Source organism: Amphiura filiformis, chromosome 4 (assembly GCF_039555335.1).
Source record: "Amphiura filiformis chromosome 4, Afil_fr2py, whole genome shotgun sequence".
NCBI classification, from domain to species: Eukaryota; Metazoa; Echinodermata; class Ophiuroidea; order Amphilepidida; family Amphiuridae; genus Amphiura; species Amphiura filiformis.
Genome location: NC_092631.1, coordinates 12,649,536 through 12,762,673, shown reverse-complemented (window position 1 = coordinate 12,762,673; position 113,138 = coordinate 12,649,536). Strand labels below are relative to the sequence as shown.

Below are 113,138 nucleotides of genomic sequence, written 5' to 3'. Positions count from 1 at the left end.
AATGTTCACACAATCTGACAATGTCCCAACTTATACCTAATGTGAATCGAGCCATTTAACATGTGCTTGTAGGACAACGATTTTGAATGAAACATATTAATTGTGATATTTTAATTCCCCTAGAACACCACAGTTAAGAGTCAAGTCCAAAATTGTAAGTGGGTTTTCTTTTATTTTACCCCATTATTTCGTTAAAATTACTCGAAAACCCTCCTAAGAGTTGTTACTGATATACATTTCATAATTTTCGGCAAAGAATAGCCAAATAGTTGACCGAAATCGTATATTTGCACCAATATTTGACTGAAATCGTATATTAGCATTACCGCCCCTTCGTGACTTTATTGCTGCTAAATGTGAAACGAGATTACTTGAAATATATATTTCAAGAGTTGAACAAGTTTCAACTCTACGAATATATTTCTGAAATATGTCTATCTGATTGGTTGATGGTCAAGAGGATTACGGCATCCTCAAAGTCTCTTGCTGTAATTCTCTAATCGATATCTATTATAGGACCGATCTTTTGAAATCCATATACAACCGTGTCAAATGAAATAGTCTCGGATCATAATTTGTGCACGATACAACGTTGATACTTCAGATTTCGGAATTTTATTTAAAATAGGCATAAATCACCTTGAACAGGTTGAATGCTGGCAAAAGTGGATAAAATAACTATGGGTCGAATTTACATTAATCAGTGTCCTGGGCCAGGATAACATGTAGGACTCCTTCGCACTCTAAAACAATACTTCACCAAATGTCCTTGCTTTCATTTTCTCATTTAATTTATTTTTATTTTTATTAATTTCTTTATTCACTGCCTATGTGGTCAATCCGGTATTGCCAAACATTTCTCGTCCATTACCCGTGTTAATCTATTTATTTATTAAAATGCACCATCTATTAAATTCCTGTAATACAATGTATAGTCCTAGTGTATTTTGATAACAAAGTTGTTTTTATTTTTGATTGGAATTTGGGGTTCCATAGATTTACAAGGGTCAGTTTTTACACGATTTCATATATAAAAATATGTTTGGGCATGGCGGAATTAATATATGATTAAAAATAGACATACTCTTAGGCCCCCTTTTTTTAATGTTTGTACATTATTAATATTAATGTACAAAATGCAAACGAATGTATATATTTGACTGTTTTGTAAACATTAATTTTGATGTTTACTCATAATTATGTCTGGAAAGTCAGGAAAAAAAAGGAGTATCGATATTTCCTGGGAAAGTGGATCAGATGAGCAGTGAGTAAAAACATTCGCTCTAAATGTTTATTTGATTTTTATTTTTTTTATGAATTTATTAGGCCTACTGGTAAAGTGAAGAAAAAAACTCCAAACGCACTCTAGGATTTTTCATCAGCAGCAGTAGAAATTTCTCTTGCATAGATTTTCGGGTGATCTCGCTTGGATTTAGCAAACAATGAACCGTTCACTTATAGGTTATGTTTGTAAGCCTAAATATCATATTATTTGCATAAAACCAGAGAAGATGTAATCTTCTCTGATAAAACATAACTTACCATCACTACAGCATTGGAATGCTATTGCCTGCCAGGCATTTTCCTTTTTCAGGACGTCTTTATAGTCCCTTACTTTTATGTCATATAAAATGGGTACGCTTGTAGCGCACTAATAACGTTTTCTTTCAGTTCGTTATCAGCCATTTTGGAACTATCCAGACGTATTTTGCACAACTGTGCAGGTTAATTTTCATTGGGGATTTTTGAAATCATCGTTCGTCGAACGATATTCAGGTGACCTCGAGCCTTTCATATAAATCAATAGTATCTCGCTATCAGTTGCGCGATATTTAATCCGACTCAACTCGGCGTGTCATCATATTTTATTCGTTGCCGTATATATTTTGACGTCACAACAAGTCTTCGACAACGAATATTCGCCTTCGAATATTCACTATGAACCGACCCTTACTGTCTGCGCAAAAATTACTGACACATTTCGCTCATAATGTTCATGTGAAAAGTACAATGACAGTGGTCACTGACTACAATAGAAAAATAGTGGTTTAAGGTTACACAGAGAAACGTATAAAAAACGTATAAAAGACGTATAAAGTTGTTTTCTAAAACCGCGTTTTCTCAGCAATCAAATATCGCAGTGAGTCAAATGTTGGTGCGTGGATGTATCTTTACATTATTTTTGTGTGTTTATACACATTTTTAGAATCCGTTTGAAAATCCTTCGTTTAAACCATTTTACGCACCATGTTCAAAAGATCAAAAACGCGTTCCATGCAGTTTTTTTCAAATGTTCGCTCCGTATAAAACCACGCCGAGTGATTATTTTCTCTTTTTTTGTATTGTACTACAAATCGACCATAGAAATAATGTTGCCATGGGGAAGAACCAAATACAGTACCGATTAAATTTCATTAGCCCGTTTTTGGGAACAATTTTCGAGAATCTTGTACCACAAAACACTGTTTTGTTACATTATCGATATCTGGATTGTGGAATGTTAATTTCGATTTCTAACTGCCTACATTATTTCTCAAANGTCTGTCGCTTACTTTACCATTTGAATTTCACTCCAAATTTAAGCTACTTTTGCAAAAACGAGGTTTTTCGCCATCGATACCTCCGACATTGACAGCGGTAACAAGCTTGTTTATCATAAGAGCCTGTTATGCACTATTCCATAAGTATCAGTTTGAGATCAATCATTTCATGTGCCCCAGTGGCTCAAGCGGTTAGCGCGCCGGACTTACGCTCTACTATATAATACTATACTATAGTTTTGAGCTGGAAAAATTGGTACGTGTTCGAGTCCCTATGTGGTCCATTCCATTTAGTTTTTCTCTCACCTTTTTCTTCTTTTTCTTGTTCGTGTCTTTCTTTCTGACTGCAGCGATTGATTGTTTTTTTCCATTATATAATTCAGCAATTTTTAGGCCTATACTAGTCTATAAAATAGGTGCGGCCTATGAATATATTTTTACAAATTAGATTAACAAAATATTGGTTGTTGGTTTTGTTATTATTGTTGTATTTGTAGTTCAGATTGATACACTATTGTACGCGTGAGTTCATTCTTTTCTGCATGGCTGTTTCCATTATTAACTTACGCCCTCTGGATTCAAGCCTTGAAAATCAATTGTATTTAACCTTAAGGGATTGGATATATCAAATTTTAATAATTTTTTAATAAATCAAAATTATTTGATATCAGGAGAACATTCCTCTTATTCAGATTGTAAAATACTGTGCAAACGTTTCTATCCGATTCCTTAAGTAGCAGAAAAGTGGTAAAATCGTGTTTTGCAGCAAGAATAATAATATGTCTCACGAACCACAAATCCGATTTTGGTGATTTTGTTCGCTTAAGGGTGTACGATGTATTGTTGGTCGAAGCAAAAAAAAAAAGTAGTTCACAGTATCTTGCGAATGGTAGTGAGCTTTAGCAAAATTGCATTGCTCAATTCATAGCGAGCGTGTAGAAGAATTCAAATATCACAGATATACTTTTGTAGGTCTTGTGGTTCTTGAGTTATGTCGTAAAGAGGGCTGAAACAACAACACTTTTGTAAAGCGTAAATAACTCATTAACAACAATAAATAAAGCTAGTTTTCAAAGTATATGATTTGTAGAATGAACTTTTGCAAAACACCAAAGTGTTATTTTTCAATAATATATTGATTTAGATATAAATGAAAATCGGTTTTTTTTGGCTGCTTCGACCAACAATACCTCGTATACCCTTAAAAAGGCTCATCCGGAAGATTGTAAAAATAATCAAAATTCAGATTTTGGTAACATGCAAACTAGACAGTACGCAGGGGGACTAAAACAGAAGTGCTGAACCTGCAAAACAAACAAGGATCAATGGTAATACAAAAGTGCACTAGAACATGTGATGAAAATCACAGTGCATATAAACGGACACGCTAAACCAAACATTCAGAGTGGGCACAAAAACAGGCAAAATTCGATGGCCAAAACTGCCAATTCCAGAGCCCACAAAAGTGTCAGGAAAACAGTACTTTGCCTGCCTGTTTTTGTATTACCATTGTTGTTTTGCAGGTTCAGCACTTCTGTGGGCCTTGAACTGGTAATTTTGGCTATCGAACTTTGCCTACTTCTTATGCCTACATTTGCTATTTTTTTTTTTTTTTTTTACTGTCTAGTCTGCATTTTACATGTTTCCCCACATCAAGTTGGTGTACCTTGCTCGTTTTCTTTCCTGTTGTTCATATTCAAGGTATCCTCTTATATCATTTATTGATCCTTGATGTGTCCTTTGGATTCATCATTACCCACTTTTTCCACTCTACTATATAATACTATACTATAGTTTTGAGCTGGAAAAAATTGGTACGTGTTCGAGTCCCTATGTGGTCCATTCCATTTAGTTTTTCTCTCACTTTTTTCTTCTTTTTCTTGTTCGTGTCTTTCTTTCTGACTGCAGCGATTGATTGTTTTTGCCCGTTTTTTTCCATTATATAATTCAGCAATTTTTAGGCCTATACTAGTCTATAAAATAGGTGCGGCCTATGAATATATTTTTTACAAATTAGATTAACAAAATATTGGTTGTTGGTTTTGTTATTATTGTTGTATTTGTAGTTCAGATTGATACACTATTGTACGCGTGAGTTCATTCTTTTCTGCATGGCTGTTTCCATTATTAACTTACACCCCTCTGGATTCAAGCCTTGAAAATCAATTGTATTTAACCTTAAGGGATTGGATATATCAAATTTTAATAATTTTTTAATAAATCAAAATTATTTGATATCAGGAGAACATTCCTCTTATTCAGATTGTAAGTTTTGTTTGATGTGTTCCCAGGTCCCACAAAAATACTGTGCAAACGTTTCTATCCGATTCCTTAAGTAGCAGAAAAGTGGTAAAATCGTGTTTTGCAGCAAGAATAATAATATGTCTCACGAACCACAAATCCGATTTTGGTGATTTTGTTCGCTTAAGGGTGTACGATGTATTGTTGGTCGAAGCAGCCAAAAAAAAGTAGTTCACAGTATCTTGCGAATGGTAGTGAGCTTTAGCAAAAATTGCATTGCTCAATTCATAGCGGGCGTGTAGAAGAATTCAAATATCACAGATATACTTTTGTAGGTCTTGTGGTTCTTGAGTTATGTCGTAAAGAGGGCTGAAACAACAACACTTTTGTAAAGCGTAAATAACTCATTAACAACAATAAATAAAGCTAGTTTTCAAAGTATATGATTTGTAGAATGAACTTTTGCAAAACACCAAAGTGTTATTTTTCAATAATATATTGATTTAGATATAAATGAAAATCGGTTTTTTTTGGCTGCTTCGACCAACAATACCTCGTATACCCTTAAAAAGGCTCATCCGGAAGATTGTAAAAATAATCAAAATTCAGATTTTGGTAACATGCAAACTAGACAGTACGCAGGGGGACTAAAACAGAAGTGCTGAACCTGCAAAACAAACAAGGATCAATGGTAATACAAAAGTGCACTAGAACATGTGATGAAAATCACAGTGCATATAAACGGACACGCTAAACCAAACATTCAGAGTGGGCACAAAAACAGGCAAAATTCGATGGCCAAAAACGGCCAATTCCAGAGCCCACAAAAGTGTCAGGAAAACAGTACTTTGCCTGCCTGTTTTTGTATTACCATTGTTGTTTTTGCAGGTTCAGCACTTCTGTGGGCCTTGGAACTGGTAATTTTTGGCTATCGAACTTTGCCTACTTCTTATGCCTACATTTGCTATTTTTGTCACCCCTGCGTACTGTCTAGTCTGCATTTTACATGTTTCCCCACATCAAGTTGGTGTACCTTGCTCGTTTTCTTTCCTGTTGTTCATATTCAAGGTATCCTCTTATATCATTTATTGATCCTTGATGTGTCCTTGGGATTCATCATTACCCAGTTTTTCCGCTCTACTATATAATACTATACTATAGTTTTGAGCTGGAAAAAATTGGTACGTGTTCGAGTCCCTATGTGGTCCATTCCATTTAGTTTTTCTCTCACTTTTTCTTCTTTTTCTTGTTCGTGTCTTTCTTTCTGACTGCAGCGATTGATTGTTTTTGCCCGTTTTTTTCCATTATATAATTCAGCAATTTTTAGGCCTATACTAGTCTATAAAATAGGTGCGGCCTATGAATATATTTTTACAAATTAGATTAACAAAATATTGGTTGTTGGTTTTGTTATTATTGTTGTATTTGTAGTTCAGATTGATACACTATTGTACGCGTGAGTTCATTCTTTTCTGCATGGCTGTTTCCATTATTAACTTACGCCCCTCTGGATTCAAGCCTTGAAAATCAATTGTATTTAACCTTAAGGGATTGGATATATCAAATTTTAATAATTTTTTAATAAATCAAAATTATTTGATATCAGGAGAACATTCCTCTTATTCAGATTGTAAGTTTTGTTTGATGTGTTCCCAGGTCCCACAAAAATACTGTGCAAACGTTTCTATCCGATTCCTTAAGTAGCAGAAAAGTGGTAAAATCGTGTTTTGCAGCAAGAATAATAATATGTCTCACGAACCACAAATCCGATTTTGGTGATTTTGTTCGCTTAAGGGTGTACGATGTATTGTTGGTCGAAGCAGCCAAAAAAAAGTAGTTCACAGTATCTTGCGAATGGTAGTGAGCTTTAGCAAAAATTGTATTGCTCAATTCATAGCGAGCGTGTAGAAGAATTCAAATATCACAGATATACTTTTGTAGGTCTTGTGGTTCTTGAGTTATGTCGTAAAGAGGGCTGAAACAACAACACTTTTGTAAAGCGTAAATAACTCATTAACAACAATAAATAAAGCTAGTTTTCAAAGTATATGATTTCTAGAATGAACTTTTGCAAAACACCAAAGTGTTATTTTTCAATAATATATTGATTTAGATATAAATGAAAATCGGTTTTTTTTGGCTGCTTCGACCAACAATACCTCGTATACCCTTAAAAAGGCTCATTCGGAAGATTGTAAAAATAATCAAAATTCAGATTTTGGTAACATGCAAACTAGACAGTACGCAGGGGGACTAAAACAGAAGTGCTGAACCTGCAAAACAAACAAGGATCAATGGTAATACAAAAGTGCACTAGAACATGTGATGAAAATCACAGTGCATATAAACGGACACGCTAAACCAAACATTCAGAGTGGGCACAAAAACAGGCAAAATTCGATGGCCAAAAACTGCCAATTCCAGAGCCCACAAAAGTGTCAGGAAAACAGTACTTTGCCTGCCTGTTTTTGTATTACCATTGTTGTTTTTGCAGGTTCAGCACTTCTGTGGGCCTTGGAACTGGTAATTTTTGGCTATCGAACTTTGCCTACTTCTTATGCCTACATTTGCTATTTTTGTCCCCCCTGCGTACTGTCTAGTCTGCATTTTACATGTTTCCCCACATCAAGTTGGTGTACCTTGCTCGTTTTCTTTCCTGTTGTTCATATTCAAGGTATCCTCTTATATCATTTATTGATCCTTGATGTGTCCTTTGGATTCATCATTACCCACTTTTTCCACAAGTTACACTTTCTTGAAATTGCAGATGGAATGGTTTGGAGGTAGTTTCAATAATGCGCTCAGATAGTGACGTTTTCACGTAGTTTTGTTGGACCCGAGAGCACATTAGACATATCGAATTGCATTCTGAATACCAGGAATGTCCTTCTGATATCAAATAATTTTGATTTTTTGAAATGCGCGATATAATACAAATTTTATGGCAAATGATTAAAAATTGATATTTTTGAAATTTAACAGTCCGCGAAGTAAACTGTATAAATCTAATGCCATGCTCTTAAAGTGTACATGTAGCTGGGATAAAAAGCTGTCCATCGTATGAAAACATTAAATATTTTTTGAGAAAAATGTATATCTTCAAAATTTTCAATTCATGGTCAGCTTTTCATCCCAGCTACATACACTTTAAGTACATGTCATCTCATCTCCTCTCATCTCCTCTCCTCTCCTCTCCTCTCCTCTCCTCTCCTCTCCTCTCCTCTCCTCTCCTCTCCTCTCCTCCTCCTCCCTCCTCTCCTCTCCTCTCCTCTCCTCTCCTCACCTCTCCTCTCATCTCCTCCCCTCTCCTTTCCCTTCTCGTTTCGTTTCGTATCTTAAAACAACATGCAGGAGGCGTCCTGAAATGTGATGTCATAGGTCAACTCATCTATATATAATAGGCATACACCTACAGTTTCAAAAGCACATGAAACTCCAGATTGGTTTATGATTTTTTGAACAAAAATAAAACACAATATATTAAAAAGAAAGAGATATGCCTACTGATGCTGATGCAACTTGATTTAACCAAATATATTTGTGCTTTTAATGCAGTGCGCAAACTTCTAAAAATAATGACGCAATCACAACATTAATTTTGTATTTAAACAGTTTTTTGTTTTTATGTCAGTTGTCTTTTAAATTTTATTTTGTAAAATGTTCATAGTACTGATACTGAGAAAATATACATTATCGGTATAAAAAGAATTCACATCGATAAAACCACCAAAATATCAGGAAATATATTGCACCATTTAAGAGCCCAGAATACGCTATCCGGGCATGATCATTAAATGTCGAGTGTACCATAATTCCTGCTATGTGATGTCTTAATATTGTAAAAAAACTTTTTGTATTTTGTTTTTGTCAGTTAATTAATGCACGTAGGCCTACTCTACGGGTCAATCCATTTAAATTGAATTCTTTCACTCAAACAAGGCTTTTAAAATGCCAACACTCTGCAATTATCTTCATCCATTCATTCATTCAATCATTTCATTGTCACAGCTCATTCATCCAATCATAAACCAATCACTTTTTCGCTCGCCAACTCACTCACTCACTCACTCACTCACTCACTCACTCACTCACTCACTCACTCACTCACTCACTCACTCACTCACTCACTCACTCACTCACGCAATCACTCACACAATCCCTCACTCACGCAATCACTCACTCACGCAATCACTCACTCACGCAATCACTCACTCACGCAATCACCCCACGCGCCACACCCCACCCAACCCCCATTCATTCAAACAGGTATATGCATACTTACTTCGGACTGCGAAGTTCAGTACAAGACGCACCTGGGAATGGTAAAATCGTCTTCTACATTAAACCACGCATGGAGGGTGTCTGCTTGGATCAAGCAGAGGTTTATCATCCGTCAGGCAAAGATTCAATAATGTTTTAATATTAAAATATCTATCTCACACACGCATGTTACTCATCTTTGTACACACAACATTCTTTCACACGTCATTCATAACTTCATGCATTCTATAAAGCTCACACACCTTACATACGCTCTTATTGCTTTCATTCTTTCACATATTTATTACTAATAATACTAGTTTATGTCTTACATAGCTAAAATATTTGGCTAGTGCATTTCGTTCTGTGATATATTACTTAGCTGTTCATTATATGCTATATAACTACGTGTATATCATCTTTTACAATGTCTTTCTGTCAAAAATATAAATGTTACCTATTTCTTGAATAAGATTTAAATCAAATACCGGTAGTAGGCCTATATTTGCACCACAAATATTCCATTTTTGTCCACTACATTTAAAGACCCAAAATATGCCCTGTCCGATCCAGCAATTAAAGTATTCATGATTATCAGTAAACCTGCTAATGCTACTGCATAGTCAATACCACGCTCTATTCCTAACTTTCTTGATCTCGTGTTCCTGGTCGCAAAGAATTAGATCGCATGGGTGGTCGACGCGGATTCGGAGGCCTTTCTGGAATCTGAACCTCCTCTTCGTCGTCGTCTTCGTCGTCTTCAACACCTTCGTCCTCGCCTGCTTCATCTAGTTCGGGATCTAGTTCGGCATCGGATTCCTCCTCCTCTATATCTGCAGCAGCTTCTTCGGCAGCCTTCGATTCAAATAAATGACAATAGTAAGTACTAGCGGTTACCGGCTTTCGCGGTTCGTAAATGAATGCAATTTGCAAAATCCTCCCGAGTTTTTATTAAGAACAATAATTTTACCAATTGCCAAATCTATTAACGATTGATCAGTTGTTTCATTTAATTCATTTTAATCAGTTTCTTGTTCCTTGTCTCCCGTCTCCCCGCATCTCATGATATACTATGTTCCTGCTGTAGCTCACATCCCTCTCTTAACCTCGGCCCTTTTTTACATGTCCCCCTCTGGCTCTAGTACTTCTTCCCCATCAACTGCTATAAATAAATATGTGAATGTGATTTCAAACATAAAATATAGATTTATAACGGCTATGAATTTAAATTATGTTTCGAGGATTGTTAAGAGCCAGTCTCCCTTATTATGTACATAAATAGGGTTGTGATACAAAAAAAAAATAGAATTTTCTCTAAAAAATAATTTTTGTACATATTAACACCAACAACGCACATGTACAATATGAGCCCAGACAAACAAGAACCTAGACCTATAACTTTGGTTTGCGTAGTGAAGTCAACACTGCTTAGCAACGATTTTGACAAGGACGCAACCCGGACGCAAACAAGCAGACATGTTCGCGTCTACAGAACACGTTGCATTTGACGCGGGCGATAACGGCGCAGCAATCACGCAAACGATCGCGTTTTTCGTTCCAGACATGAACGCTTATTTCTCCGCGTCCGACCACCCGACCAAAATCACCTTGGATACGTGGCTTCACCTACTGCCACGGTTAGGGATGGGCAGTTACAGGTCTAGGTGGTATGTCTATGAATATGAGCCCAGACAAACAAGAACCTAGACCTATAACTTTGGTTTGCGTAGTGAAGTCAACACTGCTTAGCAACGATTTTGACAAGGACGCAACCCGGACGCAAACAAGCAGACATGTTCGCGTCTGCAGAACATGTTGCGTTTGACGCGGGCGATAACGGCGCAGCAATCACGCAAACGATCGCGTTTTTCGTTCCAGACATGAACGCTTATTTCTCCGCGTCCGACCACCCGACCAAAATCACCTTGGATACGTGGCTTCACCTACTGCCATGGTTAGGGATGGGCAGTTACAGGTCTAGGTGGTATGTCTATGAATATGAGCGTGCACAGCGCCCTCGTACAGCTTTAAAAAGTTCAAAAAAAATTTCAGCCTCTCTGAGCCTTACTTGCAAAATAGTAAACTTTGGACAGATGATGGTGGATGCGATATCGCTATTTTTGACGTCGCCATTGGATTAACACATAATCATGAAATCTTCACAAACAATTCTAAATTTGTTATGTGGTGTCAAAACCGTCGGGGTTCTGCAAAGTACCCCACTGCAAATATGTTAATTTTCCATTTGTAATTGCTAACCGTGTATTTTGAATGGGGCTGTCAGCCCTGTATCTTCGCCAGCCTCGTACGTCACGGTCGCGCGTCCTATGCCGCCTGACTTTGGAGGTGCGTAACATCGTGCGCCATCATTATTTTTTTTGAAGCACCAAATGGTTACATTACCAAAATTGGGATCCAATGATTTGATGACAAGCGTCCTCGTGCAAACTTCAAAGCATCATAATGGGCTGCGACATCAAGATCCCAAAATTATTTTAAAGAGAAAATTCTATTTTTTTTTTTTGTATTGCAAATCTGTACAAGAGAGACTGGCTCTTAAATTATATCGCCAACCCATGGCACCCACGCATTCTTCTTATTAATTTTGATATTCCCGATTTTATTCTACACGGTTTCTTTACTCAACATGTCCAATTTTGATTGACAAATTTTCATTTTAATTTGGCACAATTAATGCGTAAATACGCGCGAAAACCAATACAACACGCGGTCGCCGCAAACAGACACTCGATAGCTTACTGTCGTTTTATCTTTTCTGTTTCGGGAGCTCTATTGATCAGAAACGAAAACGCAAGGGATTATGTGAGTTGATCTGTTCCTTGAATTCATTGTTTGAAGTACCAATCAGCTTAATTCAATAGAGGTGGATGCCTGTTGTTAATAAAGGCTGGATAAGACAAGATTATGGAACACCCACAGTGTGTGGAAGACCGGTGTTTTAGTGGCCTAGCGCCCCTTTCGCTGGTCAATGAATAACAAATAATATACATTTAAAATAGATTTGAGTCTGGCAATTTTACCTGAAGCAATTATCAGATTACCAATTCCAATGCAAGAAATCCAATTAGTTTCACTTCAACGTACTAAGGTGTATTTGGGACACAAATAATTCCTCGTTTCATCTCTACATAATTATATGACCGATTTGTGCGCGATTGCACGAACAATTATACGTGATTCTTGGCAACACTGATTACTAGTGATTAATGTATATTTCTACGCTGGGCTATTTTCACGAGCCACTCCCGCCTAGGCGGAAGTACCTATACACCCAACGCAAGTCAATTGAAGCCGTACAATTTATCGCGAATTTACGACCGTAAAATTTAGACACTTCTTTTGTCTAGATAAGCACCAACCCTCTCATCTCACATTTGCATGTCAAAAATTAACATAAATCCCGAAACCGAAAACAGAATTTATCTTCGTTCAACTTTTCTGTAGTCAACAAAAGACTAGAATAAAAGGATTGTTCATGCTAACACTTCAAAATAACAATGAGATCCGAAACCGCAAACTGAAACCGAAACCGAAACCGAAAAGATAAAACGACGGTCAGTAACCGTACAGTATATTTTGGACCCTGGATAATGTATTTCAGTCTGTTTTTGCTCATTTTGGACAATCGCTAAGATTTAAAAAAAAATGAGGTGAATATGATATGCAGCGTAACTCGGTGTATGATTTGCTTTGCAAAAATGCAATTTGCAATTGCATCACCACTATTTGAGTTTTTATCACAAAAAGTGTTCCAACTAGTAACATGCAGCACATCTACCTGGCTTGGTGTGAGAAGGGAGTGGCATGTAAACATGGTACATTGATTGGGACATGAATCTGGTGCAAACATAATGGTGATCGAGACCTTCCTACAGTGTGATTAAGAAAGAATCATTCATGGCGAGATACGCTTTCAGAACATTTGAGTAAAACTTAACCCACATAATGAACAACCCTTTTGCTGAGCAAAACATTACCCTTTTGTTGAGAGTTCATATCCGCCAGTGCAGCGGTTTATCACGTCTATAGTGCCAACTGTGCATCTTGACTAGAACGGGGGGATGTGTGTGGGTGGGGGTGTGTTTGCAGAGGAAGTGGGGTTGTATGGGTGTGCGAAAATAGAAGCATGTAGTGCTCAAGGCACCACAAATCTGGGGATGGCTCCAGACGTTTGTAAACACTGCATGGATCTGTATACTTAGAACTCCAGTCGAGCGAAGAGGATTCCGAAGCTTTCTATCTCACATGTCTACAGTTTCATAATGCATACGTCATGCGTCATCTGTGTTTACACATAATACGTACCTGTTCCTGACGCTGCTGTTCTTCTGGAGCTGCTTGCTGTACTTGAGCATCGCGCCGCTGCTGTGCGGCCACTTCCGCTGCTCTCCTAGCGTGTCTCTCCCGTGCCTCATCCGTCTGCCGCAATGCTTGCATGGCCTGTTCCAAGTTGTTTGGATTCGCGGATTGTTGTTGTGTCATTGGAGGCGGCAGACCGCGATCACGGGGCCAGCAGAAATCGGAGATATTGGGCACTCCCGCCATGACCCCAATGCTCAGAGCACTGCGATAGACATTCATGTCGGCGGCATCGTACCTTTTCGCAAATAAAACAGACGATGTATTTTTAAATATAAAAACGATTTATGATTATTAAATCTATAAGCTCGTCAACATTACACATTCTGAATGTGAGCTTAATGAATACTTTCCATCAGTTTGCCCCCATCCCGCAGAACGTAGGCATTTTGCCGAGATTCGACGATAAGTCAGGGGTGTGTTAACGAACTCAAAAATAGTGCAAAAAGCGAGCGTACATAAAAGGAAGTGAGGCGCCAGGTCCGAACGCTGTACCGGCGTCAGCTGAATTCAAGCACACACAGAAAGTATAGGCACGGAACGTTCCAATCTATGTATTAAAGCTTCTATGGGTTGCCCTCCCAAATACAAATCCTTTAGCAGGCAATTGAGACATGTATTTTGAATCATGCAGCTCCCCAAGTAGAATGCAGAATATGAAAGCAGATAGGGCCTACTGATGAGTACTGTGCTTTCGAGATGCTTTTGGAGATGCGCTGAATGAAAGGCACAATGATGTCAAAGAAAGTAAACCTGCATGATTGGAACACAAAAAATTAACTGCTAAGACTATTTAGTTTATTGCCTTTTTACCTAAGAAGTTAACCTTTTTGTGCTCCAAACAATCTGATAAATTGTGCTCTTTACTCCCGACGGAGTGAGTCTATTCAACATACCATTCTTCATTATCAGGATCATAACACTCCACGTTGTAGATGGTCGTGATACCATTGAACCCCCCTATGACAAATATCATGTCGTCCAGTACAGCCACGCCAAAGTTGCTGCGATGAATGTACATGCTTGGACACGGGGTCCAAGACAAGCTACTTGATGCCCATCGCTCCATAGTGTTGAGTCGGGTAAGACCGTTGAAGCCACCGACTGCGTAGACGGAATCACGGAATCCCACACATCCAACACCACTACGACGGCTGCACAGAAGTAAAAATGGTGAAGTAGTACAAAATTTTGTCTCACACAAAGTTAAAATATTGTTTAGGCTTAAATTCGAAAAGATAACTTGGGGTTTGTCATTTGCAAGGCACATTATGCCCCTGTCAGACTTTCCTGCCGCTTGCCGCTGCGACAAGTAACATGACGTATCAGCCAATGACAAGCCTTGATTCTGTTGGGCGTCACGCCGCTCAGCGGCATGCGGCATGATAGTATGAAACCAGCATTATGTGGATGATTTACTTTTTTGTGTCTGCTTGTCACAAATACGAATCTAGCTAAAACGATACATTGAAAGTGATGTACATCGCACCTGTTCATACGTGGCAGATCTCTCCACTCTCCCATCTCCGGATCATACATCTCGCAGGTGCTGAGACATTCGTTACCGTTGAAGCCACCGACAATAACCAGACGCCCGTTGTTATTGCAAGCCGAAGCGTCACTACGGTGATGATTCATCTGCCGAATCATTGTCCATTGGTTTTCATGAGGGTCATACCTGATGGATAGAAACAAGAATTGGGGGAGAAATGTCGATTTGAGACCAAATATTGATTTCAGCAAAATATGAATAATGTATAAAGAGCAAATTACAGAATATGTGATAGGTGTGGAAGAGAAAACTCACCAGAAGGTTGGTGATCCACGGACCCTTCACAACATAACAACAACAATAAAAGAATAACAAATATTCAATATAAAAATAAAGCTTTCTAAACGAAATGTTATTTATATAAAACAGAACAAAAGACAAGACAAAACAACGGGACAAAGCCGGACTGGACAGGCAGGGAAGGACGGCGCCGGCAAGATCATTTCAAGCAGGAAAAAAAAAGAGTTGACATGGCAATTGAAGTTCGAAATTTGAACTCGGGAATTTTACCGCGGCGTAAGAACGATGGTGGAATATAGGGGAAAAGGTCTATGCTTACCTCTCAACTGTGCGCAATCGAGTATGACCATCAAAGCCACCCATTGCGTAAATGCACCCTCCAAGTACCGCTACGCTTACGTAACATCGTCGAGAATGCATCGGCGCCACGTCATCCCATCTCTTCGTCTGCGGATCGAAACTTCTCACGCTGTTGAAGTACTGATTACTATCAAAACCTCCAATGCAATATAATCTACCATTTAGAACAGCAACTCCCATGTAGGCTCTAGGTCTGTTATTTTCCGTATCAATTATCGTCCATCTATCTGCCCGCGTGTCGTAGCACTCGAGTGCACTCGTCGGACTGCCCCCGCTCCACCCTCCCACAGCAAAGAGGAGACGATAAGGTTCTCGTGGACGCGACACGACTTGACTAGGCCCGCAAAGAGAATCGACCGCTTCAAAGTTATACGTGTAGTTCAGCGTCTGCACAATAAGTGATCTGCATTCTTCGTTGTCTTTGACATACTCGTGACTCTTGATGTTGTTCATGAAGAAGTCTGTGTTGGTCATTCCAAGACGAATGCTCAGTAGGATCCGATAGATGTACTGTTTTCGGTCTTTTTCCTTGTGCTTGATCCATCTGGTGACGGCCTCAAATACAAATTCTTCCATCTTGACGTTGAGACCATCCTCGCTGATTATCTCTATCAACTCATCAATGGTAAGAGATAAGAACTCATCCAGATCTGAAATTGGAAGACGGCGACATTATATATTCGATCAGGCCCGTAGCCGAAAATATCTTTCTGTGCAAAAAAAGTGGACCTAAAACTCCAAAAATGGCTTTATGGGACATGTTAATTTGGTCTTCTTAGACTTAGGTTGGCCTACAATGTGGGCTACATTGTAAAGTATCTAGCCATAAAAGTGGACTTTTCCCCGATTTAGGGAGTGCGCCGAACCTCCGCAACCCCTGACGTACTGGTCTGGGCCCAATAGGCCTACTTTCAACACATATTCTGGAGGACCCCGGAAATAGGCCTATCACGAGAACCGCCCGACCCCGAGAACCGCGAAATCTAGTTAATAATAATATCATCAGTAAATACAAATGAGTATAATGAATAACGTATGAGATGTCACTCCGGTTTGACTGACGAATTTGCCAAAAAACAAAGGCATTGTAAAAACAAACAAAAAATAGACTTTTGTTATAGTGATTAACTTTTGTGAACTTACATACGTCGATCACTAAAGAATTTGAATTTTTGTAAATTCTTGTATTTTTTTCACGCCCTTTTAAGGTGTAGGGATAACATAGTTTGAAGACAATAATAAATAAAAAATTGTTATCAGCATTTGGATTTATAAAATACAGAGTAAATTGAGGGATAATCATTTTAGATACAAGGTTACAACCAAAAAGATTATTGAGTGTCCAAACTCCGTCATGTTTGCGTTATGCATGCCCAAAATAACACAATGGTGATATTTTCAGTATTGCTATCTTCAGTAGATAGCTTGATATTAAAATCAAAGTTTCGTAAGAAGTATACATCAAAATAACAATTATGTTCTTCAAAACATTTATACAAACGTGCGAGGTATATAATTATCCTATAATCAAAATTTGTTCAATTTTCTATAACACCTACAGCAATAGTAATATTATAGCGTAGCCTATTATAGGTCTTATGAAATATGTAAACGTGCTGCTTATGTAGCCTATAACCGTGTGGTAAAAGGCGTTTTTGTTTTTTTTGATTATTTTTGCTGTTTTGTCTGACCACTATTTCATTAAGATTTAAGTATTTGATTCCATTTTCCAACAACCACGAATTATACTAATATTACTACCAAAGAATCGTTTCAATTTTGCACTCTCTAGCTCAAAGTGTGACCATCAGATAATAACATGTTAATTAGTAGCAAAATACTCTCGTCTTTTATAACACATTGGGACCTTGCAAAGTGAAATGAAATGCAATTAGGTCCCAAATGCCTGACCTACCATTGCCCGACGTTATACTCTCGAAGTGAATCAGAACAAATCGGAAGGCACTTTCTTGAAGACGGAAACAAAAGTAGGATCGGGCAAATCTCCAGATACCGATGGAATTATCTGATGTTAGGTGTTCCGTGAGAAACTGACAACACATGTCAACCAAACCTGTAAACCAAAACGCGTGTAAATGATATTATTCAATAAGTGAATATTTTTCTTATTTATTCTCAACAGGACAAGTTTCAAAAATGTATGACACATGTGCAGCTGGTTTCTTTTTTTTCCCTTCTTCAAAATAGCCTGAATGGAAGCTAATAAAAATTCACATGAAATTAAAATTGAAATTTAATTTATAGGCTTACCACACAAATAGAGAGGCCTGCTCTGACAAGAAAAAAGAAGAAGAAATAATGGCTAATAGTAGGCCTACGAGAAAAAGGAGAGGAGCTGACCCGACCATCTAAAGACTCGGTATCTTTCGCGTAATACGCTTGCGTTTTACAGTGCGTTTGGCCGCTATCATCTGCGTGACAGCGACGACACGCGCTTCATACTAATTCTGTACAATCCAAAATGTTGAATTTCCTAGAAAATGGAGCAATTTTTGGATGAAATTTTTGGCATTTCATGTTTTTCAAATTTATTCGAATAAGTTCGTTGTGGCGGAAGTAGGCTATGAGCTTAATTTATGAGGCTTGCTTTTCCGACAAAAAAATAACAAATTTCAGCGGAAAAGTGATATAAAAGTTGTTTTCCCCGAAAAGATGTCTTAACTTTACTTTTCCATGTTTAAAAAGTAGAACCCCCCCTCCCCATTATCTATAGCATGACAGCTGTTCAATAAATCTGAACTTTGTTCGTGAACTGATTAACTATTCCACAGAACGAAATAATTTCATTTCTGGCGATCCTGACTTTTAGACCATCCGAGCTATATAAGGTACAAATTGCAAATTTATCATATTAAACTTTCGAAACAAGGTTAAACATGTTTTCAACTATACAAACATACCTTTTATTCCATCAAACAAGCTTTATTTTGTTCCAAAATTCACGTTTTTATAGCTATTTTTGACGTAAAAGAGCTGGTTACAAAACCGGTGATGCCAGCTCCGAAGTTTTCGCGTAGCACAAGCGCTTGATGTACGCTCATTTGACGGTAATTTACGCTCGCGTATCATGCTTCAGCCTTCAGTGGGTGGCTTCCTATAACAGCTCGTTGAGCTAAACTGGAAGTGGGTTGTTTGGACCTCACAGTCGGTGCGGTGCTAAAACATAAATTTGGTGCTGTACATCAGAAGGTGCGAGTAAAAAGTATGCTGGCTGGTTTAAAGTGTCTTCAGGCTGGCCGGTGGCGACATAGCACTGATTGAACTCAGTGCTATGGGCTTGAAAGCACAGATGGAGGGCGCACACACAGCTGATTCGGGGAGATTGTTCCACACACGAATTGTCCTTGGAAAGAATGAATAGTTGTAGACATCTATAGTTGCACTGGGCTGACGATAACACAGGGGATGGTTATGCCGGATGGAGGATGTGATGCACTGGTAACATGGAGGCAGGCTGATGTTGACAAGTTGATATTGGATTTTAAAGAACATAACGGATTGGTAGTATAGACGTCTGACTTGAAGGCTGTCCCAACCAAGCTTCTGGATCATTTCTGAGACAGAGGAGGTCCTACGGAAATCTTGGAAGACAAAGCGTGCAGCCTGGCGCTGGATACTTTCGAGGCGCTGAACATCTGAGTTGTTGTATGGGTTCCAAGCTTCGCTTCCATATTCCAGTTGCGGTCTTACTAAGGAGTGCATTTTCAAGCGCGTTTGACATCGTTTTACTGCATGACGCAATTCTGCATTTATTCAAGATGGCGAATTTCTCGAAAAACGTGATGTATTTTACCCCGTAATTTCCCTCATTACTCAAAGCCTTGCCCTCTTTCACAATATTTTAGCTTCTTGGATATCATCGAAAACATAGATTAGTAATATTAGGTAGGTCACTGTATTTTTAAAGATTGTTTAGATGGTTTTTACAATGAAAAAATTGATGTTAAAGCTTCTTTTCAAAAATTGGTTTTAGCTTGTTAAAAAACGGGTAAAAAAAAATCGTTTTTAGCTTGTTGGATATTGTTGCTTAATAGTTTAAAGCTTGACTCCTTAGATGAAACTTTTAGTTTAAGCTTGTTAGAATATTAAACCTTGATGAAATAGTAATATTTGAGCCCTATATAGCGAGGGTGGTCTAAAAGTCAGGATCGCCTAATTTCTTATCTTATAAATATATATTATTTTATCCTTACCAGGCACGTTAAACTGATCGGCCAGTGGCAGTATCTTCTCGACATTTTCACTCGTTACTTTGACTTCACGTGTGTAAGCATAGTCTAGCAAAAGGCTGAAAAGTTGTGGGTCTACTTCTGGTATTTGAACAGTCGCTTCTTTTGTCTCATTCATGCCATTTGTGAACAATGCTCGGAAGTAAGGACTGCATGCTGCAAGAATGTTTCTGTGTGCTGGAAATTCTTGACCATCTGCCTTCAAAGTAACATCACAAAGTTGACGATTTTTTTGCAATTCATCAAAAACGTTGAATGCTTTTTGACTTCTCGTTGATCGTACATCCATAATGTTCAGGTCGATAAGAGTAGGTAGGTCTTGTAAAATGAAAAAGCCATTGTAAATCACGATGTCTTGCTTGCATGAATTCTTGATACTTTGAAACTGAAAATATTCTGCTTGCGATCCGGCGCATCTCTTTTGGTTTCCACGAGAGACGCTTAGCAACGCGCGGGGCATCGCGGTGTAACATGCTGACGCTGTTGTGATCCGCGCATGGAGACGCACGCCACTTTGGATACGCACACATTGTCAACAAGGTCAATGAACCTGTGCAAAAGTGTCCTATTTTTATATCTAAACTTGGTATTATGAATCCCAGCAAACACAAAACGTTTTTCGAATGAGCGTACAAAGTTTTCAGCAAACGTTTTATGTCGGACATGTAATGTCGGACTACATAAAGTTGACACACTGACATTTGTGACCGTACACCACGAACGAGCCGTAAATGTCCTCAATTGTATTCTGAGTTACAGTGTAAAATGGGCACGAAGGTCGTATTCATAGGTATCTCACTCTGGTGCTACGTGTACCTCATTTAATGAGATACACGTAGCACCAAATTGAAATACCTATGAATATGACCTTCATGCCCATTTTACACTGTAACTCAGAATACAATTGAGGACATTTACGGCTCATTCGTGGTGTACGGTCACATTTAATATAGCATAATGTTATGTTTTTACTGCAGGGGCTTTAATTCCTGTACAAAATTTGCATCTCACAATCTAGATGATATTTTGAGGCAAATGTGTTTGATATTGCAGTATGAACCATAAAGTCATTTTAAAATGTAATTTTGATCAAAACTATTGTTTGAAATAAAAAGTAAATCTTACTATAAAGCCAATGCTATAGTTAAAAATTTAAATTCCAAAATCTACCACAATTTTTGGCTGTCAAGAGAGATGCGTAATATAACATAACCAACGAGTTTATTTAAAAATACTAAATCTCCGTGCTTCTTAAAATATAGCCTAAATAGTTTAGTTAACATAGCCAGACAAGGGTGAAATTGTATTGCCTACATCCACATGCTGTGCTATCTTATCTTGAAAGAAATTGATAAAATTCTTCAAAAATAATTGTGTTCCGCATTAATTTGTGGATCTTTAAAGGTGGGTGACCCGATTGACAGCTTCGTCTCTCCACTTTACCCCATACAAATGCAGATTTTGATATCAAGTGAAAGATCCTATTTTTCTCAACATATTGAAATTATGCGTTCCAAATCGGTATATTTCTAAAAAAACTGTCAAATTAGTCGCGACTATATATGGTATACCACATTTGAGATTAATTTCACAGTTTTTTGATGATGTCTTCGGAAATATTCTTCATTTCAATTATGTTAATGAGAAAAATAGGATTTGTTATTTGATATGATTACAGAGATTATAAAAACACTGTAGACTACCAGCGTTACACTATATAAATGTATCGTAATTCCGTAATGGAATTAGTCACTTGTAATTACAAGGAAAATGAATGCTTGAAAGGGAGGACATTTTATGTAATATACATAAGTTGTAAAGAATTCAATTTTTCAAATATATCGGGTTACCTTCCTTTAACTTCAACCACGGCACTGAGCATGACGTCACAGGCCTAATGATTTTATGATGAGACACCCTTTAGTGTGAATTTTGAATTTCATTGAAATATAACCAATTTGAACGTATTAATCTGGGCTGAATCTGATTTTAACCAAATTCATACATGTATAAACAAAAATCATACAGAACATTTCATATATTTGGCTGGTCAGTATATAGAATACCGTATAGTCACACTCAACCCTTAAAGGCCTATTCAGTGATTTGCTCAACCGGAGGATCGTAAAATCATAACAATTCAGACATAGATGTGTTAGCATCCCAGCAAACACAAAAACGTTTTAAAAACATTTTAAATAAGTTATATTTTGGCTTTTGGTTTAGGTAAAAACGTTTTAATAACATCAAAATGTCGGATTATATAAAGGTCATGATAACGTTTTAAAACGTTTTGTATGAAAACACACTACAACAATATTTTTAAATGTTTTAAAAAAAATGTTATTGTAAACTATTTTTGCAAACATTTTTGCCAAATATTGTGTCAATACTTTATGTTAAAACATTATGTTAAAATATTTGAACCCAGCAAACACAGAAATGTTCTTAAAATGATTTTTTCAAAACATTTTAAGAACATTTAAATGTCGGGTTATATAAAGGTCATGAAAACGTTTTTAAAACGTTATTGAAAATATTTTGGGCAAACATTTTTCGCAAAATATTTTTTCAACCCCAAAATAACATTCTGTTCAGAATGTTTTGTATCAAGTTTTCAAGAATGTTTTTGGAATGTTATTAAAATGTTTTTATACCCTTTATATAACCCGACATTTAAACGTTTTCTGTAAAACATTTTTGTTTGCTGAGCAGTAGAAAAAAAAAAAGGTTTTTTTTAAGGTTATGAAAACGTTTTATACTCTTAATATACCCTTTCTATAACCCGACATTTAAACGTTTTCTGACAACCTTTTATAACCTTTTGCGAATGATGTCGAAAACGTTTTGTGTTTGCTGGGATAGCCTGCTAGTGATTCAGCCGAAAGCCGAGCCGTGTATAGGTTTTCCTGGCCAATTTCGCAACTTGTGCGTTCGATTTAATAAAAGTGTCATTCGTTTTCGCGCAAGATTGAATGATCGCAACGAATCCCGATTTCTTTTTCGCATTATGAGCAATCAATTTCATTTTAGTTCAATCAAATTAATGTATGATCAGAACAATTCATTATTGTGAATTCAATTTCGTTCTCGAATGTTTCAATTTCACCATTAGACGTCTAATTTAAAGAAATAGGCAAGCAATTTCGGCAAAGATGCACGGGGGACTGCGAAACGTTGTTCATCCTATTTTCAATTTCATGCATTGACAATCTAATTAGCGAAAAGGAATTCAATTTGAAATTATGCGCATTTTCAAGTATACTGACATAGGCCTATAGGCCCTACGTCTACGTTGCAGCAGAAAAAAGTGAGTAGGCCTAGCCCTATATGTAACACAGAATAAACACACAAATGTTTTAATGGGTAATGCTTGTAATGAGAAGTATACTTTAGGTACAGTGTTCATTTACAAACACATTAATGATTGCAAATTCGAATACGAATGTAACATGTTAATATTGTTTTAAACACATGAACGCATTAAAATATGTTTAAAACGTCGCTTAACACGTTCCGGTGTTACAATATTAACACTTTAACATGTCAGTTAATCCAGTAGGCGTAGCGTCATAGGGGCATGGGCGGGGTGGGGCACGTGCCCCCAATCGATCTGAAATTTTAAAAATCCCACAGGAAAATTGGCGAAAATGGCTTGTGCCCCCCCCCCCCCAATCAGACCGGTGCCCCCAATCATGGTCGGTGCCCCCGAATAAAAATTAATAAAATAACATGTCAGTTAATCCAGTGGCGTAGCGTCATAGGGGTACGATCTGAATTTTTAAAAATCCTACAGGAAAATGGCCGAAAAACGGCTTGTGCCCCCCCAATCAGACCCGGTGTCTCCCCCTTCATGGTCGGTGCCCCCCGAATAAAAATTAATAAAATATTATACAATAGGCCTATAGTTCAGATTTTCACACAATGAAATGGACACGAAATGGGTCTAATTAAACATAAACAGTGATGTGAAGGATATGTTTATAAGTCGACTGCAAAACTGCAGAAAATATTTAATTTCTGGATGTTGTTTTGACTGTGGTCATTCAGTTTTTATTCTTATATATACGATACATATTATACAATTAAAAATACGAAGATTTAAAAAAGGCCTATCGTAAGAAGAAGTAGCATTAACTTAAAGGAAGAGTTTCATTATATTTTTATAATTTATATGATTAACTAGACTGAGTTTGATTGAACTTTGGGACATATATCACTTTATGGTTTCTGAACTAAACCGGGGAAATGCTTTTAAATATTATAATTAGTTATAATTCATTTTCTTTTTTACTAGGCCTATGCATATGGCAATTGTAAACATTACTTAAAAATATGTTTTCCCTTCACATTTAATATAGCAACGTGCTTGTTTGAACAATGTTGACGATACATGTATCTAATGTTCAATATAAATACGATAAATAGCATTTTTATATTTGAACCATTGTAAAATATTTAAGAACTTCTGGATTTTGCGAATTCGATTGAACATTTTTCCATTTTGTTTCCGCATATATGAATTTGAATTTCCAAATAGGCTCTGAATTCAAGGCCACGTGAATTTGGCTGCACAATTTGCGAAATTTGCTGCACAATGTGCGAAATTGGGTGCACTATTTAGAATTTTAAATGTGTATTAAATGAAATAGATTGCACATTTGCTAAATTGAAATCGAGAATGTAAGCGTTCATTCAATTTCGCGCGAAAAGGAATGACACTTATACTAAACTGAACGACCAAAGTTTGAAATTGGACGGGAAGACAAAATATGATAATTAAAAGCAGGCCCGTAGCCAGGATTTATTATTTGGGGGGGGCAGGGGGTGCTGATTAAGAAAAATTGGATCTTTTTAAAATTTGGACCTTTTTGGACTGGAGCGGATTTGGACATTTTTGGACCAAAAAGGCGTAAAAAAACCTTTATGGGACTTTTCGTGGATATCTATTGAAACTATTGAACCATGTTATAAAAAGAGAATGCTAGCATCATGAAGAAATTAACTACGTGTTTTTGAATGGGGCTTCAACTTTGTCAATACTACTGTTCTTTTGTTTGTTTGTTTTTGGCCAAATTTTTGATTTTCTATTTTTTATTTTAAGAAGAAATTAATAAATACTGCCAAATGGAATAATTGGTCTTTTCACTCCCAACAAGCTCCAAAAATAACAGTATAAGCCCAATTTAATAATGTGATAAATGCCGTCGCGGACTACCCACCACCCAAATGATTACCGAGCCATGTATAGGCCTATAATTTTAGGCAGTGTGTCAAATACTATTAATATAGGAATCCTAATAATCGGAACTGAGGTTAGAGAACTCGAGACCTTTCTACCGCACACCGGATGGGAGACTTACAGGGTTACAGGGTGCCTGAAAAGAAGTGGTGTCCAAAATCAGAAATGAATTCCTATTTTCCAGCCATTTTTGCCACACGAAAGGGTTGGCTATATCAGTATCTTCGTTAGACTGTCCCACAGTCTCGGTTCCATCTCTGGGTAAATAATTATTATTTAAATTATTTATTATTATTATTTATTATTAATTAGAGCTAAAACCACCTTCTCCTCCACTCCAAAGATTAAAACCAACACACCACTAAGCCCTAACTAGTGGCAACAAAGTTATAGTGCTCCTGGAGCACTGTGCGTCGACGAAAACTCAATTAATCTACAAACCAACTTGTTTATTTTTTTTATAATAGCTCTCCTAATCCGAGACTGTTCCGCTTTGATAGTAAACTGACTTCCAAATAATTATCAAGCTATGTAACGTGACTGTGGCGGCAATTATGATAGCCCCGCCCCATTGTTAATTCAAATATGGTAGGCACATAATATAACATGCATGACCCAAAATTGTCATTTTGCGCGCGCGTTGGTTATGATCAACAGACTATCAATGAAAACTCATTTCTAAATATCGCCTTGCTTGCTGAGCTCTACATTGATTGGTCAGGCTGAGTAGCCGCTTACACAAGTCTTACACAAACAGCAAGACATGAGACCACGGACGTGATATATATAGAAAACTCGTCTGACCCAGGATGTAAAAGTGAATTCCCACGAAATGCTGGGAACTGGAAGTCAATTTGCCTACAGATTGGAAGGGTCCATGTATCGGGTTTATTTAATGTTATATAATCTACATTACCAGTCGTTCTCCATGGACCCGAGGGAGGGTCTATATCTTCGTAGGCACCACTGTAGAACGGAACACGCACTCACTGTTTAATTGCTTGTTGGAAGTGGCTTTACTTCATTTTCTTCCTTCTTAAAGATGGGTGACCTGATCGACAACCTCATCCCGCACTTTTCAACCAAAAGGGCTTCGGAAAAATGTAACGTTTGTTTTCCTGACCAATTAGGTGATATTGTTACCTAAAGTTGTAGGCCTACCGAGTAACATGTTGTTTTAAACATGACTTAATTTTATACATGTATAAGTATATAACATACATAATATTATTAGAAAATAAATTACACTGCAAGTAATATATTATTTCGATCACCCTTTATGTAGAATTGCATATTGCCGTCTTCAGTCAAGTTAAGGCAGGTCGGAGGGATCATGACCTAGCAGTGTTTGTACTCAAATATTGAGACAATAAAGCTGACACACAAGAGGAATGGGTATATAAACAGATAAAGGGGATATCAAGACTTGTATAAGGGGTGTCATTTTTCTCAGTAGAGGGAAAACGTTCAAAACTTTCGTGTTGATGTAGGCCCATTATTAGCCTTAACTCAATAACCACAAATACAATGTGATTATTGGCTTCTTTGACGCATTTCCAGTGATAAGCCTACACTACAGTGTGAGTGTTTTATTTAAATGGCGAAGATTAGAAAATATGGCTCCTGCCATCTTACTCGCCTTAAGCTAGCCAAGTCAAGAGTTATCGGTGAATGCAAACGAATCTTTCAACAAGAAGTTGTGAATTGAATAATATTCTAGATAACAACACAAAGAAGTTAATATACATTAATTTCGACTGAATTTGTATCACCGGCTGTTTTTTAAAGAGTATTTCCGACTCAAGATATAAATTGGTAAGTAGACTTATGTTTTTATTTGACTTATATTAAACTTCATGTTAATCATAAAGTGATATCATATCGTTGCCTGAATTACTCTGATATCTGACCAGGAAACAAGTACAGATAAATATAGGTCTATAATTTTTTTTAATAATTACCTGTGGTCAAATTATAGCGTTCATGTAAAATCTAGTGCATGTATTCGATCAGGGAAATGCCCTGATCCGATATAACCGAGGGGCAGGTCTTAAGTCAAAACTTAAAGCCTTATAGCTCCTTATATTTTGTAAATCTTTCAAAATCATGTCATGGAACCCGTCATATTTGTTACATTTTGTGTCGTTAAGGGGTACTACACCCATTGATTTTTTTTTTGCATTTTTTGCATTTTGTGAAGAAATTACAAAAAAAATTGGACAAAGTGGTATGCAAAATGAAGGGGCAAATCTTCTCGTTTTATTGGTGGCATCGGTATCAATGTAGCTTACATGTTTTTGAAGATAGAAGCCAAAGGGAGGTACATCACTGATGATTTAATTTCACTTCATTTTGGAAAGCTTACTATCAACGGATTTCGTTAAAATTTTGGATATGTGTTGCTAACACATTAGGGAAATAATGTTGATATGTAAAATGGGAATAAGTGGTCCCTGATTTCTTTTATGACTTCATGAACTTGGTGCTCCACAACTATCAAAAAACGAACCGGTTAAAATGCTTCTATTTTCAATGCCGAGCTATATTTTGTATTTTGAACTTGCAACACTATGTCACTGAAACTTAATTAAGCCATAGGTAACAGGTTACCACAACCACACTACAGCAATGTTGAAAAAGATTGTATTTTTTGTCAGCTATACCACCATATTAGGTAGTTTTCCGTAAGCTTCATTTTTGTGATTTTGGTAACTATTTTATATTTATTTGCCCAATCCAACTCAACTAGGCAATCTAAATTGTACTCACCATTTACATCCTAAGGTATTTTAGTATATCCACCTCACACATTTCCATTATATATCCAGTAACAGACAAAAGATCAAAATTGATGCCTCATTATGACATGTATGATATCACAGACTATCACATGTATTCAAAATTGATGCCTGAATTTGACCTGAACCAATTGACCTATAACCTGACCTTTGATGACCTTATAGCCTTTTTTAATCTCTTTTCCTAACAACATATTATAGAAGATACATACATGGTGTAGTATTAAATTGTCTATGTGGAAGAGATTATTTAGGCCTATTTAATTTATTCAGTGTTATAATCAGTGAGTATATTTCTATAGATAGTATAACAAAGGATTTAATGTATTCTATTCATGTATTCTACTTGGACATGTTCAATAGAATAAATTACGGTTTGTTATGAAACACACATCTCAGTTACCAGGATACAGTAAACAAAAAAATATATAGGGCTAAAATGATTTTCTAAAATGGTTTAAATCTGTATGTAGAGATATTTTATAAGTTCAGGACATGAGATGATGAACATATTTATATACTTTATAAATTTGCAACAAAAAAAACAAGATGGGTACTGATGAAAATCAGGGTATTAAATCGCCTTAACATATTTTCGCTATAATTATAAACATGTATATAAATTTATAATAAACATCTTTGTTTTTTTTAATAGCATATCCGGGACTTATTAACTTTAAATTAAAAATATGCATGTTTTTAGGTTCGATCATCATGACACATACTGCAGTTTTTTTGGCGTTGGTCGTACTTAATTTCGTACCAGCTCTGTATAATTGTCAGCAAACTCCTTCAGGTAAGCGGCGATATGACATTCATAACCCTATCCTATCCATCTCAAATATCACTGCATAGACGTGCACGGTTAAATTTGAATTTGGACTGATATATTTACAATAAAAACACATTTAAAATGTTGGTCGATTTCACATTTTATGTCATCTACAGAAGGTGTGATTTATCCTTCATGCATACATCACTTTTGTTCTGAAATCGACCAAGTAATAATGACACACACGCAATTCTAAAACTACATCTTTTGCACAGAATTGAATGGGATTTGAAAAGTAAAGTGGCAGTTGAAACTCTCGTGATAACACTTTTACAGTGCATGATGGGGCTTCCTTAAATCATCCTCTGACAAGGAAGCTATAGTTGATGAGTTGATCTTATATCAACTCATTATGTTACACGTGGACATGGTCAGATTTTTTCATAATTGTGTTTTGTATACCTCACATTGAATGACAGAAGCCTGTACCAAAATAATCTGATATCAGATTCGAGGTAAATTAATGTACTAGCGGTTTGATATAGAAGTATTGATGTCTTTTCACAACGGTCCATAGAATGGTATGTGATATACCACAATTGAACATGAGGCTATCACTTTTTTGTTCATAACATCTAAACGGCTTTTTGGATTGGCTGCGTGTTTCTAAGAATGTATGAATGACGTTCGGTTAACGTTAAAGCCATAATGTGTAATTTGCTTCACAGCGCGCGACGCCCTCAATTTTACTCGGATTTCTACTTTTTGCATAATTATAATGCCCAGTGGTGTACTAAAATACCACGTAAAAGACTAAGCCTGAAGTGCTTTAATAACAGTAAAATTTAACTTTTTATATTAAAACCGGGTCGACCCGGTTTTATTCAGAGTTCATCGATCGACTACTTGCTAACATCTCCCGTGGATGTCAGCGTATGTGTACGCATGTCGAGCGCGATGCTCCGTGCAGTATTACATGTTACGATCAGCGAGCGACCAGCGTAGTACACGCATTGCAGGCGCTGGAATGAAATCGCAATTTTCTTCGTTATACCTCATTTGGGTTGCTCGAAATTAAAAGGGGATAATGTGATCAGTGAAAACAAACATTTAAATAAGAATCTATTCTTTATGCAAATCACACATTATTGCTTTAACGAAAATATAATTGTAATCCGAGCCATTTTAATATCATGTTAAATAACTAAAACATCGCGTACATATCCTCTGGGACAACCTGTAGCAAGTGGAATAACACTTTGTTTAAACAGAGTTCTTTTTATACAATTCCAAGAAAAATGGAGATGTTAAAATCCTATTTGTAGTGACGTTTCACCACTACACTAGTGGTTTCATCAGACTGGCATGGCAACTCATCGCACTTGACTGTTTCCTTTATATGCGACAGGAACCGCCGTAGATGGCGTTATGATTTAGTCAAAGATATTATTTAGTGAAACACCATTGAAATTGTACAAAAAGAACTATGTTAACAGTTGAATCTGACATTCCAAATGAACTTATTTAAAGAACACTTATATACTTTTGTTATACATTTTGTACATGCTATACAGAAAACATTTGTGAGGGAGCCATGAGTTGTGGGGACTGTATCTTGCGTGACCCATCTTGTACATGGTGTGATGAGGTGTATGAGGCTAGTATCACAAATTATATATAATATATCGTCACCCTACTACGATAATAAAAGTTATTTTTTTTAATTTCGAAAACAAAGTACAAAATGTGGTTCAAGCATGCATCAGTTACGTAATCACCCAAATTATTTGCGATTATTCCCTTTAATTTGTATCATTATTATTTGTTCTTGTGCAAAGATTGGTGACCAAATGTGACCATCCATCTCAAGCCGCTCGTAAAGTCGGCAAATTGTATTTCGAGTTACAGTGCAAAATGTGCATAAAGGTTGTATTCATATATACCTAATGTTTGTCCTACATGTTTCTCATTTTAGTGTCAGTCAAATGCCAATCTTTAATCCTATTGTTGAAGAGGATAATAAGCTTATACTTGCCTATAGAGTTAGTAAATAGCTCTAGTCTCTGTTTGCTTTGGCCAAATCCTGTTCAAGTGGTGGGTTAGCTAACAATCAAAAATGAGAGGACATTCCTGAACCTCGTTGACTTGGGGATGATTTGAAGTGCCGCCAATTATGACAATTTGATATGTAATACTAGCGATGTGGAAAAAGAGAAATAGTGTAGCACCAAAATAATGTACCCTTTTACCGAAGGAGCAAAGTTTAACAAGCCATAACTCCGCTTCTGGATATTGTTTGAAGTCAAATGATATATCATTGTAAAGCTTATGATATATATTTTCTAAACACAGAAGAAAACAAAATTGACCAGGGGGGCCGACTTTACGAGCGTTTCGACGTGGACGGTCACAATTATGTTTAAATACATGCCTGATCTATAATTTGTATTTTGTTCTCAAAATTAGTATGACTTTGTATAATTGAGCGTAGTAGGCTGACGAATATATATAATGCTTGTTGTATATGCTATCATTTGCCGTGGTAGCCTTGAAATGACTCGTTTAAACTAATATCGTTCCTGATGGCATTCCTGATGGAGAATTGGTGGCTCTGAAAAGTGCTGTTCAAAATTGTCGATGCAATTGTCCAGTTACACCTGCTAAGTAATGTTGATAACACAATTTGCTGTTCTATATCCTACTAGACTTTTTCAGGAATTAGGTGCGATTCTCTTATAAATCTGTTGAGAAGAGGTTGTGATAAACGTGTATCTCGTAGCGGGTATGTCAGAATCATAAAGGTATGGTTATGGTGAATTTTGAAATACTACATTGTGCACAACATACTCGTTTCATCATGTTAATATAACATTTAAATCTCGTAGTTTCTCGTATGCGCTTTGAAGAATTCGGAGCAACTTGACAACAAAATATCAAAGCTACAGATAGCGCGGAATACAGGATTAAAACAAATATCAGAACGATATGTAGACTGAAATACCGTCCTTCAAATTTGAGAGTGACATTCACGAGCCATATCATTACTTGAAAATATGTGTATAGAATAATAAAGTCTGCAAAAAAAGTAACGTGGCTGTTATAAATACGCCTATGGCTTCAGAACTAGTAATTGTTTGACAATATTTTAACATAGAAAGAAGGACAATTTATTTACGCGCATTTCATTCATTAACAACACAGCAGTGTTTTTAAAGACAAATACCCGATTTCAAAAGTTGCAGCTATTTGTATTGATTGGAAGTCAGCGCGGAAGGTAATGGTGGGTTTTACGTGCCACAATGCTTGCGTAATAACAATTGATCACTGTAAATAATTGTAATTGTATTAATTTTTTCTTTAAAAGCACTACCCGGTGATTAGTTGTTTGGCTATCAAAAACTTCCTTCACCCAATGGAATTTGTGGAGCTGCATAGATAATTGGTGGATGTTACAATCTAAGTGCGGATAGGTTTGCCCCAAGTTCGGCTGCAACCAGCCTAGTTGATGCGATCTGATTGTGATGATCCACCATAGCAGCGAAATTACAGCGCTTTGATCCCTCTTAGATCCGGAAAAGGCGCTATATAAAACACCGACATTTATTTATTTTTATTTATTTACTGTGTTGTTAATATTGAACAACATAGGACGAATGGGGCACAGTGACATCGCCCCGATATCTTCATGGTATAAATCGCCATGGTAGGTTGAATCCACAGCCAACCATGGCCATTTTATTCGGACCTTATGAGATGTATAATTAGCGAAGTGACCTGACTAAGGCTACTGATAATAGGCCCTAAACGGTGTAATTGATTTCTCGCTGTGTGAGTAAGCTTGTATACGACATCATTGCGGTCAATGGTTACTACTCTCCACTTGAGTGAGTGCCGCTATAGCCTGCTGCGCGCTGTAGTCCATATGCATGATACAGGACCAACGCAATATAAAATTAGAGTTTTGGTCAAATTTTGAGTTCAAAGCGCACGGCCAATTTTCAAAGCGCACGCTAACGACTATCATATCTGTTCAACACGTATTTTCAAGTGTATGAGACCACATCTGTTTTCTTGAGAAAAATTCATTTACGGGAGATATTCATCATTTTATAACCCAGTATCCGAAGATTTTCGTCTGATATCAAAATCGTGCATAGCAATTCACGTGTATCGATCCCGTGTATTCATTTTAATGTCACTGCTGCACCAAATAATTATTAGCCAGGCGATGTCGGTGTGTGGGGTATCAAAATGCGCGTATATAAAGCATCCTTCTTTCTATGTTGAAATATTGTGAAAACAATTACATACATACAAACGACGCTTAATATAGCGCATTTCCAAAATTGAGCAATGCGCTTTACATGCAACAAAAATAAATAAACAGAAGCTATACTGACCACAGCAATGCAGAAAAAGGAAAACATATGAAATGAAAACAACTTAATACAGATATGTTTTTAAACTGGCTTTAAAGGCACTAACAGTGGGAGATGAGCGGATGGTTATAGGAAGGTCATTCCACCATTTGGGACCACAGACACTGAAAGCGCCATCGCTGAACCTCCTGTTGTATTTCGGAGTCGCGAGACGGTTAACATCCAGAGCTGAGCGGAGACCTTGTCTTAATGGTTTGTGAATTGTGATGCTATTTGTGAGATAGTCAGGAGCCAGGTTGTGAACAGTCTTGAAAACATACAGGAGAACTTTGAAAATGATGCGTTTGTTAACGGGCAACCAGTGAAGTGTGTCTAATAAGATTGAAGCTGAGTGGCGACGAGGGAGTTGGAAGATTATGCGAGCTGCTTTGTTTTGCAGACGTTGAAGGCGTTTGATGTCACCAGCCTTGCATCCAGCGAGCAGTGCATTGGCGTAGTCCAATTTGGACAATTACTGGTTTAGAACCCATAGGCATATTTATGACAGCTGCGTTACTTTTTGGGCAGACTTTAGATTAAGGGTTAGAAACAAACCATTACCAGAAATAACGAGCGTGTTGTTCAGGACTGTGGAGGTGTTAGTTGGTTTGAGGTTCAAAAAGTTTCTTCCAAAGAGCCCATGGCCCGCACCAAAACAATTGGAACACTACCGTGTCATCATTTAATGATGTAATCACGATTGTTTGTATTTCTCTGTTTTATCAACAGGAACCAATACTAGCAGACAATGTCAATTCTCCCACTGGACAAGCAGTTCAACTTACTCCACAAGAAGCACGCGTCAGATTAATAGTTGGTAAGTGACCGTTCAATATTTACGCAGGTGTGGGAATCCTATTTTTTTAGTCTTGAGGGGAAGTCTGAATTTTGTACTTGAACTAAGAGGGGAAATGTTAAGTTTTTAATGGAATAAAAAGGGGAAACAAGAGTGAATTTTGAGCGGAAATGGGGAGGGGACGCTAATTTTATGTCGATTTTTTTGTCAAAACTGCCACTCCCCCTGGCGTAAATATTGAATGTGACCAGAGTTAGCCCATTCTCCTCTGTTTTGTGTTTGTTGGATATATGCATGTAGCTGGTTGGTTTCCACATCGTCATATATATATACGAATTTATTAAGTTATCATTGTATATCAGGGAATAAACCAAGAAAGATGACGTCCTACAAACGAAATTAGTTTCGTTAGGGAGGGGAGGTTCCCCCCTTTTGTAAAACATCGAAAATATTTTGAAACACTTCCGGTTTCGTTACAGACGATGAGGGAAGGAGTCAGCTATGAAACAAAACTAGTTACATGTAAACAGAGGAAGAGGCTTACGCATCATACACTGGAACATGGAAACATTCAAACATTACAACTAGCGGACGAGATCAAATTAGTGATGCTTAATCGTTATTCTTAATATATCAATATACAGGGGAAAGAAGAATTACGCATCGCACACTAGCACATTTAAACATGAATTTACAAATGGAAACATAACATGCACAGGCAGGTATGTCCGGAGTTTTTTCTCTGGTATATCTGCCTATGCATGTTATGTTTCCATTTGTAAATTCATGTTTAAATGTGCTAGTGTGCGATGCGTAATTCTTCTTTCCCCTGTATAGTTACATGTACGTTTATAGGATGTTATAGATCTTTTGGTTTGTTCCCTAATACAGGAAGGTTTTTGTCAGGAAAGCCTTTGAAGGTTTTTCCACCGTAAGCTTTGCAATTGTTTTCCATTTGATTTTGATACTCTTAAATGTACATTTTGTACCTAAGGGGTAGGGGTAGAGGATGTTTGGAGTTATTTTAAACAGGCAACCAGGTTAATTAAATTAAATTTGAAAACACAACATTTTTCTATTGGACGTAAATAATGTAAAAACGCTGTTCAAAATGGCCCAAACATGGCCCATACTATTACTATGAATGATATTTTAACTTTTTCAGGTCAACCACAAGTGATAACATTGAAAGTACGCCTGGCAAACGATTATCCATTGGATGTGTACTGTCTTATGGACTTGAGTTACTCTATGTTACAACATCTCACAAACGTTGCACAACTTGGTGATGATTTAAGTAAATAAACTGCTTCTTATTGTACCGTACTAGTCAGAGTATAAGCTACGGCTCATAAATGTTTTGTCTTTCGGAGCTGCGCGATCCAAAAACAGGGGTCTTTGAGGGGGAGCATATATACCCATGTGGTCATTTGTGTTAAGTACCTCCCGCTGGATTTAACTCCATTAAAATGGTTGGCTTACAAATCCAAGCAAAACGTATTTCATCCGTAATATTTCACAGGGCTGAATAAAATATGGGCCCTTCACTGACGCCAACATTTATATATTTTGATTGAGAAAAGGTATGGATTACGTGCTGATTACTGAACTGGTCATCTTCCTTTATTCGATGTTCGACAAGAACAAATTTTACTAGGACGTTACATACGTCAAAGCGCTAACACAACAATTTGCGTTTTCTCCTTTTTCTTTATCAGGAATTCTGGAGAACAGCTTGGGCGGCGATTTACATCTAGGATTTGGGTCATTTGTTGATAAGCCTGTCTTACCATTTATAACTTCCCAAGATACGTAAGAGCTATACAAATTTAATGTGTTTTATAGCTTTTGTAAAAATCCTCAATTATTATCATTTACACAGTGCTTTTCCTCTTACACTCTCCTTTCTCACCACCTCTCTCCTCTCTTTCTTATTTTCTCCCCCCCCCTCCGCTTTTTCTCTCTCTTGATATAGTTGTGAACGGGATGCGTGTTGTCCTGGTCCTCTAGGATGTGAGCTTCCATACAGCTTTAAAAACCACCTTCCCCTTACGAACGAAACCGGCAAGTTCTCGGTAAGTATTGTTTATAATACCTTGCCATCCATCAGTAAGTAACTAAACTGAGCTCAAAATGAAACTTATAATTTTTCACAACTTGTGAATCAGACGGTCATATCTTAAAATCCTGTGCATCAAAATGAACCAAAATTACACACAGGAGTACTTTAATACTCTACTCAAAACACATATCAGTAACCAATCAGTTGTCCAACCGACACAACAGCAAAATGCACTGTAACGCAACAGCTTCCTGGACCACGTTCATAGCCCAATATTTGGCACCCAGCATAATAAATCTGTGAGGATGCATACAAAATCCTTGCACAGATGACAAAGTGGTGCTGCTTTTTGCTTTTCACGCACTTTCTTCAAGAAACAGATCTTGTTCCACACTATTCCACTTACTCTTTGGGAATTATCATCTGTGCAGAGATCTTGTACTTATTCGCACATATTTTTTGTGCCGGGTGCCAATTATTGGGCTGCGAATGTTGTTCAGGAAGCTGTTTCATGTCAGCGCATTTTGCTGTTGTGTCAGTTAGAAAACTGCTTGGTTACTGACATGTGTTTAGAGTAGAGTATGATAGTAATCCTGTGTGTAATTTTGGTTCATTTTGATAGACAAGATTTTAAGATATGACCTTGTGAAAAATTATAAGTTTCTTTTTGAGCTCAGTTTATGTTAGTCTGGTTATGCATGGGAGATGAAGCCATCAATCAATGTTGACACTAAGCCAATCGCGAATTTTTACGAATTGGTAGAATCCCGAACAGTCAGGTTTTATACGTACCAAGCCAAGAAGTTCTGAAATAGAAGCGTAATTAATGAAACCAAGGTCGGCCCAGTAGAATCGGGGGCCCTGATGATTCCAGCGAAAGTCATTGGGGAGATTTACAGCAAAACTCATTGAGGCGTTTATATACACATATAAAGCAACTGATATATCGATATGCTTGAAGGAACAGCACACCAACACTGACCTTATTACTCTATAATTCTGTGCGATCGCGGCATATTACCGAATACCATCCAACTATAAACCTATTGTAGTGTATTATTTTATCAAAAGAAGGCGACGTTACTGACTTTGTTTACCGTGAATGCCGCTTTTGCCTTGGTCGCCATACTCGCGTTCGGTGAATCGCGCAAAAGGGACGGTTCATAGTAAATTGTTATTTGGCATTCTGCAAAATTCACAGCGATATATGATGTGGCGGGTTTTAAAAGTTTTTTCTTAAAATAAAACTATTGTTTTATTCAGAGTCTTGTTGCAGGAGCGAATGTATCAACAGGATTAGATGCACCCGAAGGAGGCTTAGATGCTCTGAATCAAGTTGCTGTATGTGCGGTATGTGGGTGGATAAACTAGTACTATTGCTGCTACTACTACCTTATTTTCGAATGTAATGAATCTACACCAAGATATACTATTACTGTCATCATCATCATCATCATCATCATCATCATCATCATCATCATCATCATCATCACTATCAATGTTCTATCAATAAATCAAATTAGCTCTCAGATTGGATTTCCATCTTACCTACGTAAAAGGTCTTTACCTCCAACATTTCACTTTTGAAAATGCAAAAGCGATTTGAAATCAAACTTAACTCATCAATGTCAGATTATCTGTATAAACAATTATATTCAAAATCATGATTTCATTTTTGTTCACACTGCGGCCTAGCTGCATGCGAATACGTTTTGTACACAAACCTGTTCAATTTGGCACAAAAACAGTGGCGAAAACTAACCTCAAAAATCACTTTTACTTGAAGAGTGCCCCTCCAGATTTCAGATTCAGGTTAAGATATGTTTTCTATAAATTCGCAGAAAATCGTATGACAAGGCAATATTGCGCACGAAACGAAACAGAAAATCTCAGCCCAGTAAAATCATCGATCTCAGTGGGCCACACAACGAACGACATGCATGCAAATACGTTCTGTACACAAAACTGTTCAAATTCGGGCAAATACCGTTTGTGTGGAGGATGGCCTTTAAGGGCTCGGATAGCAAGGTTTGCACAGTATTTTTTCTGGGATTTTTTCATTACATCTTCTCTGATCAGACATATCGAATTGCATTCTGAATACTAAGAATGTCCTTCTGATATCAAATAATTTAGATTTTTTGAAATTCGCGATATGATAAAAATATTGTGAGAAATTATTAAAATTTGATATATTTTTATTTTTGATATTTAACAGTCCTCGAAGTAAACTTAATTAAAATAATGATATGTACTTAAATTGTATGTAGTTGGGAGGAAAAGGCGAATGTGCACATTATTAGCTCTTTTGAAAAAAAATCTTCAATACGAAAGGTCAAAATATTTAAATTTTTAGGTCTTTTGAAAAAAAATCTTCAATACGAAAGGTCAAAATATTTAAATGATCGTTGGCATTTCCTCCCAGCTACATACAATTTAACTTCGAGGACTGTTAGATATCCATTTTTAATAATTTGCCGTAAAATTTGTATTATATCGCGAATTTCAGGAGGACATCCCTCGTATTCAGAATGCAATAATGTCTGATGTGCTCGTACTCTCATGTCCCAAAAAAAATACTGTGCAAACGTTGCTATCCGAGCCCTTAATGTATCGGTTCTGAAAATCATGAAACCCAGCTTTCAACCAATGAACTGCATTGAAATTACCTGCCAGATTGTTTCAGATATTTATGTCCTAGATAAAAACAACATGGAAAGGGAGCCACCCGGGGGAGCCACAACCAATAAATCAATAACTTTAATAACCATTGTTTTTTGCAGGAACAAATTGGCTGGAGAAATCGCTCTCGACGCATTGTTGTTTTCATAACTGACGCCATCTTTCATTTCGCCGGAGACGGAAAAGTATGTATTGCTTCTCCCTGGTTTTTCTCTCCACTGTTTCACAGTGTCAGAATAGTATGTCACAGTGCGCCTTAGACCCCAAATACTTTTTGTGTTTATAATGTAATGTAGAGGGGGTTATTATGCCTTGGAATCTGACAGCGATATAATAAGTGTGGCTCTCTGAGCTGAACATGCCACTGACAGCGAACAATGTGGAGAACAGAGTCTTATTTCATTGTATAAACCAGAGACTTATGCACACTCGGTGTGTAAATTTATTTATTTGTAAAATAACGTAAATTCTGAAATACATTAAAGAAGAACTGTATCTGCTTTTAGTAAATCAGTACCTAATGGTATTCTCTCTTCTATTTCCCTACATTAGTTAGCAGGGATTTCTAAACCAAATGATGGTGAGTGTCACTTGGATCCAGTAACGAATGAATATACCAAATCAACTGATCAGGTAGGAACAAAAAGGTTCAGAGACCTTTCATTTAGTTTTTCAGCAAGTGTTTTCGTTTTCATCCAGGAAATATTGGTTTTAGCTTCAAAAATCTGCGTTAAAATGTGAAGCTTAAGTATTAAGTTGAGAACTCCAGTAGTTTCTGTAAGTCTAGACTATGCCATCCCAGCAAACACAAAATATATTTAAAACGTTTCAGACGGGTCATATTTTGGGCTTGGGTTTTGGTAAAAACGTTTTAATAATATGAAATGTCTGGTTTTATAAAGGTCATGAAAACGTTTTAAAATATTTTGTATGAAAACACACTACAACAGCATTTTGACAATGTTGTCAAAATGTTATTGCAAACATATTTTGCCAAACTATTTCATCAACACTTACATAACATCTCCTAACCTTTTGCGAATAAGTTATAAAAAGTTTTGTGTTTGATAGTCGATTTTTGATAAATATGATGAATAAAAATATGGTATTAATCATGATGAACGCATTCATTGAACTTAAAATTATACTGATGTTAATCACAATCAAAGTGGCCATAAAAAGTTTATATTTAGAGACAGTAAGTAATGTATCAAGTAAAGTAATATGTTATTGAATGCAACATAATTATATTGGCATAATTATATTTAGGGCTCACTTATTGAACATGAACAAGTCTGATTTTGGGATACACCGTACCGTATTGATCGCGAAAGCCCGAGTACAAATACTTTGGGAAGCTAACAAACAGAGGGAGGACGGTGACTAAAATATCATATCTTGATGATCAAGGATGCCCAGATACATCAAATTCACTTTACAGATCATATCCAGATGATCAAGGATGCCCAAATACATCAAATCCCCTTTACTGATCATATCCAGATGATCAAGGATGCCCAAATACATCAAATCCACTTTACTGATCATATCCAGATGATCAAGGATGCCCAAATACATCAAATCCCCTTTACTGATCATATCCAGATGATCAAGGATGCCCAAATACATCAAATCCACTTTACTGATCATATCCAGATGATCAAGGATGCCCAAATACATCAAATCCCCTTTACTGATCATATCCAGATGATCAAGGATGCCCAAATACATCAAATCCCCTTTACTGATCATATCCAGATTGTCAGGGATGCCCAAATACATCAAATCCACTTTACTGATCATATCCAGATGTCAAAGATGCCCAGATACATCAAATCCCCTTTACTGATCATATCCAGATGTCAAAGATGCCCAGATGCATCAAATCCACTTTACTGATCAAATTCAGAAGATCTAGGATGCTCAGTCCCAGAAAATCCCCTTTATGATCATATCCAGATAATTAAGGATGCCCTGGTACATCAAATACGCTTTATTGATCATATCCAGATGATCAAGGATGCCCAAATACATCAAATCCCCTTTACTGATCATATCCAGATTGTCAAAGATGCCCAGATACATCAAATCCACTTTACTGATCATTCATATATTCATATATTCATATTTTATTATCAAAAGGTGACCCGAAAGTCAAATTACATGATAAATTTACAAAGATAAAAACAACAAACATTCAAAAATATTTTTGTAAAGAATAACATCTATAAAACACATAAAATGGTATAAATTTCATTTACAGAAACTAATATTGCACTTTTAAAATAGTATCATTAAATATTAATAAATAAAAAGAAAAGGAAAGAAACACATTGCATAATACACTTCAGAAAAGGGGGTGATTGCACGGCCACTGTTCATGCAGGATACAATGAGCACATGAATAAAAAAATACCCAGATATGATCAAGGATTCCCAGATACACCAAACTCCGTTTTCTGATCATATCCAGATGATCAAGGATGCCCAGATACATCAAATCCCCTTTACTGATCATATTCAGATGATCAAGAATGCCCAGATACATCAAATCCACTTTACTGATTATATCTTGATGTTCAAGAATGTACAGATACATCAAATCAAGAATGTACAGATACATCAATACTACTAACTTTTCAAGTGAAAATATATATTCCATCGAAAATATATCAGACTTAATTGTATACATAGAAATATATTATACCCAACCCATAAGTGCCCAATGCACCCAAATATCCCCGCAAATATCTCATACACGATTGTATTAATTCATTTTGGGCTTTAAACACTCAGAAGTCGTCCAAAATGGCAACATCATCAGCATGATCAAACCCTCTATGACTTGTTCACAAGTTGATGCTTTACAAATTACCCTCACTTGACCAAACACGCATAATACATGATCGAAACACCCAGCAGAGTTTTACAAGATTATGTGGCTTGTCTTAACGATTCAAAAGAGGCCACTTTCTTACCCACTGACACTAGCTAATTTGCATGGCAGAAATCTATAGTACGGACACTCTTCAGTCGCAAACCAACAAAATTCGTGCTATTTTGGCGTTCTTACAAAAGAAATCTCGTGAATAGAGTGCCCTCTCAACAATATCCTTAGATGTTTGCCAATAATGACACACTCTAGAAACGCCAACATAAATCACCCAACAGCTTCATTTTAAGACTTATTTCAGTATCCAAATCAATAGGAACAGAAAGAGTACAGCTCAACTTACCGTACTTTGCCTAACCAGACAGTCCATGCCAAAATTGTTACTACACCTTTACATTTCATCGAATCTCTTTTTGATGTCTGTCATTTTGAACATCATACTTGAAAGATGTATGCTATGTAGAAACTTTATTTTGCAATTTCATAATTTGCATATTATTAGCATATTTGCATAAAACATGAAAATCAATAAATACCTATATTTTGCACAATTTCAATATTTTATTAGAAATTAAGCATGTAGGCCGTTTGTTATGACTTGATGAATGAAACTGTTAGACAGATTTTGATATTTTTGCTTATTGTTTTCACCTATTGCTATGGTTCTTAATCCGATTTAATACGTGACAGAAGAGGTTGTGCATATGACGTATCATACCGTAATTCTGGCGGACTTCTCAAATGCATTCAATAAAAGCATGATTGCAATCTACCGCGAGAGTTTGTCTCACACACATAACAAATGACAACATTTGATTGAATGGACTGTACTTCGCCATGATTACGGTGAAGGACATCAGTTCAAATCTTTTGTTTGGAGCAAATCGATAAAAGCATGCTTGGCCACTACAGTCATGAATAAGTCCTGTCCAGTTCCTTCACCTCATCAAACTGAACAGTGGTATTGGTATAGTCATAAACTATAGAAGCCATTTTCCGAGGCGCGGAAAGACACCAAATTGGTGTCGTATGACCTATGACCCTGATAAACAACACGAATTACTCCATGTGGAAGTTCTTGACATTGCTTGTGAGTTTTGTTGAGGAAATTCCTATTTTGTAACAACATGTAACACACCAAAACATAAAGATCGACTATCTAGTGACTTCATAGTCTACAATGATTCTAAATTTACCATTATCTGCGGAATCCTTTCTGTTTAAACACGAATTTGTAGTTTCATATTTTTGCCGTGATCGCAGTGTTCGGCGAAGCTGCCAAATAATTCAACACTGAGGGGTCATGTTCAATCCGGGTCTCTGTGGACTCTACCACTTCTTAATAGGTATGCTAAACTTAGAAATGAATGAGGTGATGGGATCGCCCGGGGATCGCCCTACGCCGTCTGGGTGATTTGTCAATCAAGTCAATTACCTCCCCTATAGCCGAGTGGAATTAGTCCTAACTTCCCCCTCCTTTCCATATTGCATTGCGCGATAAACATGGACGACTGCTGCGAGTGAAAAATTCGGTGTGCTCACCGATTTCAGGTAAATGTGTAAGAAATAATCATCTGATTTCAATATGGAATCAACAAGAAGAAACCGTAATCACCTCATATACGACTAGAGACAATTTTCAGTACAATAGTAAGTGTGCGTAATTGCTAACGAAGATGAATTAAAAACCGGTAACCAACAATAAAGGATGCACCTCCGTGTACATTGCATAACCACTCAGTCTCTCCCTGATAGTCATATAACGACCAAATGATAAATGACGACTATCATGGAAGACTGAGTTCCGCAGTCTAGTATTGGTAACAAATACAAGAGACTCAGGCAGGGGACATCGAAATCATATAACTAGAGCCAAGGTACGAAAATATTTCATAACTTTCCTTCATAATCTACCGAACCCAGGGCATGGGGCCACAATAACTTGTGTTAGGGAATCAAATATCACCCCTCCCCCTTTTTAATAATAACAAAACAAAACCAGTCAGGCCTCTGCTCCGCAATGCCCTCTTGGCACTTCGAGAGGAAATATTCCATACTTCATGTCAAGTCTGTAATAACATACATGTACATTTTGGGCTAGCGACAGATGAAACCTCAAATGGAAAAAATAAAAACATGCTGTTTTTACACCAATTTTTTACCAATAATCATTAAACGTTACGGCACTAAATTTTAATCAATGCACGATTAAAATTAACAATAGGCGTTTATAGTAGGCCTACATGCAGTGTCTGATTCTACCTGACGGCTTATTAAAAACATCGGTCGATGTTTTGCCACAAGTTTTAAAAATAACGGTTAGTTCATGAAAAAGAAGAAGTGAAATTTAGCAAAACGCGACGAGGTTTATTTGCCCGTAAGAGAGCTCTATTGTTCCGCTATTGTATCCGCTATTGTATCCACTATTGTATTCTATTCATAAAAGCTACTGCAAGAATCGCGGCAATCCCTGTTGTTCCTTCAACCAACGCTAGTGATCTGAACCTGTGGTTTGGAGAAGGCCAGTGACTTTAAGATCAGACGGAATATGGGGAATATCGTTGTAGTGGCGCGTGATGGGAGTGTCACGGTTGTTTTTGCTCACTTTGATAAAGTACTTTTGTACGAAAGTCAGTGTATAATTTTATATTAAGGGGTACTACACCCATTGATTTTTTTTGCATTTTTTTGCATTTTGTGAAGAAATTACAAAAAAAAAATGGACAAAGTGGTATGCAAAATGAAGGGGCAAATCTTCTCGTTTTATTGGTAGCATCGGTATCAACGTAGCTTACATGCTTTTAAAAGTAGAAGCCAAAAGGTGGTACATCACTGATGATTTAAATTCACTTCATTTTGGAAAGCTTACTATCAACGGATTTCGTTAAAATTTTGGATATGTGTTGCTAACACGTTAGGGAAATAAAGTTGATATGTAAAATGGGAATAAGTGGTTCCTGATTTCTTTTATGACTTCATGAACTTGGTGCTCCACAACTATCAAAAAGGAACTGGTTAAAATGCTTCTATTTTCAATGTTGAGCTATATTTTGTATTTTTAACTTGCGACATTATTTCACTGAAACTTAATTAAGCCACAGGTAACAGGTTACCACAACCATACTACAGCAATGTTGAAAAAAATTGTATTTCTTGTCACCTATACCACCATATTGGGTAGTTTTCCGTAAGCTTAACGTTTGTGATTTTGGTAACTATTTTATATTTATTTGTGAAATCCATCTCAACTAGGCATTCTAAATTATACTCACCATTTACATCCCAAGGTATATTAGTATATCCACCTTGCACTTCTCGATATATATCCAGTTAAAGACAGAATATCAAAATTATTCCTCATTATGATATCACAAACTCTCACATGTGTATTCAAAATTGATGCTTAAATTTGACCTGAACCAATTGACCTATAACCTGACATACGGTGACCTAATAGCCTTTTCTTCTCCTAACAACACATTATAATATTATTGACTAATGACTATACATCCATTGTGTAAGTGTTTATATATTTTGCATGCACCACTAGATTTTCTATAGAGAGTATAACAAAGGATTTAATGTATTCTATTCATGTACCCTACTTGAACATGCTGAATAGAATAAATCATGGTTTGTTATGAAACACGCATCTGAGTAACTAGGATACAGTAAACAAAATATATATAGGGCTAAAATGACTTACTACAATTGTTTAAAAGCACTTTTTTCTTCTTTTTTTCATATTTTTTTTATTTCACATGATCCGTGCATATATCGCCTAGCTATAAATGAAAAAATATTTATTTAGACCAATCAAACCAATATATGGGTGTAGTACGCCCTTAAAACATCGTTGAACAACACCATTTTGTTCAATTACTTTTCACTTTTTACCATGCGATGTTACGTGGGACTCTTAAAAAAAATTTCTGCACCAAATAATGAGATTTATATATTTTCTAAGACATTAGATCTGTTTAATAATTTATTTTATTCAAAAAGAAAAACGTCAAGTGTTCAAACTTTAAAGCTCTTTTTCTCGAAACAGCGATTTTAATTTCAAGTTAGATCATTTTACCAAATCAGGGCCGAATTAGGCTGTTTAGCTTAATCATGTGAAGTGACCTCTTGAAATGATATCACACTGATCAGACTGATCTTTATGTTATTACAGTGAGGCCCACATACAAAGTTCAACAAAAGTGAACGATGTTATAGCTTGGAGGGCTAACAAACCAACACCGCCAAATTCGACTGACGTGTGTACAACGTGGGAAGCTATGAGGAAATTGAACACTCGTTGTCTGATCATGCATGTGTTTATGGTTATGGATAACGGTTACTTAGCAGCTCTCGTTCTGCTTGGGTTTATTGAATACACTCTCTATATAATCATCAATATGTCGTTTCCAGTCCCTCGCTGAACTATTGGGTTCAGCTATTAATTTTTTTAATAATTCTTACCCCATGCAGCTGATGGGGTGGTTACGGGTCGTCAAAACCACTAACCGCGAAATGAGGATATCGAACTAGTTTGCCCGCTGCGCTAAAAAGAACCACAAACCGCGAAATATGGATATCCAACTAGTTTGCCCTCGAAGCTTCAAAAACCACTCATCCCGAAATATGGATATCCAACTAGTTTGCCCTGCATGGCTACAAAGAACCCACTTACTGCGCAATATTTTTTTACCTCAAAAAAAGAATTAATATCTACCAAAAAACGTTTCAAAACGTAAAAAGGGGCCAAAGTTTAACAAATCTTTCCTGTGTGGCTTTTCACCCTTTTTTAAACTTGGTCCCATTTATGAAAGTTTCTAAAGACCCATATGAAGTCATCTTTAGGCTACTTGTTTGTTTTCTTAGTTGTCATTGTTCATTTTGTAGAGTAAATGAATTAATGTTCGTGCGTGATTTTTCCGTAAAGACGTTATAATGTATTTTGATTTAAGCAAAAGTAGCAAATACTCACTTTGTTAAATTCTTCATCGTATTGTGCGATTCTGCGCCTCATGTACAGATGTAGGGCCTATATGAAAGTTGACAGACAGTCAATTTGCTAAGTATATATAATACTCTACTACTCTCTATGAACACGCAATATAATGAAACATAAACCTTCAAATGATTTTGATAATACATAGCCTATGCTTTTGAACAGTCTTAAACCTAATAGTAGAAATTACTACTATACTGAATGGGACCAAGTTTAAAAAGGGTGAAAAAGCCACACAGGAAAGATTTTTAAACTTTGGCCCCTTTTTACGTTTTGAAACGTTTTTTGGTAGATCCCCTTTACTGATCATATCCAGATGATCAAGGATGCCCAGATGCATCAAATCCACTTTACTGATCATATCCAGATGATCAAGGATGCCCAGATACACCAAATCCCCTTTACTGATCATATCCAGATGATCAAGGATGCCCAGATACATCGAATCAACTTCACTGATCATATCCAGATTGTCAGAGATGCCCAAATACATCAAATCCCCTTTACTGATCATATCCAGATAATCAAGGATGACCAGATACATCAAGTCCCCTTTACTGATCATATCCAGATGGTCAAGGATGCCCAGATACATCAAATCAACTTCACTGATCATATACAGATCAAATTCCGGTTTCTGATAATATCTAGATGATCAAGGATGCCTAGATACATCTTCTTTCTTATAATATACTGGTGATTAAGATGCTTAGCCCCGGATACATCAAATCCACTTTTCTGATCATATCAAGATGATCAAGATACATCAAATCCACTTTTCTGATCATATCAAGATGATCAAGGATGCCCAGATACATAAAATTCGCTTTGCTGATCATGTCCAGATTATTAAGGATGCGCAGATATATCAAACCCACTTTGCTGATCATATCCAGAAGACCAAGGATGCCCAGATACAAGTCCTCTTTTCTGATTATATCCATATGATCAAGGATGCCTAGATACATCCTAATCCCCTTTAATGATATGCAGATGCTCAATGATGCCCAGATACAAATTCCCTTTTCTGATCATGTCCATATGATCAAGGATGCCCATATACATTAAATCCTCTTTTCTAGTCACATCTAGATAATCAAGGATGCCCAGATACATCAAATCCATTTTCTGATTATATCCAGATGGTCAATGATGCCCAGATATATCAAATCCACTTTACTGATCACATCCAGATGATCAAGGATACCCAGATACACAAAATTCCCTGTAAAAAGTTTAAAGTTAAATCCTTCCCAAGCCTTTCGGCCCATTGGGCGGCGCCTATCTCCGTTTCATAAACCCTAGGCCACATGTCTGCAAGCAGAAAAGATACAGCAGGGAGTTAGTCCACTGGTAGCCATGTGTTTACCCAGCAAACACAAAAACGTTTTACAAACGTTTTAAATAAGTTATATTTTGGCTTTTGGTTTAGGGAACAACGTTTTAATAACATTAAAATGTCTGGTTATATAAAGGTCATGATAACGTTTTAAAACCCGCAAATAGATTCATCAGGATTGTCCATTGAAAATTATTTGAATTGTTCTAAAACAAATCCAGTAAAATAGGTGATGTTGACATACCTCTCAATGACGTTTCGTGCTGTGTCACAGCACTTTCTCAAATTGAATGACCAGCTTTGACCTTAGACGTCTGTTGCTTCCTGTTGGTAGCTGACGTAGGTGGCGCTGTTAGTAGCTGATCATAGATGTGCGGAAGGAAGTAGTTTCCACAATCCCTGTTGAGAGTGTTAGCCTGCCCCTCCTCCGTATCCAAATTGATTCCTTTATATGCCTTCTTTTTCTGTTGGTTTCAATGTCTTTTATCTTGGCTTCGTCCCAACCGATCACGTGATTGTCTTCAGCGACATGGTCCGTGAGAGCGGATTTTCTAGGGGCGCTTTCAACCGATGTTTTCCTTTGTGCCCTGGTGTAGGGTTTTTCCGAAGCTGCGTCTGATTCAGATTTGTGCTCTTTCATTCTCGTACCAAAGAGTCTTGAAGTTTCACCGATGTAAGATTTTGGGCAACCTAAGCAAGGGATTTCATAAACACAATCAGCTGTCGTTTTGACGTCCCGCTTATCTTTAGGGTGAACAAGATGGTTTCTGAGTGTTTTGTGTGGCTTGAAATTTGCTTGGTAACCGTGCTTCTTAAAGATTCTCTTTGTCTTTTCCGAAAGACCCTGTTTGTACGGGAGGCACACAAAGCCGCGGCTTTTTGTTTGCGACTGATCTTTAACTACTGGCTTGCTCGGTTTTTGAACAGATTTAAATGCCCACTCCGGGTATCCACAGCGAGAAAGCGCTTCCTTTATTCTCGTTTCCTCCAACTCTCTATCTTTCTCCTCGGTGACAACTTTATCTTTTCTGTCCATAAGAGTCCGGATTACACTGAGTTTATGTTGTAGGGGGTGGTGCGATTGGAAATGCAGATATTGATCTGTATGTGTCGCTTTTCTGTAAACTAAGAGCTTGATTGAACCGTTGGGTTTCTTGACTATTAGTGTATCCAAGAAAGGAATTTGCTTGTTTTCTTCCGTTTCAAAGGTGAACTTAATATTGCCGGTTTTGTCTATTTGATTTAGATGCTCTGTGAGAGGTTCTGCGGATCCTTTGTTGACAATTTCCAGCACGTCATCCACGTAACGTTTCCATAGCCTAGGTTTTATGTCAAGGGGGGCTGTGACGAGCGCTTCTTGTTCAAGCCACTCCATGTACAAGTTCGCTACAATCGGGCTGACCGGCGAACCCATAGCTGTGCCAAACCGTTGTTGATATATTTGGCCCCGGATGGAAAAGTAGGTGGTGGTTAGTGCAAACTCAAGAACTTCCATGATGTCGTCTATGGAAAGCTTAGTCCTTTCATTAAGCGTGTTGTCATCTTCCAGTCGCTTCCTAATGATCTTTAAAGAATCGCTGACCGGGGTGTTAGTGAAGAGTGATACTACATCGTGAGACATAAACTCTTCTCCTTCGTCAACTAGAATCTCCGCTAGACCCTCCGCTAGGTCTTTAGAATTGACTACGTGGTGTTGGGTCTGACCTACCAAAGGACCTAAAATACGAGCCAGTTCTTTTGAGGTCTCGTACATGATGGAACCACAATAATCGACAATAGGTCGTAACGGGGTACCAGGTTTATGTATTTTAGGTGTACAATACATACGCGGCGTGTTCTCTGCAGTGGGGTACAGTTTCCAGTACTCGCTAACCGTGATCTTTTCCTCCTTTTTCCATTTCTTTAACATAACAAGAAGCTTATCCTTATATTTTGATGTTGGGTCAGATTTCAGTTTTTGATATGTTTTTTCATCGCTCAACATGTTGTTTACTTTCTCTTCATAATCAACTTTGTTTAAGACCACTGTAGATTTGCCTTTATCCGCTGGTAAAATCATGATATTGTCATCTTTCTTGAGATCTACCAAAGCCCGTTTTTCTTCTTTGGACAGATTGGATTTTGTGTTATTAGATGATTTAAGCACGCCAACCATTTCTGCACGTAACTGGGAAGCATCACTCACGTTCAAACCAGCGCAAGCTTCCTCAGTGGCGACAATATAATCATGCAGTATTTCGCTGTTGTTTTCCGGCGCGACTGCATAATTCAGCCCCTTCGCGAGCAGTGAGGTTTCAGGGGCGGTTAAATCACGCTTAGATTTATTAATGACCCATTTCTTTAGCTGCGTACCACTTAGGTCAATTTCACTACTATTGCTAGTACTCACATGTTTACTTGACAGGGTTTTCTTGGCTTGTTTTTGTCCTTTTTTTTGCAACCATTCCAATTTCCGGGTTTGCCGACATTTTGTTTTTGTGAATTCGCTCTCGCGAGAATTCGCGATATGATCGTCTATTTGGCGTCTCACATCGTCAGGGAAACGGGACTGTATTTCTAGATCACATTGACTCGAATCCTTCTCTAAACCGTCGATTTTGTTGTTAATCACCCGTAATCGCTCCCGAACCAGTTCTTTTTGAGCTTTATTAACAATCTCGCGAGCCTTGCTCGTATTTATAGGACATTTTAAGCGAAGACTGGGCGGCGTAATGTCTAAATCGCGGCAACGTAGTGTAAAAACACGGTGGTTTCGATGCCGGGCCAATTTCCTCTCATTGATTCATACTTCCTTACTTCCAATACCGCTGATTGTCCGTAATTTTGTCTCAAATCCGCAAATAGATTCATCAGGATTGTCCATTGAAAATTATTTGAATTGTTCTAAAACAAATCCAGTAAAATAGGTGATGTTGACATACCTCTCAATGACGTTTCGTGCTGTGTCACAGCACTTTCTCAAATTGAATGACCAGCTTTGACCTTAGACGTCAAAAGACCCTAAAGATAAGCGGGACGTCAAAACGACAGCTGATTGTGTTTATGAAATCCCTTGCTTAGGTTGCCCAAAATCTTACATCGGTGAAACTTCAAGACTCTTTGGTACGAGAATGAAAGAGCACAAATCTGAATCAGACGCAGCTTCGGAAAAACCCTACACCAGGGCACAAAGGAAAACATCGGTTGAAAGCGCCCCTAGAAAATCCGCTCTCACGGACCATGTCGCTGAAGACAATCACGTGATCGGTTGGGACGAAGCCAAGATAAAAGACATTGAAACCAACAGAAAAGAAGGCATATAAAGGAATCAATTTGGATACGAAAGAGGGGCAGGCTAACACTCTCAACAGGGATTGTGGAAACTACTTCCTTCCGCACATCTATGATCAGCTACTAACAGCGCCACCTACGTCAGCTACCAACAGGAAGCAACAGACGTCTAAGGTCAAAGCTGGTCATTCAATTTGAGAAAGTGCTGTGACACAGCACGAAACGTCATTGAGAGGTATGTCAACATCACCTATTTTACTGGATTTGTTTTAGAACAATTCAAATAACGTTTTAAAACGTTTTGTATGAAAACACACTACAACAATATTTTTAAATGTTTTCAAAAAATGTTATTGTAAACTATTTTTACAAACATTTTCCCCAAATATTGTGTCAATACTTAAATAACATTATGTTAAAATGTTTGAACCCAGCAAACACAGAAATATTCTTAAAATGTTTTTTTCAAAACCTTTTAATAACATTTAAATGTCGGGTTATACAAAGGTCATGAAAACGTTTTTAAAACGTTATTGAAAATATTTTGGGCAAACATTTTTCGCAAAATATTTTTTCAACCCCAAAATAACATTCTGTTTAGAATGTTTTGTATCAAGTTTTAAAGAATGTTTTTGGAATGTTATTAAAACGTTTTTATACCCTTTATATAACCCGACAATTAAACGTTTTCTGTAAGACATTTTTGTTTGCTGAGCAGTGGATTATCAAAAAATGTTTTTTAAGGTTATTAAAACGTTTTATACTCTCAATATGCCCTTTATATAACCCGACATTTAAACGTTTTCTGATAACCTTTTGCGAATGATGTCGAAAACGTTTTGTGTTTGCTGGGTAACTTTCCCTACTCCATTCTTTCAATGCCGAACGCCTGGCAAGAAGGCACTAGGTACCATTTTTAAAGCCTTTGGTATGGCCCGGCCGGGATTCGAACCCACGACCTCCCGAACGTGAGGCGGACACTCTAACCACTAGGCCACCACGCCGGTCAAATTCTCTTTACTGATCATATCCAGATGATCAATGATGCCCAGATACATCAAATCCACTTTTCTGATTATATACAGATGATCAAGGATGCCCAGATATATCAAATTCCCTTTACTGATCATAACCATATTATATCAAATTATTCATCCTTTTATGCTTTTTGTGGTAATTTTTATTATATAAATTGTATATTGTATGCAAATTGAGGGCACTATTTACATAGATTTTAAATTTAAATTCGCCAAATAATATGAGTAAGTTACTTCAATTTGGTCAAAATTGAAGTTCTTTATCAACAATTGAAGTTCTTTATCAACAGTTAGAAGATAGTTTATTGCATATTTACAGTACATTCAAGTATGATTTTTCCAATCGACTTCTTATATTTAAGTACCAGTGGGCTATAAGAACCAATACAACTTTCAAAATGTTCCCTGCTATGTCTTCATGTGGTTCTAAATGAAAATATTTGGACTAATGTAAAATTCTAAATTTAAAGGTACAAGGCGACTCATGTATTTCACACATATTTTCGTGATAATAGGTGAAATGGTTAGGTACCTTGTACCTTGTAGAAATTCTCCCCGTAGACCTCCTCGTGGAAATGTAACACAGGGCTGACGAGAGTGTGGGACGCTAATGTTTACTTCTGGTCGTCGTCGTTGAGGTCTGGTCCACTTCTGAAATAGCTTGTTTTAATAAAGGGTTCAGTTGTTTGATGTCTACAGTCGATTGGTTCCAAGACGAAATTGTAAGGGGGAAAAATGATGTAGCGAACTGGCTTGTTGTGATGAAACTAGAGTTGCTCTGGTATTGTTGATTGTGCGTCCGTCTTGGTCTGTCAACTTTCTTGGTGGTGTATTTATTCAATTCAAGCTCAAATCCACCATGAATTATTTTGTGAAAAGCACATAAACGTATACTCAAAAGTGTTCCAATTTAAGGTTTGAAGCACCTTAGGTCAGGAGAGTGTTCTTAAAATATTCAAAATGGTCGCCATTGGCGGCTATATTCCCTACCCAATTTGCATAATTTATGCACAAATTACTTTTTTGCGTATAATTTTTAAAATAATTTCATATTATGCCTGAAGATAAACCTTAAGGGGTGGGGTATGAACGTTTGAACAGTATTTATTGTGGGACATTAGAGCACATTAGACATATCGAATTGCATTCTGAATACGAAGAATGTCCTTCTGATATCAAATAATTATGATTTTTTGAAATTCGCAATGTAAAGTTGTATTCAGATTTCCTTTGACGGCTTAACCATCGCGTATACGCGCGCGACGTCAAGCGTGTGCATTGGACCTTGTGCAAATAATACCCGCTGGACGGCTTGCAGTACGCTTAATTTGTAAAAGGAAATCTGAAAACAAGTTTAATACACATTTTATAGCAAATGATTAAAAATTGATATTTTTGATGTTTAACAGTACTCGAAGTAAACGTTATAAATCTGACGATTTATACTTAGAGTGTATGTAAGTGGGATGAAAAGCCAACGATCAATTGAAAATTTTGACCTTTCGTATTGAAGATATGGATTTTTTTCACACAAAAAAAATTTTAGGTCTTTTGGGAAAAAAATCTTCAATATGAAAGGTCAAAATTTTCAATTGATCGTCGGCTTTTCCTCCCAGCTACATACACTTTAGAATATATCATTAGATTTATAAAATATCAAAAATTAATAATTTTAATAATTTGTCATAAAATTTGTATTATATCGTGAATTTCAAAAAATGAAAATTATTTGATATCAGAAACACATTCTTCGTATTCAGACCCATTATGTCCCACAAAAAATACTGTCAAAATGCTCAAAACGCTCATTCAGGGAGGTAAATAAGGATAATTTACTGGGTGGGCAATTTAATTTATTTTTGCCCTCAAATTAGGGGAAATAATTTACTGGGTGGGCAGCGGTAAGTAATTGCATCCAGGCGTTTGGATTTTCGCATATATGTAGACCTGTTTTTGCGTAGAATTCGACTTTGATGTAAAAAGTGGACTTTACCATCCCCCTAAATACATCGTATGCCGATATTAGCATATTCATGTAGCAACTTTCAAAAAAATATATTATGGGCCTACCGTAAATATTTCACTTTGGATATTATAAAATCTTATACTAATTATCACTCACCATTAGGCTACTCCTATAGAAAAAAACCCAGTAAAATTATGGGATTAACGGTAATACTTTTATTTGCTATTATCATGATTATAGTGAAATAATGCTTTTACTGTATGACTTCTTGTCACAGACACCCATCACTCACAAATATCAATTTAATTATACATGTACCTGTTTTGGATGAGTGGCATTTTTTAAAATGTGTTGAAATTATTTGATAAGAAATTATGAAAATCTGTACAAACACGAACAAAACTATATTTCCAAAATATAAAATATTGCCAAACCAGTATTTGACCAGGTATTTACTAGTAATTTCCGGTATCAGAGATGCCACTTTTCCTTCTTTTGCCTAAATTTGTTCATTTATAAAGTCAAAATTTCCGCACTTTTAAATTATCTTCAGTTGCCCATTTTGGGACTTCTGTATACATTATTTCAGGTGTTTTTCACAAAGTTTCAGGGTTTTTGAGTGGACTTAAGTTTCATCTCTGCGGTATGTTGGTTTTCCCCGGTATTTTTCACCCAAGCCGGTAAATGAATTTTCTAGAATTTGGCTATATGACCTATTTCCCAACTATAAATGTTTATTTTGCCAATTATTTATATCAAAGTAAATAACAACATAGGCCACAATGTTGCACAAAATAATAAAGACCCATGTAGAATCACAGTCGAAAGGTGTAAAAAGTGAACAAAAAATATGTATTCTTTCAACATTTAAAGTTTAGATTGATTGTAGGAAATTATTTTCATAATAATCATTAGTACCATTACCTATTCGTGCATGCTCAAAGACTTGAACAGAGCAATGTATATCTGGATTAAGTTTCAAATAATGCTTCAAATTTATTCAAATATACGCCTCATTCAAGAATCCCAATTTATGGACTCAATGAATTCGTTCAGGTTTGTGTGGAAATTGCTCAAAATAATATTAAGTTTTAGCTTCCTATACCATTGTGTACTGTGTGCTATTCATTCCTTCTCCGAAACTGTAAACAGTTGTAAATAAATAAATTGGCATATGTTTAGAAAAGATCATCACTTTCATTCAACAACACTTTCAAAATGCAAGTTGAGCAAGAGATGCACCATGGTACTAGTTTTATGATAATTATTATATGGTGCCCAATTTTTTGTGGGCAAAATAATTTACTGGGTGGGCACTTTTGGGCAATGGGCAAGTTGAATTTACTGGGTGGGCAAAATAATTTACTGGGGGGGGGGCAATTTACCTCCCTGCGCTCATTCCAGATAAGGTGTAAAATATAAGAAAAAGTTTTTTAGTGGTAAAATACCTTAATCAGTATTGGGTAAGATCTCATTGTTTTTGACGACAATGGTTTAAAGTATACAACATCTTTATCATGCACTTATTCATTCTATCCGCAGGATTATCCATCTGTTGGACATATCAGTGCTCAACTTCATAACAAAAATATTATACCATTGTTTGTTGTTGACGGTAGAATGTATGAACTGTACCAAGTAAGTAATAATGCGGACATAACGATGTAAAAATATAAAAATTAAATTTCAAGTTTATTCAGTGTGTAGATTTTGTTATTGACCATTATGGGGTATATTTGTAATCACGGTGTAATCACGATTATTTGTGTTCGACGTATGATATGAGGAACTCTAGGTTGTGGGTTGGTTTAAATCACCTTATCACCAAAGAAGATTACCACCACATTACCACCATGCTTTTGCAAAACACCCTAAAACCCTGAAGACACAGGTTGACCCGGTGAAAGCGCTCCGGTTAAATTGCTTCCTACCCTTAAAATGGTTCCCGGCGCATGCAAGTTCCCATGGGCGCTTAGGTTTTGGATGGTATTTATAAATGAGTAACTGGGGTCTCATGTACTCATTGCAAGTGATCAAAAATTAAGAGCCCTAAAAATAAGACGAAATAGGGTTTTGAAATTTCAAATGAAAAATGGCAGGCATTTTTTGACACGGAGATCAACCTAGCTTCTCTCTAGACGTTCACGTGAATGAACACAGTTTAGTCCTTTCCTCACATCTGTTTGACCTCGTAAGAAAACCTCATTTGAACTCATCTCGATCTCAATCAGTGTTGCCAATATAAGCAGTGAATGCACAAACGCGTGGCGAATCAACAATCGACCTCCCAGTTCGCGCCCAAAAACATCCAATAGGTCAATACGCCTATTCTCGGTCACACGCCTATTCTCGGTCAGTTAGCGTATTGAACAACCGCTGACGATCGTTGCTTTAATTTCAGCCGTGTCTTCCGAACGAATAATTTAGCCGTACCGGTGCTGCAGGTATTGGAGACTTTTTAATATCACGGCAGCACAGTTCACCTCAAATGATAGATTTTGAGATTGTATGGTGACCTGAAATATCGGCAAAAAAATAATGACGTCATTTAAGGTGATATTGTAATATAATCAGTGATGCGAAATTGTACATGCATTTTAAAGCTGTAATTTTAACAAGTTGATCCATCTGCATCGTAAATAACACCTTAGCAAATGATTGGTGTTGTGTTTATGTAAATTCCCATAGAAACAGGGGTGTCCGAGAATAGGCATACGAATTCCGTTGGCATTCCTATTCTCGGTCAGTGTTCCCTAGTATGAGCTATGTTGATGTTGACATTGTTGTTGCCATGTGTCCTACAAATAATCATGCATGAGAAGTGTTGCATTTTGCTCTGCAGGCTTAAATTAGGCCTATAGCCATTTGTCGAATACAAATGAGCGAGGAGAAATTATTTGTGACCGCCCGCCCCTCCCCCCCTCTACCCCTTACCCCATCCCCTACCCTGTCGTATTTTCGAGCTTTTTCGGTCGGAAAAATTGGGTCAACAATGTCACATTTCTGTCGGCAAAAATGGTTCCTGCCCTGGACTGAGAAAGGCGCTATAACTGACTTGCGCAGATAACATACACTATCTCCTCGGGCCTACACGTGCAATTAGCGCAATTTTGTCATTACTTTATATACATGTTAGCACAAATAGCACCGCTATTTTCATGGGTGTGCTATTTGTGCAATTGACAGTGTTATTTTTTGAGGACTTAGAAGAAAACCATTAGGGACATTAAAAATAGCTTTAAATGTTAATTAGCGCAGTTATCATGGTTATGCTATTTTTGAGTTCTCCTATTACTTGGAGGGGTGTTATTAGCGCTGCTGTGCTATTCTTATGGTTAGACCTTATAGTGTGCTATTAGCGCTATGGGGCTATTCTTAAAATGGTTAGGCCTTATAGCGTGCTATTAGTGCTATTGTGCTCTGGAAATTGTTTTGGCTTTAGGGGGCATATAGCGCGTTATTATCGCAATAATGTTATTTTTGAATTCTTGTACACTTGGAGGGGTGCGATTAGCGCTATTGTGCTATTCTTAAAATGACCTAGACCTTATAGCGTGCTATTAGCGCTATATTAGCGCTTCCGGTTAAAACTAGCGCCTGAGCAAAATGTATCAGCCTCTCGTGGGTACTAAATTCAAGTGAATCGTGCTTGTTTTTATGGGAACAACAGAGTAGGACCTCAACTTTAAAAATCTATTCAAAAATGTTTCAAATCGATTGTGAATTAGCGACAGGCTGTCGGAATAATATCAAGGCCGGAACTGGTAAGGAGGCGAAATTGTCGGCTGAAATTCGTGAGGGCGCTGTTTAGGTGCCCGTAGCGCAAACATTTTGACTTTCATCGCTTGGATGCTAAATTGGTCAATTTGGCGCCCCTAAGGTATGTTGCCCCATGCTCCCCCCGTAGTTACGCCACTGATCGATCTGCAGTGGTATTGATACCAAAAAAATGAATTCATTTTCATCAGTAAAACGTGAGTTTTGGTGATTTGTATGTCCCCTACCCCTTAATATTGTTATTATTTTATGTTGCTACACATGGAAATTAACCCTTTATTCACATTTTATGTCTATCTACCTGACAACTAATGGTTTAATTGCTTTTAAAATAATTACTAGAAAGTTAAAACAACCAATTAGCTACATATTGATACCAAAATTGATTCATTTTCATCAGCAAAACTTCAGTTTTTCGGGATTTGTATGTCCCCTACCCCTTAATATTGTCATATCTTACGCTGGTAGACATGGAATATTAACATTTTCGTATATTTTATGTCTATCTAGCTGACAACTAATGGTTTAATTGCTTTTAATATTTTTGATATTAACATATTTCTCATATATTATGTTTAACTACCTGACAACTAATGGTTTAAATGCTTTTAAAATAATGCTAGAAAATGAGAACATTCAAATAGCTACATATTGATACTAAAATGAATTCATTTTCATCCGCAAAACTTGAGTTTTGGTGATTTGAATGTCCCCTATCCCTTAATATTGTCATATTTTAAGCTGTTAGACATGGAATATTAACATTTTCGTATATTTTATGTCTATCTAGCTGACAACTTATGGTTTAATTGCTTTTAAAATAATGCTAGAAAGTTGGTGATTTGTATGTCCCCTTACCCCTTAATATTGTCATATTTTACACTGTTACACATTGGAAAATTAACATTTTTTCACACTTCATGTAGACCTGATGGTTTTTCTGTTAAAAATAATACTGGAAAGTTAAAACAATCAATTAGCTACATGTTGATACCAAAATGAATTCATTATTATGAGTAAAGGTTGAGTTAATAATACCATATTTGACATGGTTATACATGAAAAATTAACCTTTTCTCACATTTTATGTCTATCTACCTGACAAATAATGTTTGTTTTGCTTTAAAATAATACTAAAACATTTGAACAATCAATTAGCTACATATTAATTCCAAAATGAATTCATTATCATGAGTTGAAGTTGAGTTATGATGGTTTATATTTCCCCTACCCCGTAATATTGTTACACACGCTGCTACATGTGGAAAAGTAACTATTTTTTACATTTTCAGTCTATTTTCCTGACAAGCAGTGGTTGATCTCACCCCGCACATATAAATATTCAAAATATTACATGAATGGTAACTTACCAAACAAATTGTGTTAATGGGACTTATATAGTTCAGCTGAGTGACATATTAAGACACGTAAAACACCCCAACCCCGAACCCTATACACACCCACCCCCACCCCCACACCCACCCCCCCTACCTACCCCAAACCTACACAACACAAACCAACATACACGCAAACATGCACTTATATAAATATTTGAAGCAGAACATCAATGTTTGCCTAGATATGCTTGATATTAAAAAAAAAATTAAAAAATGGAGCTTAATTAATTTTGAAAATAGAAATTGGCACAATAGTAAAATTTGAAGCCAGTGCCATAAAAACACCCACCCTACGCATTGTTGTGAAAAATCTGATTTTCCACTAGTGTATGGACTGGCCACTTCCAATCATGATCTAATGAAACCTAGGTTTGCTTTCAAATAATACTAGAAAGTTAGAACAATCAATTAGCTACATAGTCATACTAAAATAAATTAATAAAGTAAAAGTTGAGTTATGGGAATTTATATCTCCCCTACCCCTTAATTTTGCCCTATTTTTTGTGATTTTATGTGATTATACGTCCATATATAAAATGACCTGTAAAAAAAGTGTTACCACAATTTGAGACCACTACCTACCTAGCAGTGATCTAGAGGGTCCATACTAACTACCTATGGTACGGTGTCTGATCTCCGCCAAACTCCCCCTTTTATAATTCATATCCCCAAATTTATACTTCGCCCCCCTTTTTCTAAACGCTTTCCCTCTTTTTCAAATATTTCCCCCTTTTTAACTTTCCCCGTTTTCAAATAGTTTCCCCCTTTTCGACTTTCCCCCCTTTTCAAATAGACTTACCCCCTTTTCAAATAGTTTCCCCCTTTTCGACTTTCCCCCTTTTCAAATAGTTTCCCCCTTTTCGACTTTCCCCCTTTTCATATAGTTTCCCCCCTCCGTGCGTAGGCTTTACCAGTAAGCCTGGACCCTGGAGAGTACCGTGCACTCACTAGAGCTCATTCCGCTACATCCATTATTGGAAAGGCGTTCTACATACATTTGGATACCAACGTAGGTAGATTTATAGCCTGTTGTGCAAGCGCCCGCTAAATTCAATGGGTTAGGGATCCGTCAACTTTTATGTACGTTTATAGAGGGGCTGTACAAAGAGCAAACCCGATATGATTGATAAACCAAATGATGTTCAGAATGTTAAACGGGTGAAATGGCATGCATAAATATTTATGCTGGTCAAATTCATAGCAATGATGTTTGAAAGTATGTAAAGAACTTGTCTATAAACAGGGATATGTCAGAGACAACAAACAACTGGCTGCCATTGTTACAGAAGCCTAGATAGGCCTAATAAGAATTGTTTGTGCTATATATTCAAAAGTTTTTTTTCAAAGTTAGCACCAAAGTTTAAAACAAGCGGTCTTAACAGTGAAATGACAATAAAAGCATACATTTATAAAACGGGCCTGGACAAAATGGGCATTGCATATTTATGACAAGTGTGGCTGTGTGATTTTATGCAACTTTATTTTTAAGCCAGTTCCGAGTAATTTTCGCTATTCTTTGTTTGTCAACAATCCCGTTAACAATAAAAATGTGCTTTCTAATCAAAGGCTCTATAGCATATATTCAATTGACCAGACAAATGAACCAGGGACTTCGGTCAGTGGTGCACGCCTCAAAAATCCCAAAAGAATTAGTAGGCCCTATATGTTAGATGAAGAATTAAGTAGCAATTAAGCCTAGTCTTTTTTAAAAGTCGAGACAAGTCCATAATAATAACGATTAATAAGGCAATCTAATTGATTCGAATTCCAATCTCCTGGCCTTTTCCTGGGTCTATATTTAGTTGCATGATATAATTCAGATTATGATTTTTCTTAAAATGTAGATCTATATTCTATAGAATTAGAATTCATAAATTACATAATAAGTATCATTTTATTCATTTTATTTAGCTCAAGAATTTGTATCAGACAATCACGTGCTTTCAACGTGTAGGCTGGACCTATTTCAATATCGAAGTACATGTATGCACGATCGAAGCATGAAGGCTGGCACTATAGATGGTCGGTGCCTACTGGTAAAGCCTACGCATCGTCAAACGGGGAATAAAAAAAGGAGTAAAAATTTAAGAAGGAGAAACTATTTTAATGGGGGATATCTGTTTTAAAATGGTATTATGTAAAAGGTGAAAAGAAAATTCGAAAAGGGGAAACTATATGAAAAGGGGAAATTCGAAAAGGTGGGTACTATATGAAAAGGGGAAATTCGAAAAGGGGTTCTATGAAAAGGGGGAAATTCGAAAAGGGGGAAACTATGTGAAAAGGGGGAAATTCGAAAAAGGGATACTATATGAAAAGGGGAAATTCGAAAAGGGGTTCTATGAAAAGGGGAAATTCGAAAAGGGGAAACTATATGAAAAGGGGAAATTCGAAAGGGGGAAACTATATGAAAAGGGGGAAATTCGAAAAGGGGAAACATGAAAAGGGGAAATTCGAAAAGGGGAAACTATATGAAAAGGGGGGAAATTCGAAAAGGGGGAAACTATATGAAAGGGGGAAATGCGAAAAGGGGGAACTATTTGAAAATGGGGAAAGTCGAAAAGGGGGAACTATTTGAAAAGGGGGAAATTCGAAAAGGGGGAACTATTTGAAAATGGGGAAAGTCGAAAAGGGGAACTATTTGAAAAGGAGAAAGTCGAAAAGGGGGAACTATTTGAAAAGGGGAAAGTTAAAAGGGGAAAATATTTGAAAAAGGGGGAAAGCATTTCGCAAAAAGGGGGAAAACTGAAAATTTGGGGAGATGAATTATAAAAGGGGGAGTTTGGCGGAGATCAGACACCGTACTATGGTGTCAAACCTTGTATGTAGTGGGGGTGAACGAACTCCTTATCCCTGTGTGATCTTGCTCCTGGACTAGTCGGGCGTGCCACCGTATTCCGCTGTGCGCTCCCACAAAATAGGACCACCTCGGACCCCGATCGGATGGTACGAAAAATTTTGATAATACTGCACACGTATTTTATTATGGGTTTAAGTTATCAAAACCGCATCATACCGATCAACCAGGCTTCCAAAAGAGAATGACCGAGAATAGGTATAGAAAAACTATACTGTGACCGAGAATATGTGTTTAGTGACCGAGAATAGGCGGCGTTGTCGTCGACTTTGACCTTTTGACCTTGTACTTCCAATACAAGTTCAATGGAAGATGTCATGCAGGGTATGTTAAACGGGGCACACCGACACCGCCTGGCTAATAATTATTTGGTGCAGAAGGGACACTAAAATGAATACACGGGATCGATACACGTGAATTGCTATGCACGATTTTGATATCAGACGAAAATCTTCTGATACCGGGTTAGAAAATGATGAATATCTCCCGTCATGATTTTTTCTCAATTTACCAGATTTGGTCTCATAAACTTGGAAATACGTGTTGAACAGATATGATAGTCGCTAGAATGCGCTTTGAAAATTGGCCGTGCGCTTTGAACTCAAAATTTGACCATTTTATATTGCGTTGGTCCTGTTATGGACTACAGCGTGCAGCGTGTAGTACAGTTGCACTCACTGTAGGCAGTATAAAAGTCGATGACCATTGACCTCAATGGGGTATACAAGCTTAATCACGCACAACCAAGATCGATTACCCGGCTATTGTGAGTAGCCTTAGTTATGTCCCTCGACTAATTATTAGTTTAAAAGAGCTTTAAAGGTTTGAACCAAATGGCTAATCGTGGCTGTGGATTTAACCTACCATGGCGATTCCTGCCATGAAGATATAGGGTGGAAGACACTGTGCGGGGTGTTGTGTGGAATGCACGTTCCCATATAGCTAACTTATATAATCATTTACACAAGAAATAGAGCGGGTTGTTTCTTAAGTAACCGAGAATAGGCGTATTTACCCATGTTTGTTGCGCCATCAACTCGTAAAGAAAACACACTTACAAACAAAACAGGGATCTTAAGTTAAATAGTCATATATTTTGGTGCAGTCGTGGTAAACGATTATGTTACACTCTGAAATATCACAATTTGGGCGCCTTAACCGCGGTGTTGGCAATGTTGTACCTTATTGCATAGCTTTAGTTCTCGGATCGATCAAGATCCAACAACTAGCACTACATGTTCATATGCCACGTTTTCAACAGACGAATGGTATTTTTGTTAGGCCAATGGACAGGAAGATTATTATAAAATAATAACCCAATAACCTCATAAACTGTAGCTTTATAACAAATTTCTTGTCCCATTAAGTGGAAAATGCACCGGTTTGGGGTGGATATTCTATCTCCAAACTGAATCCATGATTGTACGAGTTGCACCTCTAAAATCGTTTGATAAAACAGATAAAAGTGACTATCTCAGGAATGTTTTTTTAAGCAAAAATATGTATAAGCTGTAAAATATATCTTCTTTGCATCAATTTTCTGGCTGAAAACGGTCAAGTTCTAAATAAATAAGTGTCATATACACATGGTGTATTCTTGGGTGCAGTGAAAATCTTCTTTGCCGTATAACTGTAATTGGCAATGCGCTTCCGGCATTAGTGTTCAAAGTGCAGAGGTTGTAGGATTACGGTAGTGAATCTGTAAATTCTGATTATTAATATCAATGGCGACGAAATAATACTAATTGTTGTAAAGTGCGTTCAGACCGTTCAGGGTGTATTGCACGAAATGAAATCATGAACTTAAACAAAATGTTATTTGCTATAAGCCACGATTTAAATAGTAAACCCTATCAAATTATGTTTACATCTTTCTTTCAGAATTTAAGTCAGTTATTCAAAGGTGGTCGAGTGGGCCGTCTGTCTGTCGATTCTGCCAATGTAATAGATCTATTGACGCATATATTATACAATGTAAGTGAAATAGATTATGTGAAATGTAAATGTCTATAAATTCTGTGATGTGTTGGCTTTCCTCGCTTTTCCTCTCCATTCAATTTCTTTTCTCTCCTCGTTTCTCCTCTTCCCCCTTTTTACAAAATAAATTATGTTTAAATATAACTGTATATCATTGGATAATGTGAGTGCCACGTCTTCTTTAAAAAAAAAGAAGAAAAAAAGAAAAAGAAAGAAAGAAAGAAAGAACGAAAGAAATAAAGTAAGAAAGAAAGAAAGAAAGAAAGGAAAGGAAAGAAGAAAGAAAGAAAGAAAGAAAGAAAGAAAGAAAGAAAGAAAGAAAGAAAGAAAGAAAGAAAGAAAGAAGGAAAGAAAGAAAGAAAGAACCCTTTCCCAATTGCCTTTTCACAATACAACAGCAAATTGCGTCCAATGTCAACATTGTGGACACTGCGCCAGACAATATCGCAATCTATTACACATCCGTCTGTGCCGATCAGAACGAGGATTCAACTCCATCCAGATGTAAAGAAACAGGAGTTGCCGAGTTTGATGTAGAGATGTTGGCAACCGATTGCTCTCCAAATGGCGAAAAACAAACGTATGTATTTGTGATTTTGTACATAACGATCACCTCTATGGAAGACTCAATGAAATTGACCATACATGTATGTAGACTTCTCCGTAGTCCATTTGCCCATTGTGCATATACTCTGGCTATTACATTTGAGCATAAAACTCTGATTTGTATTTGTGCGCAATTGATAGATTTTCACATCTGATCTTTTCAATCACCGTATTCCCTCTGTTTGTTAGCTTACCAAGTAGAATTTTACTCGGGCTTTTGCGAAACTAGTATTTAGATGTGATAAACATCAATATAATTTCGAGTTCAACTGAATGCGTTCATCATGATTGATAACATATTTTTATTTATCAAAAATCGACTATGGCATAGTCTAACATGTACGGTACTCGGAAAAGTCCTTGGATTTTCAAAAAATCTCTTTAGATCCCTTATAGATAAGACCGCATTGCCAATATGAAGTGCTTAAAGCCATATTGTAACATTTCCATAAAATAGATTAGTATTTCTTTCCATAAAAATGTTAGCTTTTACTGTCAGATATGTCCCCTTTTAGTTTTGAGCCGAACAACTGAGGTGAGTCAAAGAAAATTGGAATTTACATTACATATTCTCTGGTAAGACCGTCCCGCACGTCATGTACGTATACCGGGGTACGTACTGTGTTATGAACATCGCATACGCGTTCGACTAATTATTCATAGGCTCAGATTTGACAAAACTTCAGCAGCAGTCTTGGTTTATGCAGGGTATCGTAGTTTACTGAAGTACATTAAATCGTGTAAAAAACAGAATTAAAAAAAATATTGAGGGAGTCCTCCATCAGCAAATGTTACAATATGGCTTTAAGGCGACTGTCTCTCTTTGGAGGAAATTTGTGGCGGGAAATAGCGAGCTTGTCATCTTGCCAACCGGAGAAGTCATGGCGATATCTATTAAACCTTAAAACTTGATTTGAGTGTATAAATACTGTCATTTTGGTGGTTTATTGATGTACAGGTTCACAATGAGACCTTTTGGAATTGATGAAAGTTTAACAGTAACTGCTGACGTCATATGCTCGTGTACTTGTGAGAGTAATGGGGTAAGAAATTAGAAATAATCTCAAGTAGACAAAGTGCATATGATTGAGCAAGGGGGCAGTACATTATGGTACTCTCTAAATTAGACAAGACACAGTCTACAGAAATCACTCCTAATAATTTTGTCCGGAAGAAAACACTTTTATATGACACCCTTAATTTGTATTTTGAATACCCGTTGTAAGAAAAAATTCCCGCCAAACTGACTAATTATGATAATCCTTCGTCCTCAACATCATACTTAAATATTTTCCCTTTCTCATAAATGTATTTGTTGATGAAAAATTATGTGCAATCTTTGAACATTTTCCAACCATATGTATACAGAATTCCGAATACATTTCATCCCCTTTTTTGATCGTATGTTCTTACTATTTGCTTTGTAGGTGAGAGATCCTTCTTATTGCACAAACGGTAATGGTACACTCACGTGTGGACAATGTGAGTGCGACGAGGGTCGTTATGGTTCCCAGTGTGAATGCGATGGCGACTCCAGGACTGATCCGGAAGATTTATCAAACTGTATTCGGTATGCTGACTAGCTATGTGATAATACACAGAAACTTTCTATACCAAATAATTTGTCTCACTACTCCAACAAATGATTTTAAAATAAGCATATAACGGGTCAAATTCATAGGGTGTGGTATGGAACAAATCTGGTAAATTATGAATATGACCATGAATTATTGAACTTGATTAAACCGATTTTTAGTGTGACATGTACAGGTGTCAGGCCGCTTTGAATACAATACAATTAACTGACAATGGGCTTATAAGGGTAGAATGTTGAAACTAATTTATCTCATACCGCAAGATGGGACAAGTACGGAGCCCCGGAGGAAAAATCTTTTTTTTTTAATTTCCGTAGATAAGCTAAAATAATATTCGGGGTGAAAAGATGTTCTTCATGTATATATCAATATGTTTTTGCAGACCAGCTTTGAACAATCCTGTAGTATGTCAAGGAAGAGGTTATTGCATGTGTGGTGAGTGTGTATGTGACAAACCAATGGTACGTATGAAATGACATATTGGGAATTATTGAATTTTCAAAACTTCTCATTCTCAATCTATTTAAACAACTTATGCGTTGCTTCCTATTGTCTGATCGTTTATTTTCCAGGGCTGAAGGAAGGTAAACATGTAAATGTTGAATATTTCGAAATAAAATCGAACTACATATAGTTTTTTCGGGGCAGCTTCCCTTTTGAACAACTTTCGTCCCTTTACACCCCTATTTGTTTGTAGCTTTTACCCGATCTGTGGTGTTAAGGCATAGTAGACAAAAAGTTAAAATTGGATAAAGAAATTCTATGAAGATGTATATTGATACAGCTTTTTAGCGTTTCCAATCCGTACCTTTAATCACCACTTATCGCACAATAGATCAGCAACAAAAAATTTCCAAAGACTACACAATTTGAAAAAGCTAACTGGAAATCAAGTTCAGTCATTTTCATTTGTTTTTGATTTATACCAGAGACCCGGAGATGCTCAAATATATGGAAGATATTGCGAATGTGACAATATGTGTGATGATGTGTTTCAGGGGTTGCCATGTGGAGGTAGGTCTTCTTTATTGTTTTTTGTCGTCGTCGTCATCGTCATCCTATTACTTCTTGGTTCATTGCCTTCTTTATCTTCATCTTTTGTTTTTATCAACATCAGTCATGTCAGTATGCCAGAGAAATAGACACAATACCTTGGATTTTACTCTTCATCATGCCATGTCATCTCTTGCTATTGTTTGTTTGTGTTTACTTATTTCTTGATTGTTTGTTAATTTTGTGTCTGCTTAACAGGTAAAGAAAGAGGCGAGTGCTTTTGTGACTCAAGGACACTGATAAAACAATGTCGTTGTAAGCCCGGCTATTATGGTTCTGCATGTGAATGTATATCTAGTACAAAATACTGTGAAACAAGGAATGGGGTAAATGCCAATATCACATCAGAGATCTTTTTATCTTAAAAATGAGTCTGATATAATAAATATCATCACGATTGTAATTTATTTGCAAGGAAGCTTCTTTCCAAAATTCAATTTAAGAAACATTTATTTTGATGACACCAGTGTGTAAAATTCAGCCAAAAAGCAACTAGCCGGCAGGACAAGCAGCTGCTCCTAAAAATATCATGTCCGGCTTGCAAGCAAGTAGTGTCTAGTTATCATGAAATTTTTACAAGGTGGGCAAAATCGTAATATGTTCGAACTTTCCAGCTAAAATTACTTTAACGGGATATGTGCGCGCGAAGTGCGCAAAAATTGCAATTTATTGTTGAAATGGGCCGAAATAATGATAATTGTGGCCTGAAAAGGCCAAACAAAAGACAAACATCGCAAATGTGTCAATTTTGTCCTTGCGATCGGTATGCCACTACTAGTTATACCAGGGAAGTGACACGTACCTAGTGCCACTTCCCTGGTTATACCCTGGTTATACATCATGCAGTTGTTGTTGCCTACATGTATAAAGGCTTCTACAGAACTGCGACGTTTCGTTGTCGGCGGTTTAGTGTATGGTGACGTCACTTTCACGTCTCGCATCTTACGAGATGATTTGCACAATCTCTACTGTACAGCATAATTGTAAAACAATAATCACAGATACAATGTGTAAAGGTGTCTTGTTTTTATTTTTACATAATTTATTTATGCTGTAGTTAATCTGTAATGGCTGGGGCAGTTGCACCTGTGAAGGGAAATGTCGGTGTAAAGATGACTCGCCATTTACCGGAGAGAAATGCGAAGATTGCGCGGTACGTATAATAATAATAATAATAAGCCGCACTTATTAAGCGCCTTTAACCCAACAGGGTCTCAAGGCGCTTTACAAACCATGAAAAATACAATCTTAAAACTACAAATTACTACTGGTACTTAAAATACAGTCTTAAAAACTACACAAAAATAATTTCAAAGAAACAGAAATACTGGAGGGACTGATTTCGCCAGACCGCAGCGCCAACGCAGAAAAAAGAAAGTGCATCACGGAATGGCGGGAACCCTCGCTTCAGCATCCCAATACATATTACATATTACATACAAGCAATGAGGAATAATCAAATAACTAGTGAGATGCATGCATATTAAAACATTATATTAAATTTAGACACGTACACAGAACCAGCTGTGAAACACTAAGTAAATATTGTCAAATTGCACGGAAGCGATGACACACAAAAATTGATATAAAAGATGCCATACATATATACAAAGGCAATCATTGATTAAAAAGAAAGGTTTTCAGTTTTGTTTTAAAACGTCAATTGATGAGGCAAGCCTGACATGCTGAGGTAAATTGTTCCATTCTCTATGAGCGGCTTCCATGAAGGATCGCTGTGCATAGGCGGTGCGCGGACGACGAGTAGGAGGTTTGATAAGGTTCTGTGATGATGAACGAAGTGAACGGGATGGAGCATACGGCGTGATGAGTTCTGATAAGTACGGCGGAGCAAGTCCATTAAGGGCCTTGAATGTGAGTAGGTTGATCTTGAATGCGATCCTTTGGCGAATGGAAAGCCAGTGGAGTCCGCGCATAATTTCAGAGATGCTGTCATACTTCTTTGTACGCGTTACCAATCTTGCCGCAGTATTCTGGATCCTTTGAAGTTTCATGATCTCACAGTCAGGCAGTCCGTAGAGAAGCGAGTTACAATTATCCAAGCGCGAGGTGACATATGCGTGAACCAGTTTTTCGGTGGTGACTTGATCAAGATAATGTCTGATTCTCCCAATGCTTCTGATGGCATGAGTGGCATTGCGACAAACGTTATTCACATGTTCTGTCATACAGAGTTTGTTATCTAAGATAACGCCAAGATTGCGAGCTGAAGAAGTAGGTTTAACGGTTGTATCGCCTACTTTGACACAAGATATTGCTGTTGTCTTCTTGTTCCGCGACGTAAAGTGAACGATTTCGGTTTTGCTATCGTTTAACTGGAGCTTGTTACGAATGGTCCATGATTTTATATCAACAAGACACTGTTCAAGTTTAGCTATACAAACATCTCTGTCCGAAGGTTTCATAGAGATATGCAATTGGGTATCATCTGCATATGTCATACACTGGATTCCATTGGCGGAAGCAACATCTTCAATCGGTGCACTATACAAAGTAAAAATAACGGGTCCCGCAACCGACCCCTGGGGTACGCCACAATCCAATGGGAGCGGATCAGAGACGACGGAATCAATGGCAACGGCTTGCTTGCGATTGCTAAGATACGATGCAAACCAGTCTAGTGCTCTGTCACCGATTCCGTATCGGTCCTCGAGGCGCGCAATCAACACATGATGGTCTATAGTGTCGAATGCGGCCGAGAAGTCGAGCAGAACCAGAACTGCCTCATCACCCTTATCTATAGTCTGAAGAATATCATTGCAGACACGGAGAAGTGCGGTTTCTGTGCTACAGCCTTCCCGGTAGGCAGATTGTTTGTTGCCTTGAAGTCCATTATCTTTCAAGTAAGCTTGAAGCTGTCTCACAGCGACGCGTTCGACCAGCTTTGATTCAAACCGGAGATTTGATATTGGACGAAAGTTTGTCATGTCCTCGCAATCGAGAGAAGGCTTTTGATAAGAGGTTTGACGCGAGCCACCTTATAGGTGTCCGGGAAGTAACCAGTTGAAAGAGATTTATTGACGATCTTTGTAATGGCAGGCAGAAGATCATCAACCAAGAGCATGAATAGCGACATTGGCAGCGGATCGAGGGTGCAGGATGCTTTGGACGACTGCATCACAATTTCGCGGACATAATCCTCGGAAACTTCCTGGAATTGCAAGAGAGAGCAATCACACTTGTCAGCCACATTAACAGATGAAGCAGAGACAGAAGCGTTGTCAAGTGATGTTCTTATCTTCTGAATCTTCTGATCAAAGAACTTCACAAATTCGTTTGCAAGATCTAAAGAAGATTCATTTGATGGTAGCACCGTTGGATTTTGTGCAACAGACAATTTGTCGATGACACTGAACAGTTGTTTCTGATCACAGTTTGATATGACAGACTTGTGGTATTTTGTCTTAGCACTATCAAGAAGTTTCTTATAGTCACAGCAGCTTTCTTGGAAGATTTGCTTATGAATCTCCAAACCAGATGTTTTCCACTTTCTTTCACAAGAACGCTTCTTCCTTTTGGCATTTCTAAGGCTCTCATCGTACCAAGGTGCATGAGGTCTTAAGGTAATCTCATGCGTTTTCTCGGGAGCATGTTTATCAAGAATCGTGCGCAAGACGGTGTGATATTGTTCAGAAAGTTCGTCAAGATCATCAGCAGGTGTCAATATGAGTGGTGAGTGTACAACATCATCACGAAGAGCACTAAGATGAATGTCCTTTAGTTGACGGTGACGGACAGAACATTTCGTTGCATTAGGTCGTGCAACATCAAGTTCACACTTGACTGCATAATGGTCAGATGGAAGACCACGGTGAACTGATGTTTGTGTTACTAGACTCTCCGTATCTCGAGAAATGATGAGATCTAGAATGTGTCCTTTGATGTGCGTAGCCTCGGTCACATGCTGACGAAGACTCGCTGATTCAAGAAGATCAAGCATGTGTAGAGCATCACGGTCACTCTCATCATCCATATGGAAATTAAAATCTCCAGCATATAAAACGCGACATTGAACGATGGAAATTGTCTCCAGTAATGTGGCAAACTCGCTAAAAAATGTTGAAGTTTTCAGCTTGTTACGCTTCGATGGTTGAGGTCTGTACACAGACAATAGTCTGAAAGGTTGTTGCCCATGTGAGGACACAGACAAATCCATAAGTTCAAACGAAGAGAATGAATCACTATGGTTCTCAGTGACTTCAAACCCCTTTCTAAGAATTACACTGATGCCTCCTCCGCGATCTTTCCGAGGTTTATGGTAAACAGCGTATCCATCCTTTATAATTAATTCAACCGAAATTGTCTGTATTTATTACATGTCGTTGGGTTGATATCAAAAATCTACATAAATACATCACGAAAAGTAAGTGACCTATTTTTTTAAAGACAATAACATTAGAGACAAAAAGCTCAAATCTCGCTTAAATTTCTTGTTAATGTCTTATGTAAACAAAGTGCTGTTAAAAATAAAAGCCGTCTATGGGGATGAATGGCTTACCATAACTTTTTGATGTTAACCATAAACAGATGTGTATAGGGCGATGTTCATCGTTTCAAGGCTGTGTTTTGTGCAAGGTTTTTGACAAAGGGCCTCTAACTAAGGACCAGTGTGACATGTGCATGGCTCCAATAAATTGTGTGGACAATCTTGTTCAACGTAAGTTTGAGATAAGAATTCTTTAAAAAGGACACATTCAACAACTCTTCCTATGCTTTTATACAGGAGCTATTTTGTTAATCGATTATGAATCTCCACGTTTAGAGTAGTGTATACAGCAAGCATACGCATTACGCGTTAGCGCGTAAAATATGTCATATCAGAAATTTGTTTGCGTATATATATACGTTTACATGTTAAATTCATTATTTTGAAGGAAGCGGCTAAACATTGCCGTTTTATTCTGTAGTTTTATTGTTGGTTTCAACATGTAATGTTAAATGACAATGACCAACTGACATTCCTCATGGCATAATCATGTGTATTATACAATCATTCTAAATTTGCCTGAGCGAAGTAAACCACGCAACGTGCCTGACGCGAGTTGTTAAAAGGTGATAAACAACGGTGAAACATGACTGAATCACTAAATAAATACTATTTTCTATCACCCAATTGTTGTGTCAATCACATGTGCCAATATATTCATAACTGGTTAGTATGAAGTAATACACGATATGTCTGTTCTGCTTATTTTATATAATTGTGCTTCATCTTCTGGTTTCAGACATAAAGTTACCATACATAATATTTCTTTTAAAAGCACGGTGGCCTAAAGATAAAAGAGACTTTGCGGAATGAAGTTACTTTAACTGGAACGGCAACTTCAGAAATATCGATTGGATTTCTTGCTCAAATTTACTCTAACGCGAACGTATGGTTGGTTACTGTAACAACAGCGTCTTGTCGCTTAAACTCGGGACATGTGTATCAATGTGCGTTCAAAAGAAGGGCATGTGTAAGAGCTTGTAACCGACTACATCCAAATGTCTCTCTTTTGTTTAGTCAAGTGGTTTTTAGTCCCACTTCAAGACAGAAGACTCTACCTTAAGAGCTTCGTTTGAGCATAGACCGTGAAGACATGGACGGTCATCTGCGGCATATCCTTTGAAGCTATGATCGTCTCGCACAAACACAAAGGCAAGATAGTCTTTAAACCTGCCATCGAATCGATTTACCGTACAAAAGGTCAATAACACAATTCTCGTCCACTCAATTGCATTATCAGTCGCAAACCAATGGAATTTTGTGCTCGGAGCATCCGTGTAAGTGTGACGTTGAGACGAAGGCTTATATAACGCAAATTGAAACTCATTCAATGCCAGAGTAACAGGTAGTGTTAGATAAATCGAAACGGTGAATATATGTATTTATTTAATTAACTTGAAACTGCAGCAAATAAGGGTTTTTTACAGTTTCATTTCTTGTAACTATAATTGTTTTGCGACAACAGAGTTTACATTGCAGTCGTAACTGTGTCAGAGACAACGTGTGTACTTCGATTGAATGCCGCTTCTTTCAAACACGCTAATCCAACAGGTGCGAGCGAGACGATCATGGTCTCAGCATAATGTGAAATTTCTATAGACTTACGATCCAGACGACCGTCCATCTCTTCACGGTCTCTGGTTTGAGTAAACATGAATGAACTCGCGATACCACTCAACATGGATTATGTCGGGACCCAGCGTTAATCTCCTTATCATTATTATTTTGAAACTAGCTATACGTTTCAATTAATATTCTTACGATAGTTATAGGCCTATATATATATAATATTATTTAATAAAGGCTCGTCAGCTTTGTCAATTTCATATTCCAATTTACTTCGCAAAGCCTAATGAAATACATATTCTTTATTTCTTTCCCCTCCTTCTGAATCTCTCTCCCCTTCCACTCCTGTTTCCCTTCCCTACCTTCTACTTATTTTCCCCTCCTTCTCCCCTCTATCTGTACTCGCTCTCTCAAACTTGACCCTCCTATAATTACCCGCTCGCACTCCTGTTTCCCCCTCCCCAGTGATTTTGTCAGGGTTTTTCTGTTAGGAGGGCGTGGGCCGATTCTCAAAGGGAAACGTTTTTACAAAAATGGGCTTAAAATGGCAGAAAAAGGCCTAAAAGCGTAAAATATCACGGCGGCCAGCATCCAAAAGGGGAGGGTCAAGAAGGAAGACAAGATGTCCCACGGGGGAGCCCCCTCCTTGGCTACCAGCAAAGCACCTCCCTGTCCACTTCCAATGGCCTCCCTCTCCTCCTCCCTACCCCCTCTCTTACCAGGCACAACCTATGACATGTTATATATATATAAATGTTATGCACCTGCTTTACTCTTCCAGAAGTATCGTATACTGCTGGCTCAAGTAAAACCAAACCATTTTACGGGAACTTAATCCCCTTGGCGTTGAAGTCAAGCTAAAAACTCGGTTCCGCAAACTGATTTGGTGTACGCCATGAGCACACACAAATGTATATATCAAGTGTGACGTTTGGAACAAAAAATATTTTGATCTAATTCAATCAATAATTTTCAGCAACATGTAGCATGTTTTTTACCCAACCAAATTAGATTTCCAATAATTGGTCTATTAACTGGATAATACATAAGTGGTAATTATGTAGTCTATGAGGAAATAGGCAAACTATTGTTCTAAATTATGACGTATTTCATCATAATTTACGGCACACTATAGATTCTCGCGTTAACTTTAACTTCAAGCGGCTTTAATGGCAGAGTGGTTTTGAATACATAATCCTCTAAAATCCTTTAGACGTTAAAGTTTGTGGTTTCTAACTTCATTTCGCAAGGTCTCTAATGACTTTTGACTCATGACCGCAGTAGTTGTGTGTATTATCTCGCTTGACCCACTCCACCCAGGTGTAAAATGCGAAACTGTTACATTTGCCAAATGGTTTTATATATGCTAGTGGCAGCAAAATTTATGGAAAGCGATTTGATATCTGGATCTAAGGCGCTATACTAATGCCTATATTTAGTTAAGGCGCAATATGATCAAGGGAAACAACAAGACAGCAACAAAGAAAAATATACAAATATATAGGACCGAAAAGCTTTAATTTTTACAGTCATCAAACATTCCACTTACATTTTTTAATAATGGTCTTTTCGTTAACAATTAACAATGATCAAGAAAAATATATATGCTTTCCCATTCTGTTTTACACAGTAAATGGTACAGATATAACACGATGCGAGTACAGAGACGAAGATGACTGCACTATTCTATACACCTATGTATTGCAGGAGGACGGCTCGTACACCGTACTGGTACAGAGAACAAAGGGCGAGTAGCACTTATTTCTGAATAAATTTATTGTTTTTGGTTTTTTGAACGCCAGTCAGATAACAGAAATCGACATTTTCCACCCTGCAGGAATAAGATGTGAGAATCCTTTTCAGCTTGTTTTTAGAGCCTGTGTTATCTGGAGATGTGATAGCGACTCAATCGGTGATGTGTTTAGAAGCCTAGCGTGAGTCATTCGATTGGAGATGGGGCATCGAACCTGATAAAGTTTTTTTAGTAGCTATTTTCAATGGGATTCTTCAAGATTTTTTACTTCAATTGGGGAGAGGGGTATGTGTCCCTATGACACCGGTATGTTTATCATGTTTGCAGCAGGCTCATCCAGTCGGCGGCGTTAAAATCCGATTGGTAGATAAATCGTGTTTGGTGTTCATTTCACAATCATGTTTCATAATACTGAATGAGAACACATTTTGAAAATCTTCAAAAATCTTATTATTTGTAGTCGTTCAATTAGCAAAAGTTAAATCAGTATTAACTCCTTACTTTCCAACTTTTGGGTCCAGCTGCACAGTCCATTTTTGAAACACTGATTTCCTAAGATATGTACTCTCAGCGCAATTCCTCCATGAAAATGGTAAAAGCCTTGTTGCAAAAATGGAATGTTTTAATACTTAACCTACTTGTCTTAACTGCTTACGACCTCCCTCTGCATACCAGGTTCTCCTCTTCAACCTCGGTCTGTCCTTATATCTTGCTGGTATTCGGCCTGTTGGAGATTCATGACCGTGTCCTTTTGGATCTTTTCATATCATTTCCCCCCACTTAAGTCTTCAATGTATAGGTATGGTAGTCTTTGTGATGGCAACCTGACAGTATGCCCACGCCATTACAGCTGCCTTCTGGAAACGTGTGATTATGATGTTAAGACGATGTCTAATTTCACCATTTCCCATTTTATCAAGAAGGTTAACTCGTAGGATGGACCGGATTCATCTCAGGTTTTGTCAGTCCGACTGACGTATTACCCACAATTCAGCTATAGGCCTACAGGTGACATTTGGGAGAACAAGAGACGTGTATATTCTGACCTTGAAGTGGTCATATGGTATTCCTAAGTCTACCAAATGCCCAGGCCCAGTCTTGTACGTTCTTCATATCCTCTTCGACTGATGGCTCATTTCTACCAATTAAGACATCGTCGAATTCATTCACTTTATCAATGGTCATCCTGTTAAGGGTGATATCTCGTAGATTTTTTGGTCATAATTTTCCCCTTTGAATGGGTTCATCTTCATTCCCCATTGAGTAGATGGGTTTCCCAGTTCATCTGTAGCTTTAGCCTTTTCCAGACCACTTCCATCATCAGGGGCTGATCAGGTTTATTCCATCAGCATATATTAACTATGTCTCCATCAATTTTGAATTTGGTTGTCATGTTTCCAGATGAGATTGCTTCGTATATAGCTTGAGAGACGCTGGAGTCTGGAGAAGTGTTTGATATATCGTGGTCCCTATTCCTCTAACCGCGAGGTTTAAGTTAATCCCGGCAAAGCTGTTCCATAAATGCTCTTAAAAATGGAAATACTGACGTGTGTTAACATGTCAAGGGAATGGTTGGCTACTCAATCAAAAATATTCGACACACTCCACCTTTTGTGCTCCGGCAATCATAACATTATGCCTTATATGTTAGAAGAATAATTATCAAGCACGAATCGCATGGTTTTATTTAAAACAAACTCATAATGACCATAAAAACGAATAAACACAGTCGACTCTCAACACCCGATATTCAAAATTCCCGCGCTGAAATTGTCTAAGTGCAATGACGTAATGGTTATTTGTCGTCAGTCTTCATTTGTATTACTGGGACGTCATTGCGCTCGACAATTTCGGCGCCTGGGAATTTTGAATATCGCGTGTTGAGAGACGATGTTTTTATTCGTTTTTATGGTGACTATGAGTTTGTTTTAAATAAAACCACGTGATTCGTGCTGGGTAATTAATTTTCTTACATATAAGGAATAATGTTGTGATTGCCGGAGACTTCCTTTAATAAATTATTAGAAAACTCCGAATCATCTTTTGACCACCACGGTTAGAAAGTAAAAGTATATATTTCTTCTTATCCAACTTTGTAACTATGTATTATTGCTTTGTTTAGTTTGTAAAAACAGTAGCATGCACAGAGATGGCGGACAGGTAACAAGTCAGGTTCCTTGGACGCCGGTACTAATCGGGATTATAGCTGGTATCTTGTTGCTTGGGATACTCATCATTGGCCTCGTCAAATTAGGGATGATTATACAAGAACGGAGAGAATATGAAAGGTTCGAAAAGGAAAGGAGTGAGGAACATAGTTTGGACTAAGGTAAAAGTTTTAACTACCATAACCACTAATAACTGGATTAGTTTGTGCTATCTCTGTGTGGGGTGGACGTGTCTGTGGGTGGAGTTGGTTGGTGTATATAGTGTGGGTGGGGTGGGGAGGTGGAGTTCGTGCATGGTGGCGATATGGGTGAGGGCGTGTGCTCTGGGCGTATGGGGTCGGAGAATCTGGTGTTTGTAATTAAAATGACAACAATTTTTTGTGCAAATATTTGAATAAATTTGTTTAACATAGGCCTAATATTTTTTTCTTATATTTTGTCTGTTTCAGAATACGGTCAACAGTCATGAACCCCATGAAAGTGAAGTCAGTATCAATACCGAGGGTGACTTTAAATACAGAAAATTTATGGTCAAAAATAAGAAGTAACTTTGCACTTGAGATCATCCAACATACAAAACCACAACAAGAAATCCAAACAAAACTGGCTTTATATATATACATTCTATCAACGAATTATATATAGGTGCGATATTATAGAGGTGTTTGTTTTACCAGGAATACACAGAAATTCATCAAAGTATAATGTTCTAATGATTACACGCTTTGCCTAGTACTTTTCTCATGCAGTTGACTCTCCCAAATAAACACACCACGTTTTCGAAAATATTATGCAAAAGCTTAGGAAAGGTTACCAGCAAATTTTAAATACCCGGTTATATAAAGGGTGTATAAGCGTTTTAATAACACTCCATGACAAAAAGATGTTGTAGTATTTTCCCCTCAAAGTACTAAAACGTTTACCGCTGTATAACTATTCATTTAATTTGTTTAAAAAAATTACCTTTTCATAGTCGTCTTGGTTGAGCAAAAACTAAGTTTGCAACACCATCATGGCGTCTTTATTCATCGTTGTGTTTGCAGTCACCTGACTACCCTTATCCCGATGGGTGATCAAGTGTCAGCAGATCAGGTGTCATCAAATAATGAAAATCATACAAATCTAGAAAGTGATGCGATATACATTATTCTTAACACATTGTTATTTTTGTTACAAATCAATGCGATATGTATGTCTATAATCTATTGTCATTGTCTAAATCATAAAACTGAATCTTAGGCACGGTAGTTAAATGGCATGTAAAATGTAGTAATTTTAAGAAAAGATGAACACTGAGGGCGCTATTTATCTTAAATCTTGTTCAAGTGGTAGACACTGGTATAATGGTATCAGACAGAGAGTAACAAATAACTAGGAAATTTTCAAAAACCTTTTTATCATGAAATAATTAAATGTAACTAGCGCCCTCACTTTCCACACAAAAATACAGTTTATAGAATACGAATTACCACAAAAAGTAGCAAAAAGATGAATAAGTTGATAAAGATACGAAAATATATGTTAAAAATAGCTAAAATATATATGTGTATGTTTGTGTGATAGCTGTTGGTATTGTCCAAGTCTAGAATTGGACATTATATAATGTTTTGTTAGAAAATTTAATAAATGACCACCTCAAACAACCGTGGATAACTAAGGTATCAGAAGTACCAGATTCGGCATTATATTCGTGCCCATAAGCCAAGAAATTACACCAGCATTTCAATTATTAAATACATTTGAAATATTCGCTACTTATTTACACTATTAAATATTGCTAATTACACACTCAAAATCCTGTTTTTGAAAATGGAAGTGCTGGTTGGTATTGGACATTTCAAATCATATTTCATGCTTTGGCCCTCCTGAATAGGAAAGAAGGTCTTCCAGCTTCGGTTCTGGGTTTCAAATTGAGAGCTATATTACCGTTTGAGCTACTTCTTGTGTAATGGCCATGGTTGTTTCTAGTAAGAGTAAATACATCACTTAGGCCTTCAGTAACAAGCCCGGCGAGGCATTTAAAGATATATAAGTTGTCATGTCTATGATCACTTAGGAGCTTCCAGCCTAGCCTTTCCCTAATAAATGAAGAAGGTGTGCGAACAGGAACCCTGAGGATAGCTCTCCCAGCCTGATTTTGAAGACGTTCTACCTGCTCTGGAGTGTATAATTGCAGTTAACCCATACAATCCACAATAACTGAGTATGGGAAGCACAAGAGCTTTATAAAGTGTGTTTAAATTGTCAGCTGAAAGCCACTCTCTGATTCTATACAGGCTTACTTGCTTGCTTAGGTTGACTCTTGTTATTCGACTCACATCTTGGAATTTTTAAATCTTTATACTACCATCGTCGATCTGAAGTCTCCACGGCAGTTAGTGTGGTTACTGGTTCGCTCTTTTCACACAATGTGAATTATCTACGATAAGCCTGCCCAGAATTCCAGAAAATGATAGCCACCTAGGAAGCTATTTTGGCATGAATTCTCCGATTTCTCCGGAAATACATTGAATTAGAGCGTCAAATTTCAGGATAGTACTGAGAAAAATCTATTTTGTGGTACCAAAAACTCATTAACAGTGACAAAAATCGGGGGGATGATTTTGTCGATCGGGTTACGGACCTTTAAACTCTGTTGATGTGTTATTACAGTGACAAATTTGAGCTCGGAGAGTTATATAACCCTGTTCCACTTGCTTGAGTAACGGTATTGTGGCGCCCTGTCTGTTTATAGTGACCGTATACGGAAAAATTATACTGCAATATCCATCGATTTCAAAGGATATCCTTTCCGTATAATATGTGCGGCAATAACGGCTATTGGTCTATTTATATTGGTGACCAATACCGTATAATATGTACTGATACGCTAAATACCGGATAATCTGGCTCACTATAAACACGCTCTTTGAGAAACAACATATGTGACGCGATCAAGCAAAATCAGTCGGAACTCGGCAATATTGATTCTGAGATATAGCCAAAGAAAGGATCTATTCCCCTTTGTTTCCTTTTGTTTTGCAAACTCATCAATTGCTCATATCTTTGAAACTGGTTGTTCAATTAAAATTGGGTTTTCTGCAAAATCCAGCTTTGTAAATTCTTGTTACTATCCTATAAGAAACTGAAAATTTAATATTTCCGAGTTCCGACTGAGTTTGCTTGATCGCATCACATATGTCTCTGAATATACTGAGAACTGGGCACTGAGTATTTGACAAACAAAATTAGTCTCTGATTTAGACACAGTGGGGCACTCAGATATTGGAAAACAAATTAGTATCTGATGTTACACATTGGGAAAACAACATTTTTTTTTATCTCTGATGTTACGCAGAATTGGGCATCGTTAATCGTTTTGTCTTTACCCCTTGAGCTGCAAACTGCACACATTCAAATAATCAGGATGCTGACGCATGATGGTTTCATATTCATATAGTTTTAATCTCAAAGTGACCCTACAGACTTTTTTCCAGTAATGTTAAAATTCTAACGAATATTTGATGACGAAAATCGATAATATATATGATAGATATACGTAACATATTATCGATTTTACATCATCAAACATTCGTTATAACTCAAACATTACAGGAAATAGATTGGGACTAGATTAAATAACGTAAATATGTTACATCAAATATTATACGTCAAATACTCGTGGTCTGTAGCGGCCCTGAAGACTGAACCAGAGTGTAAGCCTTGTCTTTTATTCATAAAGCGCTTGAACGCGTGACGAACAACAAATTATGATATTTTTTGTCACGTGACATTGATGTTTACCCCCATCTACGGCGAAATCTGCCCTCGCTTTCGATATTTTTTGTCACGTGACATCGATGTTTACCCCATCTACGGCGATAGGTGGGCAATTACGGAAAAGGTGAGTTTTGATTTCATCCCTAAGGGGGTCCCTGCAATAGGCATAATATATGTTATATATATATATATATATATATATATGCATAATGTATATGTTTCCAAAGAGTATGTGCCACAGAAATTATTGGGCAATGAAGCTTCCAATTCCTTATTGCGAACCGGGTTATGAATCCACACTGGCAGGTTTATGATCACGTTCAAGAGCCTTATTATCATTGATCTGATTCGGCGCGAGTTTAAAAGCACGGGCCCTCAACAAAACGGGGTGCGTGCGCATACAGCCGCCATGGAACAACGACAGCCGACTGTTTGGAAAGACGACGCGTGTATATTGTGTCCCCTCATTTATCCACGGACGAAAATCTAATCATATACACTCCCTCATTTCAAATATTTAGTTTTGGTTTCTCTTTTGTTTAGAAACCAAAAATCATGGGATTAAAAAGTAGAGCTGATCTGGTTTGCAATCATAACACTATTATGCTGGAAGGACACAGTACAGGGTATATACCCAGAAGTATACAATAGCCTATTGTGCTAACATAATTATTATCATGATTGATATCGGAAATCTATCCCGCGGACGACAGTTGATGCTCTCTGTCGAAGGTAGGTGGCATATTACACTCACGAGTTCTAGGCCTAGAAATCATATACATGCGCGTATATTGAAGAATGGGGCGGGGTGGGGGGATTTGTTTGTTTGTATGAAACATAAACGATTCATGGAGATGATTTGATTATGAATTAGTTTATTATCCCCGGGAAGCACAACCCATACCTCTTTAAGAGGAGGCTCCCCTCCCTATATAACCACCTCTTCCTTAAATTACCCCTTCCCCCTCCTCCTCCCCTGCATTCGATATCTTCATCTCGAGCTCTCCTCCCCTTCTCTTTCACTTCCAATGCTCTCTCTCTCTCATCTGTTTCTCTCTCTCCCGGCCCATATCCCCCTTGCCCTCCAACCACCCCCCACCCACACACACACACACACACCCCCACACAATCTCTTTTCCCCTCTATCTTCTACTTTTTGCAGTAAAAATTGCTTCAGTAAAAGTCATTAGGTTATTAGAGGTCATATAATGGCCTTCCATCGATTCTGGTACATGGGATTAAGGACATGAATCGATTTTGTTTATAGCACCTATACAATTCCAATAGTGACCCCTTTTGTAATGTCGAATGCAAATATTTCGATGGTCTATATTTGTTCACAGGTGAATTAGCCTAGACTTATTCGGTTTTGTAAACCACGTCTTTCAATGTAGATTACCATGCTCGATTTCTCTCCTCGTGAATATTGCACTGCGAAATTTAAACATTTCTTTTGTATACTTAGAGTAGGTAACTTCAAATCAAATAATTTTACGATCCACACCACTTATAAGAACTGAAACCAAAACCGAAACTGACTGACACAAATGTTCGGTTTTAAACAAAAGGTAGAAACAATGAGTTCGATATCTTATGATTCAAGTGGTTAGGCAGGACAATAGGAAACCACGTGACCAAAACCAAAACCAAAACTAAAACTATATATTTGAAATGAGGCATTGTCATATGAAAAGTTTTGTGCCATTAAAGCATTCTGATCGTCAGTTCTTTGTCACGCGTACAATGAATGCGCCCATGATGGTATTATCAAAGTTATACATTCATTTTAAAACGATTAGTCAAGAAGAACGGAGAATTTCGTGATTTGTGTTTTTGTGATTAAGGTCCAGTACCGACTTTAGTATCATCAACTGATGACATGAGGCTGAAAGAGTAGGGAAAACATTGGCAAAAAATGCACCTTGCTCAGAAAAGATTTAAGGTCACAAAGGGGTCAAATTTTAAAATTTCTCAGATCTTGTTATAATGCCATAGTATTACTCTGATCATAACGATTCAAAAAAGTTGACCAATCTGAATTGTATGATTCTCGAATTATAAGCAAAAAGGTCAAAGGTCGCAAATTATTCTCAACATGGGTCAAAACATAAAAAACGTTCCTTTTTTCTAAACTCTTTTTCAAGCAAGGTCATTTTGCCTGGTTTTCTGATATTTCAAGGTCTTCCGCAGAGTTATAACTTGGTTTCAAGCCTTAATCAAAAAAGCACGACATAAACATGAAACTCGTACACTTTGCAACTGGACTAGATATACCCTACACCAATAACATGTGCCGGGGAGCAGTCAGTAGTACCAATACCTTCAAATCATTGTAGTATATATGTGCCATACCCATTTTGTAACCCACGGTAAAACAAGTAAATTAGATTTTGCTAATGATAAAAGAGAGCATGTCCAGAACTCATATTTTTAACCAATGCTAATGACATAAGAACACTACACATGCTATAGAGGGTGTTTAAAAAAATGAAGAAAACTGTCAAAGTGTGGTTGTTGTTCTGATCGTGGCAATATTATATAGCGCCAAACCGATTTAAAAAGTTAACATGACGGGACTAAATCCGAGACCCTGAGAGTGGCACATAATACATATCGTAGTATTGACTTCTCCCTGCAGTGACAAAAATTGCAAACTTAATTAACCTTTTAGTTTTACCCATATCCAGTCATTATTATAGGGTGTATTTCAAAAATTTCAAGTCAAAAAAAATTTGCTGGGTCATGCCCAACTTTTCCATTTTTATACGTTGAGCCATAGGCAATTCATTGTGTTGAGTTGGAATTATAACATTTTTTGAGATACGCCCAGTTTATCAAATCCTTTTTACTATTAATAATATGCACTCTGGCCGTAACGTCACCAAAATAGAGGTTATCTGTTGAGGCGCGTCGGAGCGGAGCATGACCTTGCGGTGTTTGCACTCAATATTGAGATAAATATAGCCTACAAGAATGGTAGTTGGTTCTACATAAAGTATATCACAAGAGCGTCATATCCACATACAGGTGCATGGAAAACACTCTATAAGTTTCGTTAAAATGGTACGTATAGTCAAATTCAGCAAACCGTTGACGAGCGCGACTACCGTGATGTTGCAAATTCGGCGCTAACAACGCGTAGGGCGCACAGTTCATTCATACATTTCCACTCAGTAACAGGAGATCGCCTCAGCAGCCAATCAGAGACAAGTGCGTCCACACTTGTCCAACGCAGTAAATACGCGATGTATACTTACAATACGCGCTCGTCAAAGGTTTACTGAATTTGATTATAGCTTTAGGTAACAGCAGAAAGTCACAAAGAAGTGGTGATCCGAAAAAAAAACTATAAGGCAAGAAGACATGACCTTCAAGCGCCCAAAAGGATTAATTTATATTAATGACGTCATAAACATGTTCTTATTGTTCCTGACGTGATTAAAGACATTCTGTTCGCGAGAATCACATGACCTTACCATTGCAGTTTTAGATTTTCAGTCTCGTATAATCGTTTGCAGTCCTGCAGTCTTTCCCCTGTAGTTTTCTTCCGGCCACCACTTCTTATTTTTAGCCGACAACCTCTATTTTGAGGATATTTCAATACTCACGGTCAGTGTACATGGTGTAGAAGACTATAATAATTGATTTACTTTAAGACTTAATGATAAAACTTCAAGTGCGTTGTAGTTTCAGAGTAAGCTGTCCATGGTAGTCCAACGAGTAGCCTCGAGTAGGACCACGGACCTGTTGTTTCTTAGTTTAATACCAGATTATGTATACTCAGACGCCATTTCAGAGATTAATCGCGAAATTCCACCAACCACCCCGCCGGAAAGGCGGCGCGGTCAATAGACTATACGCGATTCGTGTTTCTTGCGCCATCGGAGATAAACTATTAGTGATCATAGTCGGAATATTAACTAGTAACTATAAGAAAATCAGGTCGGACTAGTCCGTCGTTCTATCGTGACATGTACTCATCCCCTGAAATTTAAATACAATATAATAATATGTCATAATGAAAAATTATAAAGCGCTGATATCCACATGAAAAAAGATGCTCATGGCGCTATCGGACACAAAACAATGGAGTCAAACCAAAAAATACCCAATTAATAATCATTCAAATCATTACTATATTGGATGGGTAAAACATTTAACAAAAAGGCCACATTTCACCGGGGAAACGTGCAGCTCCAATCAAAGGGGGGAAGGAAAGGGGAAAGGGGAAGGTTTGTACTTCTCATCAAACTTAGTTATACTAATTTCACTGAACTCTCAGAGCAGCAAAGAAGAGTTCCCACATATTGTCAAAGTTTGCCAACTATTTATTTCGTTGATTGTCGTAATTGGCGGGAGTAGGGTTTTAACACTACGCCGAAAAGTAGACATATGTTAAAAGGTATGGTCTATATTGTGCGTGTTAAAAAAATAGGAATGAATATAATTTGTGATGCTTCTGGCAATGTCAGAAGACAATTCTCGAAATAAAGATATTGATCCACGATGTTATAAGACCCGCCAATTATGAACTGCTCAAACTATATCTTATCCAATCAGAACAAAGGTGGTTATTGTTAAATTGAGATACAGGGAAGCATATGTATACATAGGAAAATTGGCATTGTAAAGGCTCATAAAAGTGTGCAGGATGTGAGGTTTTCAGCAATAGCACACTTGGTTACTATGCAAATTGATGCTGATAATAACTCAATTTTCGAAATTGACTGGGTCTAGTAGGATCAAATAGTGTCACATGTCAGACACAAGAAATCAAACATTCGCAGTGATGAACCTCACAAAATAATATAAAATGTGAGAAAAAACTAATTTGCAATGATGAAGAAAATCCTCACGTTTCCCCTCACAAAATAATATAAAACATAATAAATTAAAAAACAAGTGCTGATGAATTTTTTGCTCCACTTTTCTTCGCAAAATAATGTAAATCACATAAATAAAGAGTGAGGATTTCTGTCCTCATTTCTTGTTCCCCCGATCCCTGGACTTTCGGGAACTCATGCGCGTCGGAAATTTCGTGAAATTGGCTGATTTTTACTGGAAGTTACGCGATTCACGAAACACAAAAAGGGGTACTTTTTCAAAACATATTCTCAAAATTGTAAAAAGAAAGTTCTTCATCTATGAACCAAGTAAATTAAGTGTACATATTCAATATTTTTATTTTGTGAAACATGCACAAATACTTACTTTCAGGCCTCGTACAGGTTGCTGCCGGGCGTTGCTGTCAATAATAGGGCATTTTTGAATTATAGTATACAAATATTGACTGCTATGAGGGGCATGGTTAAAATTATAGGCCCGCGGTGATCTCAAAACCATGACTATGTCCCGAGGCGTAGCCGAGGGGCATAGTCATGGTTTTGAGATCACCGCGTGCCTATAATTTTAACCATACCTCGATAAAAAGCAGTCAATATTTGTTTTATATACCAAATCTTAAGATTCTTGTCATCTGTTTGGTTAAAAGCATCGCTTTTGGAAAGAGAAAGTAATAGTTTCAATGCGAACGGCACAGACGATGTCCGCGTAATTATAGCGCGCGAAAACATTAACGCGTGCGTAATATCATTTTACGCTGGGAACAAAGCACACGCAGAACTATGCCCGCTTTTACGGGCATAGTCAAAACTATGCCCGCTCTTTTAACCAATCAGATGGCGAGAATCTTTAGATGAGGTATATAATTCGCGTTATAACCAAAAATGGGCAATGCGTGCAAAAAAAATCGCGAAATCGGCTATAAAAATGGTCACGGTGTTTTTCTTTGAAAAGTTAGAGAAATGAGATGCAAAAGGGGGTACTTTTAAAGTTCGCCGATGAGCATGAGTATACCCGTGGATTGACGGACGCGCTGTAGGCCCGGCCGTAGAACCAGACGACTCAAGTGCCAATTAACCATAATCAACATATGACCATGTCGTAATTTGGACTTACCTATGTTGCAAATCACCCCTACATCTTCATAGTGCTCACATCCAGAGTCTCCGGATCCCCATCCATCATCTTGGCATTCATCTAATCTGTTTTCTGATCCTGAACAGAGTACATCACGTATCCATATGTGGTCATCTCCATGTCCAAAGTAAGCATCCGCCTTGGCAACACCACCAGATTGAAATCCAAGCTGACGGCAAACTACCATTGCGAAATTGTCGCCATTAACATCACACACCGTACCCCACTCCCCATTGTGATATACTTCCACTCGGCCTTCATTTGAATTGCTATACATGCTACCGACAAGGCGGACGGCTGAAAGAGGTACAAAATAATATCTTTTGTAGAAAATAACAAACTATACCAGAATGGTCGACTGCAGATCCGTCGGGTAACGCTTTTTCAATGGGAAATGAACCTTGCTGCTTGGATGATGACACGATGAGATTAGCATATATTCTGTATTGAAAAGCGTGTTCCGATGGATCTGCACCCGACCGGCCTCATACAGTCGAGTAGATGCCTTTGTTCTCTCTCCTTCAGTGTAAAGTTGCGTATGATTAACACTTTCTTGTTTAAAGTTGATGCCTAACATACAGGCCTTTGACCATTTTGAGCAAAATTGGGTATCCTCTTGTATCATTTATTGATCCTTGATGTGTTTTGTGTCCTCGTCCGTTGGATTCGCCATTACCTACTTTAACTTTTTTGTGTTTGACCCCCATGGAACTCCAAATCCGACCTTTAACCTTTTTGCCAATAACTCCTGACTGATTTAATAGTCGTAGGTAGGTCAAACTATATATTTTCTGAATCCTTGTGACCTGCGGAATATTTCGGAATAGGTTTTTACCAAATAGGAACAATTTTGAATTTTGACCACTGTGGAAACTTTGAGCACGGATTTCTCGGAATGCTCAAGGATGCCCATTGGGCTCCGTTATTTTCCTATTCTATACACCTCAGATATCAATATTAAAGCAAAAAAGAAATGTTAGTCATACCCGACAAGCAATTTCTATCCGACTAATAGTAAAAGTCTGCATAAACAATCTAGAATTCTAGTATAATGCTTTGTCACTTACATAATTATATTGGCGTGTTCCTCCATTTTGCTAGAGGAACAGTCATATGTTTTCAGTATCAATGTGAATTATTTTACATCTATCTTAGCGTGAGTCGTTGGGGGGGGGGGAGGGGGCATGACAGCAGTATTTACACTCACATATTGAGGAAAAAAAAGCGGACCCACAAGAGGAGATCACAAGGCTTAATATAAGGGGTGTCGGTTCAGCAACATGAAATGGTAAATGTGTTCTACATTTTAATGTATACGTCAATACGCCATGGGCGCCACTGCTTTTAACAATCAAATGTGCATTTTCTGATCATGCGGAGAAGTAAACAAAATAAAAACAAAAAGAGGAATCAAACATGTGGTGGTTTGAGATTAACGCGGGGTTAAACATTGAACATTCTAGACAAATTTTGGCTTTGAATTGTTAAAGAATTCTGTTTAACTTTCATTATTTAGTATATGAAATGTTCGTAATAATCACTACAGCATACGATATTAGCTAGTTATTTATTATATTATTGTATTTGTTTAGCGGAGTTCATGTTTCCAAAGTGTAACAAAATTTCCTGTAGTATTCAGTGCCGATACTTGCAATACTCACCACTCTCAGTCAGGACCTGGTCACACAAGGCTCCATAGTAGCCAGCATCACATATGCATGTCCGCAATTCCGATGCACTATTCTGACAAGTTTCTAAAAGTGAAAATAACGTTACGTTAATGTACAGGCAAAGGAAGCCTGACTATACCTTTTAGAATTAGCCGATTAGGAGGGATTTCAATCAAACATTTTTGTGTAGAAACTGTATCATCCAAGTGTGTAAAGGAATATATCAACCCTAACCCAACCAGAGCTCACTAAAGCTCACTGCTCGTGCATTCATTCCAAGTGATGCGATGACGCAATCAGCCTCAGTCAAATTATACCCAGAGAATCGCTGGCCGGGTCAGCGTAACACACGTGGCTCGAGGCCTGTGATCTTGTGGGTGGCATGGGAGGGGTAAGAGGTTCGAATCCCGGGGCCAAGTGACTTCTTTGTTCATCTTGCCTCCTTTTTCGTTTCTTCTTTCCCTTCCGATAGCCACGGGCACGGTTAGGGTTAATATTAACTGTATATCATTCGGAAAGAAAAAAGCAAGGTACACCAACTTGATGTGGGGAAACAAGTAAAATGCAGACTAGACAGTATGCAGGGGGACAAAAACAGCAAATGTATGCAGAAGAAGTAGGCAAAGTTTGATAGCCAAAATTTACCAGTTCCAAGGCCCACAGAAGTGCTGAACCTGCAAAAACAACAAGGATCAATGGTAATATAAAACTGCACTAGAACAATTGATGAAAATCACTGTGCATATAAACAGACACGCTTAACCAAACATCAAGAGTAGGCACAAAACAGGCAAAGTTCGATGGCCAAAAATTGCCAATTCCAGAGCCCACAAAAGTGTCAGGAAAACAGTACACTGGAAATGATGAAAATCACTGTGTACATAGCAGTCAAACACTAAACAGACAAAAAACAACCGACGTTTCGAGCAGATAAACTGCTCTTCTTCAGGGACAGACAACAAAATATAAAGCAAACAACAAAAATTACATGCTGTAGTTTAAAAACAAATTCAAGTCAAAAATTGAAGGCAAGTTCAAATTGAAATAACATTTCGTCAACGGGTCCTTAAAGAACTTTGGCAAAATTACCCTCGATTAGAGAAAAGCGAGGGTAATTAATTTTGTTTCACTGGTTTCATTTTCTGATATTGGATTTCATAATTTGATCTTATATACCTCGACACCTGCTGATGTTTGACCTTTTGCATGTCAACACATTCCTGTTGCTCTGGAGGTCAGCTGGGCAGGGGAGTGAGTTTCAAGGCTGGAATTGCCAGAGGGCATTATAGTATGGTGACCCAAGTGAAGTCCAGCTGGTTAGGATGACAGATTGACCACTGTGTTTTTAAGACTAACTTTCATGCTCATGGCAATTGCCATGGCAACTGGCTGTCAAAGCTGAAAACATTTGAATAAAGCATGGATTCAAAAGTTTTAAGGATATGTACATGAAATGAGTAGCAAAAAAGACAGCAAACTCAGAGCAAAATAAGTTGTGTGAGCAAATTCACTACAAAGTTAGACTGGGAAACAATATGTAAATAAGCACCACCACAGGACAATAGGGTATTGTCCTAATTGACAGGAAGTAAATGTCAAGTGGGGTCGCAATCAATAGAGGTTGTAGAGAATGAATAGATAGGATAAGTGGACTAATGTCACTCAAACTGCAATATTATGAGAAAAGTAATGCATATTAAATAAAGAACAAATAATGTTTATAGACCTACACAATACATGTATAGTGAAAAATAAACCAAAAATTGCTGGATAAAACACAAGTTAATGAAGGTCTCAAATATTAAAGTGTAATATGCATACTGAAGAGAAGGGGAGGTAGAAAAACAGAGAAAGTAAGAAAGCATGTGGTCCATGCATGATAAAATTTAATTTCAGTGCATGTACAGATATAGGCCTGCGGATGAAAGTGATAAAGCCAAAAATCACTAAAACCAAAGCACAGTGAAATACCGTTGCAAATTGACATGAAATATGCCAAAATAGGTAGTGATACAGGGACTGCTAAAAGCTGGAAAAATATTAGCAATATAAAGTATAAAAAATCACAACACAGATTATTAAATTTTTCCAACAGGTCTTTGAGACTATGTCGCCAATATTGTTCACAGATACGTTACCATATTTCTAATGGATAACAATCTGTGAAAATAATTGGCTAGATGAATGTTCTCATATGTGATGGATCAAGCAATCTCCATAGTTATATTATATATATGGAACATAACACAATGGTTACAAAGTTAAAAAAATCAGGTCTATTAATGGCAAAAGGTCCTGACGTTACGTTCATGTTACCTAAATTCTACTCCCCTCGGAAAAAACGCTGTGATAAATGAAGCCAAATACCATACCAGACTTTAGTACATTGGGTGATGACTGATCAAATATGGGTATTAAGTCAGAAAGTTTTTACACTTGCACGATTAAGACAAAGGTGGGAAAGGGCTTCACAGATACGTTACCCCCAACACGTACAAGTAATATTGCTCAAAAATGAAGTATTGTTGAAAAATCACCCATGTATTGTTTTGTGTTCTCAAACTATTTAAGTTTACGATTCTGAATGTATTTCATGAATTCTTCGTGGTTGGTATTTTGTCATTCCTGAGACCAAACTTGAACACTTTATCGGAGAATGGGCCTGCAGTATATTAGTGGAAGAAGGGCCCAACTCCAGCTCGTATTAAGACCTGTACCGTTGCCATGAAAACATCATATATAATTTCGAATGTATGTAATATTGTATGTTCATGTATTGAAGGTCCCCTGAAGATAAAAACATTCTGTCTATAAAACTTTTCAAAAATATTAAGTTTTTTCTTAATATCTCAAAAACAGTTTTAGTTGGGCCATTCTCAGGTATTCAATTGATAAACGTACAATACATTACTTTCATAACCACCGCGTATTGCACCATATGTGCATCCCAATCTAATTTCTTGTTAGATGATATACGCACACCAGCGCGGAGGTTATTGATTAGAGGTTAATGACTGCGCATCAGTTGTTTTTAGGGTATTATAAAGATTTTTTAAATAAAACTAGATCTGGTGATGCGTACACTGATGCATGGCCGTAAACGTAACAACCCAGCAAACACAAAAACGTTAAAAAACCGTTTTAAATAAGTTATATTTTGGCTTTTGGTTTAGGTAAAAACGTTTTTTAAAACGTTTTTAACATTAAAATGTCGGGTTATACAAAGGTCATGATAACGTTTTAAAACGTTTTGTATGAAAACACACTACAACAATATTTTTAAATGTTTTCAAAAAATGTTATTGTAAACTATTTTTGCAAACATTTTGCCAAATATTGTGTCAATACTTAAATAACATTATGTTAAAATATTTGAACCCAGCAAACACAGAAATATTCTTAAACTGTTTTTTTCAAAACCTTTTAATAACATTTGAATGAAAAGGTCATGAAAACGTTTTTAAAACGTTATTGAAAATATTTTGGGCAAACATTTTTCGCAAAATATTTTTTCAACCCCAAAATAGCATTCTGTTTAGAATGTTTTGTATCAAGTTTTCAAGAATGTTTTTGGAATGTTATTAAAACGTTTTTATACCCTTTATATAACCCGACATTTAAACGTTTTCTGACAACCTTTTATAACCTTTTGCGAATGATGTCGAAAACGTTTTGTGTTTGCTGGGAAGCCCGCTGAAATATGAATATTAGAGAGATTGCAAAGAGGCGTTCGCTGTTAACGTCATACGGTTTTACGTATTACAACATTGTGCGGTGGAACGTCATGATGCCGTTCGCATCCAAACTAGTCTCCTACATAGCCAATGTGTGTCTGCCCTAACGCTCGTCATTTCTGGTATGTTCGTGATAGCCGCATACAGTCTGGCCCGAGACTAACCCAACTCAAGTCCAAACACAACTCATGGTGGCGTTATGCTAAGACAACTATATCTAAAGAGATAGGAAGCACCCATTCAATCACCTTGGGTGCATCGAACCAGAGAAGATGAGAATAGATTATCATCTTCCTGATCAAAACCACTTTCCTTGGTATTGATATACAAATACGACTGGCTGTACCTTCCTCGACCTTTTTTGGTTGGGGTTAGGCCGCAGATTGTTGTAGTTTTTCTACATCTAGTCTTGTGGCCTGTAATGTGCTGCATTTTCGGTGCAAAATATCCTTGGTTGAACTTAATTTGTAAGACCTCATGGCTCTTGTTTTGTTACCTACTTTGTCGGAATCTGCGTTAGTTGGGGGAGGGGGGACAAAGGTAGATTGACATCCTCGTCCTAATTATACAGGCTATAAGACATAATACAAACTAATTTGCATTATTCAATATAGGTGTTCTTGGTGTCATTCAATACACACAAGTATTGTTTACCATCTTCATTTAAATCTAATATGCATAAACTTGCATAATAATTTATGCTGATCGTGTAAAATATATTAAACTTTGATGCATTTTAAGTTTGTTGAAATGTCCAAAAAGTCAAATAATGTGGCCAGTGTTTCTAAATATGAACATGTACTTCTCTTGTTCAAAATTTATTGACCTGACCAAGATTATCTTGACCTGACCAAGATTATCTTGACCTGTCCACATTATCTTGACCTGTCCACATTATCTTGACCTGTCCACATTATCTTGACCTGTCCACATTACTTGATATAATCGACAGTTGACCAGACTTTGAACAAAAGAAATACAATAGATAATGGAACAAAAGAAGAGGGCTAGACGTATATGGCCTGATAGACGGCACCCGAAATAATGCGATTGTGCAATCAGACTATGTGTCTACGAACTAGACCACTCCCACTGACTAAGAATGTCCAATCAGATTATGTGTCGACGAACTAGACCACTACCACTGACTAAGAATAACCTATAAATCAATAATTGTGCATTTGATTCACATGTGTCTCCAATGTATCTAAAGTCGTGTTTACACGGTCGGACTTAAGTCCCTACCGGTAATAAGTCACTATTACCGGTTATAAGTCGCTTATTACCGGTAATAACTCAGTTATATCCGACTGTGTAAACTCGACTTAATACTATTATGTAGAGTAAAAATTATATTCCATTTGCACAAGCACTTCGAAGCACAAGCCGTAGACCCTATCGAATACTACGTCACTCGTCCTCATTTAAATAAAATTCTGTCCACCATAAGGTACCACATGGTAATTCGCACGATAATACAATAAAACGTGATAGGTATGAATGGTTTTGGAATTGGACTAGACACCTGTCCCTCTGTCACTTAAAACTTAAAACCTACGTGGCTGCCATTTCAATTGTTATACCGTTCCGCTTGAGTTTATTCGATACGGTCTATTTAGAAAGCAATCATTTAAATCTGAAAATCAATAATTTTCAACCCTAGTTTGCTAGTCAACATTTGTGATGCGATCAAGCAAAATCAGTCGGAATTCGGAAATATTAAAGTTTCAATTTTTTACAGGATAGTGAAAAGCATTAACAAACCTGCATTTTGAAAAAAAACATTCAAATTGAACAACCAGCTCCAAAGATATGAGCAACTAAAGAGTTTGCAAAACAAGAGAAAACAAAAGGAAATAATTCCTTTGTTTGGCTATATCTCAAAATCAATATTTCCGAGTTCCGACTGATTTTGCTTGATCGCATCACATTTGAGTTTTGGTGAAATGACCCAGAAAAACTTAAAAAGCCATAATTCTTACCGTCACCGTTGTTTCCTCTCCACCCATCCCGGTTCCTCCCGCCGGGGTGTGAGTTTTCACCCCACCATGGCGAACTGCTGACCTCACTGATCAAAGCAAACGCAATGCAAAGCGACACAGCATTACGCATTTTGAAAACGTCCATCTATAAATTAATAATAGAAGTAGAAAGAAAAGTATCACACAAACGCAGATACTATTCAAGGGCGTTTTGGTGTACCAGAACGTAATTCAAATGCTAAACGAATTAAATTTGTACATAAATATTATTCGTTTTTTCATTTACAACCAAGAAAAACGAATAAAGCCCATTGGTATGATCATTTATTATTTTCATTCTAACCAAGAAAAACAAAACAAAAGCTCATTATGATCGCTTTCCGTTGTCATGGTTGGAACACAAGTATAAAATTACGGATAAAAGAAAAATGAGAAAAAGGTTTTAATTTATAATTTTGTTTTTCTTGCTCCATTTTCTAAGTTAGAAAAAAGAAAAAAGGCCAACAATGCTCGTTTTTCCTTTTTCTAACAGAAGTATGAAAAATAAATAAAGAGAAACATGGAAAACCAAATTGGTTTTTACTACAAATGTAATAGAGAGAAAAGAAAAACTCTAACAATGATCACGTATTCGTTTTTCTATCACAAATGTAAAAAAAGAGAGAAGCATGGAAAAATAGGCAAATTTTCTAATACAAGTATAGAAAACAAACAAAGAGAAACACGAAAAATGCGATTAATTGAAACATTTGTTTTTCGTGATCAATTCTCAACCAAAGAAAAAGAAAAGAGCACACACTGTTCTTTTTCTTTTTCTAAATATACGTATAAATCAATTAACAAAGAGAACACTGAAAGTGTCACTGAAAAGCGATTAATTTAAATATTTGTATTTCTTGTTTCATTTAAAAAACGAAAAATGAATATTGTTACAACAATGTTCCTTTTCTAGTTTCCCTAACACATGTATAACAAACACCTAAGAGAATAAAAGAACAAAGAAATCAAATATCCTGAAGCACTTACCATGCTAATATTACGCTCACTTCAACGTCGACAGGAATGCGAAAAGTTTAAATTTGCTGGAGCTGCTTGGTAATGTGTTGTTTGCAGGACCGCATATACAGAATTTGTAACACGTTGAGGAAATAACTCGAGTTAATATAAGCTTTTGCAGTATCCAGGGTCCTCTTACGTACCGAGAGCCCGGGAATCATCAATCGCTATAACGCCCAATTAAAAAAATTACATGCCCTGCAAAATCTGAGATTTTAAATAAAAAAATACCGGATTCGACGGTACCCGGGAATTAATCGACCTAAGAGCTGTATGATTGAGGGCCTAGCTTTTTTTCTTCTAAAAATTAAAAAAGAACGTAATTCTCTCATAGTGAAAACTAGATTTTCATGATTTTATCAGTTTCTGAAAAAAAAACCCTCTCAAATCTAAATTCGTCAGACATCGTACAATATCTATATCTTCCTTTTTTAAAAAGGAAATGACCCAGTACTAAAAATCTATTAAATTGTGTTTATTAACTTCCTCGCCCCTCAGCCGTTCTTGATTTTCCTTTGTTGTTTATTTTTTAACTTTCTTTTTCAATATTGCGAAATGTCTTTCTTTTCCCAGGGATCTTTTTAGCCCTTTCTATATTGACTATAAGTGGGCTCTCCTGAAACTTGATTTTACTTTATCAGAAAGCCGGTGAATTTTGAATAACCTGCTCCCCGGCCATTTCTTCAGGTCATAAAAATCGGTGTTCTGAGTATGCGCAGTTGTAATAGTGAATCGGTTTATGAGGGTGCACCACCAAATCACTCCGCGATTTATGCACCAGTTCGGTTCGGTTAAAATAGTCCACCGCTTATTTGAGCTTATTGCGGCTTTATTTTTCTAAACGTATGGTAAAAATGTGCCCTTTTTCAGCTCATTTGCTTCCGACAAGTGTATATATGAAGAAATCTGAGAACAAGTCCGAATGTTTTGTTTCAGAGATGAAGTTTTGGCGCAAGTTTGAACAATGCCCGGTTTCTAAAATTGAGTGATATTTAGGGTTAAATTTGCACATTTTTTCTTTGCGGCAAAATAGCAAAAAAAAATCTATACATGATCAGTTTTAATTTAATACAAAGCTTTATAGCTAAAATACGCAAATCCAAAAGTGCATCTTCCCCTGTGTATTTCAATGGCGCGTTTAATGGTGGTGCGCTCCCTTATTAAGATAATTAGTATTTCTAGAAAAAGTCATGAAAATTGAAAAAAGTACCATTACCAAATGCAAACATCTGATTTTCAAATTATCTTTTAGATTGTCTGATTGAGCGAATCAGTAGCCGGTACTTCAATGTCAGTTGTTGCTAGTTTATTCTTATAGATGTATTCTTTGTTTTATTCGTCATATATTTTATTTGAATCCATTTTGTTTTAGTTTAGTTTGTTTGTGCGAATCACTAGCTGACAGTTTTGTCCGTTGTTGCATGCTAATTTATCTTATTAGATGTATTATTTATTTTAATGTGCAGGTGTGGGAGAAGACTAGGCGGGTATAATGGTTATTAATTTTTATGTTGGAAGGTATTTTATGCATTAGTTTGTTTATTATATGGTGTAGGCTATTTAATTTGAAGCCATAATATTTTACTTTGTTTGTTTGCGTGAATCACTAGCTGACAGTTTTATGTCCGTTGTTGCATGTTAGTTTATTTTATTAGATGCATTATTTGTTTTAATGTGCATGTGTGGGAGGAGGCGAGGCGGGTACAAAATGGTTATTAATTTTATGTTGGAAGGTATTAAATGTATAATTTTATTTTATGGTGTAGGCTGTTTTATTTGAAGCCTAGTAACGCTCTACACACTACGGTGGTGTCGTTTGCAATAGCGACTTATGCATGTTTATGAAAACTTTTTTCTGTCATACCTAAATAGCTGCATAAAATTAATATACAGACTTTGAAAATTTTGTCAATTTTTGTACAGCTTGATGATAGTACACCTGCATGGTTCACTGAAAGTTTACGGGTTTTTTTGTTTTAACAAGAAAGAATGCAAACACGAATACAAATTTTACAAAAGTTACATAAACTGCACACATTGCCCACAATTTCATAAAATTACAATTATCTTTGTTAAATGTTAATCAGAAAAGAAAATGTTGGATTATTCAGAAGGGTATGTTTTCATTTAAAATGTAAATCCATTTAATTGACTTGTCATTATTTTTTACTTAGCTACAGCTTGATGAAAGTACTCGCCTTGTTACACCATAATGTCAAGTTAACGGTTCTTTGTTTACAATAATGTTAATCAGAATGCAGAAACGAATAAAAACTCAGCAAGGTTACATAAAATGCACACAGTGCCTACAATTTCATAAAATTACAATCTCTGTAAAATGGGTACGCAAAAAAGAAAATGTTTGGATTTATTTAGGACAATTTTTCATGTAAAATGTCAATCCATTTAATTGAATTGTAATTTTGCAACTAGTTGCAGCTCGATGAAAGTACACAGCTGGTTTACTGGTATCAAGGTAGGTCTATGGTATTATGTTTTACAAAATTGTTAAAGAGGCATGGTCCGATTTTTTATGTTCTGTTAGAATGAAGCCTACCATTTAAACAATATATTTGAGTTGTATTGCTCCAGTAGTTTTGATATAAGAAGCAACAATAATGCCCCATGGATAGTACATCCGGTGTGGTTACCACAAATCACTTGTTCTTGTTTACAACATTTAAACGAAAAACATATCAGACGTTGTCTTTTTTTTACTGTGATAATGGGGATGATGGGAATGAGGTTGTCGATTGGGTCAGCCCAGCGATGATTGACAGCCAAAATTTTACTCAATTTTATAGGGAGTTGATGTTCAGCCAATCAGAAAAGACGTACTATGAGGTTGTCGCCAGACGGTTTGTTTAGTGACGAAGGAGCACAAATCGGCTGGGACCGAGACTAATCTGTGTAATGTTATCTGAGTGTTTTTCTATTGTTGCAACTTTCAAATCTGGACCTCACTACATTAAATTGAGCGGTGTCTTATTGTTTTCTGGGCTATTGTATCAAATGAAATGTCAAAATACGCAGAAATAAATTCTGCTTCCAACGCATTTTACAGATTTATAATACAATATCCCGTTTTGGAGTAATGGCCAATATTTAATATTTATTTTGAGATGCTTATTTTGAGGAAGGAGGAAGTACGTCTCCACTTAAGAGTTCACACCAGTAAATACAAGTCTCCTACACTCTGGGAGAAAAAAATCAGTGTTTCAAACGAGGAAACGTGCAATACGACTGAATTAAATACATTAGAAAAGGCTTAAAACCCAACTATTAGGCCCTGATTCATATTTAATCCTCATTTAGGCCTGGGAAATAGATTGTCTGTGAAAAATGAGCAGGATCCGACTTTTTATGACGATTTGGCTAAACTTTCAAAATGTGTTACATTTCAGAAACACCAAGCTATTCGTGAGGTGGTGTAAGTTGTATGGGCTATAGGGTGATCTAGTCGGCATTTTTCTGGGAAAAAATGCTGGACTCCGTATATAATTTCTACAATGGATGACTTCATCTGACCTTCGACTTGCAGAAAGGGTAAGTTTTGAAGAACTGAGTCGCTCTGGAGTCAAGAAAATGACGTTTTCCTGGACCCTGTTTGTACAGAAAGTCAATGGGAGCTATTTACCGGTGTGCACCCTTAAATTACCCACACCAACAAGCAAACAAACCATCAGACAAACAAACATGTGCTCAAATTAATTTAAAGTGGGCATACAAAACGTGCTGGAGGATCTCGCGTGTAAAATTATTTTTCAATTAATGTATAACTCGCGTCACAATCGGCATGGCATTCATGATAGCTTATCGACGAATATCATTCTGAAATAGAAAAAAATAGGGACTTATTAATGCTTCTTGATTGCAATAAACATTACTGTCATTATAATAATGCAAACATACCCAGGCATCCAAAATCCCACACCCCACTCCATCTGCAGACATCCAGATAACGTTTAGTGGCAGTGGCATAACTGCCGCGGGAGGGGACGACCGCCTCTAACGAACATTGGCCATTTGCGTCCGCTCCTCCATGCTTATGAGTCTTTACGTACAATGGAGAATTCATGCCATGCTGTATTATAAAATTGTGTGACTTTTTGTTTCTGTTTTTTTTTTTTTTTTTTTTTTTTTTGCTCTGTCGTGTTGGGTCTGTGCAGCCCCTCAAAATGAACTTGCCCCTTGAATAAAATTCTAGTTACGCCACTGTATAGTGATTATAATTATGGAAACCTTTACCTTAATCCAAAGTATGTTCCTCACTCCTTTCCTTTTCAAACCTTGCATATTCTCTTCGTTCTTGTATAAACATCCCTAATTTGATGAAGCCAATAAGAAATATCCCAAGCAACAGGATACCAGCTATTATCCCGATTAGGACCGGCGTCCAAGGAACATGCGTTGTTTCCTGCTTGCCATATCTGGGCTTTTTACAAACTAAACAAAATAATTAAAAAGTTGGATTAGAGGAAACGCAATGTAATTTCTAACTGTGGTGGTCAAAAGATGATTCAGAGTTTTATAACAGCAAAAAATATTGGAGGCTGTCTAATAATTTCGATTGAGTAAATCTTTAACCACCCAACCCCTGACATGTTCACACACGTGAATTTCAAATTGGGATAACCTGAATAGGTGATTCCATTTGAAATCTACGGCACCTTCTTCTTCTTTGTATACAGTTCAACACCCCTGGTGGGGAAGACGAACCGGGTTGTGAGGTGCGCATAGATGCTAAGTTACTGGTAGTTAATGACTTGTGTCTTGAATTGTTTGGGGTCTTCTATATTTACTATCTCCTCTGGCAAACTGTTCCACTCCTTAAGAGTTCTAGGTAAAAAAGAGTGCTTATAACAGTCTTTAGATGATTGTACTTCAATAAATGCTTTGCTGTGTGAGCGACGTGTTGTACGTGTGACCGGGCGTAGCAATGTTCGGATAGGGATGGACAGGTAACCCTGATATGCTTTCTGGAAAGTTGACAGTCTTGCTATCTTACGTCTTTGCTGTAGTGACGACCAGTTTGAGGTCTTTAACATTTCGGTTACACTAGCTCTCTTGTCATAGTTATTCTTGACGAAGCGTATGGCCCTTCTCTGAACTGCTTCTAGTTGGTAGATTTTTTTCAGCAGTATAAGGGTCCCATACTGGTGAGCAATACTCCAGAGATGGTCTAACTAGAGACTGGTACGCTTGTTGTTTGATATCCTCTGTACACGAGCGTAAGTTTCTTTTGACAAAACCCAGAGCCCTATTTCCCTTTGTTGCAATGTTATTGATGTGTTTGTTCCATTTTAAGTCGTTGGTGATCTCGACGCCAAGGTATGTGTAAGAATTTGTTTCCTGGAGGAAAATATTTGCAAGTGATTATGTGTGGGTCTTAGGATTGTGTGAATGAGTCATTTTAAGCACAAAACATTTCTCAGGATTAAATTTCATTTGTCATTTTTCCTTCCACACGGACAACCGGTCAAGGTCTGTCTGGAGTTCGTCAGCGTCAAAGTCGTACGTAATGGTCCGGTAAATAACACAGTCGTCGGCGAATATTCGAACCGTGGAGGCGATGTTGTCTGGTAGGTCATTTATATATAAAAGGAAAAGTAAAGGACCAAGTACAGTGCCCTGCGGTACGCCTGATTGGACATGTACCCAGTCCGAGTTCTCACCCCCAATGACAACCCTCTGCTTTCTTCGCATTAGGAAGTCGGAGATCCAAGCGTGGATAGGTCCGCGTATACCATAGTGGTCAAGCTTCAGCATAAGCCTATTGTGTGGAACAACATCAAATGCTTTGCTGAAGTCCATGCTTACTGTCGAGGGACAGGGCAAAGTCGTGTACTGTCAGATTAAGTTGGGATTCGCACGATCTATTTTGGCGAAAGCTGGTCGGTCAAGATATTAAATTGGTTAAGATGGCGCATGATACTTGAAAAAATAACATGTTCCATGACCATGCTTATAGATGTAAGGGAAACCGGTCTATAGTTTGCAGGTGTCGTGCGGTCCCCTTTCTTGAAGATTGGAGATATATTCGCATATCTCCAATCATCAGGCAGAATGCCTGTTTCAAGAGAACGTCTGAAGATGGTTGTGAGTGCTGGTGCGACTTCGGCCGCTCCAATCTTCAGGATACGCGCAGGTATTCCGTCCGGTCCAGTCGCTTTGGTCATGTTAAGGTCAAGCAAAAGCTTTGTCACACCGTCGGTACTAATGTCAATGTCAGGCATGGGTGGGAATTGAGTTGAGGTGATGCTAGGTATATTGTTCATATTCTCCTGTGTGAATACTGACTGGAATTGACAATTCATCACTTGAGCTTTATCTTTGTTGTCAGTGATGTTACAACCTACAGATTTTAAAGTAGGTATGCCAAAACTATCATTTTTCAAACTTTTTATCAGAGACCAGAATTTTTTGTTGGATTCAGCACAAACATCTCTGATGTATCTCCTGTATTTACTTCTGGTGAGACGATTGACATGTTTTCTAAGAGATCTAAATATCTCCCAGTGCTCAGAAAAATCAGTTGCCCTTGTTTTATTATAGGCATTTTGTTTATGTCTCAAGTATTTTTACCACTTGAAACAACACGTGATGGAACATTCTTTTCCATGGTTTATTGAATTCTGTTCTTAAAATCCACCCAGAGCTTATCAGCTGACACAAGATCAGGTATGATATCTGAAAAGTCAGAACTGATTTCAGTCAAATCCTGTTTGATGTTTGACCAGTCTGCCTTAAAAAATTGAAAACCCTTTCTAGGTTTAGATTTGTTGATTTTTGGTTTGGTGTCAATATTGATCAGAATGATCCATCATGATCGCTCCGGGCACAACAATGCCTTTTCACAACAAGAGATGGGTTAGTTGTGAAAAGTAAATCCAAAATGTTGTCCCCTCTGGTAGGGATTTTCACCATCTGTTCTAATCCGAAATCATTGGAGATTTCTATAAGCTGTCGACACAACCCTGGTTTTGGGCATTTGGATAAAGTGGACTGGCTGTCCCAGTCAATGTGGGAAAGGTTAAAGTCACCTACCAGCCAAATTTGAGGACCTTTAGATAAGTCAATTTTGGACAAAGATTGCTGTAACAGATCTAAAACGTCAGGCCCAGAATCGGTTGGCCTATAAAAGGCTCCAATCAGGATGATTTTTGTGTTCACTAACTCAAGCTGGATCCAGAGGATCTCACAGTCTGTGTCAAGATCAGCGCGATGTGACACAATGAGGCATTTTGACAGCAATGAAGATAAGATCTCACTGTTGCTGACCCCAGATGACAGCCACGATTCAGTACCGATAAGTACGCCTGGTTTGTGGTTGTCAAGACAGATGGCGAGTTCAGCAATTTTGTTATTGACACTCTGGAAATTCATAACCATAACCTTCACTTGACTAGTTTTACGGATGTTCTTATTTTTTGGTTTTTGAGACCATTTTCCCCTTCTTTCACCTGTATGGGTTTCTACATAAGATTTTTGTATTGGGGATGATGCTGCGACTGGTGATAATAAGTCAGTTTCATCTTCAGTACTAAGTGATGCCAGTGAACTGAAGTTGTTTGACAAGATGGTTGAGCGGGATAACCTTCACTGATGACGTCATATGATTGACAGAATGACGTCATAGGATGTTACAAGGATCGTAGACAAGATATCATCACAGCATCACCATCTGCTGAAGACGCTAGTCGAACAAGTGAAAACGTTCCAGGTGAGCGAAAAATAGTGTAGTGTTGAAGTTAGACTCTTTAATCATTTTATCTACCACTACGTATGAATATCCACTTGACAATTTTAATGATTTATCTTTCACTTGCAATTTATAAACAATTTTAATTTGGGATCAATGAATGGGTCTGTAAGTATGGTGTTATTGGTAACTCATAGAAATGCATTGAGGTAAAATAATTTATGTTGAAATTAGTTCCATGTCAAATAGGGTATTGTTTATAGTAATAATAACACGGGATCTGAATAATGAACTGAAAAGGACTCCATTTTCTTGCTTTGTTATGATTTACGTTATACAGAAATAAGTGCTACTGACCCTTTGTTCTCTGTACCAGTACGGTGTACGAACCATTCTCCTGCAATACATAGGTGTACAAAATAAGGCAGTTACCTTCGTCTCTGTACTCGCATAATGTGCTATCTGTACCATTGACTGTATGAAACAGAAGGGAAAAAATGTATTTTCCTTCATCCCTGTTCATTTTGTTTTGTTAACCGCGTCAGTGAAAAGACAAATAAATTAAGAAATAATATTTAAAACTAAAGCTCTGTATTCTCGTTGTTGCTGTATTTTTGTTGTTTAACCTTTGGATATTGCGCCTTAAAAGAAATAAAATTATATCTAATATGTATAAAGATACTGGCTAGAAAAATTATAAGTGCACTCTGTACTTGGAAATCAGTAGATAAAACAATATAATATAACATTAACAGAACCATTCTTTTGTTTTAATCAGTTTTGAACATTACTAAAGGCCTAACAGGCGAGGAGTGGGATTTGGATTTCTTTTCAAATACTGATAAAGATTCTTGATTTTGGTGACTTTTGTAATTATTTGAATTTATTCACCTACAAATTAGAGAATAAATTATAGGAAGTTTTTGAGTAGTGGATGCGTGCGCCGGCATCCACTACGATAAAAATAATGGACCTGCCTGTCGTCTATCATAGGTAGAGGATAGGCAAAATAAAAAGTCCTATCGTTTATTCTCATTCGCTACTTGCACGGTTCCGCCATTATGCACTATGTGCGGGGAGAGCCTCGAACTGGCAGCATACATGAAAGGAAGAATTATGTAACCTTACACAGAACGTTATGACTAGTTCAATTCCCATTCATGTATGCTGCCAGTTCGAGGCTCTCCCCGCACATAGTGCATAATGGCGGAACCGTGCAAGTAGCGAATTCTTAGTCAGTTAAATATTATTTTAATAACTGTAAACTATTTTTTAAAGCAAAAATTAAGTTACCGTCATAAAAACTCCCCTTTTTCTAAAATGAACGAAACTTGTTTACAACTTCTCATCTTTTGATACGCGTACTGCTAGCACGATTCCGCACTGCGTATACGCATACAACGCGATACATAATGCGAACCTCTATGAGCGCGTTACGCGTTATCAACACTCATGATGACGTGAGGTCGTCTACCGCCTGATAGACGACACCCAAAATCATGATTGTCTAGTCTGTAGTCTGTGTCTAATCAGATTATGTGTCTACGTAATAGACCACTTCCACTGACTAAGAATATTAAATGATCCTCCCCACATGAACGCACCATACTTGCTAGACTATTACGTCACCTCAGTAATAACCATATACTTGACAGCTATGAGTCAGTCTGCCTACAGAGCGAATCAAAGGCAATATCGTTACTTTGATTCGTTGCTTTCGATTGATCAGCCACCGTATCATGATGCAACGTCTGGAAGCAGCTGGAACTGCAGTGGCTTTTATCTTATTTAACTGATTAAACAAGCTACAAGCGGTATCTCTTTTATATTGTGTACCACAGGGTTCGGTTATTGGCCTTATTTGTTTTTCCATTTACACTGGACCGGTTGTCATATGCACATCATGCAGTTATTGTTAACTACATGTATGCACACAACACAGGGGCACTCACAATAGGCAATTGAACCCTACTGGTAGCGCTGTGTTGTAGCTATACGGGATGAACTAGTTAGCATCATATATCAAAAAGTATAAAAGCTATGATCTTAGTACTTGCTCTATGTTTCAATTACTTATTCTTTTCCAAATATCTGAATCTTCAACCCGGTGCAAGCTTTAATAATGGGGGAACATACATTTTTATTAAAAAGAAATCCTAACATCTATCCAAACTCGCCGTGTTATTCCAATGCACATTTTGCTTCACCGGGCAGCCATTTTTTGGTCGTATTTGGAATATTGGTGTCATAAAACCGTCATAGGTACAAATTTAGTACTTTCTGTCAATCAATTATGGCTTATTCTCTACATGTCAATCTTTAAATAATTGGCATAGTCCTTATAATAACGGTGGTCCGCCTTGATGAGTAAATGACAGCAAACAGCTGCAAACCAGTGAAAAATACCCCAAAACTTGGTCAGTGGAGCTCCGCTCGTACATGTCAATAGCGTCATTATCGATTGGATTAGTCGTCCGTAGCGGACAATTCGGTCGCTCATTGGATCAATATTATCAGGTGGTAATAAATTTGCATTGGACAATAGATTACTATATAATGGTTTAGTACTGCATATATCGGTTTAATCTTCAATAAGCGGGTTTATGACTGGAAAGGTCACGGTGAATTTGCCGTGGACGACACTGCACTATGAACCATAACATTAATTACAATTTTATGCTGACGACACCCAACTTTACCTTTCTTTTAATCAAAATAAGTCAGATGCGGATTGTGCAATATTATCAACAAAATTGGAATCATCATTTGTTATTGAAATTCGTGATGTCAACTATTTTGTCAAACTTACTGGTAACAAACCAGATGTACAGGTGTTCTAGGATCAAAACAACAAAGGGATTCATTCGCATCGGCTCATCCAACATTTCTATTTCATCTTCTATCCGTAATTTTCGATTCCAAAAAATTCAATGATCACATTTCGATCATTTTTAAATCATTTAAGAAACGTTGGTTTAATTCGCAAGTACCTTCATTAGTTAATTCATTAATTTGTGACTTTGCTATGAAAAACTCATTTTGTTTGGACTTGTAAACTGGATTTGTACATTTAATTTTGGTTATGGGATGTTTAGAAAATATTAAACGATATCTACAGTGGGGGAAACTCTGATGTTTAAAAGGATGTTGTTCCACAATTGGAACCATGTACACTGAAAGACCTATCACCAATTCATCTGCTGCTCCTGGGACAACTAGACCCTCTGGGATATAGGTCTTCAAACAATCAGACAGGTAGATTGGTGACAGATCGTTCAGTGACTTGTAGATGTACAAGATGATTTTAAATATGATACGTTTTCGATGGGTAGCCAATGGAGTGAGTCAAGGAGCTCGGATGACGAGTGGCAACGAGGGACTTGGAATACAATGCGAGCAGCTCTGTTCTGTAAGCGCTGGAGGCTAGCAATATCGGTAGACCTAAAACCAGATACGGTATAAGAGCATTAGCGTTGTCTAATTTGTTTTTTTGATCAATATAAAAAACGGATTCTGGAGATATTCCAGAGGAAGAAATTCAAGGATTTAAGGAGGTTATGTGAGATGACATGTTCATTGCTTTATCACATTGTAACGCAATTGTAATTGTAGCCAGTAACGTTAATTGTGATGCTTTACATAATGTCTAGTTCCACCCTTTCAAGAGTATATGATCCAATTCTTATTTCACACTTACATTGAACAAGATTGTCCACGATATTTATTGGAGCCTTGCACATATCACACAGGTCCTTTGTCAAAAACCTCACACAAAACACAGGCTTGAAACGATGAACAGCGTCCCTTACACGTCTGTATATAGTAAACATCAAGAATGTTGCAATGGTCATAAACTTAGATAACAGAGGGCAATCCCCAATTCACCATTGATCTGTATTGATCGTGTCTTATTTGCAATGTTACCTATGTAACAAAAAATCCTAGATTGTGCAAACTATTCTTGTGCAAGAGGAACAATTTGAGATCATACTGGTCAAAATCTGAGTTTTTTTAAAGGATTTGATCCGTGTAGATGTCAAAATATGATCTTTGATCTTTCCCTTATAACTCAAGAACTGTATGTTGCAGATAGGTGAAACTATACTTTTTCTGGTGCGGTTGTTAACAGAATATGAGCAATAATGATGACCTTACCTCGTTATGTTTAACATAATCAAGAGCTACATCTGTGCCCATTTCTGTGCTTTCTGATCAAATACACAATTCTGCAGGACTTTTAAGGACTGAGTATGACATATTATGCATACTGCAGTTACTGTCCGTACACAATACACAGTGCTCTCACCATTGACGCGTGACCTCTACAAATAGTGTATGTTAGAAGTATAGGCAATTGCCTAGTTAACGTCACTGTGTGAAAAATAACTGGCCAATATTTAAAGTATTCTCTGGAATTCTAGAAAATATAGTTTTGTAACATGTCCTAAATTTTTAGCTAATTTAGGTGTTTGGAAATATTTGCACTTTGGTGTTTTAGTGTATGTTATAGGTAATAGGACATTGCCTAGTTAACGTCACTGTGTGAAAAATAACCGGCCAATATTTAAAGTATTCTCTGAAGTTCTAGAAAATATAGTTTTGTAACATGTCCTAAATTTTTAGCTAATTTAGGTGTTTGGAAATATTCGCACTTTTGTGTTTTAGGAAGGATATGTAAACGACAGATAACACCAAAAAATATGAAGAAATTATTTCCAAACCGTGTTAAGTCTGCAACCATTATGCTTCTCATTTTCAAGAATGCTGGTTAACAATAAGCAGACTATTGTCTCATTTCGTAAACAAAAGCCCACACAGTATTGTTACCTTGCGTTTGCTTTATAATCGTTCACCCAACTGAAACTATAATACCAGCTCATTGCTCATTGCACAGGTAAAATAGAAACATGTGTAGTGTGGATTTAACCAGTGAAGATCTGATTTAATCAGTTGAGCTGTTTTCAATGAGTGTTATCTTGGTTTAATAACTTTTAATGGGGTTTAAGTCCTGCAAAGGTCGTGGTGAATTCTACTGTAGTCATGACTGCATCATGGTGTGCACCATTTTGTGAGAGTTGTAATCACCAACTAATAAATACAACATGAATGGGTTCTATTAGCTTTTCGCACCACGGGCAAGGGTCGAAACGTGTAAATCTATAACGGTATATGATCGGACCCCGCTTTTCGACGTTTCAGAGGACGCGTATCTAGGTCTTAGTCGTGCACGAGATCTTCGTTGTGTAGGTGTGTTTAGTTGGAATCCTCGGAACGGAAGTATACAAATTTTGTTTAATTAAATTACGAAAGATGGTGTCATCCCAGCAAACACAAAACGTTTTCGACATAATTCGCAAAGGGTTATAAAAGGTTGTCAGAAAACGTTTAAATGTCGGGTTATATAAAGGGTATATTAAGAGTATAAAACGTTTTCATAACATTAAAAAACATTTCTTGATAATCTATTGCCCAGCAAATAAAAATGTTTTAGACAAAATGTTTAAATGTCGGGTTATATAAAGGGTATAAAAACGTTTTAATAACATTCAAAAAACATTTTTGAAAAATTGATACAAAACATTTTAAACAGAATGTTATTTTGGGGTTGAAAAAATATTTTGCGAAAAATGTTTGCCCAAAATATTTGCAATAACGTTTTAAAAACGTTTTCATGACCTTTATATAACCAGACATTTAAATGTTATTAAAACGTTTTGAAAAAAACATTTAAAGAACATTTCTGTGTTTGCTGGGTGCAAATATTTTAACATAATGTTAAAAGTGTTGAAAACAATATTTGGTAAGAAATGTTTGCAAAAATTGTTTACAATAATATTTTGAAAACATCTTAAAAATATTTTTGTAGTGTGTTTTCATACAAAACGTTTTAAAACGTTATCATGACCTTTATATAACCCGACATTTTAATGTTATTAAAACGTTTTTTCCTAAACCAAAAGCCAAAATATAACTCATTTAAAACGTTTTTAAAACGTTTTTGTGTTTGCTGGGATACGTACCGCGCAATCTTCGCATGTGTCTCCGGTGAATGGTGAGTCATCATTACATCGACATTTACCTTCACATGTGCAATTGCCCCAACCGTTACAAATTAACTACAAAACAAACAAATATATATAGATAGAGCAGCAGCAACAACAACAGCCACAACAGCAACAACAACAAACACGCACCACATACATGACATACGCACATACACTGGCTGCAACAGTAAGTGACAATTAATTTATAAATTCTGCATGGATAAATTCTGATGTGGTCATGGGCGCCACCATAAGACCAGCAAAATGACGTGACAGGTGATGGCCCATTCACACATAAAATAATATGCTTTGACAAAAAGAAAGAAAGAAACTAATCGCTGGGGAAATAATAATAATAGAATTTAACATTTGCATATTTGCTCTAAAAAGTACTTTTGCATTTCCACACATTGGGCAACCTTCAGACTTCATGGATACAAGCAATAATGACAGCTATTGTCATTAATTCGATGTTACGAAAAGGGTCAAAATACTGTGACAACATTGACCAACATTTGTGATGTGCACAATCTTTTGGTCTGCTTTATACCAAAATTAATATAAATTTGGTTTTGGGCCATTTTAGCACTAAAATTGTAGATTTTTGCGCGCATTGCAGTCACACACAATAATCCTGGTAAAGTCATTTGGGTAGTAAGTTCATTTGTGTTGGTAATTAAATAAATGAAGAATTTAACTTTTGTTCGCAACACACATTAAGTTACTCGCCTGAAATCTTCGGTTATTAAGACTACAACCTTCTACAGCAGAATCCTCCAGTACGTTGATGAATTTGGCGACTTGTGACGTCAGAACTGAGTCGTAGATAAATTGTAGCGCCCTCACCCGTCCTTATTCAAAGAAGGTTGGTTAGCCCGGATGTGAATCCCCTCAGGCTCTTTGGCATCCGAGGTATCTCAGCACACATATAGTCTCCAGGACATCACCGTGACCTAATTAAAGTACAGATCCTCGACAGAGAACCATTAAAAGGAGTCAAAGAGGCTATTCACATCCGGGCTAACCTTCTTTGAATAAGGAGGGGGCGCTACAATTAATCAACAGTCTACAATCCAGTTCTGACGTCATAAGTCAAATCGATCAATGAACTGGATCATTCTGCTGAAGAAGGTTGTAGTCTTATCAACTGAACATTTCAGGTGAGCAACTTAATGTGTTGCGAACAAAAGTTCAGTTCTTCATTCATTTTGGTAGTGTGTAATCAGGAATTTGGACATTTTGGCCCATTGCAAACTTTTACAAGCCAATAACTTAAAACATGTACATTAAATTTTCGTTGTTCAAAATTTGGGATATTTTAAGGTATAAAAATAGTATAAGGCCCTAATTCTAAAATTTGAGAGAACAGTTCCTAGTTTTGTGTCTTTAGAACATTATGAAGTTTCCATCAATATGGAAATTTAAGGTAAGTTGCTATGGTAGATAGAAAAAAAAATGGCATGGAAAAACAAATTTGGCGCTTTTTTAAAAGACTGCTTAATTTTGTTCAGAAATCTGACGTGCTCTCGCAACATATTTCTGGCATCATTTCCTTTCTGAAAATGTATACTTTTATGTACTTATCATCATTACTTTTAAAGATACAATACAATATCTAAAATTTCCACTTAGGGTTAGGAGTGACCTTGCGTGCACACTTAACGAATAAAACAATTCAAAGCTCCTAATTTAATATATCAACTCGTGTTTTTCTCCCCCTATCTTTATCAGAACGAGAATTGAAGTCTTTGTCAGACGATTTGCAGTTAGGATTTGGTTCATTTGTTGATAAGTCTACCTTACCATTTGTAACCTCCAATGATACGTAAGAGCGGTAAAGCTGAATTTATACTCGATTGCCGAGCGATTGCGATGCACCGCTTTTGGAAAGCGATGTGCAATCGCCGAATTTTACGACGCATCGCTCGTCGCTTTTGCATTTATAGTTATACTTATCATAGCGATAGCGATTGCAGACGACAATTAAAATAGTCTAAATGCCACAAAATACATTTTTTTGAACATTCATTGCTGGCAATAATTATTGCTTGAATTAATTCAGTACCGAAAGTTAATAATCGAGAAAGATAAATTAAATAGCAAAATATTAGATCCAGATGATAGGAAACGATTTGTTGATGTATTCACGTCATTACTCGTTGACTGCCGATAAAACGCCCAATAAAGACTTAGTCACCGGACCGCGCCGGCCAGTTAAAGTACATGCCCTATCACACCACTCCACACCATACAAAAATTCTCCCAGTCACATTTCCCAAATATGAAATTAAAAAAAGTCAAATTTTAATTTACTTCTTTTAAAGTTTGGCAGAGGCGGGGTTCGAACTCACGGCGCAACGCTTAGTACTCTATGAGCCTAGCGCCTTAGACCACTCGGCCACTAAGTCTTGTTGTTATTCATTTGAAACTTATTTAAAAATATAATCGCTACCACGTGACAAGCAAAGACAGAAAACGTATTATATTTTGGAATTTTATCATTAATGTGTATTATAATAGAGCTACCATTATTTATATTGTTGAATTCTCAAGCGCATCATTTCGAATTGGGATACTTTTTTATTCCTAAAGCCCGATACTGACTCCACCTGTACATTTTAATTTCATCGCGGGATGCTGAGATGTTTGAAAAGCATCGCAGCATCGCATACCGCTGCGAAGTGGAGTCAGGATCGGGCTTAATTCGAACCACCAGCATCCATGGTTCGATGTAGAGAGCCTATTAAATATCAAATGGTCATAATTGGCGGTCACTTCAAATCATCGCCAACTGAACGAGGTTCAGGAATGTACTCTCATTGTTAATTGTTGGTTAATCCACCACTTGAACAGGACTTAACCAAAGCAAACCAAGACTTAAGCTTTTTTACGAATGCTATACATAAGTATAAGCTTATTATCCTCTTCAACAATAGGATTAAAGATTGGTGCTTGACTGGAATAACGTGCTAGTGTCATTGGTTATTGTTAAAAGGCAATAAGGTGTGTAATTGCAATATTTCCTCTGAATAGGAAAGACTCTCTACATCGAACCATGGATGCTGGTGGTTCGAATTAAGCCCGATCCTGACTCCACTTCGCAGCGGTATGCGATGCTGCGATGCTTTCTAAACATCTCAGCATCCCGCGATGAAATTAAAATGTACAGGTGGAGTCAGTATCGGGCTTTACAAAATAAAACCCAATTCGAAATGATGCAACTTACCTTGAAATTCAACAATATAAATAATGGAGCTCTATTATATATACATTAAGATAAAACAAAATATAATGTTTTCAAATTTTAGAATTATTTTTAAATAAGTTTAAATGAATTTTAACAATACTTAAAATATAGGCTCAAATTTTGAACAACGAATTGCCAAACTTTAAAAAAAAAATTAAAAGTCAAGTTTTGTTCCTTTTTGAAATACATCAACCCCATATTGTTTTCAAACAAAGACACATTCTAAAATTTGAGAAACCTGTCTCTAGTTTTGTGTCTTTAGAATAAAACTATACAGTTTTCATCGACTTTAGGGTAAGTTGCTAAAAAACATTATGGTAGACGAAAAAGAAATTGGCATAGAAAATCAAATTTGGTCTTTTTCTCAAAAAGTCATTGGTTTTAACGGTTGCGTTGCAAGCGTGCCCACAAACCGCCTTTGTACGCGTACGTGTACCCTCTGCGCGATTAACATTACACGATTCGATTACACGACGCGATTCGATACTCCGACCAGCGAAATCAGCATCTATACGTCACCGACTTGAAGCGAATCAATGCATAGCTTCAAGTCTACCAATGTCATTCAACCAAGATGAATATATGCATGTAATGCAATCCGACCATTCTCCTTAATGT

The 113,138-nt window shown here is 37.1% G+C and overlaps 4 protein-coding genes and 1 long non-coding RNA gene across 5 annotated transcripts; 2 read left to right on the top strand and 3 right to left on the bottom strand.

Annotated features, from left to right (window-relative positions):
- Window positions 1–9,683: 9,683 nt before the first annotated feature.
- Window positions 9,684–20,112, bottom strand: LOC140149977 (uncharacterized). The gene is made up of 7 exons (XM_072171978.1): window positions 19,788–20,112; window positions 17,489–17,647; window positions 15,533–16,223; window positions 14,911–15,099; window positions 14,318–14,575; window positions 13,368–13,659; window positions 9,684–9,896 (listed from the first exon to the last, which is right to left on the bottom strand). Exons 1-7 carry the CDS (start codon window positions 20,110–20,112, stop codon window positions 9,684–9,686), a joined length of 2,127 nt encoding a protein of 708 aa, XP_072028079.1.
- Window positions 20,113–26,637: 6,525 nt separating this feature from the next.
- LOC140149689 (uncharacterized) lies at window positions 26,638–30,325 on the top strand. Its single transcript, XR_011858701.1, has 3 exons — window positions 26,638–26,880; window positions 28,567–28,659; window positions 30,210–30,325. It is a non-coding gene; the product is annotated as an uncharacterized lncRNA (long non-coding RNA).
- A 984-nt stretch (window positions 30,326–31,309) lies between these two features.
- On the top strand, window positions 31,310–76,843 carry LOC140150558 (integrin beta-1-like). The gene is made up of 19 exons (XM_072172593.1): window positions 31,310–31,436; window positions 33,783–33,870; window positions 35,015–35,146; window positions 35,568–35,661; window positions 35,825–35,924; window positions 37,175–37,261; window positions 38,695–38,778; window positions 39,146–39,226; window positions 55,640–55,735; window positions 64,007–64,099; window positions 64,501–64,682; window positions 65,667–65,751; window positions 66,136–66,278; window positions 66,686–66,764; window positions 67,233–67,317; window positions 67,555–67,682; window positions 68,414–68,509; window positions 71,902–72,031; window positions 75,057–76,843. The coding sequence occupies exons 3-19, from the start codon at window positions 35,083–35,085 to the stop codon at window positions 75,179–75,181; spliced, it is 1,752 nt and encodes a 583-aa protein (XP_072028694.1). The 5' UTR covers window positions 31,310–31,436; window positions 33,783–33,870; window positions 35,015–35,082; the 3' UTR covers window positions 75,182–76,843.
- Window positions 76,844–82,650: 5,807 nt separating this feature from the next.
- LOC140149688 (galectin-3-binding protein B-like) lies at window positions 82,651–94,654 on the bottom strand. The gene is made up of 4 exons (XM_072171761.1): window positions 94,472–94,654; window positions 88,747–88,839; window positions 87,065–87,382; window positions 82,651–85,090 (listed from the first exon to the last, which is right to left on the bottom strand). Exons 1-4 carry the CDS (start codon window positions 94,614–94,616, stop codon window positions 85,068–85,070), a joined length of 579 nt encoding a protein of 192 aa, XP_072027862.1. The 5' UTR covers window positions 94,617–94,654; the 3' UTR covers window positions 82,651–85,067.
- A 4,019-nt stretch (window positions 94,655–98,673) lies between these two features.
- Window positions 98,674–109,341, bottom strand: LOC140150557 (integrin beta-1-like). The gene is made up of 5 exons (XM_072172592.1): window positions 109,250–109,341; window positions 106,927–107,042; window positions 103,587–103,703; window positions 99,776–99,973; window positions 98,674–99,358 (listed from the first exon to the last, which is right to left on the bottom strand). The coding sequence occupies exons 1-4, from the start codon at window positions 109,291–109,293 to the stop codon at window positions 99,777–99,779; spliced, it is 474 nt and encodes a 157-aa protein (XP_072028693.1). The 5' UTR covers window positions 109,294–109,341; the 3' UTR covers window positions 98,674–99,358; window position 99,776.
- Window positions 109,342–113,138: the final 3,797 nt, after the last annotated feature.

Coding starts and splice junctions, on each gene's coding strand:
- LOC140149977 (XM_072171978.1), bottom strand. CDS start 20,112: ATGGATGTACGATCAACGAGAAGTCAAAAAGCATTCAACGTTTTTGAT. Junction 15,100..15,532: donor CGATTGCGCACAGTTGAGAG/GTAAGCATAGAC, acceptor TCTATCCATCAG/GTATGACCCTCATGAAAACC. Junction 14,576..14,910: donor GATCTGCCACGTATGAACAG/GTGCGATGTACA, acceptor ACTTCTGTGCAG/CCGTCGTAGTGGTGTTGGAT.
- LOC140150558 (XM_072172593.1), top strand. CDS start 35,083: ATGGACTTGAGTTACTCTATGTTACAACATCTCACAAACGTTGCACAA. Junction 67,318..67,554: donor TCAGGGGTTGCCATGTGGAG/GTAGGTCTTCTT, acceptor TCTGCTTAACAG/GTAAAGAAAGAGGCGAGTGC. Junction 72,032..75,056: donor TGTGGACAATCTTGTTCAAC/GTAAGTTTGAGA, acceptor TGTTTTACACAG/TAAATGGTACAGATATAACA.
- LOC140149688 (XM_072171761.1), bottom strand. CDS start 94,616: ATGGACGTTTTCAAAATGCGTAATGCTGTGTCGCTTTGCATTGCGTTT. Junction 88,840..94,471: donor GAGAGGAAACAACGGTGACG/GTAAGAATTATG, acceptor TTTCACTTTTAG/AAACTTGTCAGAATAGTGCA. Junction 85,091..87,064: donor AGGGGTGATTTGCAACATAG/GTAAGTCCAAAT, acceptor TTTAAATTTCAG/GGGATGAGTACATGTCACGA.
- LOC140150557 (XM_072172592.1), bottom strand. CDS start 109,293: ATGATGACTCACCATTCACCGGAGACACATGCGAAGATTGCGCG. Junction 107,043..109,249: donor ACACATGCGAAGATTGCGCG/GTACGTATCCCA, acceptor TACTATATACAG/ACGTGTAAGGGACGCTGTTC. Junction 99,974..103,586: donor ACTGGTACAGAGAACAAAGG/GTCAGTAGCACT, acceptor TATTTTGTTTAG/TTTGTAAAAAGCCCAGATAT.